We start from the raw sequence: 106463 nt of genomic DNA, 5'->3' as shown, positions 1-106463 counted from the left end.
GGGGAGCCTACAGAGGTCAAGGTGTAACCCAGCTTACTCTTTCTAACTGAACATTTCTAGCCTTTTTCATTGCAATGAGAGCTTTAAAAACATAACTCACTACTGCTAAGTTTGTCACACTGATTTTCCTTCGAGTTGGCCTTCTGGTCTCGTGACGCCTCTGGCCACAGATCCTTCAGTTCTGCGGCAGGCTCCTGAATAATTTGTGGGGGCAATGGCACCTGGTCTGCACTGATGGTGATAGGGGCGACTGGGAGATCCCTCAGATCTCAGTCTGACTCTGATGCTCTCCTGCTGTGGCCTTGCTGAAGTCACAATCTCTTGGGCTTGTTTCACCATCTGTAAAATTGGGCTATATCTGCTTTTCTTTCAGGGTGCTGGCCTGGGACAGTCTTTGCTGTCAGTTTCCCCAGCCCTTCCATCTAAACTGCTTTTCCTTTCAAATTTGTGTCTTCTGTACTCTTTCTAATTGCATTAGATCGCTGAGGGAAGCCACGCCTGAGATCAGAACCTGAAGCCTTGCTGAAGAAAATGATACAACTCTGTTAACTTCTGTTTAGTGCCAGCCAACTGCTTTCCACTCTCATCTGCTCCACTCATCACTTACCTCTGTTTGAGAACGTCCTGCCTGCACGCTGCCCCTTGATGCCTGCCACATACTTGTAAGAACCCCTTCAGTCTCATTACTCCTGGGTCAACAACAAAAAATAGGTCCACTGGCTCTTTACTGAAGCTGTTCTAGTAGTACAGATCAATGGGCATGGTAACATTTAACTCCCACCCTATTTATTCCCAAGAGGAACGTTATCGTTCCAGGCTGCCAAAGGCGGAGTTTTGTTGTTGCAGCAGCCTAGCCACAAAGCACCCCAGCATGCAGGCCGGCACAACGTCTCTCCCAACCTCAGTACAAAGACACTACACCTCATTGTGCCAAAGAGAGTGGTTCAGATTGCCATTGTGCCTCCCAAAGAGCTATAAGCTGTATACAAGTCACCACCCTGAGGGCTGAACTCTGGACAAAGCAGGGGGTTACAGCGACCCTGCAAAGTTATATCGACCTAACTGACATCGGCGAACCGCCACCGCGGTTAAATTACTTGGGTACGTGCACACTTGGCACCTGGTATCGGCAGTGTGTGGCCTTACGGGGAGCGCTTGTGTCAATTGTATTGGCCATGTGGGTCATTGTGGGATGGCTCCTGGAAGCCAGGTACAGTCAATGTAAGCCACCCTGTGTGTACGCTGATACTGCATTGACCTAATGACAGCGGCTGTGATTCTGCGCTGCTTGGGAAGGTGGTGTTGCTAAATGGGTGCAGAGAGGCACTTCGGTAGGTGGGAGCCAAACTTCAATGAAGACACTTGCACCGCTAGGTCGACACAAGGCAGCTAGCATCCACCTACCCCTGTAGTGTGTATCAGGCCTCAGTTCCTTTGTGGTTAGCTTGGAGAGAAGTGCAGACTGTGTGCTGGGGAGCTGTGTAATAAATTCCTTTGAAGCTATGCTGACTGCTGCAACAGCAGAATTTTGCCTTTGATTGCCAGTAAAGATAACACTCCCCCAGGGCCTGAATATGCTTGTTAAATGTTACCATTCCCATTGATCTGTACTACAGGAACAGCTGCAGTACAAAGGATCTGAAGCAGCTTTCATTTAGCAAGTACTCATGAAGAAAAATGTTAATTTTGGCTTTGCTGGTCAGTGCAAACATGGCACAATAATGGGCAAACTATGGAACTGTTGACAGTGAAGAGGTGGTTATTAGCACCCTTCATTATTGGCTAATGTGGGGACCTGTATTTCCAGCTTTAAACACTCCCTGCCCCCTTTCCATTTTGCAAGAGACAAACAAGACACTGTGCCAGATGGAATTATCAAGCCATATATTTCAATTTCCCCCTGAATTCATATAGCTGAGTTTCTACTTTCACCCCATTTTCAAACCAAATAACAGATGGTATAATTGTGTGAGAAATGTCTTTAATTTTCTGATATTTTCCTTTTGGGGAAAAATTGGAAAATCTGAATTAAAAAAAAAAACTCATAAAAATATTCTTTGTCATTTTTTTTTTTTTTACAAATACCTGCAGTGTAGTTAATACCAGGACTGAACAGGGTAAGTGAGAGAGTTCCTCAATTTATTTCAAATCTTATTGAACATTGGGTGGATTAGTAGAGGGGAGAGGAGCTCTGCCTTGACAAATCACGGGGGGGTTCAGTAGAGCACAGCTAAAAAGAGACTCTTAATGAAAACATTTTGACAAAATGTTTTTGAAAAGAGATATAGCTGACGTAGCTGAGACCTTGGTGAAATCACTCCCAAGCATTCAGAAAGCCCCACGCATTCAAAAGCCTTGAGTCAGGCCACAACATCACGAGATTGGCTTAACTCATGAGAGCTTTCAAAAAATGCGTTTTGCGGGTTTAATTTGTCGTCGAGCCTTTAGAGTGTATGCCAATCACATTTTCAAAGCTTGTCTGCACAACTATGAGTCAGCAGTTATGGAGGTTATAGTGGATCACAAATTGAATGAGTCAACAAGGTGTTGCAGGTGCAAAAGAGGCTAATTTTGGGGGGGTGTATTAACAGGAGCATCGTATGTAAGACAGAGGAGGTAATTGTCACTTGGCACTGATAAAGTCTCAGCTGGAGTACTGTGTCCAATTCTGGGTGGCACACTCTAGGAAAGATGTAGACAAATTGGAAGAAGGCTATAGGACAGCAACACAAATTATTAAAAGGTTAGAAAAACTGACCTATGAGGAAAGGTTTAAAAACCTGGGCATGTTTAGTCTTGAGTAAAGAAGACTGAGGGGGACCTGATTGCAATTTTCTAATATATTGTGGTCTGTAGCAAAGAGAGGGGTGATCAGTTGTTTTCTATGTCCATTGTAGGTAGGACAAGAAGCAATGGGCTTAAGCGGCAACAAGGAAGATTTAGGTTAGTATCCAGAGAAATTTTCTAACTCTAAGGATAGTTAAGCCCTAAAGTAGGTTACCAAAGGAGGGTGGAGAATCCCTGTCATTGGCAGTCTTTAAGAACAAGTTAAACACCTGTCAGGGATGGTCTAGGACTAGGTATACTTGGTCCTGCCTCAGCATGGGGGGGATGCTAGATGACCTCTCAAGGGGCCTTCCAGCCCTACATTTCTATGAGGGCTAGAAACTTACTTTTTTCAAATGAAAGCTGAGATGCTCATGGAATCACTTGACTCCTGGAGCTGGAGCTTCCAAAAAAACCCACTACCATGAGACGTGATAAAATTGTGAATTGGCAACACTGTGAAACTCAAGGGTTATGATGGCAACCTCTTGACATTTTAAACCTAAATTTTAAAAAAGTAGCCTGCTATGTTTGAGGTATGAGAAAGAAGTTTGGAGTTTGTGGGACTGTGTGCCTTAGCAAGAGGAACTTACAGAAATGTGAGGGAAGAAGGGCCAAACGTCAACAAGGAGTATTGTACTATTTCCTTTGCAAAAGTTAGTAAATATAATACTAACAAGATGCACATTTCAGTTATCTTCTGAAGAGATATTGTGCCAAATATGGAGACTAAACTCAGTCCTTAAAGCGTAAAACAGTGATTCACGTTCTTAACTGCAAAATCTCAGTGCAGCCTTACTACTGCTTCTGCCATACTTCTTCAGATTCCTATTAAAGTGAAATCCTGGCTGCTTTGGTTTGATGATTTGTACTAAATCTCCCTTTAAGGTATGTGGGGAACTGAAACTTTTGAAGTATATTTGCAATGGTATTTTATCATTTGTCATGTCAGTGAAAGTTAAAAATGCCATTTGACATTGACAATGAGACCTTTAACCCTGGGGTAACCACAACTCATGGTGACCATCTAAGAACTCAGTGCTTCCAGGTGGTACTTACATTTAAGTAGAATTTATCCTTGCAACACCCACATGACAAAAATTATTAGTCCCATTTTACAGATGTGGAACTGTAACTTGGATTTTGACTTGCCAAAGGCAAAGAACAGGAGGAATACATCCCAGTGTCCTGACTCAGAATGAAGTTTACACACAGAGCCATCCTTCCTCTTTTAAAATGAAAAAAGGTTTCAGTGTAGCTACTTGGATGCACAGGTTGGAAGAAGGCAGCAGAATTATTTATTTTCCCCACTTTCAAAGTTGGAAAACAAACAGTTACCGATAGGGTATGTCCTGCTGTGCTTGCCAAACTTCATATTGTCCCTGGGCTCTGTTGAACCTCTCAAGCTGGCAACGGCGCAGTCAGAAAGTTCCCCTCTCATTTTTCTTCCCAAGATGAGCCTTGGGTAATGCTGACAAAATGTAGACAGGGTGATGCAAGTTTCTAAATTGGTGTGTTAGTGACTAAATCGGCAATTAAGAAAAGAAACCCAAGCTAATAGGTGTGTGTGTGCGTGCGTGCATGCAAAACTCTTTTACCTGGATTGCTGGGAAAAGGGCCCTGTCAGGCTCTTACTGTGAATTGTTAAAATCCTTTTCTGTGCTGTTGGCCAAGGAATAATAACAATTTAGAAGCATGAAAGTAAAAACGGTTTCATTGCCAAATTTGTCCTCCTGCATTGTGTGTGTACAAAGCTTTCTCACTTGACAGGTGCTCCAGAGGATTGAGCTACGGACAGTACTTAGGCAGCACAGTCCAGTGGATAAAGACCCCAGAGAGTGAGTTGGGAGACCTGGTTTCTCTTCTTTGCTCTGTCTCTGATTTGCTGTGTGACCCGTGGGCAAGTCACTTCATTTCTCTGTGCCTCAGTTTCCCCATCTATATGCACCTTTGTAAAGAGCTTGAAGATCTATGGATGAAAACACTTCGGGTGCGTTTACCCTCTTCAGTGCTGCAGCCTTTGTTCTGAAAGAACTTCTTCCCCCCACCAGACAAGCAGGGTTTTTGCAGAGGTGTAATTGTTAACCCCAATATCTTGACTGAATCCCAGCAATCAGCTTCTGTGCTACGCTCCCTTGGTAGCTTTGGCTGTAGACTTTACTCTTCACCTCCCCTGTGAAAACTGTGGTATAGTGCTGTTGACCCAGAACTGCTGCCACATTCCTCCCCATTTCCATGGCTGTATGTACAAAGTCTGGCTAGATCCATGGACGTGGATTTGAATCCTCATGTTTCTCTCAAAGGGCATAAAAGTCACCATCTGCATAGGTCTGCAGATTTAGTAAGGGGGAGCATCTGTACTGACTCAAGTAGTATAAAGCCCTGCACTATGTACTGTATGGCATGGGAGCTAGGAGACTAACTCCAATCAGTGGGAAATGCTGTTGGTGTGTTAACTCTTAGGATACTAGGGGCCAAATTCATCCTTGGTATAACTCTGATACTAATTCAGATACATTTGGCCTGGTGGCAACTGTCCATCTCAAAAGACAATGGTGTAAGCACCAGAGCAACTCAGTTACTGTGTGTCCTGTGGCAGCATCACGGGTGGCTAAAAAGTCCAGTTCTCAAGTGGGAAGTCTGTGCCACAAGATAGCAGGCCTAAGGTGCATGGCCAGAGGATGAAGCTGGTGCACTACTAGTGCTTAAAGCCTGTTGCATTTCCCTCTCTCTCAGCCACGTCTCTTCAGTCTCTGACTCCCCGGCAAAGTGCAGGCCCGAGCAGTGTAGCCAGTTGCTAGCTGCATCTCCCCAGCTTGTGGAATTGATGTTGAAAGTTTTCTAATCCCTCTCACAAATGTTCTTGAACTTGAGCTATAGTCAGCCAAGTGGCCCGGGGCATCGCAAGTTCTCCACGTAGGAGATCCTTTGGAATGCATCCATAGTCCGGCCAATGCAAATGACTAAGCTAAGGCAGACAACTGTGTTTGAGTGTAGTTATTAGAGTAGTTATTGAATGTAGTTGTCAGTTTTGCTTTCTCAGTTGTCAGAAACTCTTTTATCACAAGTGGAAGGTGTTTAGCTTTCCCTCATGCCTGCTGTAAGTGTCCCAGGTTTTGCCACCACACAGAAGCATGTTCAACAGGCATAGCAGGTAGACCTGTACCTTGGTGTTCAATGTCAGTTTCCTGTGATCCCATCTGTGTTTTGTCAGTTGACCAAATGTGGTAGCTGCTTTTCTGATGTGAGAATTGTTAGTCATCTCGAGATAAGTTATCAAATACGGTTGATCCTAGATCACAGAACTTGTGCACAACTTCTAGCATGGTGTTAGGTATTCAAACCTCTGGTGCAGTGAACACACCTTGTGCCATAAACATGGTCTTCTTTAGACTGATTATTAGTCCAAATTCATAACAAGTTGACACAAAACTACTGCAAAGTTGTTGAAGCTCCTCTTCACTGTACGTGAGAAGCCCTGTGTAGTTGGCGAAAAGAAGATCTCTTATGAGCAGGTGTTTGACTTTGCTTTTTACGCTAAAATGTGCAATGTTGGAAAGAGTATCACCTGATCTTGTATGGAGATTTACACCCTCAGTGCTAGAAGAGAAGCTTGCCAAAGCAGCAGAGAGAAGAAAATACCAACGAGCGTTGGTGCCAAAATGTATCCGTTTGACACCACTGTGGATTTCAGAGCTGTCAGACTAATCTCCACCATGCTGGACTATAACCTTCATGCCATCATAGCAGGATCAAATCACAGTGAGGAGGATTGTGGGGGCAACCAAGTCTCTCTAGCAATTGAAAAAGACCATTTCTTCTGCCCAGGTCAAAAGCCTCTGTAAGATCTATGAAAGCCACATGGAAATGTTTTTTCCTTATTTTTGACACTTTTTTTTTTGCAGTTGCCTTAGTGCAAAGGCCATGTCAATGATAGAATTACTGGTATGGGAGCTGCACTGACTCTCTGGATATACAGATTCAGCAAGAACTTGCAGTCTTTTGAGAAGGACCCATGCAAATGCCTTGCCAGCAGCACTAATAAGAGAACGTCCTCTGTAGTTGTTCCAATCACTCCAAACTCCTTTTTTTAAATACAATGTTTTGATGTTCACATCCCTCATGGCTTGTGGTACCCCTCTTTCCCTCCATCAGGCAAGCAAGATATTGTACAGATGTTTAAGGGCAACCTGTCTTCATTTGGCCTAAGGTGTCTAGTACCTTAGGGATTAGCCAACTCCAAGGTTTTCAGCCTGGCTGCTGGGAGATGAGGGAAAGAGGCATTTTCTAACCTTTGGGAAGCATGATGGGATTGCTGAAAACTCCAGACTCTCTGCCCTCTCCCTCCAGAAGAGGACTAATCTCCCCGATAGTCTTCATCACTCTCATTAGGAACCCACTGGAGGAAAGGAAAGGAAAGGAAAAGAGTTGGTGTGGAGCTGTAGGCGTGGTGAGCAAAGGGCAGGTGACCCTATGACGGTGAAGCAATGGAGGGGAGTGGCAGAGGGACAAAGATGAGCTTTATTCCTCTTCTGTCCCCCAGTAAAAAGCAAAGAGGATAAGTATCCTGGTCTTTAGTGCTCCCAAGGTTGTTTTTCTAATAAATATAAACAACTTGTTTTCTTTTTCTTCTAATGGAATGTATATTAGCCAAGGGAATGACCTAAAATTCGAATGGGATTCTTCCTACAGCAATTGGGGATGTGGGGTAGGGGTGTGTGGATTTTTTTTGTATAGCATTCAGAGGAAGAGCAAGGAACCGGTGACCATTACTTCAACTGTCTTGTGATTTAGACTTAAAAACCCCCCAACAAAGGAGAAATCTTCAGTACCTGTAGCAATTTTCACTTAGATTGGAGTGTATGGATTAAATGCTGCCACCTTGTGGGCAGTTAAAATAAATTGCTGTCCACAATAATAATTTCTCTTAAGGTTGCTGTTTTGAAGATTGTCAAGTGACCCAAATAGGATAGCTCTTTTAAGGACAGACCATTTGCCTTTTAAGGACAACCATTTGTTGTGCTACCTGCTTTGTGCGCTGAACAGCCACACAATATTAGTGAATTTTTAACTACGTAAATGACTTCCACAGATGGAGCCTGCAACTAAGAACTGAGAGGATGTGATTAACACTGCTTGCCAGGAATATTGGAGGACTGAAGAGCTAGGGCCTTAGGCTGTGACCAATTGTTAGTGGAATTACAGTCATACATTTGTGTGGGTAGACAGCTGGATTTTCATGGATGAAAGTAGATGGAAAAGTTAGACTAAATCAGGAACAATTCCATTCGGTAGTGGTCTGGAAACGTCCAACGGAAAGAGTCGGACCCTATTCTTCCTCACTGGAGACACTAAAACCTAGACTGGAAAAGAGTGTGATATGAGCTACCCTTGGGAACAAAACTGCTGTGACAGGAGCATAGACTAGATAACCTAACAGTTCGCTTTGAGCTTGGACTTTTACGACTCTTGAGAACCATTGATCATTTCATGCTGGTTGCATCCTTTTGTTGTGCAAAGTAGTGTCTCCCAAATATGTACTAGAGACAAACAGAATGCCCATCATTTCATCTCACCACCCTTTTAATATCTAAACCACAGCGGCAGGAGATGCTAATCCAAGGTTAGAATAAAAAGTTCTTAACCAAGCGTTTTTACATTAAACTCCATGAGGCAGCATGTCAAGCAATTTCCAAAGACAGTGAAGCCCCAGCCTATTTCATCTCCTTTTTATTTTCACATTTACAAAAAAAAGTGACAGTTAAATCAACCAGACCAAGCCACAGTGTGCACTCTTACCAAAAAAAAAAAAATCATATAAGGATTTAAAATATTGTTTTACTGTTTGAAATAGCAATGTCCATTTGCTTTCTGTGTTAAATCTCTCCAACTCCAAGCTGCTGAGCTTGAAATTCCTGAAAGTCCTCTGGGATGGTGTCTGAAAACAAGAATATATGCAAGGGTTAGTCTTGTTCCTATGTAGTTGAGTGTTAAGAACTAAAGCAAGATGAATAAAAAGGAATGAGTAACTTATTGGCTAAATGATGCCTTCTTCTCTAATCATAATTGCCTGTAAGCAGAATGTGGACGTTCCAAGCTGTATTTTTAATTTGCTGAGTCATTTCTATGAATAACTTTGGGCTGCAGATCATTCAAGAACTGGGCATATTTGCTCTTTGCACTGTGTGGAATATGCAAGAGTGATTGGTTGTGTAACTAACCACTGCAGGGCATATTGTGAATTTTATAACTGAACAAGCAACTCACAATTTGCTGTCTGTGTGATTCAAATGGCAGGTATTTGTGGGCTAATAAAGGCTGAGCATTCAAATGCTTGCTGCAAGTAAACATGAAAGACCTGGTTGTGGGAATGGGATGGAAACAAAATACACTAAAATTAAACTGAACATTCACAATCCAGTTTTTCTCTGCTCTTTGCCCAGCTGTCTTTAGAACATCATGAAGAATACGTCTCTCTCCTGGTTTTGAATACCAAATAAGCAGGATGTATCCCTCTGGGGCCAGTGAAAGTGAGGGGGTGGGTTAAAAGCCCTTGACCGTGTCAATTTCAAATTCGATTGACTGTCAATTTCAAAATCACATTTGTCTGAAAACTGCCTACTTTCCATTCTTACAAACTGCACCTAAATGATTCTAGCAGAAAGAGACAAGAAGGAAAATATTTTTTGTTTACTCTCTGCCTTTGTCGAACTTTTTACAGTCAGCTTCCTGTGTACAGACAGTTAGCCAACCAATGGCCCCTGTTTCTGTGGGCTTTTCACATGGCTGCAGGCAAGAGAATCATTAAAACAACAATAAAATCTGGCAAAAATATTTCAAAATTGGCAAAGGGAACTGGAGGCTGGACAATGTTGCCAAAATGACTGTAGTTCATCTAGTTAAAAATAGATTAGTGTCAAATGAACAGTGGCCCCCTGAAAGCCATGTGCCAAATCTCATGGCCTCTCGTTTGAAGAATCCGGGGAGCTGGTGCAAAAGCCTTGGAAGCACATAGCTGAATGAGGAGTTTGAGTCACAAAGCTGTACATGGCTTCAGGAGAATGCCTTGACCTAAGCCAGACACACGTTCCGCTCCGATTCAATAATAATGCCAGCCTTAAGCATTCAAAAATCATGAGTCAGGCCTCAGCAATCACAAATGTGGTTTAAGAATCAGTGAGATTAAAAAAGGAAGGCTTTTTATTTGCCATTATTTTTAAGTGTTTAGGATTCACTTGCATCATGGTTTCAAGCTTGTCTCAGCAACCATGAGCTAGAAACTTTTAAAAACAAAAGCCAAGATCATTTGACTTTAGCAATTGGGGCTTGAAGAATACATGGTGACAAGACTGTTACAATTGTGAGAATTGGCAACATGCAGAGTCAGTGATGTAATGCAGGAAGCAGGGCTGTTGTCAAGCAGAGCCTGTCAGCTTTGAAACTTTTTTCTTTTTTAAAAAAAAAAACATGCTAAAACTGTGGGGAGTAATGTTTCATGGAAAATCAAACTTCTACTCTTAAGAACTCTTGCCACTTCATGAAACTGCCAATTACATTTGAAACCTTTGCCTCTTTGCTTGAATTAAGACATTTCTGAGCACAGCAATTTGCTTTCAGTCACTGAAACAAGAGGCAGCAAAGGCCAGCAGCTCTGAGAGCCATGCTTCATGTGTTCAAAGCTGGCAACTCTCATTAACCATGCAACATTTCATCTTGGCACTAGTTCTGTCCTGGAGAATTGGATTTAAATGTTTAATTCCCCATAACGTAAGTTAGCAGCTGAGTCAATATTTGCTAACTGCAATATTTGCTAATTGGCTTTTCTTCAATAGATGGGTGGACTACAATGGCCTGCAGTTGCCTTTGGTTAGGCAGATATTGATCCTGAGAAGAGAAAGAAGGGACTGTGTACTGCTTTTAAATGGCTGATCTGTTGCCATGACAGAAATTGCTTCGTGCACAGTTCCTCCAGAAGAATTTCATGCAAGAAGGAAAAAGCATACTCGTTATCTAAAGGGGAAGCACAGGTGTATACACAAGGCACGTGAGTGCGCCAGGGCAGTGTAATGGTAAAGGTGAGGTGGTGGACGCAGCCCAGGACTCTGTTTTTTGTAAAGTGTGCCCAAGTTTTATGATGTATCACTGTTTTAAAATTAATTCAGAGATTTTCTTGTTGACTCCCTATGTTAGAGATCTGAGCTCGGCTTGAAGGAGCCCTGGCCAAAACTGGAAAAGTGTGAAATGTTTAAATTCAGTCTTCAGATGAGGCTGGGGGTTCCAGGCATCAACTGGAGGAAGTTCATAGCAACAACTATAATTGTAAGTAATGATATAAAAAACTGCCTTTCACTGTCTGATTCCAACAGCAGCAACAGTTGGGCTGGAGTGTTGGTTGGCTAACATCACATGCAGTGGATGTACGGGTGTATGCAATGTGTGCTGTGGCATAAAATTAATTTACTGAGGCCAACGTTTCATTTGCTGTATGGGTGAGGTGTTGGTCATTTGGTCTTTTAGTAACATTTCTAAATCTCTAACTACGCTTACTTGGTTTAGTTAGCACGCTGTATATAAGGGCATGACTGCACTGGCAGATTACATGTATATTGCAGATCAAGGGCAACAGAGCATCTAAGCTGCTAATTTTACTCTGGCAAGACCCAACTCATACTAAAAGAGGCCATGTCAGGCAAGATGTTTCATAGACAGATTCATTTGCTGGTGAAATGGAGGGATGCAAAGCAGTTAATAAAAAAGCCCTAACTACTTGTCCTCTAGTACAGAAGGTCATGTGATAATCATGAGCTGAGTTGCTCTAAGAGGAACGATACCATTGCAGCGATATTTCAGGTTGGACCAAATAATGTTTTCCTGAGAGAAGCAGAAAACACCAAGTCTTCCTCCACGCATGGTTGTATCTACAGTTACTCCAGAATCTGCCACCAGTTTAGAACCTTCATAAAATCTTGCCCTTCAGAATAAAACAAATACAATCACTGTTAGCTCTCAGATTGCCACTGTCACGTTCCAAAAGTGCTTTAAATATCTATCTTTATTCTACTGTGTGACAAGCTTATTAGATTGGTCTGAGGACACTTGAAGAGAAACCATGGTCATAAACCTCAGCTGTTACCAGGCTCTGCCAGTATGGAAGAGAAGGGGCAGAGTTGATCCAAATTAGGCTAGCTTCCACTAGGAGCCCTTACAGGGGCTGGGGTCCACATAGTACATTCTGACCACACCCACTCTCATCCCAGCATGCTCTTCACACTGGGGGAGTCAGTTGGCTATGCTAGCTGTATATCAGCTACACTAAACATTTACCTGTGTACTTACCTATAAATACCAGTAATTATTATTTACACTGGGCAAACCAGGATCTGATCAGGGCTCCATTGTGCTAAGAGCTGTACAAACACACAGGGAAATACAGACCCCCTTCCCCAAGAGTTTCCTTGTTATAAAAATTATAAAACGAAATCATTTACTCCTTGATTTTTTGTTTGTTTGTTTATTCAGGTGTTTCAAAAATAGCACAGTTGGTGAATGTAGTTTATCAATTCTCATATGATATTTTGTCTCTTGTGCCTATTCCTAGGCCCTGCTGAAGTCTCAGAGAAATGTGTGATGCTACGTAATCCATAGGGCTGAAATATTTAGTGAAAACATACTGTAGTGAGTTATGGCCCAAGTGCTGGCTTAGGCTTTCACTTTTGGTTCTGAAGGCCCTTGCTGAAGGATGAAATGAGACGCACTTTTATCAGCACCTTTGTTTTCAGAGGATTTTATATGGAGTTACTAAAAAGAGAGACTGTGGCTGTATACTCGGCCTACTCTGAAAGGCGAGCAGCTGCAAAAGTTGTGATTAATGTTGAAATGTATTTGAAATCCTGAAATGTTGAAATCCTTTGCCCTATTCGGCTTACTTTAAAAAAAGACTAAACACGTAACGGGTCTGATGGTGCCAAGGAGCAGTGCAGTGTGCACTGAACAATTTTTTTCATATAATACTTTTAGATCCTACTCCCATTGACTTGAATGTTCCATGCTCAAACCCCTAATCCTGAATGATGACTTCTTGTTCAAATGATTTCCCATGTTTGTCTTTTTGCCCTTCTTAGATATTAACAAAATAGAAGGACCTGTTTCTTTAGGAGACCTACATCTCTCCATGGATGTCAGTCAAAGACCAACTTTGTTCAAATTACATCTGTAAATCCAGATCTACTGAAAAACAGATTAAAAATCAAGAATAATTTGTAAAGGCTTCAGAATCTTAATCTTAGAGTTGGGGCAACATTTCTTTTGCCGTATAATACTTTAACTTTTGCCATTGGCAATTTGTAAAAGTCATAGGGACAAGAAGAACTTCTTTGCTAACCTACACTCAGAGAACATATTGAGGTCATAGATCATAGAGACAAGGTCATCTGAAGAAGAGCTCTGTGTAAGTTCAAAAGCTTGACTCTCTCACCAGCAGAAATTGGTCAAATAAAAGATATTACCTCATCTATCTTGTCTCTCTGATATCCTGGGACCAACATGTCATATATCATGTTGTGCTAATTACTGATAATGTCCTGTTTTACCATCTTTATGCTTTCTGTGTGGCCAGATGTGGTTGATTAGTTCTGTTACTTGTTGCACATGGTGTTATAGATAAATTATCACAGTTTATACATACATATTCCAAGAGATCAACATTAAGGAATATTCACACAGAAGTCAAATATCTGTGTTTGAATATGTTTTTAGAAGTGTTGTCACTGGTATTTTCAAAAACAATAACTTTTAAAGCAAAACCAGGCAAGCTAGCTGTGTCTTACTTTAGCAGTTACAAAGCCCAGAGGCATTTGAAAATATTTGTAATTACAGGGGCATTGGGTTTTCTTAAAAAGACCCCAAACAAACAAAAAACTCAACCCCACACCAACTAGAATTTCACACACCTTAGAATAAAATTTTTAAAAACCCACAGCTGTTTAGCTCTACAAAGGTTTAAAGAAACCAACAAACTGTGAGTTTTTACACATTCAGGCTCTACCATCTAAAACAGTAGTCCCCAAACTTTTTAGTTCACGGCCCCCCCCCCCTTAGCATTGTCCGCAACCCCGCATCATCCCCCAGCTGGGGCTGGGAGCAGGATCATGGTCGGGGCTAGGGGAGATGTGGCTAGGAGTGAGGCTGTGGCGGCTGGGAGCCAAGGCCAGGGGCTGAGGCCGCAGCCCCAGCTGGGACTGGGAGTGGGGCCGCTGCAGCTGGTGGCTGAGGCTGGGAGCAGGACTGGTAGGAAAGCTGGGAACTGCGGCCTGCAGCCACGGCCAGGAGCCAAGGCGGGAGTCATGGTTGGGGGTGGGACCGGAACAGAGCTCGGAGTAGAGCGGGGCAGCACTCCCTCTCCGTCCCCCTATGAGGGCTGGCCCAGGTCTTGATGTACTGTCCGAACATTCCTCCGCACCCCCCCCCAGGGGTTCTGCCCCACAGTTTGAGGACCTCTGATCTAAAATGTCACAAAATAGGCTAGGTAAGTTGTATACAGAGATTCGTCATTTGTGGTCCCACAGCCCTACCTGATATAGCCGATCTGGGGTCTATGCTGTAAGAACCAGCGATAGGAGACTTTATCTTTCCAGCCTACATTTCTGGGGTCTTTCCATAGCAGTCTGACTTGGTCATTGGTGTCCCCAGTATGCCAGAGTGAATTCCTGAGGTGTTCTCCAGGGCCAGTCTTAGATTTCACAGCCTAAACACACAAGGCATTTTTAGAAAGTGAACAAAGAGCAATTTCTCTTTAGCCTTTAGACCAGGAGCTCTAACTTTTCTTAGTGAGAATCACATCTTACTAGAGGGAGTGCCTTATGGACACCTCCCCTCTCATTCATGAGCTCATGACATCCCTGTGCCAATTATAGCAACTGCTTACAAAGAAAAATAAAAGTAGTATTAGCTGTCTTTTTATTTAGCAGCTAGGAACAAGGCGGCACCAACCAACAGGTCTCAATGGGCTACTAGTCAGTGTGCCAGGGACTACATTTAGGAAAGTGCCACTTTAGACAAACACACGGTCTCTTTGAAATGGTCACTTGAGGACATCACCAGTAAATTGAATGAGATCTCGGTCCAGGTAATGCTTATTTTAATTAAAAGGTACCTTTCCATGCCAGGTCAACCAATGAAAGCTGCCTCATTCAATAAGCATTGATTGGCACTCAGATTCTGGTAGACTCAGGTTATCCTCTGAATTTCCATACATTTATTAGAGTGCTGCACATACTAAGGCATTAAATCAACCTTCCCTTTAGGAAAGAGCTGTAGCTGGTGGTCCCCCAGCAATGGTGGAAGAATAGCATAGGTGTTATATGGCCAACTCATTGTATGCTTGGGTAGCCATTACACAGAGAATGCAGAGCCACTATATTTGATGATGTTAGTTAGCCCAGTACCTTAAGCTGAATGCCAGGCTCTGCAACAGCTCTGAATGGAGTCGCTTGCCAGTAAGTCTGTTCTGTTTGCTTCCACATTACCACGTAAAAACTGGAACTGTCTTGATAACCAAAAATAAAGCCAGCATAGTCATCATCTGTCACCGTGTTCACATGGAAGGTGCCTTCAAAGTCCACCCCATTGAAAGCTGTGTAACCTAGGATCAACGTATATGCACTACATTAAAACCAGTAGTTGGCAGAAAACTTGACCTCGTGCCGAAAGCTTTTCTATTGCAAAACATGACTACAAAAAAGGTGTCCATACCCACTGCAAGGCCAGGATCACTGTTCATGGTCTGCACAATCTCCATGCCCTGAGAAGTGAAATTAATTACATTATTGAGGCTCGATAAACAATAGGGTGATACTGCTACAATGAGACATCCCAAAGGGGTGCATAGGCCTCATGCTGGCCACTGTGCAGCAGTGAATTTCTCCCAGAAGGAGATTTCTTAGTCGCTGTAATTATTTTAGCCCATGAGTTAGTATGTGGAACTTCGAACTTATTTGCACACTTTTCCAAAAATAGCCTTTCCTTTTGGCATTTGGCACGTATCAATTGATTTTCATTTTTTTGCTACAGCATTACAGATTCTGATAAGTTCAAAACAGGCTGTTGTTGTTTTTTAATGATTTGTTTATAGCAGCTACCAAGTATTGAATGTATTTTTACCTGGTTCAGAACCACCCAGTTAGGATCAATCTGAGCATCACCTTCGGGATCCAGGACCACAGTTTGATAAGCCCGGAAATCTGTCAGGGTGATCTCAGCATTCTCAGGGCAAATATCAATTCGATCAATTACTGTGTCCTGGTCAAAATCCAATTCACAGATATCACCAACTCCATCGCCTGAATGCATCAATGAAACAAAAGGGGCCTTATTTACAATGCAGCAACAACCACATTAGCCTTAACCATTGGAACAAACTACCAAGCGTAGTGGTTGATTCTCCATCTCTTGATGGCTTCAAATCAAGACTGGTTGCCTTTCTGAGAGATATGTTAGCCAAACAGAAGTTATTGAGCACGTACAGGGTAACTGGGTGAAATTCTAAGGCCTGTGTTATACAGGAGGTCAGACTAGATGATCTAATAGTCCCTTCTGGGCTTAAAATTTATGGTGGCAAAAAGAACCGACAGAAAGTGCTTGAAATTCACTGCAAATTTGACAGGTGCAACAGGTGTTTCACTAGGATTTTACAAACACATCATTGTCTATATTCTGATCTGACATGGCCAACAGCTCAAGCAAAATTCAGAATACAAGTATATAGCGCATGTATTGGATTAAAATTAATATCACAGAATGACACAAAAAATAGTATTTCCCCACTTCAAAGATTTAACAGCAGAGTTCCACATTGAGTTCTCAAATGACCAGCAATGACCATTGTTTTTAGAAAATATTGTATATTTTCTAGTTAACTATAAAAATACAAATATCCAAATAAATAAATAAAGTATATTCCACGGGGCATTCTCCTTGCTTTGTAAATTGTTTCTGTATTTGCTAGTTTGCAAGATTCAGCAATGAGGACCCTCAAACACTAATGTGAATTAGAAAGATTTTACTTTATTGGCTTATTTTTAAGATTGTTGTGTATCATTGTTCTGGTAACAAATGCAAAATCTTCCAGGAATATTTTACAAGTAAGTTAGTTTAAAAAAAAACAGAGATGGATGATTTTACTGTCTTGTGTTGAATTACAGGAATCCTAATGTAAGTTTATTTTTCACATCTGAATAAATCTGGTAAATGTCACATTGTTCATGAAAGTGAGAGCGAAGGGCCAAATTCTAGCCCCTGCTATTACCTGTTTATAGTATAAAGGGCACTGAGTGTCCCCTGAGGGAATTCCTCAAAGGTAGAGGCATGCAGGAGCAAGAAAGGTATGGATTAGAGCCATTGGCTGCAACTCGGAGTATGTATCAGTCCCGACATGTAAGTAACACGGCATCCTTCTTTACAAAGGAGAAATCTACCTTTAGGCTTTGGGCAACCGGGGCCCATGTGAACTTCATTCCCCTTGAGAAGCACATGATGCCTTAAAGTAGGTGAATTGCATGGTCACTAAGTGCATAGGTGGGTAGAACAGACTTACTGTTGTCATCTTCCTGCCCTGGGTTGGGAACCAGTCTGCAGTTATCAGGGCCTGGGGGAATGAGATCTGGAATCCCATCATTATCATCATCATCATCACACTCATCACCCAGCCCATCCTTATCTGTGTCCAGCTGGGAGCTGTTAATGACTGTAGGACAGTTGTCTGTGCTGTCCTGATGTCCATCTCCATCACTATGAATTAAAAACGACACCAACAACACCACACACACAAACAAAAAACACTCCCAAAAGTCAGTTCTTGTCCCCAAACTAGAAAACAGCATCTACGCGCTCATGAAATACAAAGTACTGTTGATGCTATCAGAGGGATTCTGGTGCCAGGACGTGTAATGAAAGAAAAACGCACACCGGGACCTTGAAACAGGATAGCTTGGGCAGTGGAACTTGCTCATAGTTAAGCTGGTTATAGTGAAATTTCAGTGTTTGATCGGGAGGACACTGACTACAGGAAGTGGTTATTTGTCTTGCTTCTCCTTGCCACGGTTTAGCAATGCTGCTTTTTGGCAAACATTTTGAGGTGTCTAAATGTAGCACACCTAACAGTCACTGTTGTACCAGTGCATAGTGGAGTTCCTGATGCACCTATTTCATGGGACTCAGCCCTGACAGCAAGGATTTTTTGCAGCAGCAGACTTGCATGGAGGCCCAGCTAACCTGAAACAGCTGCATCACTAGTGGTTAGACTTTGCAGAATTTGATTTTTTTTTTTTTAAATCAGTGTTTATTTTAAAGCTTTTTCTCATTTGTAATCAACTTAAATGTTCACTGTTGTGTCAAATTATGGGGAGGAGGCTGCGCTTTCTCCAAGCAGAGCAGAGACCCCTTCCCCGCACCTGACCCTGGCAGTGTCCTTGCCTCGGAGCCTCCCTCTTCTTCAAATTAACACATGGTAAAGCACGGGAGAGGCAGAGGAACTGCCCTCCTGCCCTGTCTCACTGGCACCCCTGCTCCAGCTCAGCTAATGCTAGTATTACAACATGTTTTATACAAATTAACGTGTGACCCTAAAAGTTCTCAAGCAGCATTTATCTTACTTTCCATAGCTGTAAATGTATATGATTATTATTGATGGATATATTTTGTTCAGAGTTTGTGTGTGTACGGGGAAATCGACATTTACCAATCTTTACCAATAAAAAGCTAATCCTTCCAAATCTACTGGTGGCTTCCTGACCATGGTGTAGTGAAATCACCATATAATGGTTCAGTCGGACTCCTTCTGAAGGCCTGACACCCCCCCCTTCCCGGTACTGCAACCAATTTGTATATCTATGCTGTTGAAGCACCTGTTGTGTGGAGATGGGAGATGTTACAAACTCAAGGCATTCCAGCAATGGTTTTTTTCCAATACCTTTTTGCCTAGAGTAGACAGAGTCACAGTGAAGTGCAGTGAGAAAAAGGAAGAGCTGCAACGTTTATCTATCAACAGTCATGACTTGTCTTCACTGCTAAAAGAGGTGTGTTTATCCCTCTGGATAATTAATGTGCATGAGGTGTCCTGAGGTTAAAAACACAGTGGAGACAAGGCACTTTAGTTTTATCTCAAGGTAAACTAGGTGAGGTCAACCCCAGTTGGTGATACAGTGCTGTCACATAGGCCTGGTCTACACTTCAAAATTTGACTGACCTAGCTACATCGCTCAGGGCTGTGAACATTTTTGTGCCCTGAGTGCTGTAGTTAGGCGAGCTAACCCCTGGTGTAGATGTGGCTAGGTCGATGGACGATTTCTTCCATTGACCTAGTTACTGCCTCTCAGAGAGGTGAATTAATGGAAAAGCCCCTTCCATCACAGTAGGAAGCATTTACACTATGGCGCTAGAGTAGCACATCTGTGGCGCTGGAGCTGTGCCACTGTAACATAGCCATACCCTTTCTTTACCTCATGGAAAAACTACAGTGCCTTGTCTCCACTGTGTTTTTACCCCAGGATAGCTCATGTGAAAGCTTCCCCAAGACAGGAAACATCTTTTAGCAGGGAAGACAAGGTCTCACTCTCTTTACAGTGAAGCTTCAATCCATGATAAAGTTAATCCCCATGCATGGTGCTAGAGCAGGGTGGGGTAATTTGAGGAAGTTCTTAGTGCAGACCAGGCCTCAGTGTGTTCCACTGTGCTAATCATCTTGGACTGCAGCAATTATCATCTTCCCATGAGTGGGAAATGGTGCATTCCTAAGAGATTTAATCTCTTCCCCTTTCCTCTGCTGCTTTCAGCAGGGGCAAGTAGTTGCTATGACCTTATGGAAAGAGGAGTAAAATATAATGCCTTAAACTTGGTTTTGCTAGAACTGCTCTCAGCATGGAGTGAAAACGAATGCAGCTTGTCTTGTGACAGTCGCTCCCCTTGGGAATAAAGATACGGCATTTCATGGATTCCCATAGCACACCCTCAGCTGCCATTGCCCCTAGTATCTGCAGGGGATGAAGAGAGACCTTACAACCTCTCCTACGCTAACGTGAAAGGGACATTTTTTCAGATGGGTCCTGGCTTCTTACAGTGAAACTCTGTTTATGTTATAGTGAAGTCTTGTGTGTTAGTGGGGAAAACAACTCACCCTAAAATTGTTCCTATAGTTTTGATTTGTGTTGGTTTGATAATATAAGCTGTGTGGAGCTTGCCGGTTTTGTTTCTATGGAATCAGTTGTGAATCATGTCATTTATCTGTTTTGTACACCATTTTTGGACCTGGACTCATGAAATGTGCATGGGGAAAAGTGGAAGGGATAGTTTACCTATTGTTATAGCAACAGCAATTGATGACTATGGCTATAGTTATTTCACAAGAGAATTTTATGTAATGAAAACATAAAGTGTGCTCTTACTGCGCAGGAAGTACTGAAAACAACCTAAGGCTGAATTGAGCCCTGGTGGGAGTGTGGGTGCAACTCTACTGAAGAGGGTGGAATTAGACTAGCTCACAACAAGGCTAAATTTGACCACATATTGTTCTCCAGTTGATATTACATAGGGGGTACTGTACCTGTCTTGATTGGTGTCACAAGAATCTCCAATCAGGTCATTGTCAATATCCGACTGTAAACAGAAACAGGAAGTTTGTAGTATTAACTGCTGAGAGAATATTAATATGACAGTCCTATGTTGGCAGGATCAATTCTTTTTATAAATATATTTTCTGGTTATGTGTGTCGATTTTGTTTACTCAACAATGAAAACTCTCATTGGTTTTGAGCCTGTGGTCATAGGGGGTTTTGACTGAATAAAAAAATCAGGATTTGGCCCTAATGAAAGAATAAATGTAACTAATTAGTACTCCCAGTGGAATCTTCCCATTGACTTCTATAGAACTGGGGTTTGGCCCATCACAGATGGTATATGTTGCAGAATATTGATTAGTGGGAGTTGCACAATGAGACATGCATAATATGAAAAAGCAACTATCTGTTCCTATTTCCACTGTCCTTTTCCAAACTCAAGCTTTCAAAGTTTCACAAGATTTTCTACATAGCCTTTAACAAAATGGGAGCAGCTGATCGCTTGTAGTTCCAATTGTCTCCTCCTTCTACAGTTATTTAGTTTTCACAGTCACTTTTCACTAACTTGGTGAGGCTGAGGCTTGGGGTATCCTACAGATTTTTCTTCCCCACACTAACCTGGTTGGGGTTGCTGATATTAGGGCAGCTGTCACATGCATCACCAACACCATCGTTATCCCTATCCTTTTGGTCCCGGTTGGGAACCCTCTGACAATTGTCCAAAAGGTTCTTAATACCTGGAAAAATAATTGATATTATTCAAAATTATTTCCTAGGTTTCTAAATTGTGTATTCTCCAAATGCATCAGTTTATGTATTTTCACAGAGTACAGCATTACTGTTCAGCCATCACCAATGCCTGCAGTCATTCACTTGGGATGCAGTGTGTAATTGCATCATAAACGTTAACAGCACATCTCTTTTGTTTCTGTGCTCATATCATTCAATCAAGGTTAAAAGCATCTCAGTAAGTACGTTGCCTTTATTCCATTTTCCTGCACACCTCACTTTATTGTTTATACCATGTAACATTTCACCCCTATTATTATATTTTAAGGGGATTTGATTTTCTTCTGAGCCCCATGCAGCAATGAGAATAAAATGTTACATGACCGGAATCTCTTGGGCACTCGGGCAGGAGGCAGTCTGATGTGCTGGGATGTGGTTGGTCCTGTGGGTTATTCTGAAGAGGTTTTTTGCTGATAGTACTGATCGTTCATTAAAAAGTTCAATAGCCTTTTAATTTTTGTATGAATTATTGTGCAGTTTAACTATTGCACAGTGCCCAAAGCTTGGGTTGGAGCAAAAAAAAAAAAAAAAAATCTGTATTTATATAAAATAAATAAAAATGACTGCAACTAGGAGTTGCATGCAGAGATGGAATGTGATATCTCTGACAATCTCACATGAGAAGATGTGTTTGACTGAGTGACATGTCATCCACAAATTTGCTGTATTTTAGTCTGAGTTGCTGCTGCTGTTGGGATTCATAGTTATCACACTCTGAAGTCTTACAGATTAGTTAGAACTGTTCCTGCCACAACTTTTGTGTCCTCTACTGCACTGCAGTCATGCCAATTGCAAGGAGGGAAACAGTCAAAATTGCTGGGTTTTACATAGCAACTCTGGATCACCCCATCACTGTTTGAAATTAGAACTAAAGTATTCGGATTTAGAGATGCCTAAAAGCTGGTGACAAACATCCTCTCTAACACACAGCACATGCTGGGTGAGTTACAAGAATAGCACAAAGGTGTTAAGTGAAGATTTATCGACCATCTCCATCCATGTCATCATCACAGGCATCTCCTTTCCCGTCACCATCTGTGTCCCTCTGGTCATTATTCAAGGTTGTGCGACAGTTGTCACAAGCATCTCCAAAGATATCTTGATCACTATTCCTCTGGTTAACGTTAGGAGCTAATACACAGTTATCCTAAAGGAGAGACAAACACAAATTCCTTTCTGTTAAATTCTTACTGGAATCAAATAATTCTAACTCTTATTTGTACACTGTAAACTTTTTTGCAGATGGAAATATATTATTGAAAATAGATTGGCATTTTATGTGGTCAATAAATCAGGACCAGTCCTGTACCAACTTTCAGTTTTTATATACAGTATGTGTGGATGAGAGGTACTACTGTCCAATGTGCATAGGGACAGTGAATTTTGTTCATAGCAGTGAATTTTGGTTCTCATTTCACATGGGTCCATTTAAACAGTCTGCCTTGAAATGCCAGCTCTCTTATTTAAGTCATTCTATTTCAGGGTTTGCATTTCAAGGTGTATACTGCTTCAGTCCATTAGGACTGGTTTTTAAGCTGTGGTCCACACACTTAGATCTTAGTCTAAGATTTTCAAAGGGGTCCGCTCCTCCATTTGAAATTTTTTAGGTGTCCACAAACGAAAAAGGCGCCCCCTACTGGTATATCCTCAAACCAAGACTCAGTGAAATGCTTGGCAATTTGACTTTTTGATCCAAAAAGCCTGAATTCCAGATTTAATACATTTTCTAATTTGAAATTAATTCTGCAAAGCCCATAGGTAGGGGCTGGGGAGCAATATCAAGGAGGCAGCACTTCTCTCTTCTGCGCATCCCTTTTGAGCACCATCTTCTCTCCACCCAGAGATGGACAGGACAATAAGGCCCTATGTTAGTTTACAATAGCAGCAGTGTATTATTGTTAATGCAGGTACAATATTGTGAAGGTGCCAAAGCAATTCCACAGTTAAAACTGCATTCAGATTTGCACCTAAAGCAGGAATTAAATCTTTTGTTCTGCACCAATAACACAGTGAATCCTCCCAAACTGACAGCATTTAGGACCTGTCCAAATCCAAAACCCTTTCAAGTCATTGGAAACTCCCATTAACTGCTGTGGGCTTTGGATCAGGCCCTGAGTACAGACTGAATTTTTAAGCCAATTTGTTAATTATTTGAGTTATAATAATTTTTAAATAGGCTTCTAAGTTCTTTTTTAGGGATGAGATTTATTTTATTGCTGCTCCCCCTAGCAAATAAATTCCGGGGTTTTTTGAGATTTTAACATTGTTTTGCTGTAACAAAACATAGGCTACTTTTAAAATTCATTAATGTTAATTTTTAATTTATTTAACATTGTTAGTCCTTATTTCTCTCTACATTGCACTAACTGTCAATAAATATTTGTACGCATTCTTGCTGTAGCCATGTCAGTCCCAGGATATTAGAGAAAGGTGGGTGGGGTAATATATTTTATTGGATCAACTTTTCTGTTGGTGAGAGAGAGAAGCTTTCAAGCTTATAAAAGACCTGAAGAAGAGCTCTGTATGAGCTCAAAAGCTTGTCTCTCTCAGGTTGGTCCAATAAAAGATATTACCTCACCCACCTTGTCTTGCTAATGAACAGTAGTATCAACAAATATTATTAATGAATACATCTGCCTCTGATGGAGTGTCTACCCCACTCAGGACTGAAAGGGGCTAAGGTGGCCAGGGAGGCCTATTAACTCCACAGGCTGCACCTGGAGGAAGAACCAGGGAGCAGAGAGTTGATTGTGAGCAGGTTCAGCTGTGCAGGAACAGGCGGGGCCTATAAAGCCAGGGGCTGCTGCTGCTGCTGGAATAGTACAGTTACTCTCTGGGAAGAGGGAGGAGTGTTTGGAAGCTGCAGCCACTGCCTGGGAGGAGGGGAACCAGGCAGTCCAGGGAAGGAACAGTGAGTGCTGGGAGAGGAAAGCCCAGAACTGCTGGGTTAAGGGTACCTGGACTGGAACCCAGAATAGAGAGCAAGCCTGGGTTCCCCTACTTGCCATTGGGGAAGTGGCACTGGTGGAGCAGTGAACTGGAAGACTGTGGCAGTCACTGTGGGAGTGACAGAGACTTTGAAGGACTATACCCCAGAAGACAGGAACATTGAGTGACCTAGCCAAACAGCTGAGTCATGAAGCAGATGCTGTGGTTCAGAGAGAGAGAGAGAGGCATACAACTAGGGGAAGGGGCATCGACCTGGTGAACTAATCCCCAAAGTGGCCAGGAGGAGGCGCCAGACAAAGGGTGAGTGGTGCACCCTGTGACTTTGCCATTTGATGGATGCTACAGAATCTCAGCTTTAATTTAAATTTAAAAAAGAGTGCCTAGCTCTCATGGTTGTTCAAGAAACCCTTGAAAAAATGAACACGTATATAAATGCAGAGTTGTCTTCCTCAATCTGTGGACAGGCTGTAACAACAGTTCCGGGAGGTGAAACCTGCCCGATTCATAATAATGGATTTGTTATCTCTGAAACATAAAGGTGCAAATTTCAATGTCAACATTAACTATTTCACAGCTGAGATAAGGTGGGTGAGAATATCTTTTATTGGACTAAATTCTGTTGAGAAAGGCATGCTTTCAAGCTACACAAAGCTCTTCAGGTTGGGGAAAGGTTCTCAGGCTATGTCTACACTTGCACTTTTGGTGGTAAACTTATGTCACTTGGGTGTAAAAACGCACCCGACTGCCATAAATGTTACCACCAGAAGCACTGGTGTGGACAGCTCTCTCTTGGTGGGAAAGCATCTCCCACCGACACAGCTACTGCTGCTTGTTGGAGGTAGTTTAATTATGACGACGGGAGAGCTCTCTCCCATCGGCATACAGCGGCTAGATGAGACCTTACAGCAGTTTAGCTGCCGCAGTACAGCTGCACTGCTGTAAGGTCTAGTGTGTAGACATAGCCTCAGAGTGCCCTAACTAAGTATAAGATGGAACAAATTGTTAGAATAAATAGTTAACATTCTAAGATGCCCTTCAAGGTGAAGTGGGGTCAGTGGGTTACAGATGGTTGTAATAAGCCGTAAATCCAATGTCTTTATTAAGACCATGATTTTTAGCATCTAGCAAAGTTATGAATTTAAACTCCCAGGCTCCTCTTTTGACAGTGTTGTGCAGGTTCCTTTGTATCTCTTGAGAAGCATGTAGATCAGTGGTTCCCAACCTCTTTGGCTCGAGGGCCACAAATATAATTTTTGACATAACACCCCTGAAGGGCCACCAGTCTATCAACTCATGAATGTATTGACATATGCACCATTAAGGACTACAAATCACTACATATTTAAAGTAAACATTTTGATGCTACTGTGCTCATTTTTACATTCACTCTTTTGCACCTACTGATTTTTTTTAGAGTCCTGTCCCCTCCTCAAGCATGATGGGTCCTAGCTGTTCTGCCAGCAGCTCCCCCTCCCCCCAACTGCAGCCAGACAGAAGAAATTCAGAGCGGAGGCTGCGTCCTTGCTGATCTCTGGTCCCCCTGGCTGCAGTAGGGAAACTGCACATGTCCTTTAGCCCAGTCCACTACATCTGGGTCCCTAGACAGTGGCTCCTTTCTACAGCCAGGGGGATGGGAGATCAGTGCCCCCCTCCCTCAGGCTCCAGCAGGGACCCCAGTGCCTATGGGCCCAAGCAATGTGCTTTGCTCTCTGCTGGAGCTGGGGGAGGGGAGCACTGATCTAGCAGGGACCCCAGTGCCTATGGACACAGACAGAGCACTCTGCCGTGCTCCCTGCTACAGCAAGGGGGAGTGGAGTGCTGATCTCCTGTCCCCTTGGCTGCAGCAAGCAGCTTGCACTGGTCTTGTAATCTCTGAGCAACATGCTGTGCCTTGGTCCTTAGGCAGCATCTTCCTTCTGCAGCCAGTGAGAGAAAAGCAGTGGGCCACTTTGAAAGACCCCATGGGCCACTTTTGGCCCCCGAGACACAGGTCGGGAACTACTGATGTAGATGGTCCCTGGGATGGGTTCATGGGGCATGAGTTTGTAGCATTTCTCTTGGAGTTGTTTGGGAAAGGATTTGATGATATCCTTAAGTTCCTGGGTAAACTGTGGTGTGGGGTCGTCTTTGAGTTCTTTATAGTATGTGGTGTCAGGCAGTTGTTGGTTTGCCTGATCTTGTGTTTAGCTGTGAGACTCTCTTAATTTCTTTCCCAGACCTGAAGAACTCTGGAAGTTTGAAAGCTACACCAGTGCTGCAAACAACAATGGAAGATATTTAATTACATGGTCACATGGCATTTTTTCCATAGGAAATTCCTCATTAAATAATCATTGTAATTTAAAGTAATGAAAATTACAAGTAATGTAGCATTGGTATGCTCAGGTTAAGGTTGTATGTCAGTGCAATTTTCTGGTCTTTGATGTGAGCATTGTATAAATGAAAATGAGTGCATTACAGAAGGTGCTGCTGAGTGGGTGTGGTAAATGTAGTGAAGGCAGTGGAATATGTTTAGGAAAATGCACCTGTACTAGGTTTTGAAATGTCCCACCCTGCACCAACTTTATTTCATCCTATTTGCATGGGAACCTGCAACTTGAACCATGTTCTGTATCTGTGTACAGTACCTGTTCATTAGGAATTCCATCTCCATCCGCATCCTCATCACAAGCATCTCCAATCCCATCACCATCTGCATCTTCTTGTCCAGAATTTGGAACAAATCTGCAGTTGTCCTAAGCAAAAAATAAACCCAAGAAATAGGACCAGCATTCCACAAGGCTACTTGAATTCTCTCTCCTGCCCCTCTCTACTATTAACCTGAAAAGTTTCTTAATTAAATATAATAAGATAACCTGAAAAAAAAAAATAGAACATTGCTTACAGTTTGTATTTTCCCCACTACCTCTCTCTGCCCCCCACTATCATCCCCCTGGGTGCTTTTAAAAAAAAAAAAAAGTCTCCTACCTTTCTGCAACTATCAGCAGAGCATGAGAGTTTTTCATCAGGATAGCCATCAATATCTATGTCCTTTCCACAGATGTAACCATCACCAGCCCAACCAATACCACACTACAAATGAAAACACTGTTATAGAACCACAGAAAGATTGAAGATTCCAAGTTGTGTAAACATAAACAAATGCTCAAGAGGGGATCCCAGGTCAATTTTAGGAAGGAACAATACACGGTACAGCGGCCACCAACATATATAGCCAGAAAACCCTTCCCATAACTCTCTGTGCAACAGAACATGCCCAGAGACCCACACAATGCTGTTGCTTGCTCTGTGCATATTGACATTTGGCATTCTTTTAGCGATGTATGCTTGAATACATCATTCATCTGTCAAGGTGAGCATAAAGATTTAGATACACATTTAAATTGGATCTGCTAATTTTGGATGGTCAGCTTCAGGCATGAAGAGTCTGATTTTTCAGAGGTGCTGAGTACCCACAACTCCAAATGGCTCTATTGGATGCTCAGGTCCTCAGTGTCTCAAGGTGGCCATCCAAAATTAGTGGGTGCTTCTGAAAATGTAGGTGTTAGTGATCCAAGGTGAAGCAGAGTTTGACAGTCTCCCTGAAAGATAACAAAATGAGGCACTCACTGGAAAAAGAGTCAAAATATGTAACACATCTTCTGAGGGCCGGACTTTCAGAAAGACGTCTGAAATCTTTCTGGAATATTTTACATACACAATTATTTGCTCTAGCAAATTGGGCATTTCTGCATATGTGTATTTTGTTAAGCATCTAAATTATTATGAGTTTACAAAAGTACCTAATTTGTGGATGCAACTGCTGAAACTGCACTCACAAATGTCTGAGTAAAATTGCATGTGGACTTCAGACCTCTCCTGAAAACCTGGTCCTGGCTGTCTTCAGCACCAATATCTAGACATCTCTCTGGTACAGACATGGATTTGAAGTATCCCCATTATTTCTTTGAAATAAATATACTTAAAAATGAGATGCACCTAAAGGTCCAGAGAGGGAGGCGGCAGCAGCAGCAGTATCAGGGAAAATGTCTGATTTTTAGCTTCAGACCCAAGAAGAAAATTGCAAAGCATACATGATATTCAAACTCGGGATGCAGGACCAGTCTCTTGCTTCCAAGGTGATGAGCTGGATGAGCTGCAAAGACTGAGGTAGATATGGAGCACTTTTGTTCACACACTAGTAGGGATAGCTTCTTCCTGCTGCCCCGCCAGTGCATTTCAATCTTGGTTTAAAGTTGCCACCTCCCAGGGTAAAAAGGACAGTAAAGTCTATGTGTGTACTGTCTCCTTGGCCTCTCTGCTGAGAACGCCATCGAGCAAGCCAGGTAAATATCAGTTGTCATGGTATTTTGGGGGTGTTGAAACTTGTCCATAGAGAATTAGTCTAAGACCAACAGGTTATTTCACAAAGACGTGAAAGGTGCCGTATCCCATTGGATGGCCAACATTTACCATGACAGGGAATAGTCTCTTGGTAGGTCAGATTACCTTAACCAACACCAAATTTAAATGAATCTTCACTGTCTGATGCTTGCATACCAAAATAGAAATACTCCTAGGTAAACAGATCTGACCAACCCTTTCATTACAATAACAGGAAAAAAACGCAGTCCCTTTTAATATACCAAAGAGAATAACAATGCAAATTTTTATTCAATGCAGTATGTGTTGGTTGTGATGTTTTCATGCTTTTAGATGGGGGAACTGCTGTCCCTGGTATATGAATTCCTTGATATTAGTCATCCTGGTGGCGAAAGAAATGAACTTCACTGTATTTAAGGTTCCACCTACACTAAAACTTCTGATTGCGTTTGTACCCATTTAGTGGTATGATTTGTGCCCACACGTAGCACGATTAATAACTACATCAATCAACCAACCATGTGTCAGTCTTGCCAGAGACTTAACCTGACACATTTAATCTTCAGGTAATTTGTCTCTCATTATGTAGACAGGAGCCCATAACCCCACCTACATAGCCAAAAAAACCCTTCCTCACAACTCACTGTGCAGCAGAACACACCCAAGACCCATGCGATGCTGGTGCTTGCTCTATGCGCATTGACATTTAATGGTCTCTTCTGCTGAGACAGTACAGGAGAGCAGCTCAGATAGAAGTGGCAGAGTTTTCCAACTGCAATCATGCATATGTTGCTAGGTAGCATGGTAAATGCAGCTATCTAGCTGTGGCTGCCCTGTAGATGCACTGTGGGTGAAAAGAAAGTCTGCTATCTAGACACAACTGAACTGTTTGTTACTTGGTCACATGAGTGTGTCTTCTGGTTGCAAAAACGGTTTTGTACTGATCAAAGTGTAAACGGGCCCTAAAACATACCGCTCACTGCCTCCGTAGGACTGATTTCCTAGTTTCTTGAGTGGCCTAAAATATATCCTATCATCAACTTACAGCACATGAAATCTCTCCTTGCCTCTCTTCAATACACTGTGCATAGACACTGCATGGGTTCAAGGCTCGATTTCTGCAGCTTTTCTCAGCCTTGCATCCTTTGACCTGGTCTCCAGTGTAACCAGGTTTGCATGGGCCGCAGCGGTAAGAACCCTGTAATGACAATCCATCTTTAGCATGAGCTTCACTGTTCCAAATTAAAACTAAGCAATCCTCTTCCAACAACTGGGTGCCTGTGATATGCAGGCTAACTTTCATGTTCATTGCGGCTTCTTGCCAGCTCTTCTGTGAACAGACATTTTTCATGTGCACTTAGTGCTGTCAAACATGGGAGACTGGCAGTTCTGGAAGGACCAAAGTCCCCTATTGATCCAGAGAACAAGTAGAGTACCAGCAGCAGCAGTGCAAACTTCTCTACATTGCCTTGCAAATGGCCCTAAAATCTGCTGAGGATGAGCCATCTTTCAGGTGGGAGAGGATATTACAATCTCCACACCTGTTCATTCTTTGCTGAGCCCTTGTCTACACACAGGTTACACCGGGTTAACTAAATCAACTTAACCAGTGCAAAAAGCTGAGTGGACACTCTTATTTTGGTATTAATTAGCCTTGTTTTGGTTTAGCTTAACTTCATTGGGAACAAGTTTAGGCTAAACTGAAACCAGCTGCTCTTAAATTGAAACTTGTGTCCACCCAGCTGTTTGCTCTGTTTTTTCTTAAATCAGTTTAAACTGATTTTAGCTAAACTGGTACAATTTCTCTGTGTTGACAAGGCCTAGGATTTGACATAAGTTAGACCAAAATAAGCCTTGTTTAAACTGACATAAGAGCGTCCATGCAGCCTTTTTTGTGCTGACTTAACTAAATCAGATTAAAATAACACTGTAAATTAGACCAGTGCAACTTTCTTACATAAACAAGCCCAGAGATTCCAAGCAAGGATGTTGCAGTTAGGGCCTTTGCTGGTGATGGCTGATATTGTGATGTGGATAGTTTATTAACAGGTTATAACAAGCCCATACAGGCACTTCATTTGGGCTCTCTATTGCCCAGGCTTTATTTTTTAATTTTTTTACTTTCTAGTAGGGGAAAAAAAAAGAAAAACATGAGTTTAAAAACCCACAATAACCAATAATAACTTTCAACATATTCAAAGACAAAGAAAGGGAACAAATATGTATTTACATAACTAGATGTGTAATCCTATGTGTGAATAGTAAGTCTTGATTTCATTAGGAGTTTGAAATTACTTTCTAACTCTTAAGCAGCAAAGCCTCATGGGTGACCTGTTAGAGTTGACCTAGTCCAGGTGAACTGGAAAAGCATACCCATAATCCCCATATGAAGCATTTTGTCTATACAAGGCAATACATGGTTTTGTCTGGATTTGTTCAGGATTTTCACTGTCTGTGCTCTGTGATTTCATGGCAGTAGACCATACAATTTGAAAGTAGAGAGACATGGACAACTGCATAAATAAAATAATTGAGTGGTAGTTTAGAAAATCAGCAGCTAGCTGAGATCTGCATGTGGTTAGGGCTGCATGAAATCCATTAGTTTGTGCAATTATTTTCCCCTTTAATCAAAGCTGACGAGTTCAGTTCACCCAGGCTCACAACTCCTGAAATCTGCTAGTTACTTTGGATCTGCACAATGTATTTGAGGTTGTATCATGGCTCTGAATGAGTTAAACAACCCTTAAAGCAGCATTTCCTGACCCGGTTGCTACTGAATGAAGGCAGGGCAGACAGTCTGTTCCACTGATGAGCATCTCAAGAACTGGCTGGCCCAGAGACCCACTTGCCTCCCTAAAGACTGAATGAAAAGGGGTTGAAGGTCTCCAGAAGATGCTTGCTCTAGAAAACAGGACAGATCGAAATGCTGTAGATGTTTATATTAAAAAAAGAAAGAGAGAGAGAAATGCTTTCAGCAGGGAAATAAAGTACTTTATTTATACAAATATACCTCACTCAGAGCTTGCAGTTTATCACCAAAAGCGCTCAGTGAACTTAAATATCTAAATGTGTGGATTCTCTTATTCTTTTTGTGTGAGTATATCTAGCTATACACAGCAGACCATCTTAGAGAGAATGGCATTTACCAGTAGGGTGAAGTGGCGTGAAAGACCTAAATTGTTTCAGTGCATTAAAATGGGCTTCTACTCTCTTTATAGGACTTTCACTCTTCTCATTCCACTTTTAGTTCCACTATGCTCACCCTTCTGTAATACAGCAGTTGCAGCTATCAAATAGCATTGGTGTTAAATGTATCATTCCTCCTCTGCTCCGACTTCTCCTAAATACTAGCGTAATTGAAAGCCAGAGAGAGATGGTGAAATTGCAGAAACCAACAGGGCACAAGCAGGAATTACTGGCTCCCAGTCTTGTTGCAGTTACTCTCAGTGGGGAGTGAAGATGTATTTTTTTCAGAGGATGCCCCACTGCAAACACCTATGCCATTGCCAGAACTCCCTGCAGCTGCAGGGATGAAGGGCAGATTGCTGTCATTGCTGGGTGAAGAGGAGGGGATGTTGTTCATGTCTAATTGTTCATGAAACACTGGTTGTTTTTAACTTTTAGGGGGGAGATAACCTCTATAGGAGATCTTTTGACTCTATCTCAAGCCAGAACCACAGATCTAAAGCGTAGCCTGATGTAGACGATTCATTTTGAAAACCTTAAATGAAAGGGTACTTACCATGGTGTTTATACACTGGGAATTTGGAACACACCCTCCATTTCGATCATTGTTACATTCATCAATATCCAAGCATACCTAACACAACAAAACGAAAAGCCTATAATAAAAAGCTAGTGAACCTTAGATCCAAGTGTGAAGCAAAATCACACACAGACAACCTTTGGAAGGCAAAGGCTTTGGAAAAAGTCATATAATGAACAAGTGTTTTCAATATGTCATTCAATCTAAATCAGAAATGGAGGAAGGATGTTCCAAGGGTTAGGATGCTGGCTTGTGACCAAGGAGACCTGGATTCACATTTCTGCTCCACCATAGATTTCCTGTGTGACTGTGGGCAGGTCACTTAGCTTCTCCTTGCCTCTGTTCCCAGACTGTAAACTTCCCTATCTCACAGGAGTAGTGTGAGACTAAACCAATTTTCATTTAGTTTAATACATCTGATATTTTTACAGTCAGTTTAACAACAAAGAAATTCTACATAGTTAATATGCCTCCTGTATGCATAATGCCTTCTGGCACTGCTTCTGAGGTAGTGCAGTTCTAATTGGACCCTAGGCATAGGATGGAATTAACTTTTTGTTTTAAAATTACTTATTTTTATGTGATTTATCTGTGATGGAAGAACAGACAGTTTTTTAACAATTGCAAACAAAATGGCCATTGATAATACCACAGATTGTTCTAAACTAATGCCCTGTAATAACTTCCTATACATTGGTGAGGTAACAACACATTAATATGTACAGTGTGAAAGAACAAATTACTACGTTCTTACCTATGTGCTCTGTTGTTTTTTAGTTTGTGATCCTTCTGAAAAACTGGTCTAGAATTTAATGGGGCCTTAACCAGTAGGGTTCCACAGAAATTACACTAAAAGCCTATAGGGCTATATCCTTATAGGAATGCAAAGCAGCCATGAACCTGGCAGATGCAGTCAACTGAAGACTCCTCTGACTTAAGAGAGCCTGTGTGTGGCATAGCTGCCACTATAGTGAAACTAAGGACACAGCCAACAATCTGGGCTATAGAGTTTTATGGGAAGATGCAAATATTACTGTAGGTTCTATGAACCATCCTATAGAAATATACAGAAGTAACATAATTCTCTATTACAATATATCAGATGGACCTAGAAAATGCCAAACTTTCTGTATCAAATCCTGCAGGATGTTTCCCATTTAGCTAAGGCCTTCTCTCCCCCACTATTAACCTGTTATTGCTGGTAAAGTCAGGCACAAATGATTTAGCCGTCTAGTCAATAACACGACAATCTCTGCTTGGTTGCCCAAGGTACTTGTAATTTTATTGAATGAAAAATAATTAGAACACTTAATTTTGTTTTAAACTGTATCTGGAAAGTAAAAGTGATATTAAACCATCCTCTTACACCAGAGATGACGGTGCACATGGCTGCCACTCACCTGCTTATTGTTCTTGGCAGAGTTGATTCCTACCCCCTGAACTGCCTGGCCTGTATATCCTGGGGGGCAAGCCTCACATCTGAAGCCCGGAGCAATGTTCACGCATCGCACCCCAAGAAAGCATGGGTTATAGCGGCACTGAAAAGACAGATGAGTCATTGAAATCTGCATCAGTGATTCAGTAACGCTGCACACAGATTCCAAAACAGGATGTTTTTAAACAGCATTTAAATACTCTTTGAATTGTGCAGTTGCACTAGAAGTGTCAAAGCAGGAGCCCAACTCTTCCCTCAGTTATATGGGTTCAACTCTCTCTGAATCTGAGAAAGTACCATTTGAATTGACATGACCAAAATAAGTAGAAAGCCCTGTAATTGCAGCAGTCATGAAATCACCGGGGAATGGCTCTCCAACTGTATTCAATGCACATATAAATAACAGCATTTTGCTATTGTTTGTATTTGATAAAATATCGGAGGGGAAAAAAAGTAACCTGAAGATGAATTAGTTAAAATGGCATATGCCCTTTGGCAGTCAGGTGTGTGTTTAGTATTTGTCAAATACCAACATCATCTGTTAATAGGCAGACAAATCCTGAAAATATTCATTTTTCATCTCCTTAGACATGGTTCAAACAGAATATTAAACAAGTAATAGGAAATAAAAAATATTTTTAAAGATATCTTCTCTGTCCATCATTATCTAGTGGGGCCTACAGGGATCTGTCTTGGGTCTGGTACTATTCAATATTGTCACTGATGACTTGGATAATGGAGTGGAGAGTATGCTTAAATGTGTGGTTGACACCAGTCTCGGTGGGGTTCAAACCACATTGGAGGACAGGATTAGAATTCAAAATAGCCTTGATAAATTGGGGAACTGGGCTGAAATCAACAATATGAAATTCAGTAAAGACAAGTGCAAAGTACTTCACTTAGGAAGGAAAAATCACATGAACAAATACAAAATGGGGAATATGTAGTGAGGCAGTAGTACCCCTGAATATGAGCAGGGGTTACAGTGGATTACAAATTGAAAAAAGGCTAATTCTAGGTACATTAACAGGAGTGGGGGGTAATTGTTTTGCTCTACTTGGTACTGGAGAGGCCTCAGCTGTAGTACTGTGTTCAGTTCTGGGCACCACCCTTTGGAAAAGATGTGGACAAACTGGAGAGAGCCCAGAGCAGAGCCACAAAAATAACAAAAGGTTAAACCTGACCTATGAGGAAAGGTTAAAGAAACCAGGCATGTGTAGTCTTGAGAAAAGGAGGCTCATGGGGACTTGATAACCCTCTTCAAATATGTTTAAGGTTGTTATAATGAGGACAGTGATCAATTGTTCTCCATGTCCACTTAAGGTAGAACAAGAAGTAAGGGGCTTAATCTGCAGCAAGGGAGATTTAAGTTAGATATTAAGACAAACTTTATAACTACAAGGATAGTTAAGCACTGGGATAGGTTATTAAGAGGGAGTTGTGGGATCCTCATCACTGGAGGTTTTTAAGAACAGGCTGGACAAAACACCTGTCAAGGATAGTCTAGGTTTACCTGGTCCTGCCTTAGCATGGGGGAGATGTACTAAATGACTTCTCAAGGTCCCTTCTAGCCCTAGGTTTCTACAATTCTATGATTAATGCAGCTTGTGCATTAGCAAAATTGCCCATAAAATGACAACTCAAACCAGGATAATATATAGTGAACGGTATGTATTTTGTGTGTGTCACTCAACATATAAACATATCAAACTTTTAGTATCATGGTAACAGACTACTAAACACAAAATTATCTTAAGGAAGGAGAAGTAAATCATGCTTTGGTGTCTACACTTTTAATATATCTTTTATTTTATTAATCTGCAAAGTGAATTTAAAGGTAGCACAGACTTGTTCATTAGCCCAATGTAGCTCTTGATTTGAAAAAGTAGATATTTTCGCCACTAGGGGGAGCTCAAACAATGTTATAAATAAAAGAGAAGTGCAGTTCAAAATACATATTAAGATCATATTTTAAGGTTGTGAGGCACATCCCCAAACAAATAAACAATGCTTCCTTCTGGGTTGGTGTCAAAAGAGGCCTTACTAGAGAGATATTAATAGTCTCCAGGCTCAGACAGGGATGAGGATGGCTCCCAGTTGGAATTTTAGATTGCTTTTTAACAGTTATTGCATATAAACTCCTATTTAAATGCCCCAGTTCCCTGAAGTGCAGAAACATTTAACGATTCATTGCGTCTTCCTCTGTAAAGGTATGAGATCACTTAAACAGTGTCAGAAAGCTCTGTTGCTTTCCTTCCTGGACAATTGGACAGTTTGAGGATGGGTAATTCCATAAAGAGCCTTCCATTGGTTCAAATGCAGTACATATTTAACCTAAAGAGAGTTGTTATCATTTGATGGCTGTTTGGTGGCCTATGTGAGAAGAGCTGTAGGCATTAATCCAGATTTTAACAGACACGTGCTCCTGTAAAGAAAGTCCTGCATTAATTGGTCATTTATTGGTGCTATCAGCATAAAGGCAAAGGTCTGAATGGATATGGCCTGTGTCTGTTCTGTATCTCTTTGTCAAAAATTCCCCAATGTTTCTGACGCTAACTCAGCTCCACCATGAGAGAAGCACTATTGGTCCTGGGGTACGGGTGCCTGTGTTTTTAACACTATGAGCTGAACATGTTCAAAGCAAGTCTGAACCATTCAGTGTTGAATACACTCGCGACCAGTCTGCATTAGTCCTCCCACAACTTCTACCATTGGTGGAGCTGTTCCAGTGGTTGTAATGGGAACTTTTTTGCTTAAAATCACCAGGGCAGGGAAGGCTCTGGAGACTTAAGTGCCTTTGCCCATCTACCATAGATAAGGTCCATCCAGGTCTGGGCTGAGTCAGAGTAGCAAATGAGGAAGCTTGCACAACTGTTGTCTGAACTATACCTATTGGACCAGATTTTCAAACCAGGCCTCTAGTTTTGCACTTGACATAACAGTAGGCACAATTCATGTCCCCTCCCATCAAACGTGATGTTAGAGCATCTGACTCCACTACAAATGAGGTAACTGCAACATTCACTTTCTTCAGCTCAGTGTTCCCTTTATAAGGTTTTTCATAAACAGACACAACTAGACTCATGCACCCTCTCTCTGACATGCACACAACATCAACAAGCAAACAAAATAACTATAAAATACTCAAGCTGTTTCTCCTACTGGCTCAAAAGGGAGAAAGACAGATTGTTGTCTCTATTTTTAGTCACGTGGGAGGTGCTTAGATGTTCTGATCTACATCTGTGGCTTAAACACCTTCGTGTATGTCTACACTGTAGTTGGGAGGTGAGATTCCCAGTGTGGGCAGACAAACTTGTGCTAAAAATAGCTGTAGGGGTGGTGGCTCAGACTAGCCACCCACATCCAATCCCACACGACTCCTGGGGTCCGGGCTCAGGCAGCTAGCCCAAGCTGTCACCAGTGCCACAATATCCACACTGCTATATTTAATATGCTAGCTGAAGCAGAGCTAGCAGAGTCTGTCCACCTGTGCTGGGCAGGCCCGCTGACAGGGGAGGGCAAAGGGCACAACTGTCTAGGGGCCCAGCAATTTAAAAGGTCCCGGACAGATGGGATAGATACCATGGGTGGCGGGTGAAGCTTCCCCTCAGGGAGACTAGCTCCCCATCCCGCCTCTTCCACTGGAGGTCCCAACCTGATCCACCTAAGGCCGCATCCCTCCCCTGCTTGCCACTGTGTCCCTTCCCCTCACCCCCTTGGCCTTGCTGCTTGCCCCGTCCCTCCCCCCCCCACTCAGTCCCCTTCCTCTCTTCCACACTACCCCTCCCTGCCACTAGGTTCCTCCTCCCCACTCAGTTCTACTGTCGCTGCTCACCGCATCCTCCTCCCTAGTCCCTGTCCAGACTCCCCTGCCATCCCTCACCTCCTCAGGGAAAGGGGATGTGGAAGAGAGGAGGGGGACCGAGCAGGGAGGGGGGAAAGAAGGGATACAGTGGAAGGGAGGCCAAGCAGGGAAGGGAGATGTGGAAGAGGAGAAGGGGACGGGGGAAGGAGGGATGCAGTGAGTGGCAGGGCCAAGTGGGAGAGGGGGCAGGTCCTGGGGTGGGGTGGAGTGTGGGTGGGGGTGGGCTGGGGGCAGAAGATGTGGGATGGGGAGCTAGCCTCCCCGAGGGGAAGCTTCACCCGCTGCACATGGTCCTAAACCTCCGCCATCCCTTTCTAGGGGAGCCATTGACTGTTCTGCTCTGTGGCCCAGAATTGCTGTTGCCAGGTCTGGTGCTGGGAATCACAGTTGCAGCTCCCTAAGGGTATGTCTGCACTGCATATGAAGACCAGACTCTGACTCAGTTTGAGGCCAAGCCCCGTTCTGCCCACACACAAATTAGTCTGACTTGGTCAGCAACTACTCAGATCCATTGACTTTGCTGGGGGAGGGGTGAATGGGTGAGTGCCCAAGTCCCACTGTGACTTGGGTCCAACCCTGCCATTTTGCAGTGTGGACACAGCTCAAATCACAGACCTGAGTCAGCAGGTCTGTGTAGTGCAGTATGGATGGGTCAGCAATGGCTGTGGGACCTGGGTCCAGCAATTGTAAACCCAAGTTTACAATGCAGCTTAGATGGCTCAAGCTTGGTCTTGGAAACACTGAGTCCACAAGCCCGGGTCCCACAGAGGGTCTACAGTGCAGTGTAGAAATACCCTAAGTGACTAGACAGTGTCTGCAAATAACTGCAGACATAAATCTGCAGGTATAAAAACAGAAGCCTGTTAAATATTGCCTGAAAAAGAAATGTTTGTGCCTTTTTATGCTTCTTTGTGATGTACAAAGAAGGTGTGAAATTTTGTTCCCCTTTAGAAATATCAGGACTATCAAGTGCTTTTTTTTTTTTTTTTTTTTTATTGAATAGCTTTTTGAAAATGTGGGCTGGGAGCTTTTTCAGCCCTCAGTTGAAAGGATGGAAGTATTGAATCCTTAACATAGGTAGCTCCCCTCCCATCAAACAGTTTGAGTTAAGTAAGTGTTGCAGCCAATCAAAATACAAAAATTCTGATTCTCGATGCCATTAAACCATGATCTTTTTCCACAACAATCAGTATAATGCAGTGGAAAATCAGGACCAAGGAAGTGTGGGTGTGTTGATATTTTCTGACACAGTTCTGAATAATTGTTACTTCCTCTTTTAATTAATCTGACTTCACTTCTTTGTTTTTTCCAGTGTCATTAATCTGCTAATTCTCAAGTCTCCAAGGGTGAAAAAACCTGAATTTCTAACATAGAATCCAAGAAAAAATGTTTAAAAATAAAATCTAAAAGGTTTTCTTTATAAACCATAAAGAAGCAAGAGAGGGTATCATCCCAATATTTATTCCTTTGCAATTGACCTTTAAGGATGAATTGAAAATCTGGCCAATTTTGTGAATAAACTGACGTCATTCTTCAAGGCCGTTAAACTGAAACTTTTTATGAGCACTAAAAGTCAAAGAAATAAAATCCAAATCAACAGGAAATTCTGCAGTTCTGCCCAATAATTGATGATATTTAATCTTTTAATCCCAATAACTGTGTCAATAGCTCTGCCCTTTCGATGTAACATTCAGAGAGGAGTAAAATGAAAATACATACTGTAGATACTTGAAAAATAAATATAGTGGTCTTCATTCACCACAGTGTAACTCCACATTTTCACCCTTGTGTCTCCTCTGAGAGTCATGGCAACATATCTCTGATGTAACGGAGTGGAGAACTGGGCCCAGGATGCATTAATATTCACTGTGCAGCCAGTTAATGAATGCTGCAGAAAGCAAGAGTCAGCGGTCCATTTATGTGAGAAATGAGTTGGGATTTTTTCTTTTTACAAGTCAATATTTTACCTCATCAATATCTGAGCATGTAACTCCATTTCCCATGAACCCTTCGGGACAGGGCCCACACTGAAATCCATCTGCTGTCTCTGTGCACCTGACCCCTCTGAAACAGGAGTTGACTTCGCATTTGAGTTTAAGGGGCCTTGGGGGTGAAGTTGGAAAGTTTACAGTTCCCAAACCTTTAAGTAGAAAGAACAGCAGTTTTAGTGATTCAAGGAAATATCCGTCATGCATTTCAATTGGCAGGAGTTCTAGGGAGATGCCTAATCCACTGCTGAGCAGAGGGATTATGTTTCTGCATCATAAATATCCTTTTCATTGGCTGTGCTGGTGCTGCTGCAGTAACAAGTTATTGAATTGTGACCGAGAAATCTTTTGTGCAGGACCTGATTAAGAACCTGCAGAACAGTGGAGGTTAAGGCTATATTGCATGTGTCACCTGGATATGTATGTCTTTCTGCTGAGTTAGTTCCAGAGCAGATTTATAACTTTTGCTGGCCAGATGAAAACAATAGTGCAGGTTAGAGTGGCCTAACAAGGACAAATGGGGAAAAGGTCCCAGAGGGATTGTAGATTGATGGTACTATTGGAAAGACAAGGTGAGACTTTACTCGGGCTAAAACAGCAATGATGCCCTCAGCGTAAAAAACAGAGCTATTATTTCACCTCAGAGAGATCAGAATTTACGAGGAGTGAAACAAGGGGAGGGAGGAGGCAGCAAGTGTCAGCACATTGGATATGCGATAGGGCATCCAGTACATTGTTTCAACTACTGAGACTGACTGGAGAGGGAAAGGAAAAACCCGGGAGAACGACAGGTGCCAGGAAGGTACCAATGCATGTAATTTATCCCATTCAGCTGTTTAACATAGTACAAATTTTAAAGAAACTTCCTTTGGCCCTTGTTTCTGTCTCACATGTGTGAAACCTGAGCTGGTTGAAGCTCAATCAAGGTGAGATTCAGTAGGGGCTGATAGTTTGAGAAAAGCAATTGAAGCAATATCTGGCAATGATTATGCCTACCCATTTTAGTAAGGCAGTGTGTCTTCTGCTTGGTAAAAGAGTTCACAGGATGGGGGCTCTGTTAGATTCCTAGCTGGGTTAGAGGATTGTTCATAAAGGCTTTTATAATACCCTCTGTTTGGCCAGGAGATTGACCATTTCTTTTGAGTACAGACCTTGCTATGGTTATCTACACCTTTGTCACCTCAGGCTTAGATTACTTCAATGCAAGATATGGATTCTCTAAATCAGCCTGGCAACTCTAGCTGGCACTGAATGCGGCTGCCTGCTTATTTTTCTATTCTATTAAGGTTCTTAATAATATACATATTAAGCGATGTGTTTCCCTGGGACTACATGGCACCACTGCTCCATGAGCTCCATTCAGGTGGAACCTGAGGTGTTGGTTTTGATCTAAAATACCCATAGTAGGTTTTAGAGAGACGAGGTAAGTGAGGTAATATTTTTTTCACTCTCTAATATTCTAGGACCAACACGGCTACAACAATACTGCATACATATTAGGTTTTGACCTTCCTACTTGAGATTCCCTCCATCTCATCCCCCTCATGCAATACTGCACCATCAGTTTAAAAGAGAGGGAACTGCTAGCAAGATAATCTCTGTGATGGGCTCTCAACTAGAACTTAATTGACTCTTGGTCTGAAATACCCTGAATCCAATTACCTCCATGGCAGCCTATAAGGCCAAGCTCCTGGGGTAGGGGCATGATGAGGGCTGGTTGTCTTGGATGAGGCAGATTATTGTTCGGTTTTGATTTTTGTTTTCAGTTGGTTATTTTCTGGTTTTCGGGGAAGTGGACACTTTACCCCAATGGGAATCTATTTTTAATTTAAGTCAAAGTTACCTAGAACCCAGAAAGATAGGCTCTTTTTTCAATAATTTCTATAAATCAAATAATGGCAATCAAATGAGAACTGGTTTTTAACTATTGCAAATCTTACTTGGTCCTCTCTTAATTTTATAGGAAATAAGAAATACTCACCGCACGCCTGGCATTCTGCTATAGTATTTCTCAAAAAAGTTGTTTCCTTGATCTTTGGGATATAGAAAATATGCATTACTTGAGTGACTCTAATTTGTACCCAGCTGCCCATAGCATCATTATATCTTGTCTAGATGTTAATAAAATCATTGAACATTCACAAAGCACCTTGTAATGATAGGATCTGATTCTGCAAATGTTTACTCCCAAGTACCATGCTTACTAGCATGAGTAGTCCTATCATTTTCTATGGAGAACTAAAGACTTCTACATTGACTTCCATAGCGCTACTAATGGTAATAAGATTGATGGCCATGATTTGGTCCATCCTATTCATCAAAGCACTTAGTAGGTGCTTACATTTAGGCATGTGTTTAGATCCCATTGTCTTCAATGGGACTTAAGCATGTGCCTAAAATTCAGCATGTGCTTGAGCACTTTGCTGAATAGAGATCTACTTAAGCATACGCCTAAATGCTTTGCTGAACTAGGGACTAAGTGCCATAGAAAGTGTTTGCGGAATAAGGCCCACAGTTAGTCAAAGTTCTTCAATAAATCAGTAAAACACTAACGACTTCACACTGTGACTAAATATAACTTTTGTGTTCCTTCATTGAGGTCAATAGTGCAATTAATTTGGTTTTCTTTATGTGTGCAAGACTACCTTTATCTAGCCAATGGGCTAGAATAGTATCTGCAGCTTCTCTCCATCTTATATGCAAGGGTTTCTGGCCACTGGATCTATATAAGTAAGCCATCTCCTGCCATACCTCCAGAGGCCCCCTCCACACCATGCACAGTGTATGGGGGCCCCTACCGGGTCATTTCACGCCCACTGTGCAGGCAGAGCTTTGCACAAGAGCACCACACTTGGATAAATTCTGCCCTAACACTGCACAAAGCAGTGCCCCAAACTGGATTTGAGGGATTCATGCTGAAAGTCTCATACAGTACCTGCTGTCTGAGAAGGTCTTTCACATCTCCTAGTATTTGGTTCATTTGCATCATTTGACCCATTAATTGCCTATTAAAATCATCTGTAGGGACAACAAAAATGAACACGGCATGCACAGAGTTAGTAGCTTTTTGTTCATTTACCCAGATCAGCACTGAAAGCTGAACTGAAAGGAGCTGGAGCAGAGATCTCTTCGTATCTTAGCATCAGTTGGGAGGGAACACATAAGGGAAATACAATATCTAGCTTTAATTTTAAGGAAAGCATCTGTGTGAACGCAATACTCTTCAAAGATACTGGATTCAAAGCACTGAAGATTGAATTCCTTTTTATCCATACAACAGGGAAAGCAAAGATAGAGAAAATGCAAACATCTCCATATTGGTGCAACACGGTGGGAGAACCATTTTCACGAGTTAGAGGACAGGTCTAGCTCAAGGCCCGTTCAATGTCTGGACTCTTTGCTGATAGTGACTATCAACAAGTATGCCAGTTAGAATCAGCTGTGTTGCTGGCTCCACAAGGTATCAGACTGAGACTGCTAATCTCAGGCAAGGTGACCGTATTTTCAAAATAAAAAGGGGACACTTCCATGGTAGTGGTTTTAGGGTCACAAAATAGCCATACAAAGAAAAAAGTACACTATAGAAATGTCACTACTGCCCATTTCTGATTCAACAGCAACACATGCATGTTTCTCAGGGTGAAGGACTTTTTCCAGTTGCTTTAACGTTCTGAATTAGTTTATCATGATGCACTGGACATGTCAATAACATTTACTATGAGCCGAAAAACAGCTTTGATAGTATCACTCATTTGACCTTTCTTTCCACTCCAAACACTGTTCATCACATTGGGACTGTTTGTTCCTGGTAAACATAGATCAAATTCTGCTCAGTAGAGCAATACACCTTGAACAGATATTTTGTTATAACATATATACAAGTTTTGATTGTCTAAATGAAAATTGAAAACATTTCAGGTGTCCTGAAGAAAGTTTGTGGCATGCCAAGATACCATATGAAAAATCAGGCCTCTCCTGGCAAAACAAGAACATACAGTTAGCTTTAGGGTGCCCTGAAGTTAAATATCAAATGGTATCAACAACTAATCACTACCCATCTGGCCTGAATTTGATTTACTGACCCATCACTCTGTGTGTCTGTCTATAACTCTCACTCAAGTGCCAATTCATTTGCTCCTCTGTTAATTGAAATCTAGACATCTGTGCAAGATTCACAAGAAACGCATTGATTTTTTTTTTTTTTTTTTCATTCTAGGCAAGTAGAGTATTTTGAAGCTGTGAGCTTTTTGCATTCTAGGCAGGTAGAGTTATTTTGAAGTTATAAATGAGTTTATACATATTTGCTGTAGTATTGAATGCTTATATGGAAAATGGTCTTATTAATGTTTATTAAATTGTTTTGTACTTCAAAGCATTTTGTACTTCAAAGCATTTCTGGTCTGATCCCAGCATGCTAACCAGGACTTGACCAATTCTACAGATACTGGCTTTTCTTCCTTTCAGATTTTTCTCCTCTAAATATTAAAGAAGCTGAGAACCTGGAAATGCCGCATCTGTACAGTCCCAACTTTTATTTTTTGGGGAAACTTAGTATCTTGGCCTTTTAAAAAATACTTAAGTCAGGAACTTGGCTTGCAAGCTGTCAGGCCAGATGTAGTAACTTTTCTTTACAAAGAATTAGTTTAGCCATCAATTGAGATCTGCAAAAAAATGTAAAACTCTTAAGGTTTCAAATGCTGTTTTGTTGGCCAGCCTCTAAATTAAAAACAGATCAGTTTTGAACACTTAAGTTTTGTAGATTTTTAAATCTTAAGGTGGACAAATGGCTTTCAGTGCTGTGAATTATACAGGACTGTTTTGAAATGCCTGGATACCTAAATTTGCATGCACCAAAAATGCTTCCCATAATATATATTTTTTTTACATCTAAAGCCAAATCCTGCCCCCACTCTGCAGTGGCAGTAGGTCTGAAATGTAGGAAAATTATCAAAGCTCCACTACAAAAACCAGGCTTCAGAGCTGCTGTTAATAGGGCAGTTTTGCCACAAGTAGTGTCCCATGGCAGCTTGTTCCAGGAGGAAGTTGGGGCAAGCCAGAGGTGTGGCCAACAGGTATGAAATTACATGGATCTACTGTCCCATCCCCGCCTTGCAGGGAGGAAGACTGCTGCCCAGATATGATTCAGACGGTATCCAGCTACATATTTTGAGTCAGTAACCACTTGGGAAAGTACATCGTCTGCCACGGCAGCTACGAAATGCTCAGCTACACCTCTGCATTATCATTCAAATGTGAACGGTCAGTTTCCTCTTGACGACGCCAAGGCCATAGTAGAGAGATAATTTGCCACACCAAAAACAACCTCCTCCCCTCCTTCCCAGGACTCTCATTCTAAGCAGATACCCTCTAAATGAGGTGGGTTACTGGGGTTTGGAGCAGGAGACAACCTGCATTTAATGGCAGATGCAACCAATATCTCCACACCATCTTCCTACTCACCCTGTGAATAATGCCAAACTGAATACCCAGCTGGAGACATCGGGGAAAATAAAGGTCCTGCAATACCTTTCAGAAAGGTTTTGGTTTTGCGTGCAAAATCAGAGACCCATTTGTGACTAAATTATGGATGAGGGTAGCCCCCCCCCCCCCCTTTTTTTTTTTTTTTTTTGCTACTGGCTTTGTGTTAAACAGCATGAACATGAGGGACGGTTCCCTAAAGTAAACTAAACCCATGGGGCTGTTGTTAAATTCCTCACTTTGGTTTGTCTACTATAAAAATATGGATTTTGCTTTATGTTCTTCTGTCCACAAAGACAGGACTCAAACTTAACACACCCAGCCCATGCATCAGCATTGCTCAAGTCTCTTGGCCACCTAAGGTGGGCCTCGAAGGGATCCTGCTGCCATAGTTGGTGTCTGAGCAATGATTCCAGGGGAAGGCTGTCAAAGCCACAGACAGTTCTTTATCCCCCAGACTCTCCACCACTCTCATGTACAGCCCAATGAAAACAAGCCTCTTCTCTCTAAAATATATGGGTCCTATACCCCTAGATGGCTAAGCATTTCCATCCCTGTTTATTCTGGCTACATGTAGAGTATACTCACTTGATATATCATTGTTGTAAAAGATACACCATGAAAGATACAGAATGTGCAATCCAACTGAGTTAATATTACTCTTGGAACATTTCTTCTTTACAGGATTTTAACTATGAAGACATTCTATTAACATGGGGTTTAATATGATATTTCCTCCATTTGAAAGTGAGTATGTGATTGAAATTGGAGGCCAGCCCAGAAATCTCAGCCAGGTCTCATGAAAAGGTAATATCTAACTACTAAATAGGAAAGATTTTCACCACTAAGTGACTGATTAGTGAACAAAAATTAAATCGATATTTCCAAAAGGGAATAATGCAAGGTCTCAGTTTGGCAATCTTGCATACTGAGTTTTGTATCTTTACAAGTAATAGTGCTGAATTAATTTAGGGGGGAAAAGAAGGAACCTTTAGTACTAAACCCCTTAACACTGGTACATCTGAACAAAAATATACAGTATGGAAACCTGCAACAGGGGATTCTGAAGCTAAATGCAAAGCATATTCCATCATCATTATGAAACTCTAACAAATAGCTGGTTGGGAATTTTTAATTTTTAATGAAATGTCCTCCCACTCCCCCATCAGAAAATGTTGACTTGTAAAAACTGAAATTTTTAGAGGAAATGTATTTTGATTAAATTTTCTTCAGGGAGGTTTCTCACAGGTCCATCATGGAATTTCTGCTCAAAATGAGAGCACTCCCATCCCAGAATAACCAACTGCCTGGTGGGTAGGCACTCATTCAAGCCTCTTCTTTTTTGCCTGATTTGGAGCAGAGACGTCCCAGGGCAGCGCCCCAACCACCAGGCTATTGGCTATTCAAGGATCTCTCTGTTCTGATGCAGGACAAAAACAACTTTTAATGAAACTGAATTCTTGTTTTCCAGCCAGGGAACTCTTGTGTAAAAATGATTTACCTTGGCTCCCAATTATATTAGATCAATCATAATTAAAATGATTAAGGCTGTGATTTTGCCATGCGGTGGAGTGAGAGAGAGGGTTTTCACAGATTCTGTATTTTTATTTACAAGGACATTTTTAGTCTTAAACTGGCCCTATTGGTTTCACTGTTGTTGTGTAATGTTAACATCTTGTATGGCACAACATTAACCTATTCTACTCCTCCCCACTCCCCAACACCTATAAAAACAGTCACAGTTTGCTCTTCCCTGTCCACTCCTTCATCTCTTACTGTCTAGTAGAGCAATCACAGCAGCCCTTACCCATTTTGCTTCTCCCTACCCTTGATGACTCAATAACCAGGAACCATGTCACATGTAAAAATAAATTTGTTTAAAAAAATCATAACAACTAGATCCTCTACTTCAAGCAGAACCATCTCACCAGCTGGGTGAGAGCCTGAGCTAAAGGGCACTTGGACTGACCTGCTATCTTGGAACAACCCATCAAACAAGAAAAACCCTTTCTCGGCATCATCGACTCTCTCATAACTACGCCAGTGACTTATTGCTTTATCACAGGCATCTCTGGCAGTTTTCCTCTCCATCCTGTGATATTTCTTAAAAAATTGTATGACTTCATCGTGGCCATGATTCTGTCTGGTTGCCCTCATTAATTTGAATGGTTTCTTCATGTTTTTTAACATATACAGGAATTATTTCCTCAGGATATCTTACAAAGGCAGGGTATTTTAAACTTACTTACCTGTGTTCTGAGCAGCAGGCTCAATCTGTTGAAGAAAGCAATCTTGTAGACTTGCTACTTGGGAAAGTGAGCCTTTCACAACCAGCTTCAGCTCATCCAGTGTGTCCTGGAGCAATCAGAGAAATTCACAGCATCCATCTCCAGCACAATGAAGAAACAAACATGCAAGCTTGAAATGGGACAAGTGTCTTAACTAGGCATTTTCTTGCTTGGAAACAAAATCATGTTCACTCAAAAAATATGGGTACCTTAACATTTTTGTGTCATAGAAATAGGTGCTTTTTCAAGTTTGCAATGAAATAAGGAGAAAACATTTTGTTTTTTATTAGTTTTCCATTTTGTTATGAATATTCTGCATAAAACTAGTTGCAATGATGGAAGATATTTGTGCTGTGTTCCTGAAAGATACTGCTTTCCTAGGACTGTTGATGTGGAAATCACAGCAAAATATGTCAGTCCTCTGGTTGGGCTAGCCCTGGCAGAGGTAGATAGCAATATTATAATCACACAGCAGGGATCTTGACTCCAGACCATTGCCAGTGTGGTTTCCCTCCTATTCCTTCCATTTCTGAATCACAGTCGTTACAGAGAGTGAAGAGTCAAACTGCATATTTCTTGTATGCATGCACGCAGCCTATGTATTGTTCCTACTGAAAATATTTAAGAAGTTAATTAGAGTTTTCATTTTTGAAGTAAGTAACAATTTACAAATATTCTGACCTCCTAGTAATACCTAGACTAAAACATTCTGATGAGGTATGTTGTGAACTGGGTGAAATCCTGGCCCGTTTGCAATCAATGCCAAAAGTCTCTCTGACTTCAGTGCATCCTAATATTTCTATATCTAGAGAACCCATCCAATTTTCCATTCATTTTACAGATTACTGTAAAACGTTCTCACTACTGATGCACCATTTTTCTAATTGCTCCACCTGCTCTTCAGTTTTCATGATTACCTGTGCCTTTTTCTGTAGGGTGCGAATTTCCACAGACTCTGAACTCTGGTATAGACCTGAAAATGCTCTAGGTAGACCTTGAATAGCATCCACTTGCATGCAGTCCAAGTACAACTCTGCTGTGCTGGATCCACGCTGCAGACCACTCAGCCTCAAAAGGACAGCATGGCGTTTTCCATCAGCCAACTGGATATTGCTGAACATCACAGAGTTTAACTTCCCATCATTCTTCAAATAACGGAGGGTGACTAATAGAAAATACACAGCATGACTATAGGATGGTAACACAAAAGGTGAGGTATATGCTGTCCTACGTCCTGGTAATCTGAGTGCCTGGTGATTGAAAGATCACTGTGGATACTTCTCACTGCTCCAGTTTGTTTAATCATTTTTGCTTTGACAACGGTATCCCATATGCAAATATATACAGGGAAAATAAATTTGACATAGAATTGCAGGAAATGCAGACGGAAAAGAACGCTTGTTCATCTCCCCATCAGTGCAGTATTGTTGCCTACAGATCATTCTCCAGTGCTTTGTTCAGGCCAGTTTTAAATGACTCAAATGATGGAGCAAATGTCACCATAAGAGGGCATACTATAATAAAATACACAGAAACAGTGATACAGCATTTAACTGGAAATCTGCAATTAATAGAATCGCAGAATTGTACATGACATCCTAAAAGTTACTGTGCAGTGTAAGTTTCAGTAATGAATATAACATTTTTGCAAAGGGTGCTAACAATTGTGTATTCAAATACACTGTTCAAGAAATGGAGTCAAGTAGTAATTATCCATCTTTCACCATGATCAATAGCAAATGAATACAAAAAGTAACACAGAAGAGAACCCAAACAGAGTACTAAAATCTCTCTTCTCTTAACGCTTCCGTATAAAGAAGAATTATAAAATTCCCAGCTTATTTGATGTACTTACCTGGCGCCCATGATAAATTGCACTTCACACAAAGACTCTCTTGTTATTAACTATATTGAAAAAAAAACTTTAAAAAATGAGTAAAATTGGAAAAGAAAAATCTATCTCCTATAGAAGCTGAATCTGCAAGCTAGAATGAAACACCTCCTCAATGCCACCCAGCACGTATCCCCATTATTACCTGTTAAACCTTCCCCTGTATATAATCTCTTATGGGGGGCAACCTAACTGAGCATATGTATGTGGAGATCCATAAAATAGCAGCAGAGAGAGCAGATCTATAGCACATACAGTTACTTTCCAAGAAGCCATTGACTTAGCATAAGTGAGGTTATTGGAATCTGGTCCTTTTTTGTGATACTTGTGATATCACTCACTCTGGCTAAGAAATCCAGATATCTGCAAACCTGGATTCCTAAGCATCTAAAAGGGATGGTAACCATCTCAAATTCTGTTTAAAATTACATATATAAACAATAGTCATGTACTTCCTTCCTCTTTTGGAATCTTTATAAAAGTGTTTGGAGGTTGTTGTTTTTTAAATTGCAGCTCCTTTTTAATAGGATAAATGAGTTACTGGAATATCCTTCCTAGCTAATGTTCAGACTCTGCAACATTTTACTGCTCTCAGGAATGAGAAGTCTGTAAGTTACCCAATAAGTCTGTGTGTGAAGCAGAAGGTCTGTAGGTAGGATGCAGGGAGAGCTACAGAAATGCTCCCTGAATGTAAAGCCTGAATGTAATGTTGGTACATATTACATATTATATATTTATGATTACAACTCTCAAGAATCGAAGAAACAGGAGACTGGTGTTTAAAACTCTTTGGATCCTTGTAGGCAGTTATCATGACCCCTCTAGTTGTCATTTATTCTATGATTTGGGTTTTCCACTATTCTTTTTATATTATTAATGACTCTTTGAGCTTCTGATATGTTCTGAACTTCCTAAGCATTTCTTAATCCAAGAATTTTATTTTGATAGTACATTTATGCACTGATATAATTTCTTTTGGTCACTTATTTCCATTTCTTTAACATAAAAGACCAGCTTTTGCTCAGTTTTACCAGTATAAATCCATAATAATTCCAGTGAGTCTGAGTAAGTCAGTTCTGATTTATACTAGTGTAACTGAGGTCATATTGTGGCGTCTTCTATCTATCTTTAGTTTATATATCCTCTTTGGAAATCTCAGCAGCTGTAATCAATGACTTGATTATTTTCACTATTGTCTATGTCAAAAAACAGCCAGACATGAGATTTCCTCAGAAGCACATGAGGTCATCAGTAACTTGACAAAAGGTGAGTCTACTTGCTGGCAAACACTGAGTTTGACTTGCCAATTCTATGTTGCAGGCATTTACTTATGTGAATATCACGTGCACTGGGATATATTAAAGCAGGATGCTTGGAACTGGGCCCTGCAGTCAGAATGACCAAACACAGCAATGAGTCAGAGAGAGAAACCAGAAGACCATGCTAAAGAACACAACTGATTGCTGGCCACCTGGCAGGATAGCCTTAGGACAGCTGAGCTGTCTGGCTTGAGAGGAAGATCCAAAGACTCATTACTGGGCCAAAGCCAAAGGTCCATCTAGGAGGCTGGAACAGTCTGTTGAACAAGACGGGTGCAAAGTTTTGATGGACTACAGCCCCAGTTAGACTTAATCCACCTGTGGTCTTAAAAGTACCCTCCCATCAGTGGAACATTTTATATGGATGAGCTGTGGATAGTGAAGTGTTTAGTTACTTGCACTATTTAAAAAACAGATTCACTGTCATTCTGACCCCAGAAAACCAATAAAATGGTTTGAGCTTAGAAAATGTTCAGTGAAACTACAGATCCAGCATAGTAATAGACTCTTGCTCACAAAGTTGTTAAACTCTATCAGTTGTATTTATTTACTTATATTTTAAGAGAAAAATTGATGTAAAAGAGGTAATTCTGTTATGTGAGAAGTTTTTCTCCAAGTGCCATTATTAGACAATGAGCATGAGAAGTCTGCAGGACTATTTTAGGTTTTGTCTATGAAAAATGCACCAGTTTAACTAGAACGATCTGAAACAAAATTGATCTAGTTAAACAGGTACAAATTCCTATTGTAGAGACACTTATAAGCAAGAGTTGAACTGTTTTATCAAATGATCTTGCATCAGTAAGACTGACTTACACTCATTTGATATAAGCAAGATTCAAACCAGTTAATGTACATTGACATTAGAAGTCTGCAGCAGTTTAACTAGATTGAATTAGTTAAACCAGTGCACCTTTCTGGTATAGACAAGACCTTAGTGTAAACTTAGAAAATCCGGAGGGTGGGGGAGAGGAAAGACATCCACTTTATTCTGCAGTAAACCTTCACATAGACATGAATGTATTTACAATAGAATCCACAAAAACAAAACCAGAATGTGTGCAAAACATCTTGCCCCCAGTTTTCAAACATGGCACAGTTCCAGATAACTCCTGCTTCAGGTTTCTTAGATCAACACTTGGGTGCATCAGTGGAAATATTATGAACTTAGATTTAGAGGTCCGCAAATCCATAGATATCTGCATCCATGGAAGCGGTTGTATTGTTTACCATCTTTGTGGATCACAGATCAGAAGTGGATCCAAATGTTTGTATCTGTACAGGACTCTATCTATATTGTGATTCAGGAGTCCAAATGCTTAGATTTCACATCTTGTTTAGGTATCCATTTGCCATCTGGGCCCACAATGTGCATCACAATAAAGTCTTTGAAATAATACTATGCCTACCCTGTATGGGATGCCAAATCATTCTGATTCCGGGTGATCATCTATCTGAAGTGCGCTGTGGTAAAAGGCCCCCACTCCAATGAGTATTTTAACCTATTGTCCACAGCTAGTGTGCTGCACACTTGATATTTTCAAAGCACTTAACAAATATTAACTGATTATCCATGTGCATGTCCTAGGCAAACAACACTAAAATAATGGGAGAAATATATTTCAATGGAGAGCCTTAATGAGAAAGCTCTGTCTCTTTAATTAATCTTAAATCTGAATTTAATATACAATGGTGCTGGCCTGACAGTTTTGTAGACTGAAGTTTTCTACCTATTCAAGAGACAAAAAGGAAATGGGTAGTGGCAGTGCAAGCTTATCCACACTGCCCATCCATATGCCTCAGCCCTGACACAGAGGGACTATCTGTAAAGGTGAGACGGTAGCTCATTCTCCATGTTCCCTGTATGCAATAGAAACATATTAAGAACTGCCTGGGAACAATTTAAACATTGTCTATAAAGCTCAAAAAGACTGTTTCTTAATTCATACTAAGAAAGATCTGCAGGCATGCAAAAATTCTTGCAGCTCAGACACGAGTCTGACTTCCCTCCCTCCCCCCCAACTAAAGGGGGGTGGGTGTGTGTGTGTGTGCGCGCCTGATCCTATAGTTCTTACTCACTGACTTTCAGAGAAGTTTGCCAGAGCTACAGGACTAGACCTTTGGTTTTAAGGCTTTTCTCTGTATGCGCCTCTGTTTTTTCTAATTGAAAAATAAAAGACTTTTTTAAGTGAGTAGAAGAATTTTCCTACATCTAACTAGAAATTTCTGAACAAATATGTTTCTAACTTTGCTCAAGTCTGTATGATGCCTTTGAATTAACTGATTCCCATAAACAGAGAACAAATATTCTCCATCCCCTGAAATATAAGTGCTAGGAACGTTTGTCTTGCCCAGTCAAATCTAAACTTCAGATCCATGGAGCATGTACCCTTCTTCCATATGCATGAGGCAGCATGTGCGTGTCTGTCACATTCCTTAGTAATAAGAAGCAGTTATTGTCCCAAGGGGAAAAAAAAAAGAAAACAACTTTACGTGTTTCTTTAGGAGCCATTCAACGCAGCTTGAGGCAAGCTGGCTGGCAGAAAGTAGAGACTCCAGTTGACTGTCTCAGCATGCTTCTCCCAGCTAGCATCAGAATAGTGTCAGTGCTGTGCAAGGAAGCATAAAAGGGGAGGCGAGATTGTTGCCCTCACTTCTATCTTCCTGAGCAGTGGAATGAACAGGTGATGAGCAGTGAAATGAACAACAGAAGAAGCTGAAAATAACACTGTTTGTTTGTAAAGACCACTCCACACATATCAATAATTGTAGATCCATACAATAAGCGGGTTGGGGTCAAACAACTTACCTTTATTCAATCGCCCCATCACTGTAAATTCAAAATACTTGCTGTTATCATCTGAAGCGTATAAGCCAAATATGATAGCTGTACTCTTTGGCTGCAATTTGAAAGTTGAGAGCAGATATATTTCATTCAGTGTAGGATCAGCAAGTGCTTGTTGTAGAAAGTTTACCAGTCTCTGGCTGGGAGATGAAAGAAGATCAAAAACTGTAAAATAGAAGGATTTGGTAAGTAGACTGTATATCAAATTATAGTACAATAATGATCTAGGAGAACTTCATCTAAGATCCCTCGATGTCTTTTGTTTGGGAGATAGGAACTATTCTTTGTTGTCATGGGGATGTTTAGCATTTAATCCTAATTTATCCTCTCTGAACTGCAGACAGAACATATGAAGCAATTTTTCACTCATGACATAGAATCATAGAAGATTAGGGTTGGAAGGGACCTCAGGAGGTCATCTAGTCCAATCCCCGACATCAGAGTCTTTAAGGCCTTTGTTGTCACTTATTTCATTTTATCAACAGTTGTTAGCAAGCATTATCTATTATTGCTTAAATACTAGCATCCCTCACTCTATTTTTCAATTCAAATTACTCAAATCTTTTAATGCAGATTTCTAAAATTCTTCTCTTTAACAGAAATCTCTTAACCCACTGTTGTTTTTATAAATTCTGACATTGTCATTCATGCTTCAATCAAGTCCAAGACCTAAAGTTGAAATTTGCATGTAAAAGATTTTCAGTGCACTGTACTTTACAGTACAAATATTATGGTGTCAGTTAATATGTTCTGCATAGGCAGATAAATAATATGATATAAATGACTGCTTTGCTTACTTTCCAGAAAGCTAAAAGAAGACATTTCATGTAAATAAGACCCACATTCTCTTTGTAGTACTGATACCAAATCAAGGCATACCTGAAGGCATGGACTAAGAAACTGAAAGGGGTGGCATAATGAAATCTACTTGAATTCTCTTTAACTTTAAAGAATGAAGATGTAAATAGGGTCTGAAAGAACTCTACCCTGCTGAGCTGGCTGGAGGGAAGGTAACAGGCTTTATTGGATGCAGAGGAGAAAGGCGCTTGGGGAAATGAAGGCAATGGGGGAAGCAATTGAGGGGATCAGAGAGGAGACAAGACGAAAAGGACTCCCGTCTGAGGCAACAGACCATCAAAATGTGTCAGACAATGTCTGACTTGTGAGCACTAGCTGTATTATCATCATGATTTGAAGAAAAAGGTGCTGTCACTTACAGGGAGCAAATTAACACAAAAGATCTGAACATTTGTGAAGACCTAATATGCTGTGAATATGAAGGGAATGTAAGAATAGCCACACCAGATCAAACCAGTCATACCCATCTAATCCAATATCTTGACTCTGAGTGGTAAGTTCCATATGCTTCAGAGGAAGTTGCAAAAAACTATCCATAGGGAAGTTTCTTTCTAACCATCAGAAGTCACACGATGGCTTATAGCCTGAAGTCTGAAGGTTTATCTAGCCTTCCATTTATTTTGTATCTCATGTAACTGTGGATGTGCTTATTATCCATGTAAGAGTTTATTCTTTTTCAGAATCCTTCTCGACTCTTGGTCTCAATGATACCTTATGGCAATGAGTTCCACTTGTTTGTTTGTGTGTTGTGCAATACAATAATTTTGTCAGTTTTATACATGTTACTTTTCAGTTTAATTGTGCTCTTATTTTTGTCTTATGAGAAAGTAAATCAGGAACTTCTATTTTCTCTTTATGACATCCATTAATTTGTACCCCTCAAGTTTATCTCTTATTGTCGCCTGTTTAAACTAAACAGCACCTGTTTTTTCAATCCCTTTTCATACGTAAGTCTCTCCGGGCCTCTAATAATTTTTTGACACACATCCTTAAACCCTTTCTATTTCTTCTATTTTTGTGAGATGCAGTAATCAGAATCAAATATGTTATCCCAGATAAAGGCATACCAATGTTTTACATAATGGTATAATATTTTCAATACTATTTTATAATTCATATTTCATCCATTCTAACATTTTTGACTACCATTTCACATTGAAAATGAGTTTTCATTGGGGTGTCCAGTGACTCTCAGGTCTTTTCCCTGTGTGGTTACAGTTAATTTAGAATCTAGCAATGTATACAAGTAGTTCAGGTTATTCCTTCCAATATGCATTATCCTGCACTTGTCAATACTAGATTTAATCTGCCATTGTGCTTTGTTAGATCCTTCCGACGTTTTTCTCTAGTCAGGACTAACCTAAATAATTCTTTCAGCTGCAAATGTTGCTACATCACTATTCAACCCCCTTTTCCAGATAATTACAAAAATATATTAAACAACATTGTCCCTAGGATGAAACGCTAGGCCATTGAAGTCAATGGCAAAACTCCCATTGACTTCAGTGAAGCCAGACTTTCACCTTTAATATGGAACCTTGGGGCATTCCATTGTTAACTTTTTGCCATGTTGACAATTAACCATTTATTCCTACTCTTTATTTTCTGTCTCTATTGTCAGCTTCAAACCCATGACCATATTTTGCCTCTCACTTCATGACAATTTAGTTTTCTTAATAGCTCCTCACTAAAGAGGATAAAAACATGGATAAAAGGGAACCGGTAGGTATAATTTGAAAGTTCATATAACTTATACCATGGATTTCTCCAAGGACTGCAAAAGGTGGAGGGTCTGAGATTTATGGAACTGTAGGTCAACCAGGGTCTGCAGCTTTTGGGTTTGCTGCTTGAGATCACCCATTATGTCCTAATATATTTCCCTCTCTTTGTCTTGCTGGGACTCCTAGGCCTTTCTCCAGTATCCGTTCCTTCTCCATGCTGTCAGTCATATTGGCCCTCCAAGCCACTGGCTTGCAGATCTCACTGAACATGTCCTCTCTAGTCCTTTTCTTTCTCCTCATCAAGGTTAGGTGGCAGGTGTGTAGGAGCATTGTATTCCCATAAATACTTTTAATAAGAATGATTGACACGTCAGCTTTAGAGGGCCTCAGCACAGCACTGTTCTCCAGCCCCAGCCATGACTATTCTGTTGCATGAAGTTATAAAATTTCAGTACCCATTCCATGGATCCAAGTATAGGTCAATGATAATGAATATTAGAATGGGTTTAACTGAGGTCTCATTCCTGAGGATCACAAAGGTACAGAGAACACAGCTGCTACAGACATCTTGAAGCTGACCAGGCTCATATGCTGCTACTCTGTTTACTGCAATGGTGCCAGTTGAACTCATTGCAGAGTAGTGTGGGAAAGTGTCCTACCACAGAGGAAGACATAAGGCAGCCACCCCTAAACACCTTCTAGAAGGGATTGCAGACTATCTTCCTGAAAGTTTTGTCAAGATCTCTCGGGAGGCCAAAAGGGACATCTCTGTGTACATAACAAACTGCTCCACATGGTGCCCCACCTAATTCTACAGAGCAATGATCTGCAGATGCCAACTCTACCTTGGTTTCTTGTACCTCTACCTTGTCTCGTACAAGTAAAACAATGAAAAATCAATACCTTTGTCTTGTTAACTTGTACACATGCCAGGTGCCATCTTTAAATTTAAACATTGTAGGAAAAATGCATGCACACACTTACCCGAGTTTCCTTCCCCTTCATCAGGCTCAGCCAAGCTCACTTGGCAGGACTGACTAGATTGTGGTGGAGTCTCAAACAGATCCTGGCTTGCGGCCTGGCTGGACACCCTCTCCACTTCTCCCCCCCACCCTTCCTCTATACTGTTCACAGCACGGATCTCTGTCTTGTGCTCCTCACACAGTGGTCTGCAGGGTGCTGGGGGGATCTCCACCAAGTTTGGTATGCTGTTTATTGTAAAAGCAACAGATCTGTGAAGAAGCATCAGATCTATTGGTGGCTTCCCTGACCTTGCGTTATCCCTGGCAAAGTTTCACACAAAGTTATCCCTGGCAAAGTCTCCCTTTCACACAACACTGCTGCTAATCCCTGTTGTACCCCTTTGCCTGCATCCCCCATGCAATCTGCTCATAGATATCCAAGTCTCTATGGCTGGTCGGTAGCTGTGCTTGCACAGCCTCTTCTCCGTGCAGGTCCAGGAGATCCAATACCAGGTAGGAATGCGTCTAGTGCATGGAGCTGGCAGTTGCACACAACAAGGGTGAACTGCTGTGTGCTCACCAAGGTGGGCAATCAGGAAAAAGCATTTTCAAAACACAAGGAATTCTAAAGGGGAGGGGGTGGCTTCCAGTCTGTGTGACCTCTGGGCAGTAGAGTTTAAAATTGTGGCCACAGCAGTCACTGTCACAAAGAATCGGGGACTGTGGGATAGCCGCTGGAGGACTGTTAGGATCAACACTGGTCATGCGATGTTTGCACTTGCATTGTGTCAACCTCAGTAGCAGCTGTTCAGGGAGGTGGGTTTACTGCATTGGTGGAATGGGGGAGCTTACACTGGCTGGAGACAAATTTAGGTGTGGACACATGAACAAATAGGTGGTGGATACAAGGTGACTTATATAGATCTAATTTTGTAGTGCTGATCAGACCTAAGACACAAAGAAGTTAAGTGACTTCCCCAAGTTCCCAAGGAGATGGGAATGAAATTCAACCATGAGTTTTAACTCCTTGACTCTTGCTGCAGTCACCAAACCTCACTCTACTTCTCACCAACATTTTATAATATAGAAAGGCAGCATCTCTAATAGTGCAGTACACACAATATCCACATCTGCTATATATACAGGGTTCTTCTGGCTCTGAGGTAAGAGCACTACCAACTGAACCACACTAAACTAGTAAGGAAACATAGTATACATAAAATGAAATCATCATAAAACAGTCATATAGTTCAGCCTAAGGAGGAGACACCTCCTGCCCAGATTCTAAGATTAGCTGTAGAAGAGAATCTGTAAGAAACAGGACAAGAGGCAATGTATACTTACTTTAAAATGTATACTTGGATATTGAAAACCTATTTAATACAAAATGCTACTTGAGCCTGTGGAACCTGACAAATATACTCTTGGTCTACAGAACAGCCTTTTTATTTTTAAAGTAATGTTGTGTAAAAAGAAGTCAATAAAAGTTAAAGGTTCAGTTTTTGAAAGCAGTCCAAGGGGAAGATGTCTGTGTTCAGAAAATCTCAACCATAATTTTCAGAGAATGCCATCTTTTTGCCTCAAAAGCAAAAGTACTATAATTGTGAACAGCAATAAAGTTTAAAAACAGCCTCTTCCCAACTTTATGGCAGAAATTCCCCTACAGCAATCATATCTGAGTTACAAGATTACTGTGTTCAAATCAAAATGTGCAAACAGGTGGATAAATACAGGCAGAGGTTACTGGGAAACTAAAGAGCACAGTATCCAGATATTACCAGTACATTATTAATACCTCAAATGCACAGTTTCTGAAATTCTCTTAGGAAGAATTTAACTTTCACTAATTTTAAGATTTTTCCAGTTCTTTCTCCCAGTGGGCAACTCAAATTGGCACCAACTCTTAACAGATTAAAAGCACTTTTGCCTACTTGAGCATTCAATATATTAAGATGTTTTTTGTGCCTGACAAATTCCTCCCTTTTAGGGTACTTTAAAACAATACACCATAAAACTAAGCACAAGTAGAAAGAACGGGGCTATGTCTAATCCTTAGTTACATGGTTCTCCCACAGGTCTCTTACATCCTGATGCACAGTATCTGTGTACTAGAGCAGAGAGCAGAGGGACAGGAAAAGAGACTAGAAAAATAGGAGATGAGACAAATAAGCCTACAGAATGTCACTAAGAGGTGAGACATGTCACAGCTACCTGTGAAACCTAACCGCATGGTTTCCGCACATCTATCTAGATACACAACATGATCCCAAAACAACACTGAACTTAGACGAGACATCTCATTTCCCATTTAAAGAAAAAGGAAAGTTTCTTTAAAAGTTTGAGACCCTGGTGCTTCCGTATTCAGCTAATCAAACATTAATTCCGATGTCTCTGAACGAAACGTTGTTCTGCTGAGCTACCTTCCCCCCTTTCACGGGTTAAGTGATGACCCCAGCGACATGTATTTACATTCGATCTAAGTGATCGTGGGGTTTCTATCACTGCCGTGTGTTTCCAGTCAAGTCACCGGCTGTCTGGCATGACAGCAGAATAAACCCTCCCCGAGCAGAGTGGAGTCACCCGTGCCTGTCGCATCCCCGCTTAGCAAATCCGCCTGCAGAAGGGAAACCCCAGCCCTGCCAGAGCCGCTGTGGTGAGCGAGGAGCTGCCGCTTACCTTGCAGGGCGGGCTGGGCGCCCAAGCCGGGGCACGACTGCAGGAGAATTTGCAGGAGCAGGGCGGCGACTTTGCGCTGGCTCATCATGCCCAGGGCAGGGGTGGGAGAGAGCAGCCCAGACCCCGTCCCGAGACCAGCCCCGCTGCGCGGCTCCTCTAGCGCCCGGGGGGACGAGGAGACGAGGGATGCCGGGCGCTGTCCCCAGGTAGAGGCGGGCACGGAGCGAGACTCAGGGCGGGCGGCGGCTGCTGCTGGGAGGCTCTGCCAGGGCGAGCACAACCGCTCACTCCAGCTCGGCAGCCGAGCCCAGACGGGGGCTGTTTAACCCGGGGGGACCTGCTCCTAGTCCGCGGAAGGAGGGCGGAACTTAGGGAGGCTGCAGTCCATTGGCCGTGGGATCCTTTCCCCCTACAGCAGACCAGGGCAGGAGGAGGAGAGCTGAGGCAGGGGGGAAGAAGCTGGTGGCTTGTGCGGGACGAGGAGCGTTAGAGACAGACAGACAGACAGACACAAAGCGCTGCACCGAGAAACCCAGAGATCGGCTCAGGGAGTTTGGGGTCTCCTCAGCCCTCAATGGGAAAAGCAGGTGGGGCTGGGGGGGATCCTGTCCCCCTAATCTCTGTAGTTCGAAAAAGAAAAGCTGCAGCTTTGATTACGCTGTTTTTAAAGTAAGGAATTAGACTCTTTACACTAGCAAACGCTGGGACAGAGCAATGAACCCCTGAGCAAGCCCAGCCAGGGAATGTTATTGTTGCTTGCCTTGGAAATCCAGGGGTGTCGTCCAAGCAGTTAACTCCACTCTACACCAGAAGTACACCTCTAGCGAGAGGGGGCCTCATAGGGAAAATTAATTCAACTACTATTCACTTCTATTAGTATCTGTTCCAGTAAACTTTAATGAACAGATCCAAATACAAACAATAGCCATATTAATGGGGGGAGGCCCATGTTCTGCCTTCTTTGCTCACATAGAGTAAGCAATGCTTCACCATTAAAATCAACGGGACTACATGCAAAGCAAGATCCTCTCCAATGCAAGTAAGACTGCAGAATATGGCCCTTAGATTAATTATGCCATTCAACAGAAGATGGATCATTAAAAGCATCCTTAAAGGTGACCTGCAAAAGTTTTTTTTTACTGGGCATATAGCATGGCTGGGATTCCTTACTAATGCGTGTAAGTCATGCCTTTTAAAGATTTCTTTACTGCTTGTTTTTTACCTGAAGGCTGGTCTACCCCCAGAAATGGGACCGATTTAACTAAATTGGAAATGGGTGCATACAGGCTACTTTAAGAGGGGTTGGTATCAGTTTAGCTTAGCCTTCTCTCTTAAACAGTTTCCAAAGTATCCACAAAAAGGAGTTTTACTGATTTAATTAATTCTATTTAGAAAGTGGAGTGTATTTTGTTCCCTAGAGTGGCCGTAATAAGAAAACTTAGGAATGTCAAGCCTGGTCTGCCTTGGCTTTGCTTAGAAGGCCAGGGACCATTGGGAAAGCCAAAAGCATGTTTAATGTGAGCTCTAACACCTAAATAGACGTGGTGAGATGTCTCACAAATACTTCCTTTTATTCAATATGGTTATAGATCAGAGAAGTAGAATAAATGTTAAGGAAACACACACAAAAAAAAAAAAACGAGTTTTAAACAAACTAACTAAATCCCCCTTCTTTCAATTAATTGTCAGTCTCTTAAACTCTTGTTGTGTCACTATTTCACTAATTCTCCAGTCTTCCAGTCAGGACAAAACACACATTTCTTTTGTAAAACACCCAGGTCCTTTTAGAGACATGCTGTCTTGAGGTCTCTCTCAACAATAGCCACGCAGAATTCCCATTCAGGTAGGGCTGTCTCATAAGTAACCTTCAGGCAAGTTATGTGCTTGAAATCAAATGGGATTCCCAAGGGAGCATGCCACGGAATAACAGTTGCCTGGCTCCTCTCACACTCCATCATCAGTTGCACATAGCCCAGAGAGGTGCCACTGCCTTCTCCCCACTGCTCCCTAACCATACAGAAGTCAGGAGAGCAGAGAAGACAACACAGGTACTGCTCTGCCTTTGCTGGAGGTTCAAGTCAACTGTTGTTACCCTATACTGCAGGTAGAATGTGGGCCACTGTTTGTTTGAATACCAACAAGATGGAGGAGCTTCCTAAAGCTGTCCACATCATACAGTGCGCACAAGAAGGAAGGAACTTGTATTAGTGAGCAAAGGGGTGTTGATTAGTATGCAATGGCAACCATGCATGGAGTGCATAGTTAATGAGCAGTGCAGAGTTTAAAACCCTGGGGGGAAGGGGATGTCACTGTGTGCCTGAACACAGTAAGCCTTCAGGGATGAGACTAGAGCACCCACTGTTCAGCAAGTGGAAGCCCCACCACTATATATGGAGTGCAGGTGCTGCAGAGGCTAGAACTAGAGACATGGAGCAGCCCTGCTGCTGCTCCATGGTCAGGGGAGGATAATTCCTTCCTCCCCAGACCCTGTTCTTTAAAAATATAAACTTAAGTGCCTGGAACAAACACACCACCAAAGCAAGGAATCTGACAGCTACATATTAAGGCATCCTGTAACTACTGTAGAAACTACAGAGAATAAAAGGACCATGTTAAGTTTTGCTAACGGACTCAAATATTTGCTATAGTAGTTGTTTTACTTCATTAAGCAATGTATTCATTAGAGTTTGTCAAAATATAGGGAACGTTTTCATGAGACTTCCCTTTTTTGTCTAAAGCATTTAAAACATTTTTTTTTCCTGGCCAGCTCGAGTTCTAATTCAGTCACAGAGGTGGTTCTTGATGGTGTGTACTGGCAGTAATGTACCTAATGCTAGGAAGATCTCTGTTCCAGTGCCACATATTTCACGGTAGTTGCTTTCTAAGGGCCAAATTCTGTTCTCAAATGTGTGCACCGGGAGTTGCCTGTGCATATCGGAGAGCAGAATTTGGTTCTAACAAATATGCTGTGCTACCTAATAAAATATCAGAGAACAGAGGAAGTTCACATCTTATATAAAAACAGAAGTAAAAATCCATGTTTACATGTACTTAGCCAGTGCACATAAAAGTTCTTTGCAGTTTTCCAGGTCTTTATTTCTACATTCCGTTTTATTACTGAAGTATATTACAGACTGAACAGGATTTTGTACCTATGCATAACCTTCTTTAAAAGGATTTTCACAAAATACTATGTTTATCTGCTGTCTGGATGTGGGTATTTGACCTTTTAACTGTCTCTTTGGATAACAAAACTACTATTATATTAACTATTGCCTTTTTACTGTTTTATATTTTCTGAAATTTCAGCTCCAGGTTAGTTGACAGGAAGTCAGTGTCTTGTTCAAATTGCAAGTAATGAGGGGAAAAGCCCAATTGATTAACACAACTTTCACAATTTGTTCTTAACATGCAACAAAAGACCCTCTGTTTTTCATGAAAGTTCGCCTGGATCACTATTTTGAAAACTCAGCATACTTGCATAGCTAAGACATAGGAATGAAATACAGCTCTAAATCACAGCATTTTACTTTTATTTTGATAATACAGGCCTTATCCTTCAACATGCACACAGGAAGCATTCAGTTGGGTTTCAAAGAGAGTTTTGCCCATATAGAAATGCAGGGTTAACACTTTCAAACCAAGACATATATTCCTTCCCAATGTGCATGTTTAGCTTTCATTAACACTAACAGGAGTTTCACGCAAGCATCCTGGTGAAAAAAGATCCTGACTAGTCCCTGGATTTGGGAGGAAGGGTACAAGCTGCCTCCTCTTGATCCTTGCACTAGACTCTGAAATAGCTAGGGATGAATTTGGTCCAGGGACAGTGCAGGAAGGGTTGACCCTACTACACCTGTTTAACAGATGTAGCCCTCCAATGCACTGCAGCTAGTTTAGCCTGCACCCAGGGAAGAGCCAGGGACTCAGGGCTGGTCTACACTTACCTGGAGGTTCGGCGGCAGTTGACAGGAATTACGCAAACTATGCAGAGTAGCTTGCGTAACTCACGTCGACTGCTCTGCTTCCCTCTGCGTGCTGTCTACACTGCACTGTGCCGACGGGAACACGCAATGCTACGCTACTTGAGAGGGTGGTTTACCAGCGTCAACTTCCTGATCGATTGAGCGGGTCTACACTGACCGCTCAATCGACCCAGAAAGATCAATCTGGCAGCAGTGAATTTGCCGCCGTCAGTATAGACTCAGCCTCACTCTCCCTCCACAGAGTGGCCTTTTGGGCCACTAAAGTTGCAGGCAGCAATTGTCACCTATCCTTGCACACTCCACCACAGGAATGCTATGGTGATGGGAGCCATAAAAGTGCCTAGGGACAGACAAGGAAATAGAGTACAGCTGTTCCCTGGATGGGTGGAAAGATTGCTTGAACCCTTTCCCCTCTAGAGCATCTGTTCAGGGAGAAACATAATTTGGCCCTTAGTGTGGAATTGTGCATAATTTTCATTAGCATTAATGTAGCTAATCATATGGAGCTGTGAAAGACACACAGGGATAACTATTGCCTTTGACTTTCCCATACTTCTGATAGTTTTGGGCAAAAATTCTGCTCTCAGCTCTGCATGGTAGATTTCAACTATGCCATTCTGCTCTCACTTCATTTATGGAACTCCAATTAATATTCTACAGATATGAGGCTGCGGAGATCTGAGAATAGGATTTTACTCTTATTTCCTTATTTTTATATTTCTTTACGAACTGAGGATGTTAATAAATTGTTATTTCGATGCAGTTTTCTTTTTGTGTGAGGATAATGTGATATTTTGCCTTTCTATGTTGAAGGATGAAAATATTTTACTTGCATACTTAAAATAAAAATTGTAATAATGGAGTACTATGAAATGACTCCAGGAATGCTAACGTGTGTTGCCAGCCCACTCGATGCCTTTATAGGCCCACAATAAAACATTGTAGTGAATGGGTTATCAGTATAACTTGACCAGTACTGGTATAATAAGATCACATTTACATTTTCAAAACTAAATAGCTAACCAGTTGCTTTTTAAAGCTGGTCAAAATTCAAAATATCCACTCCATGGGAAAGTCTAACATTTCACAATTTCCTTTGTGTCCTGGATTAGAAAGAAAAGTAAAAATGAATATTTCAAAAAAATTGTTTTAGAAATATCAAAACAATCTTATCAAAATGCACTTTATTTTTGACTTTCATAATATGATATAAAATGATATAGAATAGTCAAAATGACAAACTCACAATGAAGTGCCTTAACCTGATTAACATGAAGCTCTTAGATAATTTTTTATTGAAAACTTTGACAAAATCAATACATTCCCATGGAACATATCCATTTTGTAGAATCAGCATTTTCAGAAGGGAAAACTGTTATACTGAAAAATATTTTACCAGATTTTTTCCTTTTTTTTATTTAACCAAACTAAGCTGAATCTTTGGGAAGTTTAAGTATCTCTTGCTGAGTCATCTCCCAAAACTTCTTATAAGGGCTACAGACATGTTACAAGGTTTAATATTCTTCGTTTAAAGTAGTAATTTTACCTAGAAGATGCCCTCTACTCCTAACAAATATACGACCCTTAAGACAAATAATCTCTGTGACAGCTCTTTGTGACTGTTGATACATGCAGCCTACAACTATCATCATAGTTATCTAATAAATCCAGGTCATTGTATTTGATTTTAACCATAATGCCATATTCACATTTCTCTTGTCTGTGCTGTGAATTCCCTCCAGTTGCTGCCGTTTTATGCCTATTTTAAGAGTAGGACCAGGCACACAGTGGCCAGACAATTTACATTCCACTTTTTCAAGGCAATCTGAGTCTCTGGGCTTGTACACACTAGCACTTACTTCAGTATAGCTTAAGTTGCTCAAGAGTGTGGAAAAGCCACCCTTCTGAGCGACATAAGTTACACCGACTTAAGCGCCAGTATGGACAGCGCTACATCAGCGGGAGAAGCTTTCCTGCCAACATAGCTACTGCTGCTTGAGGAGATGGAGTAATTATGCCAATGTGAGAGCTCTCTCCTATCAGCATAGAATGTCTGCACTAGCAGCACTACAGTGGCACAGCTACCTCGGTACAGCTGCACTGCTGTAGTGATTCTAGTGTAGACTAGCCCTAACTCTTTTGGCAGACATGAACTCCCTTTCCAGACATGAAATACAATGCAATCTCCCCATCACTCTTTCTTCTTTCTTCCCTCTAACCGACACTGAGTGTTGTTCCCTACCTGCACTCCTCCTCTAACCCCTCCACCTGCCCCAGTGATTCCATTCCCTCCTGCCTCTTGACCTACATTGCCCCAACTCTTGCCTCTGTCCCTGATGTTTCTCCTCAAGTCCCTTTCCCTCAAATATGCTATGATCTTCCCAAGACTCAAAACTTCCTCAACCCCACCTGCCTCTCCCACTATTGCTGAATTTTCCTTCCTCTCTTCCCCTCCAAATTCATTAAAGGTGCTGTCTACAACCACTAATTTCAGTTCCTCTCCTCCAATTCCATTTTAGTTTTTCAATTTGGCTTCTGCTTTCTCTGTTCCACTGAAACTGCTCTCACCAAAGTATCTAATGACCTTTTCTTGGCAAAATTTCAGGACCTCTATTTTATGCATACTCTTCTTCACCATTGATGATACCTTTCTCCTTGAAATCTTGTCCTCTCTTGGCTTTCACAACTCTATTTGCTCTTCATCTACTTCCTACTTCACTGACTGAGCCTTTAGTGTATTGTTCAGTGGATCTTCCTCTCCCCCTCCATAGTTCCAAGGTGGTTCCACAGGGATCAATATTTACCCCCTTTTCTACTCTTTCCACCCCTTTTCTAACATGGTCTAATCCACTCACGTATCCTTAACTGATCACTCACAACTCCTGACCTGTAGCCACTCTATCCAACACCACAATTTGTCCTGTCTCTGACATCTCGTCACACATATCTTGTCATCAACTTAAATTTTACATGACCCAAACTGATGTTCTTATCTTCCTTCTCAAGTTCATGCCACTGTATCTTCCTTTCTCTGGCTACTATCTTCTCAGTCATTCAGGACCAGAGCCTGAATTTTAATTTTTTTGCCTTCTCACTATCCCCACACATCCAGGCCCTAAGCTAAACTTGCCACTTATTCCTCCATAACATTTCCCAGGTCCTGCCTTTTCTCTTTCTAGCTCTTGCATTTATCAACTGCCACCTTGACTACTGCAACCTCCTCCTCTCTGGCCTTCCTATCTATCACCCAGTTATCCCCACCTATACAGGTCAATTCATAAGACTGATTTTAAGATCACCTTATTTGGGTCATCATTCTGACCATATCACCCCCAACTGGAACCCCTCCTTAGACTCACCATCTCCCTCGTATCAAATACAGAGGGCCTTCACAACTCTTCCCCTCTTTACATAGCCCAACTTCTATCCTATGTCATCACCCCCATGAGCCACCAACAAAGCCAACCTTGATTTTCTATTTGTCTACTTCATCAACCTTTCTACTTTCTTCCATGCTTTTTCTCATGCATGGGAAGCCATCTCTGAACCAGTCATTACCCTGTCCTCCTTCAAATCCTCCCTCAAGACCCACTTGTATCACAGTAACTGTGGTAAATCATCAACTGATAAGGGTTGTGGGTCATAGGGCTTATTAATATAATTAATATTTCTCATTTATATATATTTAATTTTAAATTAGCTTAATCTTTTAACTGATCACCTGCCTACTCTGGGTAACCTCATGTTCCTATCATTATTCCCCTTATCCTCCGTTATGCTCACTTTTGTTGCACGTTTTCTTACATGAGCTTTTCAGGGAACAGCCTGTCCCTTATTATGTGTTTCTACAGCACCTCGCACAATAAGGGCCAATTCTGATTGGTACCTTTAGGCATTATTGTAATACAAGTTATCAATAGGAATAATCTCTAGAGATAAAGAGAACTCAGTTACCATGCCTGCTTTTCCTTTTCTCTTTCCTATAATAAATTATAACATATATTTCCTGAATTGTTCTCAGTGCCTCTTTATTTCTCTGAAATCTTTCTAAGACCACGCTTTTCTTATTTAACTTATCCCATCAATCTCTCATTTTGTCAAAGTTTGCAGTTTGTTAAAGCTCTGAGCAGCAACATGGGCATTCAAAGTTCTGCAGCCACTGCTCGTCATTCCAGACCTGCATAATGATGCGATTTCAATACTCAGTGCTTGTTTCACGTGCCCAAAAGAGGCGGTGTGCAAATGCTCCGTGAATGCAAACAGTAATCCGGCATTGTTTGTTTGCATGGCACACAGCAGGTCAGGTGCCTCGGATTCCTGTTCCGACTGGGAGCTCATGATATACTGCCTGACCAGCCGTGATGCGTTCAGAAAACTGACAACAGTGGAGAGCAGTGCAGGATCCATCCTTTCAGAGATGGCAGGTGTATAAGAAAATGGGGCCATTGAAAAATGCCACAAAACGCAGTCAGAAACCCATGGAATGATGGGATGGAAATCACTGCATCATGGGATGTTGAACCTGCACTCATCATGCACTGTGATCCTCTCTGCCTTCCCACAACTCCTAGTGGCACAAGGTGGAGGGTTGCACACTGGGATAGCTACCCAGAGTGCCCTGCTCTCACTGTCAGTGCTAGAGCACCGACTGTGGACACGTCTGGCAAGGCACGTGCCGTGTGGACAGGCACAAGCGTTATAGCGATTTTTTATCATCCCTGTAACTTGTGTCGACAACACTCGCTAGTGTAGACAAGGCCTAATATATATATATATATATGAGAAAAGATAAATTTATGTATAGCCAGCCTAAGAAAGGGAAGCTGAAGCTGTGGACCGTGTGGTTGGAGGTGACTGCAGTGCTGACATGCTTTTCACTGAAGTTACTGATCACTGCTTACGTGCACGTGTCTTCTGCAAGAGTTGTTAGCGCTATCTGCTGCATGGTGAAAAATCTCCCTGACAGTGTTTCAACACCATCACCCAGGCCACTGTATTCTTGTTCCTCTCTACAAAGACCAGAGGCCTCGCCGAGGTTAAAAGGCCTGGTCAGTAGCCTGGTCAAGCAAGCAAGCCCCAGGTTTGCTAACGCGGGTCAGCTACTCAAGCACTACCACTAACCCCGGGCAGTGCATGTGTGTGTGTGTGATCTGCTAAGGCTGGCGAATGGGCAGCCTGGTAGCCAGGCAGAGCGTGGTCTTATGAGGCGCTGCCAGCCCTCAACTAGAACTGGAGGGAAGGGGAGAGGAGAGGGGGCAATTCGGGGCTCCACTCCCAGCCAGTAGCACCTGGAGCCCGACTCTCACTGCTCCCCGGCACCAAACCTGCCCGGGGAGCTGCGGCCGCATGCACCAGCGCCCACTCCGCACGCAGGTTTATAGGCGGCGGGGGCCCTGAGCGCGGCTCCCTTCACTTGCTGTTCCCTCCCCGTGCCCGCCAGCGGGGTGGTGCGGGTTAAGAGCTGGTCTGCGCTAAACCGCGGTGGCCAGGCTGGGCGCACCGGGGTCACCATGGCCTCGGGGCGGGCGGCTACTCCAGGCTGCCTGCAAGGTGGGGGCAGGGCCGCTGTAGGCGGGGTCTCGCCGCCCGAATGCCCAGGCACGCGCTAGCGCCGCCCCCCTCGCGGAGGAGAGAGGGACCCCTCTCGCCGGGCGCCAGCAGCGCAATGTGGGCCCAAGTCGCCCAGCCCCCACGTGCACTTCGTGGGAGTAGCGCTGCTGCCGCCACTTAGCACCCGCCGGAAGGCCCGAGGCGGCACGCGGCAGCTAGCGTAGCGCTTCCCTTCCGGTTCCGGGGGCAAAGGGGCCCGCGGCAAGATGGCGTCTCCCATGGAGCTGAGCTGCTGGGGAGGAGACTGGGGGCTGCCGTCCGTGCACACGGAGTCTTTGATTGTCATGGTAACGGCCGGAGCCTCGACCCAATCAGATCGCGGGGGGCGGGGGGCTACCTCGCGTCCCATCGGCTGACCTGCGGGCCAGGGTGGCCCCGGCCGGTCAGGGAGGCTTTGCGGAGCGGCGCCGATGCAGCTGCAGCTGCTCGTGAGCTGGTGCCGGGCTTGGGGCCTTTGTTCCCGCGGCGGCGGAGCCGTCCCGTCCCGTCCGCTGCGACTGCAGCGCGGCCCCCGACTAGAGCCCCGGCAGCCGCTGATGGGCTGCCCCGCCCCGGGCTGTGGCAGGTGAAGTAACTCCGGGAAGCGGTTTCCTTCCATCACTGGCCCGCGTTCTGACGTTCGTTGCGGTGAATGCCTCCTGCCGGTTCCCGAGTACCGAAGGACACGTTGTTTACACCTAGCAGGAGACTGTGTAGGCTACAGGAAGGCGATGCTGCCTTTCCTGGACTTGCTACAGACAGAGATGGTCTACGTGAGCAAAAAGCCCATTGATTGAAGGGTAGCAGCAATATTATTGTCTACTGCTTGTCTTCGGTGATTGTTCAGTAGGGGAAACTATTTCTGAGCAGTGTAAACCTCCATGACAGCCTGAGGAGTTTGCAACCTAAGATCCTGATCCTGCAAGCTGATCTGTTTTGGTGGACTTTTACACCATTGCAGAGCCCCATTGAGTCATTGAGCCTGATCAGGTGAGATTGCCTGATCAGGAGGTAGATAATTGCTGCCATGTCTTCTTCCATTTAGTCTCTAGAGCCCATAGTAATGCTTGGTCACATAATTCCAAGGTTTGTCTAAAACGTAGAGTTAATCTGGATACCAGTATTATCTTTTTGCAGTGTGGCACTGATGTTTTCAGGACATTACTCTTAACTCATAGTTTTCTATAAACTTTCTGACATTTAAAAATTGTTTTAGCTAACCATCTCTATCTGCAACTGCCTATACCAGACATTTTGCAATTAATATAAATACAAGTTGCAGCGAAATTCCAACTCTTAGCAAGAAAGGATTAACGGTGTTAGTCACCTGTCTGTTCATTAATACACTAAATGTGCATAATGAAATTGAGAGCATGTATATTAATCTAACACAACTAGCCAGAAATGCTCTGGCTTGCTTAGTGATATCATTTCTTAAAAATGTCTCTCATTTTTCTTGGAAATGCTGTCTAAAATTTTTTATGCAACTTTATTGCAGGCTTATGCCAGATTTTCTGGTGCTCCACTGAAAGTGAATACTATTGATAACTCATGGAGAGCTCCGAAAGGTACTTCCTTTTGTAATTTTTTCTCCTTGCACACTCGCCATTTTACAAATTAAGGCCTGATTTTGCAAATACTTATGCACATGCCAGACTTTTACACATGTGAGTAATCTGTTTGACTTCAGTGGGACTACTCAGAATAATGAAGTTAAGCATGCATGTAAAAGTGTTTACAAGATCAAGCTGGACAACTCTATGACAGTAATGTGCTATCCAGAGGGAATAAATAGTATGTCCTAAAGAGATCAGTATGTAAATTTGATACAACTGACAATCAACAAAATACTGAAACTGACTATACCTATAGTTTTGTCAATTTGTTTACTTTGTGTGTTTGAATCAGAAAAAAATTATACTGTGCTGCATGATTAGAACATTTTATCTAGTGTTATTTGTAAAAAAATAGTAGCCACAGAACTTTCGAATAGAAATGAGATCAAGTTACCAGTGTTCCTTTAAATTAGGTGTGATTTGGTTGGAAGATGAGTGTAAGTGTCAAGAAGTATAATTTGCACAAATCTGAATGTAAAAACCAGGCTCAATTTACATGAAGGTGGATCAAAAGGAGGGTGTATCAGGAAATACAACTAAGAGGTGGGTTTAAGATAAGATGATGGGGAGGCCTTTATTTTGGACCTTGCTGTTAGTTTATTTCCTTCCTCATCGACATGTAAATTGCACTCCTTTTGCACAGCCTCTGGAAACCAAATTAGTGCAAGTTAAACTTATTTGCCACTTCTACCTGTCACTTGATTAGCTTGTGTATCACTTATATCCACACAGTAGTTGGCCCCTTATGATTTGTAGGGCCAAATTCATCCCTGGTGTGTCTCTTTGACTTCAGTGAACTAATTTAACATATTTTCTCATAAATTCTGTGAGGTTTTTTTTTACATGTAAATATAAGGAAAGAACATTTTAAATTTCAGCTAATTCTCCAAAACTCTGGTTCAATAATAATAGCATATTATTTACATGTATTATGATAGTACCGGCAGACCTAACCATATCTAGGCCCATTGGGGTAAGTACTGTACAAATATATGGTATAAAATAGTCCTGTGGGCTGTCCCAAAGAGTCTACAATCTTCTACTGATCCTGCAGTCTGATGTGGTCAGGTGGACCCTTACGCCTTTGTGAGGAGTCCCATTGAAGTCACTGAGTCTCCATAAGAGTGCATAGGTCTGCCTGCACAGATTGGATTGTGGCCCTAGTTTCAGGCAAGACCGGTGGGTGAAACAAATGAGGGAGAAAGATAAGGAGAACGAGCTAACAGACTAGTTGTGTGTACTAGTTGTAGGTTTACACGCTGAAATTTCAAAATAGGTATCTACAGTTAGGTACCTAAATAAGTAGCCTGCTTGTGAAAAGTGCTAAGCACCTAGCATGTCCCATTGACTTCAGTCTTACCATGATGTGGTCCTGTCTTTGTTTGTTTGGATTCTTTTTTGTGCTAACTATGGCCTTGATTTTGCAAACACACCCACAACCTTAATGTCCTTCTCTGGTGTGTGCAGCCAAGCACATGCATCAGTGTTGTAGGATTGGGGCTCATTTCAAATTATATTGAAAATGTCTGGTGTAAATTCTGTTGACAATATAATTCTCACTTCTTAGGACATGTGCCAGTGTTGATATCAGAAGACACTGTTATTGCTCAGCCAGCAAAAATACTAAACTTCTTAAGAAAACAGGTAGGTCTCTAACTTGCTAAAGAAAGGTGTTGGGCTTAGTTCAGTTTAATTTGCAGTTTGTTTTTGTTCTCTACCTTGTAACATTTCTACCCATGTCCCAATATTTATATGTAAATATCCATATAAATGGTATCTAAAACATGAAGCATGATTCTGCAACTCTTACTTGGGTGGAGTGACTGACACTTGGTCACTTCAGCGTGACTACTCATAAGTAATTGCCTCTCAAGCATGAGTGAGAGTTGTAGAGTATGGACCATGGTTAGTTGTGTAAGTACTTAACCCTTCTAAGGTTTAAATATGAAACAAACAAAAAAGCTTAATTGAGCAGGCTGACTAAGCCTTAGTTGTGTATTAAATGTTCAAATAGTTAATCATTTTGCAACATTGCTGGTTTTTATAGATCACATCTTTATATCCTGTTTTTTTTAAATAACTGGATTATTCTAACAGAAACTTTAAAACATCTATTGTTTTTAATCCACTGTGTGTGTGTGTGTGGGGGGGTGTTGTATAGCATAACAAAGAAAATCTGTAACCATTTTTAGTGATGCACACTTTGACAATGTACAGTTTCACTCTTGATGAGCTATATCTAGAATGTTAAGTAATTTGCAAGGGGTGGGAGTTGGTTTATGCAGTTTTTCCTTCTTTATGAAGTAGGAGGAGGGCCTAAAATGGCATTATCTCTTTCTTTTCCCCCCTGCTTTGTTTTTACATTAGAAATTCAGTTCCCGTCTAGCCTGGAAGAGTCTCTGATGACTGGAAAGTTAGTGATATTATGACGACAGAAGAATTAAGAGAGCGAAAGCTGAGAATTGGAGATGAGAGAGGATTTTTAATCACACTGTTAAATAGGTGCTAAACCCAAGAATTTTAAACTTCAATGACTAAGGAACCTCTTGGGGAACAGACATCCGTTAGAGATTCAATACCTCTCTCTTTCCAGTCGAGGTGTGAAAACTAACAATATGCATCCTCCAAGATATCCAAGTGGTCTGCCACCAAAACCAGGAAGAACAGTGTTAACACTCCCGATATGTGTAAACTTGTCTCTTTTTGACAAAACACACAAACTTCCAAACCCTTTTTATATACTGTAAAGACCCACTTTAAAAAAAATGTGTTGCAGGTCACCTTTTAAAAGGAACAAATATGTGTCTGCATAAATTTGCATATATCTCTCAACCTTACATTCTTTGAGAAGTTTCTAATTTCTGCTCTAGAAACCAGGAATGTTATACAATAGTTTATACACATATCTATTTCTCTTTTCTTTCCTTGCGCAGTAAACTGCAAGGCTAAACACTAGGGGTCAGATTCTGATTTCCACTCACTTAAATGGAATTGATTTGTTCAATTCAGATTTATGCTGATGTAACTGAGTCGAGAATTCGGTTTCTTGTACTGTTAGCACTCACACAGATTTTACATTTCTTAAATGGTAACTCTGAAAAATAAACAAAAAAAGATTTTTTTGGTTTACTCTCTCTGTACATCACCATATGGGCATGAGGCATTACAGAAAATTGAAAGCTATCTGCCAAGGGAGTTCAGTACAGTATTGGGATCAGAGTAATACTTTTTTGCATCTGTTTCACTCTGCTGCTGCTTGGAAAGCAGTTAAAGGCAGGCTCTTTTTCTGGGCCTTCCTCTCCCATGGAGGCTGAGGATACTAGGAGTAGCAGAGAGGTTGGACAGGAAGAGGTTTAGCATATGGGTGATTAAAGGATGGAAATTCCAGTAGGTATACATTTTCCATTCTTAGATTGCAAACTTAAAATTATTTTTGTTACTTGACTTGCTTAATAACTGTTTAGCTCTACAGAAGTCACCAGTTGTGGGACTTCTTTTCTGTGTGAGGTTTCATGTGACACTGTGTGTGTGTGGCATGTATTTTTTTTTTTTTTAATTTGACAGAAGTACAATGCTGATTATGAACTATCTGCAAAACAAGGAGCTGACACACTGGCATACATTGCACTACTCGAAGAAAAACTGCTTCCTGCTGTGGTGAGTATCTACAAACATAGAATGGAGAGCAAAATTTTCAAAAGCACTTAATATTTAAGTGGTGCCCGATGTCAAAAGTTTTAACGGGGCCTAGTTTTCAGAGAGAGGGTGATGAACACTTTCGGACACTGAATGGAGCAGGCTATTTGCAAATTAGTAAATTTTTGTATCTGTGAAGGTGTTAGGCAGCATGCATTGCTGCAAATGGATTCTTATGGGAGGTGGTCATTGGTGTTGATTGTGGGGACATAGCAGTCACACCACAGTTATGGCTGCAATTTCCTTTTTAAGCCCAATTTTGATAATATTTCTAATTGCTTCCAAAAATTTGGGGGACAAGTTTCTGAGACGCTCTTTTTAAAATGATCTATAACTATTTTTCCTTTCTTTTCTTTCTAAATGCAACTTTTTCTCACAAAAGAAAAAAAAACGTGTCACAAAAACAATTTATACTAGTGTGACTTTTGGGCAACACCCAGACCAGTAAGGGGTTCTGTCACTGTCTGCCCTGTAACCTTGCCTTAATGCTGTGCTGCTATGTCTCAGATCCCTGACACCTGTAGCCTGCCCATAAGCACAAGGTCTCACCCTGGCTTCCACCAGCCTAGTTATTCACTATAGGCTGACACCAACAGTCTTTCCAATCCCAAGTGCCCCCAAATCCGTTCTCTTCAAGTTCTTAAGTACCAGACACTCAACTGTTCCCCTCTGGTTCATCACCTCTGAAGACGTGAACCAAGGCATGCAGTGACAGAACCTCTTATTGGTGTAGGTTGTTCCCCAAAATGTGTCAACTAGAAATTTCAGATGTTTTTTTTATTCAGTACTCCTGAATGAGATCTGGCATACGTGACTATTTTTGGTAATGTGAAGTGCATAACTGTGGAGTTCTTTATAATGGATTTTTGGAATTTCTCAAGGTATGCTGGTATAAAGATGTGCTGGCAGAGTCTGTAAATGCTCTTAGCTGAACTGCTCATGTTTAAGAGAAGTTACACACATGCCACTAGAGTATTTGATTTAAATACTGTTTTGTCATATGTTCTATTAAATAACATGTGTTGCCTGTATACCACTTTTAGTAGAAGTATACAGTGAATTTTATTGTAATAAAATACCTTTCTATCAGAAATCAAAATAACCATCCTTAGCGAGCTTTCACAGGATTTAGATTTTTTTTTTCTAAAGACATCTAGGGAAATTCTCAGATGAAAACTACTTTATGATGCAATTTAGGCTCTACATAGGTATCAGTTATATTTAAACATGAGAGTATTATACTTATTTTAAAATGTAAAACCCTACACATTCCAAGTTAAGGTTCTCTAACAACCTTAACTCTGACTCTGAATTGATACCGTATTCTAACTATCCACCAGTAGTCTCCATTTCTCAATGACATCTAACATAGGCCACAAGCCCTTTCCAACAAATTGTAAATACAGTAAAGATGTAGAAATCTGTAGCTGTTAGGATGATCTCTATATTGAAGTTGTATGATTTTGGATCCAGTTTGTATAGGAAAAACCATTACCTACCATATTACAGGCCTACCAAATCTCATAGACTGCTGCTGATTCTAAGCTAGTCTCTTCACCTTTATGTACCCCTTGAGAGCAATAAACACCAATAGTTCCCTCATCCCACTTAATTCTGTAACTGTCTCAAAACCCATCTCCTCATTTGTTCCTCATTGAAGGATATCGTGTATAATCTTTTCCTATGACCCTGACGCTGCACCATCAGATGAGTGAATGATCCATAGTTCAGTCTTGGATTTATTTAGAAACTTCACTTTGAATGATGTGCATTAACTGCAGTGTCCTAATGTCTTAATTTAATATAGCATAGTTAGAGCCTTAACTGTATCTTAATGTCTCATGTGGATATAGGAGCCTGCTTTTTTTAATACTGTGAAAATTCCTTTTGTTTGTGTGATAGAGAACCTTACACAGTCTTTATAAAGAGAAGCATGACGTTTTCATTAGAATTCCTATTAACTCTTGTTCATGTTCTTCACTATGTTGATACAGCTGCACACTTTCTGGGTCGAGGCTGAAAATTACTGCAGTGTGACAAAGCCGTGGTTTGCTTCAAGAATTCCATTCCCATTGAGTTTGTATCTACCTGGGAAAATGTCCAGGGAAGCACTTAACAGGATCCTGCTGACAAGAGGGGAGCCTCCACTATACAGTCTGAGTGAAGTAGAAGCACAGGTATGCTTTGTTTTATGAGTATCTTAGGTCACAGATTGGTACACACAAGGGGAGGAAATGAAATGGAGACGTACATGTTGTGTAATGATAAACGTTGTTCTGCATACTTGTCTTCCCACTTCTTATTGCTCTTAGTTAATTTTTCTCTTGTTAGATATATAGAGATGCCAAGGAGTGCCTAAATCTTCTATCAAACAGATTGGGAACATCTCAGTTTTTCTTTGGAAATATGTGAGTGTAAACCTTTTTATGATGGATAGTCATCTCACATAGTGCATGCTCCAAGATTATTCATTAATTGCAAGAACGTCTCGTGCTGCTCCACAAGTTCATATTTAACATTTATCTTTGGAGATAAGATCTGAAGAGAAATTTATATATTATAAACAAACATAGTACTGTCAAATCTGTTCAGACAGGGGCCTGGGTGAACCAAAGATGATGATGATTTTTCACTATAACCATCAGTGCTTTCCCCACTTATCTTTTGCTGGGAATGGCCATTGCTTGAACAAGATAATTAAAACGGAGGCCCTCTCCATTTTAACTGTAGCAAACTCCCAATTTTGGCCACATCATGCTGCCTCAATCCCCAGGTGTGAAAGGCCCTGAATGCAATAGACCCAAACGAGGTCTATTGTGAGGTGGACTCCAAATCCCATGTGTGCTAGCTCAGCATCTCTCTCCAAAGTAGTTCTGGGGGATTTGGAAGCGGGCCAGGGAAAGGGAGGGGCAGAGGTGTGGTGGTTATCTAAATCAATGCAGTGCCTCCCTCACTCCCACACACGTAGTCAGCTGCTGCCTACTTCTATTTATGGGCTGTAGTACAGGAGGTACTATTGTTTTGTGGCCTGTGAGATTCTGTTTCCCTGCATAAAGTTTGTTTACTTGGTCACTGCACAGGAGATCAGCCTGTTCCAGAGGTGGTGCAAGGATTGGTTTGTAATGTGACTTGAACACCCACTATACATGGAAGGAGGGCTGAATTTCAATTCTGAAATGCTCGAGCTTGTAGGGCCCTCTAAAATTCAGAAGCACTGAAGTCAGTAGAAATGCTCCCAGGTGATGCTGTGATGGAGTCCCAGAGAATTTGGTTAAATGGTGCTTTAAATTTTTTTAGTGTGTGCTCAGAAGTGGTTCATGGAGTATTGCATTGTTAATGTTTTGTCTGTTTTTACTTTCTCTATAGGCCTACAACCTTGGATGCCTTTGTTTTTGGTTTTCTTGCACCTCTTTATAAAGTGCACTTCCCTAGAGTCCAATTACAAGAGCATTTGAAACAACTTTCCAACTTGTGTCGCTTCTGTGATGACATCCTGAGTGCCTACTTTAGACTTAATGTTACAGGTAAGCCATGTTTGTTTTTCCTCTCTAATGTAAATAGTATAACCTACAGAAGGATGCCCCTTTCCATTGGATGCAAAATTGAAACTATATTCATCAGTTGCAAAACTACAACTTTGGCCTGTGGCTTTTCACGTTGAGATTGGAAAGAACGAATTAAGTCCTGAACAATTCTCAGTTATATAGTAGGATAAAGAATACTTTTGAACAGTAGAGTGACAACGGCACTTGCTTAACCTTTTTAAGTAGCTTCTCCTGTCCCTTTCTCTTATCATATATAATTTGGAAATGGGAACAAATCTTCATTTGTTGTTGTTATATATGAAACTGAGAAACTTCATTGTTCCTCTTCATCATCTTTGTTCCCTCAGCCTATACAGACATCTCTTTTGGGTTAAAAAGATAACTTAAGTCTATAGGGCCAAATTTGGTGTTCCTTAAATTGAGCAGGTCTTCCACTGAAATCAGTGGGAGTTCTGCTCAGTAAGGATGAGAGCACTTGGCCCTTATTTACCAAAATTTTCTCCTGTATTTGGAATCTGTTCCTTCACAGTTAGGTTTATGTTTCTTTTGTAGAAAACAGCATACCACTATAAGCCACATCAAGACCCGTAGTGTGGATCTTAATCCCTCCTCTAGTGACTAGATCATGTAAGAGATTTGAGTCTACTACTGCTTCCCAGCCAGTGGGTCTGGTCCTTTAACTCAAGCAGTAGAGGTTCATGCTTTTAGATCCAGAGATTGCAGGTTCAGTCCTGCAGATGACCTAACCTGAGGCATCAGAATACCAGCATTTCATGTTAGGATGTAGATATAAGCACAATACTGAAAAAAACTCAACAAGCCAGACTAATGTTACCTCTTTTGATTTGCCAGCTGATAGTGTTAGGTGTATGTGTGTGTGTGTGTGTGTGAGGTTTCCCTTTCTTTGGAAGGTTGTGGGAAGGAATAGAAGGCATGGAATATATCTGGGAAGGAAACGGGCACTCTGACATTGGTAACCCTTTATCTACCATAATGCTAGTTGTACAAGAATAATCCTGTCTAGTCAGTCTACACAGATTATCCAATGATTTGCCAAAATAAAATGGTTGTGGGGTGGGAAAAGGAGAATAAGTGAGTGCATAACTTCTCAATCACTTTGGACAAGTTAAGATTAGCATTACATTTTGAAGACTAAATATTTGACTATTAGAAATCTTGCTTATGGCTTTAACTTGGCTGTCAAACTTCTGTGCAAGTGGCTTTTCTGTCTGTGTCTAGCCATAAAGAAGTGGAGAGAAGAATCACGCTTTTTTTGAGAGGGGGCCATCCTGAAACTTTGTGTTGTTGTAATCTGGGGACATGGTTTGTAAAGGGTTGATAATCACTTAATTCTTGCCTTTAGAGCATGTCAAGAATTAGCAGGGTGTATCTGTATTTACACAGGAGTTCAGGATTTCAATTTGGAAACAAAAGGCTACAGCATTATTTGCCATATAAAATGTTTCTCTATTAAGGATCTGTTTATAGGGATGAAAAACTACATGATCTTTCTGTCCAAAAAAGCTTTGCAAGAGACTTGTAAAGCTCTTCTAAATTTCTTTTCATTTTTCTGCTTTTGTGCTTTAGGCGTTTCTCCATCTGGACAGGATACGGTAGATGCAAATCTACAGAAACTCACACAGCTTGTAAATAAAGAATCCAACTTGATTGAAAAGGTTTTTTTTTTTTTTTCCAAGTCTTTACTTTCAAGTAATTCTTGTGACTTTGTTGTTCCCAGCTATTCTTGCATGTTGGGGCCTCGTCTACACTACAGAGTTAAGTTGATGGAAGGCAGTTTATGTCAACTTAACTCTGTAAGTGTCTACACTAAAATGTAGCTCCCACCAATGTAACTCGCCCACTACACCAACTTAATAACTCCACCTCCACGAGAGGCATAACGCGTAAGTTGATGTAGTTAGGTCAATGCAGTGTAAATTTAGACACTGTATTGCTTACATCAGCTGTTACTGCCTTTCAGAAACCATTACAATGTCCCATATTGGCAGTTAAATTGGAGCAAACGCTCCGGGTGAGGATGCACACCACTCACACAAGGAGTGTAGTGTGGACGTGTAAAATCAATTCAATTACTCTAGTAGCTGTACTTTGACGTAACTTAGGTCAACTTAATTTTGTAGTGTAGACTTGCCCTAAGTAATCATATCTCTACAGTGCAAGTTCTTACCTTTCTTATTTCTTTGCTAAGGAGTTAATTTACATAAAGATACATGAACATGTCATAATTCAAAAGAAACCAGTAATAAATTCTTGTTCTTTGTGTAGTAACTGTTTCATTATATTCAGAGCGGTACTATTGACAAAGGAAATATTGTGAATTCAAATGTTGAAGGATAACACAACATATTAGTAGGAGTATGTATTATTTGTACTGCAGTAGCACCTGCAAGCCTCATGCCTTGCTCAAGGCCCCATTGTGCCAAGCACTGTACACACATGTAAAATACACAATCCCTGCCTCAAATCTTGTCATCTTCCAAAGGCTTATGTCAGCAGTTTTCTTTTGAATAAATGCTCGCAACTAGCAGAATTTGGTTAACCTTGTCCCTGTGAATAAGTAAAACAACATTCTCCTTGAATAAGGAATTGGTAATGAGAGAGGCAGTTTTTCCACTGTTAGGCCCACAGTTGAAATCATTCATATCTGTACCAGAGACCAAAAATCCTTCCCATGTAACTGTTCAAGACCTTGTGTGAATAGTCTTATCAATATAGAGATGTCCACATCATAATATCTGCTGCAGTCTGACACCTCTTTTATGGTCTCTGTTATCATCACTTACATTGGTAGATGACAGTTTTTCTTGGTATCCTGAGATGTGAAACTTGCTTCCTATGGACATCCACTTAAGCCCATTCCTCTTTACATGAAGACCCAAAGAGTCTTCAGTGTAACTACTTGTCATCCCTTGTCTGGGAACATTTCTTCATTCCCTTACGTGTGCTCTCTCTCTCTCTCTCTCTCTCTCTCTTTTTTTTTTTAAATCCCACATTTGTCCCTTCTAATGTTTGTTGTTGATTTTTTTAGTTAATGGGTCAGTCAGAAGTTCTCCAGTGTGTACTGTACTGATTTATTGGTAAAGAGCGCTTGTCTCCATGGCTGTCAGTCAGAACCTTTCATAAGCACTAAATTACTAGGAAAAATATTTGAGGACACTACGCATATTAATTCACTAACAAAAATGCTACCCAGATGTGACTAATAGTAACTTTCAGAGAAAAATATCAATGTATGAAATGGTATGTTCATAAATAATGTAGAGAATTTCCAGTATTAGCTGTTGATTGTAGCATATTTGCTGAATTTTATGCACTGTGCTATATGGAGTGTTTCAAATTTCATTTGTTTCCTCTGGGAAGTTAAAATCCTTTTATTCAGAGATTGTTTTTAATGCATCTTTGAAAAGATCTTAACATGCTCTTTTAGCAATAAATTTTATAAATCCTTAGCTAATCGAAATTCCCCCCACTCCTCTGAATCACTTTTGAATTTGTAGGATTCACTCCTGCAAGGTACTGAATGCTGCTTGAGGCACTGAGCATGCTAGCAAACCCGTTGAATTTGGCAACTTTATGACTTTTGATTCAGAATTTGGCTATATCACAAAATTAATACTTAGACTTCCTTGGAGAAGATGAGCCACACCATTCTCTCAACACTCCCAGTCAGATGATTCAAGGAAGAGCCGTTATAGGTCCTGTCTCTTACCTGCCATGGTATAAATAGCGACCTCAGCACAAGCATGTTTTTAGGGATGAGAGAGGAAGCAAACTATCCTTTCTGACCAGGGCTGAGAGCAGAAATAGCAGGATGAGACCATGATATGAACATTTGGACTGGAACAAAATATGCAGGCTCTTAGCATGCATCTGTGTTCTTCTGTATGCCAGATTCAGCTTCCATTTTTTTTTCCTGCAGATGGACGATAACCTCCGTAAAAGTCCTCAACATCCCCCTCGTAAACTGACCACACTCAAACTTACTGCAACTGGAGAAGAAAGCAGTTCATTGAATCGCCTGTCACCCTGACAGCCTGTGTTGCAGTGTATGTTTGCCTTCAAGTAATCTGAACTTCACAGTAATTCTTTACATAAATGTGGTCTGGCAAGAGGATGAATCACTTAATACAGTGTTAAACCAATAAAATGTCCCATGCTGTCTGTATTCCTATAGGAAAATGTATAGTCCAGTTTGACCACATACTAAGTTGAGGATAAAGTGAACTCATAAACAATGTACTGTATGGAATCGCCTTAACTTCTGCAGATTTCTGCCTTTTAGGTTCACACATTTGTTGATTGAGATTTCGTTTTACTGTAACCATGTTATACATTGAGCAGGTTGCTATACATTGAGTGTAGCTACTCAATCATCACTTCTAGCATTTTTCTAGATTTTAGTAGATTACCAAATTCAGTTCTAAAATGGGAAAACAATGAAAGATTGCCTTTGGCGGACAAGGACTGGAAAGCAGAGAGGGCTGTTGGCCATTTTTAATGTGCTTTCACAAATAATGTATTGTGTATGTCTTATATTTTAAGAATATGTATATATTCAAAGTCATGTTGCACTATGAGGTGGCACAGTGACCAAATGTACTAGAACATCACCTCTGAATTTTTATTGAGATCTGGCCTTAGTCAAACAAGTTTCATCAGCCTACTGGATAGCTATGCTACAAAATCACAGCACAAAGTATAGTAGAAAGATTGACAGTGTTGATTCAATGAAGGCAAATGGCCAGACTAGCTGGTCTGGACTGGAGTGCATTGGTTAGGATTGTGTGAAGAAGCTTGCACAGGCCTTTTTACTTTATACTTCTGGCCAGTCTCTAAACAGTCATTAGTGTCTCACTTTTATAAGCACTATAATTCACCCAAAAACTAAAACAAATGTAATCTAATCTTATTCCTTGATTATCAATTCCTTGAGAGTGTCACACTGCAAATTACAATAGATTTTTTAGAATATATTCTTCATTGAATTGTTAAAGGAAATACATGTGTAATTATGTTTCTTCTTAGCAGCAGCACTGTCAGTTCTAGAAATCTAGAAATTTCTGAAAAATTCTGAAAAAATTTCTGAAATTTTGATACATCAACAGATGCTTTATTAATTATGTCATCAGATTACTAAAGATGTTCAGCCAAAATGACAGCTGCTTTTCATCAAGTGTTAATTCAAGATTTAATCTTAGAGAGATATGATTCAGATGTATATATGTGCAAGATTAGAACTAACTTTATTTTGCCAAGTCAAACTAAGAAGTCTCTTGACATTTTTCCTCTCAACTATTTGAAATGTTCAGTATATGTAGATAAACTATTTATATAGACAAGACTGTAGATTGTTTAAATACTATATTTTTAGAATGTTACTTTATCAGCAAGGAATGTAATCTTAACTTTAACATATATTGTTATTTATAAATAAAATGTTGGGTCTCCAGGGGACATGTGGAATGAAAAAATTACATGCTACTTCTAGAATGTTTGTTTTAGCAGTTTGAGACATACTGAAACCACACACAATAATTGAATAAAATAACTTTCATGTACATCCCTAGGATTGTCAAATGTTTTGAAAATTTTTACTGCCTGCATCTTGACAGGGGATTCAGAATGAGATCATGTTGCATAATTTCTCCAAAGTTGTTTCATAATTTAACAAACATGTAATTGTGAAGAAAAGTATGTCTTGGTTAGTCTGTTTTGGAGAATATGTTTGCCCTTTCAAATCTCATTTTGTAAAATAGTTGTACTCTTGCTTTGAGATTAAAGAGTTTTTTGAAGCATTTCTTATCCAGGATTAAAAGTTTGTATTTGAGGCAAGTTTCCTATGGAAGGGTTTGCATGTGATCTATAAAACATCTCTATAGAGTGATGAAAGGCAAGCTTAATTTCCAGTTGGTAAAATAAGAGGGATCACGATAAGTGGATTCATCATAGATTTTGTTTAAATTTAAATGCTGATAAGCTTTTTCCAACAACTTAATTATTTTATATTAAATATATATATTATAAAGACACTTCAATCTAATTAAACCTGAGCACTGTTGTTGGAACCCCTTTGGCCAGACTGCAATCAAGCCCCATTTAGTCTTAATTTATCAATTAGTTAATATTAATATTAAGGGTTTTTATATAGTGATCGTTCAGTCAATAGCTATTGTTAAATCTCTTGTGTCAACCAATATTTAAGCAATGTAACTCAAATTTAAAAATAGACTTCCTTATGTGGAAATATCTGGTATGAAGACAGACATCAGATTATGTGTGCGCTACACGTAGGTGGTGGGCAGAGTTTGATTAATCGGTTGCGTCATTCAGTGACTGCCTCCGGCTCTGTCTGAGAATGAAAATGGGTGGGTTTGTAAAGCCATCATGCTGTTCTGTATGAACTAAGATATACAGTTTGGTGTGGATGTTAAGTGTTTAAATATGGCTTGTATGCATAGGTCCTTTTTAAAAAAACAAACTTTCCTGTAACTTTCTCTGTTCTAGTTTCAGGAACATCTGTAATATCCTAAAGAAATAAGATGAGAAGTGTAAAGAATGAGTTGCTGTAAATATGCTCTATTTATGGCTTCAAAGGCTAACTTTTAAAATGATCTTTATTTATTTTTGCTGAAAATCTTAGTGGGATATAATATGTTCATATAAAGAATTGCATTTTTATAAAGTTACAGCACATATGTCAAAATGGCTTAGAATTGCATTAAGAAAACCACTCATTATTTATTTGATTTCTGGTTAATAGTTTTCCAGACTCATAAAATATGTACCTCTCTTACTCAACATTGCTATTATTTTTGGCATTCCAGGGGAAACCATTTATAGTGCTATTTTTCATATAAAATGTCAATTGATTTTCTGCTGTTATATATTTAAAACCTTGTAGATCAAATACTCTCTTCTGATCTAAGCTATTGAAAGAGCTGTTAAACACATTGTCCTTGTTTTAGACATATTACTTAATGACATGTTAGATTTAGAATGTACTAATTTAGACCCCAGTTTACCAGAGCACTTTAGTATGTATTTAAAAGCCAAGCCTGTGGCTAAGTGTTGCTGAATGGGGGCCCTAGGACATGATCCTGCAAGGCGCTAAGCAACTCCTGTGTGGTGCTGAGTTCTCTCAACACTCACTGATACATCTCAAAGGTGTGCTCAGCATGCTGCAGTGTTGAGCCCTTGATCACAAAGGCTGGAAACGATACAGAGCAGGCTTAGGCCTAGACACACAGGCTGAGCCTGATTGCAACAAGTGCTAAAAGGCTTTTTAATGTTAAATTACTTAATCACATGCATCACTTGACAATGAAAAATCCATATAAAGAAACAAGGGCCTAAGGCTAGTACTTATTTTCCTCTTTTTCCCATGTTATGTACTGTTATGTCAGGACTGTGTGGATGCAAGGGCTGTCCTCTGTTGTTTTATAAAAAGTGCGTTTAAGGATAAACACAGATGTCATTCATGTGTGTTAGAACATTCTGCAATTGTCACCATTTTAAGATTGAACTATCTTTGCTGTTGGGCATAATTTAAAAACTAACCAAAAAGAGTTTACCGAAGAATCTTGTATACCTTGTAACTGTAGATAGTGCAATTTTATTTCCACACCATTTCTTTCAAAAACATCTTCCAATAAACAACTTTGGAAAAAGATTTCCTGTAGTACCATTTAGCCTTCTTTCCCATATCCTCTTGCTGTAACCCTGTTTGTTTAAATCCTAAATGTCAACATATTCAGTGTTTTTACAATATTGAAATTGCATATGTGGCTCTGCAGGTGCTTTTACTTTACTGTCAGTATATGCAGTATTCCTTGTCTCATAGTTAAGCCAACATTGACTGAGAGGGTAGAAAAATCAAATGCCTTGTGTATCAAGAATGTTCATTTAAGTAGAAACAGCCTTTTAAGAATTCTATATTCAGTTTGAATTGATCAAATTATTTTGACATGAGTAGCGAAGTAGTTTGCAGGTATCTTTGCTGCCAGATTTTCCACTGTAATATTTAATGCTTGATATTTCCAGGGCACTACTAATGTCGTCGGATCATTACAACCCCTTTAGTGTGTGTTAGCCCCATTTTTATAAATGAGGGAGACTTGAGGCACAGCAGAGTTGTGACTTACCCAAAGCAAATCTAAAATAAAGTAAAGGTGGAGGCGGTCCAGCTTTATCTTACACCCTTTCTGCGTTGCTTTTCCTAATTCTTTTTGTTAAACAAGCAGACAGGGTATTACCACTCACCCGTTAGAACAACTTAGCTGCTTGGCAGGTGACTGTTGTGGTATTACTATTTAGCTTCAATCAAGTTAGGGGCTGACCTTTTCTACTTAAAGAATAGAAACATTTTCTTTCTTACACTGTAAATATTCCTCCCTCCCTAATGAACAATGTCAGTTTATACGGATCCTACCATTTAACTAATCTCTATTTTTTTTTTAAATATGGTGCTTGTGTTTCCTTGGCGTTTTCTTACTCTGAAACATTTCTTGTTTGGATGATTATTTCTGAATAAAGATGTTTGGTTTCTGTCTCTCCTCCCCTCCCCACTTCTTTTATCTTGAGTAGGTCTCCTTCTATAAACTCTTTCCATTACTGCAAATCTCTTCTTCACTCCTAGCTTATAAATAACTTGAGTTGGAGAGCTATGGCATGCAAGACTGGGCTGCTAACAAGAAGCTCCAGATTTTTATAGGGTAATGTCCACTGAGAAACACAAATATTTTTTTTGGGGGGGGGACACACCTTACTTGCTTCCTTTACAGCAGTAAGTTATTTCATCAGATTAGGTTGCATATGAGAGGAACTTTTCTCTTCAACTTGGCTTCTCTTAATACATTTTGCATTTAATTCTGAATATGGTGAGGTGAGGCAAATTGTTATAAATTCTTTTAGTTGTGGGGTCCAGCCTTGAGGGGGGATGGTTGGAGACTATGGGCGTCTATTTGTCTCGTGAGACTTCCCCTGTTTGTCTACAACTTTGTTGTTCTAGCAGAGCATGGCTGATGTTGCAGAGAGAAGGCTGAGACCTTGAATTGGATTCTGTATTCAGTGGGGAGCCAGTGTAGAGAACTTAGCACCAGGTTGGTATGCTCACAAGGATCTGTGTTGTTTAAAAGGCAGGATGTTGCATATACCAGATAGAGATTTTTACAAGGGGGTGCGGCTACTGCCTAGGTATGAGTTCCAGTAATAGGGGAGGTGTTGAACAGCGTCACAAAAGGGTGGTTTCGGCTGTCATGATTGGGGATCCAACAGCACTGAAGATCTAAAAGGCCCCCAAGGCAGTGGATTGATTTAAGTCTAAGGGCAAAGTCCCTTGGTCGTGAGGGATGTTAGAGGTGGCAAGTTTTTTGAAGTTCTTCCATTTTCCTGCCAGCATCATCACCTCAGTCTTCCCTCAGTTCATCTTTAGCGATCTGCTCTTCAGCCAAGAGCTGATATCAGTTAGGGGCTCTGAAGGCTGTGAGATAGTGCTGTTTATGTTTTACATAGAAGTCACCCACATCTACATGTCCTTTATGTGCAGCTGGCACTTCAGCCTGTGCTGTCACTCCAGCTCTCCCAACAACTTCATAGGGATGTTGAATACTATGTCAAAGGCTGAGCAGGATGAATATGAATGTCTTTTTCTTGTGTACGTATAAGAGACAGTCATCCACCACAGCAACAAGTGCTGTCTCTGAACCAGACCCTAGTTTGAACCCTGACTGAGAGGAGTCCAGGATATTGGTGATTGACAGGTGCTATGGGAGACACTTTGCTCATTTCTCAGTTTGTTTAGCAACAGGCAGTGAGCACTGATAGTTTCTGAGAAGTCTAAGATTGAGGGAAGCTTTCTTTTGTACTGCAAGGTACTTTGTTTTAGGATAGATGATAAAGTTCTTAAAGGAGGCTTGACAATCTGATATTAGGTTTCCCAGATGTTTTTATTTTTACTGAGGTCAAGAGTCAGTCCTACATACAGTCTTGATTGCTGCTATGATTGCTGCTTGTGTGAAGGAGACACATTCTAGGAAGGATGCTATTGTGTTCTGGGTGATGCATGAAGCTGTCGTGTAGGTGGGTGATCTCATGAAATGAGGGTCTGGTTTCCAGGGTTTAGTTGAGGCAGACTGAGTTTATGAAATGATTTACAGCCTGGAAAACCTCTGCAGGGCATGACACTGCTATATCTCTGGCAGAGGAGACGTAAGATCTCTTTGCCTTCTTTTTGCACTAGTGGCATAGGTTTGTAGAAATTCCATGCCTGTTTCTGTACCAACTGTTTTCCACAACTGACACTCTAGCTTACCTGTTTTGACATCCAAAATTCCTGCAGTTCTAGTGGTTGCTTATGCCTAGCAAAACATGACATAAGTGGAACATCAATTTAGAGATGCTCTGTTTACTAGAAATACTATTTATGAGTAAGAAATTGTCTAGTAGTAGAAGGAAAAGTCTTATTTCTTTGAAGTATAGCTGAACTCCATATTGCAATGACATTTTGTGAAAGGAAAAAAAAATGCCAAAATTATGTCCATTCTCTGATTTATCAACTCATAAAGAGCGTTTGACAGCCCTGCACAATGCACCATTTCATTGCATGTGATCCTCTGTCAAAACATTGTTAAAATAATATATAGGCATAGAGGGAAGGATATGTTGGGAATGGGGAACGGTAAATTCGCTGTTTATCTTTCAGAAACCTACCACCCTTCTTCCAAAGAGCATGTGAATGAAATAAAATAGATTATGCTCAATGAAGTGTATGTGGAGCAGCTAAAATGTTAGCCCCGGGCTACAGACCATGTGATTTCCATTAAGTAACTAGCTGGTGGTTCTTATGGATAATTGCACTTTTTTCCATTCTGTTTTAGTCTGTGTCTGAGAGTGTCCCATGGGGCTGTTGTCTGAGATTTTAATAATATTTTTTGAAGTATTTTCAGCTTTAGTAACATATCCCGCACTCCTAGGCTTACCAGACTCTCCAGGGTCTGGTTTGAGATACTTCTACAAACTTTTAAGTAATTGAATATACACCACAGACACATTCTGGAAAAAATGGATATAGGTGGATTGCTTTTAAAGACTCGCCCACCTATTTCTTCTAACCACAACTGCTGATATATATTTTAAAAAGCATGAATTCTAATAAACTAACCTTTTTTCCATATGCATTTTTCCATGTACTTTTCCTGAAGTATTCAGTTTTGTTTCAATGTTTTTGCTCACTAAAAGTAATTACTTTGTGGTGGACTGAATGGCTTGATCCACTTGTAAGAGATTATAGAGCCTTTCACCCCTTAGTCAGGCTCTTCCCAGTTCACTAATGGCCGAAACATGTTCCTTCCTGACACCAGTCAAGTTCTGTGTGAAATGAGTTCAGTAGTTTCAACCTGGACTTAGTGAATATTTGTCCACACTACAGTCACAGCAAACATTAGCATCTGTTTAGGTATTTCTAAGGTGCTCAAGTACTTATGGTGTCACAACTCAGAGTTTAAAGACTCAATTAAATACCCGTTCACAACTAGAAATGCCTGAAATGGGGTTTGATCCAAGCAGCAGCATAGTGCTAGGAAACCTACAGCATAGACAGCAGCGGTGTGGCTGTTCTGTGGATAGAGGATGTTAGACTGTAGTGATGTCAAGCTAATACCTTTCCTTTCAAAACCACAACTGAGAATTAAAGAATTGCAACTGATACTGGTGCATAAAGGGATGGGTGTTGTCCCATTTACCCTTCTATAAGGGGTGGGCTTTTCCATTTCTGAAGAGTATAGCACTGTTTTTTTTGTACCAAAAAGCCACCTTTTGAAAATGTGTAGATAGCAAGTTTAAATGTTTCTGTTAAAAAATTAAAGACGCACAACTCCTTGTATTTAACCCTATCCACCCCTAGCAGCAAAATACTTTATGAAACAATCACTGCTCAGACAGAAAACTTGAAAAAAGTGGTTACAGGTTAAATGTATCCAATGGATATTACTGTTTGCACCTTAGGCTATTTATTATTCCTATAACATAGCTGCCATGTAAGGACTATGGTATACTACAGTTTGTGGTTGTTTCACCAACTGCTAACTAACACAAACACTTGTGACTTGTCATGTTTAATCCTAAACACAATTAGGAACTTTAGTTTAAATAAACCTGTGCAGGGTTAGATTTATTCAGAGGCTCAGTTCTGTGCGTACCAGGCTTATGCACACCACTGCACGAGGCAGGCTTTTGAAGGCAATCCCTTTTATTTCATAGGGTCTTAAAGTGCTCTATAATCTACGTAAACCAATATTGTTTCCTTGTACTCTCCCATGTGTCTGTATCCAGCTGTGATCTCGTTTTTATACTTAAATTGAACACTCCTAGAGGTAGGGACTATCTTTTTGTTCTGTTTTTGTACATTGCATTGGCTTGCTTTGCAAGTGGGGTCAGTGCAGTGATATGCTCCTAGGTTTCCTTATCAAAAGTCAAACCCTAAGCTTTACTGTTGATGAACAATATCTTTCCTATAATGTCTTTGTCAGCAGATGGAAACTGAGATTTATGAGGCCTAATACATTGATCACATGCAAGAACACTGTATGAAGAAACAAAGTATGTGCAGTGCAGAGAAAAATCTCATTATTCCTCCCATTTTGCCAATAGACTAATGTTAAAAACATACATATATATGAATGCCAAGCAAGCTTGCCTAATTTTCTTCAGAATGGTATAGTCAACTCCAGGAGCTACCTCAGAGACCTTTTCCATCTGCAGAGGGAACTGAAACCAAAGCCTTTCACTGGTTTTCAAGTGGTTACTAATATTGATAAGTATCCTTGGAATAAAGATCAAAGTGTTCTGGATGTAAGACTCTATAATCCCTATGTCAGCTTTTTAGCAATGATCTTAAGGGCTGTGTTGAACAGTGAAATGTGCTTATAAAACCATCTTTCCTTAGGCTCATTCCCTGGCTTTACTACTAACATCATTAGGGTAGTTCTTAATGACGCTGGAGGGAGTTGATTATGCTTAACGTCTATAATATTTTCAGCAAGTATCCCTGTTTGACTTGTCTGTAAAATTCAGATCTGTTCCTAGTGTTTTCCCAGGGTACAAACTGAATCCAGAGAAAATGGAATGTTTTGCAAACTGTGCAACCAGAAGCCGCAATGGCAATCAGACTTCCGTTTTCTTTAATGGTTACAACATCTTTACATTTGAATTAGTTAAAACACGTCAGTAATACACATGCACGACACATTAAAGCAGAAAACAGAAGTGGCTCCTTAAAGCTGCTGCTTTCATTCACTAGTGACAATTTTAGACCACTTACTTTGCCCTGGTTACTGCGTTCTTCTGATAGAAAGACAGCCAGTGTGTGTTCCCTTTATGTTGGTCCACTATAGAGCAGGGATGGTCAAAATACTGCCCACGGGCCAGATCTGGCCTGTTTAACATTTCTGTCCAGTCTGCCATGTGGTGGTGAAAGCAGGCCCACCCAATCCATTGCTTCTGCTGCCGATGCTCTGCTTAAGCTACCCTGGAGTGCCAGGTAGCTTTCAGCTGGTCGCTATCTGAACTTCTGGCTTCCGGTCACATGGCCGGAAGCAGGAAGTTCAGGAAGTGACCACGGAGAATCACTAAGCTGGCTGACACTCCAGTTGCCAAGATCATGTGACCGGAAGCCAGAAGTGGCCCAGGCCCACGACGACTTACCAAAATTTGTGGAGTGGCCCCTCTGTGAAAATTATTGTCCACCCCTGCTATAGAGAATGTATAGTTAACATGATGGATAAATGCAGTACTGGGGCATTCAGGGTTCAATTCATAGGACAGTCACAGCAGCTCTTTGAGAAGGTGGCTGAAGATGAAGTGCAATGCACAACTGAGGCTCAGCATAAAGGCTACCATAGTTGCTGGTTCAGCATCTTTATCTGGTCACACTTTTCAGACAAGTAGGATGCTGTTTGGGAGGGTTGACAGTCATGGTCAAGGATTGTTGCTGGGAGACTGCAGAAAAGGAGGGTCAAGGCATTTGCCTAAACAACCACCACCTAATCCTGATGTGGACAGAGGGGCTGTCATAGGGCATCAAAGCCCATCACTGAGGGAAGGATACTGACTTGTGAGGAGTTGGAAGCCTGGGAGGGGAAGGAGGGTGACAGGGAGTGAGAAAAGAGCTGGGGAACTGTCATGGGAGTTGCAAAAAAGGAGGGGGACTGAATCCGAGAAGGGTTTGGGATTGCACAAGCAGTGGGTAAACATCCCAGTGAGGGCTTTTTAGTCTCCTCTGTAGGGTGTTTTAACACAGATGGTGTAGCAGCCCCAGCTGGTATGTGTATTTACATGACAGGCCCCCGCACTCTCTCAGTTATTTCACAGCTGTGTTTGTGAATGAGTGCAGAGGGGACTGGGCTGATTAAAAGTATGGCAGCACGTGGGCTTTCCAGTTACATACATAGAAGGCTTTCTACAGCGACAGATTCAACAACTTCCAGGATCCAGCCAAACAGGAATGGCAGAAGTGGACTAGACAGTGCTCAGAGAACTCTTTCTTGGCCCTTTTCCATCTTGATGGGGTGAGCAGATAGCCTAATAGTGGGTAAGACTGTCCTCTCCCAGATCCCCATGTAGAAAAGTTTCTCCATGCCCAGATCTCCCCCGCCACCCCGAACACTGTTGAAGGTTCTCCAAGTCCAGGGCCTGCACTGGGGGATGGGTTGAGCTGGTGGGCTGCTGAGTAGGTGGGCCCATGGGAGCTGCACATTATCTGTGTCTAGCTGTCAGGCTCCTAACAAGAGCAGTCAGGACCAAGAGTCAGAGCAGGGTCAAACCTGAGACTAGGAGAAAGGGAGGCATTTGTAGTCAGGTTCCGGGTCAGGATTGATACCACGTATCAGAATCTGAGTCAGGTTTCAGGGTCCAGGTCAGGTGGTGAAGACCAAATCAAGCTGAGGTCAAAGCCAGGAGCAGGAAGGATCATAGCAGCTAAAGAGATCCACACTGTTGTCTAGACACTTCCTGGAATGCCCCTTGGGTTTATACAGGATGGGGAGCCAATCAGGAGCCATGAGGCTGCTGCCTATCAGAACCCTTGAGGTGGGACTTCCTATGGTCTGTAACCACAGCAGGTGAAGGGCAATGGAGCACAAGCTGGTTACTGCTGGGTCACAATGTGCTTTGTAAGCTACTAAGCAGTTCTTGCAGGTCTGGGTTCTAGAGCAGCAGGGCCTTACACTAGCCCTATAGAGATTCCCTGGAAAAGATACTTCCACCTCAGACTTGTATAAACTTTTCTGCAGAGCTCTATGGGGACAGGGGTCGGGAGGGAGTTCCAGGTGGAAGCTGCAACAAGGGGCGGGCCTCTGGTAGTGCCACTTAAACCACACTGGCAGGGGCCAGGCAGGGGTGTGGACACCAGGAGCCAGAGAATGTAAAGGCACAAGAATGCCTTTTCCAAGGTGACCCTCACCTCCATGGATGCCCTACAGCCTATTGCGCAGGGGAGTCAAACCCTGTCCCCATATGAAATGATGTGGAGAGAAGGTTTAAGAGGGTCATGGTGGAGAGTGAACCCCTCCTGTGAGTATTCCTGTGAGATGCTGCAATTTATTACACTTAGTTTACACTCTTCACTCATTTTCTTGCAAGCTTTCTGGCATCAGCAATGTCCTTTACAACCTCTGTTCAGCTTAATGGTTAAAAAAAAAAAACCCTCAAAGAAACATTCCCAGTGTCACTCATCAGACAGGAGTGTGCAGGAGCAATTTGGCAAAGGAATCAAGGATCTGAATTTTCAGGAGAGCCTTGTGTATACACTCCCCCAGTTTTCAACGTTTGATGAAAATCAGTGAAATATGGTGCACAGATGATAGAGCAAGCTGGGCATTTTCTTCTAAATGACAGCACTGGATTCTGAAATTATACATAGCAGGGATGAAGATCCCCTCTGGATTTCTAAAGATGCCCTAAGTAAAAGCAACACACTATCAGAACATACGCAATACATTTGGAAGCAACTTTAAGGGTCTTTTCAGAAATGTATATATGATGCGTTATTCCACCTAACAGCTTATATGAGGTGTAGAATAAGTTCAGCAAGACACTGCCAGGTCTCAAGAATCTAGATCACAAAGTACACATAGCTAAGCTGATGTCATCGAGTGTTGGAAAAAGACAATGTGTTTTGAGCTGAGGGTCGCAAATGTGTGCCAACAACTGGAATGTAGGAGAAGGAAACAGTTGAGTTGGGAAAATGAGGGAGCTGGGGTGGAATCCATCCTCTTCAGGAGTAGCAGGAAAACTAAGCATTGGGGATGTGCCAATTGTTGGAGGAGCCAGTTGTTGGAGGAGCAGAAAAGCAGAAAAATCACAGCAGCTGTGACTGAGAACACTAGCCGTCAGTAGATTGATGCTATTTACATATTCCAGTAGTAGATTATTTTCAGTGAAAGAAGGCCATCTCACTTCTTTTGATATCTAGGCTATCATGGCTGATCAGCATAGGAAATATCACAAACCTAGTTTCACTTTTGAAAAATAAAAGCGATCAGTAGCAATAACAAGTATTGCCCTGGATTTCCAGAAGGAGCATATGGTTTACAATATATGACAACTGGCACAAATCAGACATTTTCTAGTTTTTCACCTGTTTTAATAGGATAGCACCCTTCAACATGGATCTGTTCAGTATTTCAGTTCATATCCCCCTCTTTGTCTGTAGCAATGATAATAACTTTAGTTTATTTAGTTCATTGGATCCAAATGTACTCTACGAAGTATTGTTTCATCCATCATTGGGGTGAAATGCAGGAACTGTTCAACAGTGCAGGGTAACAATCTACATAGTTTAGGGCAGAAAATGAAGAACAATTTCATAGTCAGTTAAAACTGTATGGAGCATTTACATAGGTAGGTTGTAACTGCCCAAGTTGGGATCTAGCCATCCAATCAAAGTTAACTCTCTCACAAAAAGGTATATGACATTTGTGATAGGTGCTTAAATATAACAGTGATATCAGCCATCATGGGCGGTGGGTGAAACTTCCCCACGGGAAGGCTAGCTGCCCGTCCCGCCTCTTCTGCCCCAGGCTCTGCCCACATTCCACCCCAGCTCTACCCCATGCCCCGCCCCCTCCCCTGCTCACTGCTGTGTGTGTCCCTGGCTGAGGAGGAGGGACATGGCAGGAGCAGCAGTAGGGAGAAGGGAGTGAGCAGGAGGAAAGGAGGGATGCAGGCAGCAGGAGAGAAGAGGAGTAGAGGGGAGTAGAGGAGGGATTGGTGAAGGGGGGGTGAGAGGAAGTAGAGAGGGACACGTCAAGAGGGGGAGACAGGCAAAGAGGAACTGAACAGGCAAGCAGAGGCGCAGCAGGGGAAGAGTGGGGGAGTAGAGGAGGAACCAGCAAGCAACAACGGTGACAATGACTTCCGGAGTCAGTGATTAGGGCCGGGGGTGGTGGAGGCCTGGTATGCTGGAGAGGAGCAGAGCAGCCATCCAGGCAGCAACAGGCGGAGACCAGAGGAGAACGCTGCCTGCCTGCCTGCACTGAGCTTTTATATGCACCATGCAGGTTCCCGAGTGGCTGAGGAGGTGGCATCTGTGACCCGTCCCGTGCCCAGGGTAGCCTACTGATAATGTCAAGGTCAGGGCAGGCCGCAAACGGAGAGCAGATTCTCCCAGCACTGGTGGGTGACACTGAAGCCAGACTTCCCAACAAGCCACAAAACTGCACTTCTGAATCCCCACAGAAGCCAATACATAAATACACACAGCCCCCTTCACTGCATTTCAGCTCCTGGCTCCCAAATCAACACTGGGTCCAGTAACGGGACCAGTTATTTAAACTCTATGCTCTTTACTAAAAAGGGTCCCTCTGACCCCAAAGGGTCAGCCACAGCACCAGATCAATATGAGTTTGGTTCTTACCTAAAATACCACACTGCCAGCCAATCCTTTAGTAACTAAAACTAAAGGTTTATTGTCAAAGGAAAGAAACAAACTATGAGAGAGATGTTAAAGGGTCAAAGCAAAGCAAATCAAATACATACAGATGATTGAAAGTCCATATACATCAGGTTTCTAGAAGAAATGTGGAGTTGCAGGCTTGTACAGTTCCTCTGGTACACATCCAGTACCTGGATGGGTCTAAGTCCTTCGGTTCAGTTGCAAAGTGAATAGATCCAGAGGTAGGTGTGTGTCTGCAGTTGGACAGGAACAAAGATCAAATGGTTTCTGTGGTTTGATCTTACATACCATCTGTCTCTGGCCATGCGGCCTGTGGAAACTTACAGGAGCTAAAATGGAGTCCAGAGTCACATGGGCCAAGCCTGGTAACTCTTCAGGTATGCCTTTAGTTTCTTCCTTTGCTTCTGTAAAGGTTTTTATGGGCCATTAAGCGGGCTATTGTCCTACCGCCTCTCTGCCTGGGGTGTGTCTTATACAGCAAAGTTTGAAACACAGGTACATCAAATATGTCCATAACTTCCATTAGAGATATAACACATGAACATAAGCATATTATAACCTTTCTAACAGTACCTGACATGACATATCTCACATGAATTATTATGATTTTGACATACTGATGTCAAACAATATAACAAATGCTCTCCCCCCATCTACCCAGCATGACAGTATCTACTACTCAGCTTCCTGGGTTCATCAGTAATCAACCTGGGGAATCCAAGGGACCTGCATTGCGCATAAACCCTTCCATCTTCCCAGCAGGGAGGAAGAGGCAGGGCTACTATGGCCCAGAGCGTCCGGCAGCATAGTGGCAGCAGTTGCAACAGGGAAGGCTTAGCCTGTCCTGGTCTTTGATACCCACTGCAGATGCAAGCCATATAAATATTTAGAGAGAGAATTCAGGACCTCAGATTTATGTCTCATTAGAGCAACTGCAAGCAGTCAGGACCTGAGTTTTATGTCTTATTTGAAAGATGGCACCTCCAGCAGCACGTTCTCCTCCTAGCACCAGGCTGTCATGCTTGTTCTGAGCCCACTCAGTTCCACCTACTCAATCAACAACATGTGAGTATTCCTTAGCAGCCTCTCGTCTAAGTACTGTCCTGGCCTTATCCTGCTTAATTTGTGAGAGCAAACAGGATCACAATACAAAGTAATGAAAATGATTTTGACATGAGTAGAGCTTTATTATCTCAGATACACGTGATACACATTTTCATATTTAAATACCTGTGGTTTGAAAGTCTAATGTCTCATTACAAAAAGAAATTCAGACAGAACTAGGGAGCAGCACATCCTTAGGAAGCCTGTATGTGGCCAACGCTGCTAGAAAGCAGTATGAGGCAAGTGGACAACTGAGTGGAAGACACTTACAGTGATCCTCAGGCAGCCTTACTCTACTAGTTAATAAACACTCTAAAGGAAGGACTCTTTGCAATCCCTTTCACTGGAGCAGCATTGGATTTTTACAGTGTCATTATTTGAAAGGTGTTTCAAATTGTTCAAATATTATTTAATGGCTTAGGGACATGGTTCAGTACTTAAAAATATACCCATCTTAGCTAGTTTCTCTGGGATAATTATGACCTTGCTGCTTCCTATAAATCATGAAGTAGGAGTCAGAGGGTGCAGTTGTATAAAGTTGGCCACTCAATTCAAGTCCAGTCCTGTAGTGTTTACACATACAACATTCTAACACCACCAGTGTGACTTACCTCTATGTACTGGCAGCAGGCTCAGCCCTCGAATATACAACCTGTTAACATAGAACAGTATTAAACACAGTTAAAATAATTTCTGATATGTGCTGAGATTCTGCTGCTTCCTTCTCCAAATGCAGTCTCCCATCAGCAGCATCCATTCACCCCCCTACCTGGCATCTAGGCTCCCTCCCCCAACAGCATTTGAAATGGTAACTAATATACATTATTTCAAAGCTAGCATAGCAAACTTTCTAGCAGGCAGTGAATTTCTTATGTGTTTTTATTCAACTCCACAGTATTCCGCTAAGAAAATACAAACAGCAGGTTTTACTTTTGCCTCTGATCTATTGTTCCCAATTTGCCTTTCTGCATCTAATAACTATTACGCTAGACACAATGGAAGAGAAAGGTCATTTTCTATATAGCACAAGGATAAACTCTCAGCAAGCCTCAAAATGTACCTCAGTCAATTCCCTCCCCTATGAATCCTGATGATGCAAACTGGGCACTAAAGAGAACTTTATAATGTTTTCTCATTAGGGACAACTTTTCCTCTTTCTTGTTCCATATCCTGATTCTCAATCCTAGGTTTCCTGAGACCTCCCAGTTAGGCCTCAATTCAGCAAAGCACTTAAGCACCTGCTTAAAATAAGCAGGTGTGTAAGTACTTTGCCATACTGGGATCATAATGGGTGGCATTCATTGCAGGGCTTTGAGGAGCCCTGCATAGGATCAAATATCTGGAGTACCAGACAAATTTTTGTAACATGCACCTTTTGGAATTCAGCTGGATGAGTTTCATGGTTGGCCAAATTGGAAACTTAGGAACAGTTTTTGCACCCTGATCCTTACTGATGAATGAACTGCCTCCTGCAATGATTCCTGCTTTGTAGACTGAGGAGAGATTTCCATCTACTCAAGCTCAAAGCTCTTCCCAGAGCGTGAGCAGAGTCTTGTTCATGTTTTCCCCACAGACCCAGTAACGTGATCAGGAGTAGGTAAGCAGCTGGACAGTTGGGGACTTTTGCCAGTCAGTAGGATTAATGGCCCTTATTGCTGGGAGCTGGGCTCTTCTGAGGTAGTAGAATGAGTAAAGTAGCTGGTCCTCTTCTCTGCCCATGCTACAAATCTGTTCTCAGGTCAAATGGACATAGTTGGACCTGGGCATATGCTCTCAGGGTGCATGGCTCTGCACAAATGCATCTTGAACACATGCTTGGGGCAGTCCTAACATGGTGGGAGGCACTAAACAAAACCTGCAGTGTAATAGAAAAGATATTCTAGAAAATAAGATAATTCCAAAGAAGATCAAATCACTGACTCTTATTTTAGAGTCTCATAAAATAAAACAGAGGATCAGTTTACAATCAAACAGAAAGCCAGTCTTTTGAGCGTCTGTTATAGGTTTGGGGACACAGAAACTCTGCCTCCCCACTGGAATGCACAGGAAATCAGAGATTTTTCTAAGCTATAGTAAGACCTATCATTTAAATTGCAACAGAGGTTTAGCTACTGTTACATTAATCCAGTTTTAAAAAAAAAGAAAAGTACTTACAACAAATTTGAAAATCTCTCAAATTCACGTTACAATTTCACATCTCAGGTGGCCCCTAGACAGAGAGCTTTGAACTTCCTGTGGTCTGACTGTTCAATAGTGCAATTTCTTCATGCTAGTCCTTTAACTGAAAGCCTAAAGGGAGAAAGTCAACGGGCTTATATGCTTCATGAGGGATCATTCCTCATTGTTCCCATGCTTACTGAAACTCAGTTTTATACCTGAGCTAGTTTCATGTGACTGAGTGAGATCCATTATGTCACTAAGACCATTCCCTGCAGTTCTGAGCACTGAGCAGCCTTCTGGCTCTAGAGTTCTGAACATTTCTGGGGACAAAATGCTGCTGTTATTACAGCACTTCTTCCAGAGTCTCAGAAAAAACAGACCTGTTATCTGATCAGGGTTTATTTTTGTATAAATATTCAGAATTTTCAGATTAAAAACACCCTCTCCTCCTCCTAATTAGAAACGTTCTGCTGTGTCACATGTGTCACAGCCTTGGGCTGGAGTATGTAGAAGTCAGTGTCTTTATAAATGTTAAAAAGTTAACACAAAGTGAAAAAGCAACCACAGCTCTTGCATGAGATTATATTACTTATATGCCTTTACATTAAACCCGCTTATCTCTCTCCCATATACAGGGCACGGTTTATTAGGGCCAACCTTTCTTTTGTACCTGAACCCCTTTGAGGAAGACGCTGGAGGCTTGATAACAACAAAGGTAAGGTTTATTCCCCTCATTCTTTCATAGAGCTCACATTCTTCCTTTCCTTCTCTTTCCCCTCTTCTGCCCCTCTTCTAGTGGGAATTGTAGTTCCTGGACTCAAAACTACAGGAACCACCTCAGAACAATTGTACAAACACAAACTAGGGTAGCTATCTGCACCTAGCTAGATACAATTTTTCTCCCAGTCTAAATAACCCAACTGGGCACTGAGGATCTCCACTGGGATAAAGAGAGGGAAGTATTCAGCTCCTAGGCCAACAGTTGGAAACAGAGCCACTTTGTGGAATCTACAGACTGCAGTAGCCTCTGTAGACCAAGCATGAGCTTCCATATGAAAGATGGACCATGTAGCAGTAGATCCTATGGGGCCACTCCTCACCAACCTGTGCGTGGTCTTCAGAGGTAGAGCTCACAGAGCAGATCTGCATGTTGCCCAGGGACTGTGTATGTTCCTGCATCACCTCCCCAAATGTTCTCACCCTTTTTCGCAGCAGAACCACCATTTTTCCACTGCCAGAGACCCCACCGTGCCCATGTATGAAGGAGAAAGTAGAATTTGCCCCATTGTATATAGTTTTGCAGAGCATATGGGGACTTTTGGATCTGAGTTATGACATTCCTACCTCTCCCTATGGATCTTCGGTATAGGACAATGGGCATATTGACTGTGTAATATGCTCTTGAAAAGCTCTTGTGAAAAGCTGTTGAAAATTAAGCAATGTACACTAGCCTCCTTGCTGGGTTTGGCTGTGAACTTCATATATGAGTATACGGAGAGATCCTCTATTTCTTGATTCAGTCCTTTGCAAAAAATGTTGTTACTTCTAACTTACTTTATGCATTGTTAAAAATATCTGGACTGGGATGTGGGTGGTCTGACCTAGTTGTTAGAGCCAGAGCCGGGCCTAGCGGTAAGAGCTGGGGACAGGAAGTGGGAGACAGAGCCACAAGCCAATGCTGGAGGCAGGAATTAGGCCAAAGGTCAGAGCTGGAGTCAGGGATCAGAGCCAGAGTCAGGAGCCAGGCAAGGGAGCAGGGCTGGGGCAGACTGGAGCAGGACCAGAACAAGGCTGGAGCAGGGCTGGGAACAAGACAGGCACAGCAGCAATCCAGCTGCAGGTATAAGCATTAAGAAGCCAGCAACCTGCTGCTGCTGTGGAACTTGAATGCAGACCTTTTGGATCCTTTCGATCAATGAGGCAGGCCAGCCAGGCTCCTTAACCTGCATGAAGGCTGAACCAGCCAGCCTCACACTCAGCTGAGGGAACTTAACCCCGTGGTTTCTGACAAAAAGTACCTCATTCCTAGAGAGTTGAATTAGAAGAAAATATTAGAAGCATAAGGTTCATAAGAGTTCATCGAACCTCCTCATTCAACATAGTTACATTTCCAGTCACTCCAGCTCAGCACTCCTATCTAGCTCAGTGTTTGAAAGGCATCTTTCCCTGTGATCTTTAGGTTCCTGGCTCAAAATATTCTATCTGTGGCACTAATGCTAAACCTGAACTTTGGCATGGTGTGAGCCACATTTTAATAGAGAGTGGACCCCACCCCACCTCATTTGTGATCAGATAGGTCATAGGCCCGTCCCATCATGATCCTGTGTCAATGACAGCAACTCTTTTGTGGTAAAGAAGAATGAGGCAAATATTTATGCATTTTAAATTGTCTTTAATGCAAAAAGTGTCTTGCTTTTTCTGACACTGTCTACTTCTGTTCTTCATTTCTACTCTCCTTTCCTATGTTGTGATCTTCTTGCTCTCTAGCACCCTTAATGTGCTTCTCTGCCACTTGGCTCCCTTCTCCCCAGGCCAAGCGATCTAATACTTTGGTCTACTCCTCCAACTGTGCTTCTGAACATATTTTCTGTTGACTGCCTCCCTTCCTTCTCCTTGATCCTGTTTACATTTTTCTCCCACTGGGGGCTCGGAGTCCTGGGATTTCTTTTCCTGCTCCTCTTACATAGCTATGACCACTACTAGATACAGCGCTAAGCTTATTTCTCCCCCTTGTTTCTAGCTGCTTTTATAGCCATCTAGATACTTCCTTATAATGCAGAGACTGGACACTTGTAGCTGTAGTTAGAAACAAGTAGGAGACCCAGCACCATGTAACTCACCAGTTTCCTGTGGACTACCAGTAACTGCTCCATGAACCATAGGCTGGGAGCTGCTGTAATAAAAAAAGACAAATACAAATATATTGATCAGTTACCTGCGCTGGGCTACACTCTACTCTCATTTACACTTGGATTTCACAGTTGCTTTTAATATAAAAATACTCTAGCAACAGGAAAATAATGTAATCGACATCAAATAAACCAAAATAAATACAAAGCAAGGGCTCCATTCATAAAGGGGACACACTGAGATCCATGTGGCCATGCTGGCAAACAGTCAGGGTGACAAGCAAGTTGGGCGTATAAATGGGTGCCCTGTGCTGCTGCACATTGGTGCCACCCATCACTCGCAATTCATAGCTGCAAAGACATTGGTGGACTTGGGCACCTACACAGGAGCAGAGACCCTGGCAGTGACTGGGTGCTGAGAACTACTGCCCTCACATCTCTTAGGTCACAGAGAAGTGCCACTTTTGAATAATGTATAAAAGCCTTGGCATGGCCATTTAGTCTGCGTTCTAGCACCCTGGCTGATACCGGGTCTGGGAGTGAGGGATCAGTTGGAGGTTGCCCATGGCGACATACTTGCTGCAAAGCCAATTTTACAGAGCAAGAGACCTTTATAGAAAACAAGCTGATGGAAAACAGCTTAAAAGATTTCTTAACAGTGTATTCTGCCCTGATACTAAGCACTCCGTGGTCACTATACTCCAAACCCTGAGCCACATTTAACTGTCAAGTGTACAGTGAAAGGATCATGTTAATACCATGGATTCTCTGGGCCCATTTATTCCCTCAACATTAACACCACAATCCCAACCTCGCAGAGGACTTCAGGCCAGTGGTTCTCAACCTTTTTTGTACTGTGACCCCATGTTTCAACAGAAAAATGTTTTGGTAACCCTCCCCCATTCATCTGGCCATAAAGAAAGGAAGGTTGGTGAAAACCCCCAGTTGCAGTAGTGCTTAGGCACTATATAAATGATAAATATTACTACTAATAGCTGAGTGCAGTCTTCCTTCCTCCAGGTACAACCAGCACTTGTTCTTCAAGGGCAGTAGTCAAATCCAAAGGTTGGACTGTTAATCCTGGTGATTATGGGAAGGCAGCAGTTAACCCACACAGCTCAGAGATCAGGCTCATTTGCTCTAGCCTTGGTTTTTCTGTCAAGCACAGCCTTTAGCTCCAGCACTCCCTAAAAACCCACAGGTCTCCCCTTTCAGGAAATGACTGACTCTTGTATAGTAAAGCCAAGCTCTTTTTGTTTTCTCAAAAGGCTTCCTGGCTTGCTGATATCTAGGGATAGTCCCTCATTCCATACCTGACAAGACATGTCCGGACAGAACCAATGATATGACAACACCATTAACCCATTCTTTGGACTATGAATAACCTGAGTTGCCAAATAAGGGACCCTATTTTGTTTTCAGGAAAACTACTGTCAAAATGCAAAATACATAGGTAACTTCTGACATTATTAATCTGGCAAGATCTGTAGAAAGCCTCATCCCAGTGCTGTGCACCCTTGCAAGCACTTCACTCAGTAAGAAGGTGGAGCTCAGTATTCTCTTTCCTTTTGTCAGGTAGATCCAGGTTACAAAGTGCTGGGCATTTTAATGAGAACCTTCCTCACCCCTCCTGGACTCCCCACTCATTCAACAGCCCAGTAGCTGTGGAAGAAATTTGTTTGTTTTTCTTAAAATTAATCCAGCTGTGAGCTGGATTCACTGACGTGGAGACCTCTGATCACCACCAGATGTCTGTACAGCATCCAACTGGCAAATATTTGTCTGCTTTTAAATCTGATTTGCATTCATGGGGGAGAGTGCGGGGAGGCACAATTTGCTCAACTTTGGATTTCTGTTTGCATGATGGGTAAAAAACCTTTTTTTTGGTTACTGTTTTTCCCACATATGTCCAGATCTCTGGTCCTTAAGTCCCTAGCTTCTTAGCATTTTTTCTGGTAGAAAAATGTGATATACAGGGCCAGATTCTTTGCTGATTTAAACTCAGTGCCATCTCATTAAGTCAGTGCAGAAGTTAGCCCTTAAAGTTTGGTTAGTACATGTACATCCTTAGATGTCTGGTCACTTCTATCTTGTCCTCTGGCTGGTTATTTTGCCTTGCACCAACCACTGACTCTTCTGATCAAGGATTCTTGTTCACCTAACTGAAATAAAGACCATGCAGGGCATCATTGCTCTGGAGGTATATTAGGAAGGAAATACAAGAATTTACAGTATTAGTGTATGATTTAGCATCCGCTGACATCAAAGGCAAAATTCCCACCGATTTCAGTGGGACAGGGTCAGGGCCTAAGCTCTGAGTCTGTTTTTGTACTGCACCTAGCACAATGGACCCCCCACCTAATTGGCATCTCTATTGCTGCAATAAATAATAATAATGTAGCCGCAGGTGTTTCCGACTAAGGGTATAGCTACAGTGTAATTAGGAGGTGTAATTGCGACATGTGTAGACATACCTGAGTGAGCTTTAAACACAGCCAGCTCATGTATTATCGATAGCAGTGAAATCTCAGCAGCATGGACCTCAGTGCAGGCTAGCGACCCAAATAATTAGCCAGCGTCCCCAGGGGGGGCTTGGACGGCCTATTCTGAAGTCTTCTGGGCTTCCACGGCTTCACTGCTATCCATGTTCAAGCTAGCTAGCTTGGGTCCGTCAACACGTGCTGTAATCACAACTCTGATTGCAGTGCAGACATACCCTTAATGAGACAAAGCACAGTGTCAAATCTCCACCAAAACCCAGAAGCAGCCAGAGTCCCTACATGACAGTACCTCTTTTTCCTAGAGCTGGCGACATTCAACCCCGTCCCTCAAAAGAACACTCTTACTTCCCATTTCCTCTGCCTCTCTCTAATCACACCCCCATACCCAGTCCTTTCCAGTAATAGCCATTAATAGTAATCTGAACGGGATGGGGAGCGGGATTTTCTATGCATTGGTCTCAGCAAATCTGTCTGCTTGTAACCTGTTCAGTGTATGTTTATATGATACCCTGGAAAAACTGTAGAAGTACAGCCTGTTCTGAAGCAGCAAAGGTTGTCCTCGTAATGATGCCAAAGACTTCAGGCGATATGAGGTTTTCATTGAAAAATGTGTTCCATTTGTTTGTTTTGGACGAGCTTGTCCTCATTCTCCACCCACATCTCTCATCCACACACTGTAGCTGGATCCTGATCTATCATTTAAAATCCAGGTAGCTTAACGCAGTTTTAATACTGGTCGAACATATGCTGACTGGGAATGGAGGAGACTCATTTTTCTCTAATTCATCTTTTTGCTTTTCTTATCCATGTGTCTATATGTCTAATTTGTTGATATTTGTATATCACACTCTTAAGCAGATATATCACTATTTCTGTTCAAAATACAAGAAAAATGGACTCAAAGAAATCAAACATCTCAACCAAATATGGTCTTTAATAATGCTCTTTGCTTTTCTTAGGCCCTAGCAGAATGGGGCCTTGATCCCCGAACACAGCCAGTACAAATAACACCAGTACAAACAACAGAGAATATCAAGAGTATCATGTGTGGTCCAATATTTAAACACAAAAGTGCCTAAAGAACAGTTCCCATCTTCCCATTGAGAAATTAATAGTTCCCTTTAATCTCATTGGAAACGTGCCTGTAGAGTTTACTATTAAGAATAGTCTGTGATACTTCCATTCAACCTGTTACAATTTTACCACACTACATAACTGAGGTTGTTAGTGACAACAATATAAATGTTCTGAATATTGCCTGCTGTGAAGCTTTCTAAAGTCAAATTTCTCAGCTATTTTAATTGCTTTTTTAGTAGCTCACAATAAAGAATAAAGGGTACATTTTCAAAACAGTGTATAGAATTTAGCTACACAGTCCCTGGTGATTTTAAAGCCCTGTGTGATATATTGCAAACATTCTTCTAAAAACCTTTAAAATGAGGCCATATTACCAAAAGATAGCCAATAAATGGTCTGAAAGGATATATAGTGTAATGCCAGGTTAGTCAATATAAGCTACTATTTGAGACAGAAATTAACTTCAAAGCTGAGAACTTAATGCCAAAATTTAACTTCCCTTCCGCAAAAGATAATTAAAGTGGCTAGATTATTAAAAAAAAAAAAAAAAAAAAACCCCTGTGAGAGTCCAAACAGCAAAGAAATGAAGAATTTTCATGTCAGCTATCTTTATTTCCTTCTTCCAGAATTCAAACTGATGAGTTGAGCCTTCATGCAAGTAGTGCCTTCATGGGTGTGAGAGGGCCATTAGCCCAGTCTTTGCATCATGATGTTCCACAATGGCCCATTTAGGTTCGATAATCCATCT

The 106463-nt window shown here is 41.5% G+C and overlaps 2 protein-coding genes and 1 long non-coding RNA gene across 6 annotated transcripts; 2 read left to right on the top strand and 1 right to left on the bottom strand.

The window, feature by feature from the left end:
- Positions 1-8621: 8621 nt before the first annotated feature.
- On the bottom strand, positions 8622-59712 carry THBS4 (thrombospondin 4). 3 transcript variants are annotated; one of them, XM_067568457.1, is made up of 23 exons: positions 53372-53405; positions 48246-48517; positions 47314-47404; positions 47090-47111; positions 45505-45522; positions 42522-42591; positions 41564-41619; positions 39566-39701; positions 33699-33836; positions 32275-32352; positions 29578-29730; positions 27138-27242; positions 26798-26905; positions 22209-22368; positions 21051-21169; positions 20420-20472; positions 17417-17610; positions 15985-16163; positions 15577-15625; positions 15270-15466; positions 14397-14569; positions 11658-11797; positions 8622-8764 (listed from the first exon to the last, which is right to left on the bottom strand). In XM_067568457.1, the coding sequence occupies exons 1-23, from the start codon at positions 53388-53390 to the stop codon at positions 8703-8705; spliced, it is 2592 nt and encodes an 863-aa protein (XP_067424558.1). In that variant the 5' UTR covers positions 53391-53405; the 3' UTR covers positions 8622-8702. The 3 variants fall into 3 exon arrangements, with proteins under 3 accessions (XP_067424558.1, XP_067424555.1, XP_067424556.1); XM_067568454.1 differs by lacking the exons at positions 45505-45522; positions 47090-47111 and adding an exon at positions 59625-59712 and having other exon boundaries at positions 39566-39738; positions 41568-41619; positions 42522-42604; ... (1 more) ...; positions 48270-48517; positions 53372-53572; XM_067568455.1 differs by lacking the exons at positions 45505-45522; positions 47090-47111 and adding an exon at positions 40139-40164 and having other exon boundaries at positions 39566-39728; positions 41527-41619; positions 42522-42604; positions 47314-47419; positions 48270-48517.
- Positions 24053-27083, top strand: LOC137166642 (uncharacterized). Its single transcript, XR_010923754.1, has 2 exons — positions 24053-24470; positions 26387-27083. It is a non-coding gene; the product is annotated as an uncharacterized lncRNA (long non-coding RNA).
- Positions 59713-68750: 9038 nt separating the features above from the next.
- MTX3 (metaxin 3) lies at positions 68751-85728 on the top strand. Of its 2 annotated transcripts, XM_067568783.1 has the most exons (9): positions 68755-69507; positions 70698-70767; positions 72383-72459; positions 74380-74472; positions 76506-76688; positions 76843-76919; positions 77878-78035; positions 79644-79732; positions 81997-85728. In XM_067568783.1, exons 1-9 carry the CDS (start codon positions 69427-69429, stop codon positions 82105-82107), a joined length of 939 nt encoding a protein of 312 aa, XP_067424884.1. In that variant the 5' UTR covers positions 68755-69426; the 3' UTR covers positions 82108-85728. The 2 variants fall into 2 exon arrangements, with proteins under 2 accessions (XP_067424886.1, XP_067424884.1); XM_067568785.1 differs by lacking the exon at positions 79644-79732 and having other exon boundaries at positions 68751-69507.
- The last annotated feature ends 20735 nt before the right edge of the window (positions 85729-106463 follow it).

This window comes from Emydura macquarii, unplaced genomic scaffold (genome assembly GCF_026122565.2).
Source record: "Emydura macquarii macquarii isolate MOO-44397 ecotype Brisbane River unplaced genomic scaffold, CSIRO-AGI_Emac_v2 contig_2897, whole genome shotgun sequence".
NCBI classification, from domain to species: Eukaryota; Metazoa; Chordata; order Testudines; family Chelidae; genus Emydura; species Emydura macquarii.
This window is presented reverse-complemented; position numbering and strand designations above follow the sequence as displayed.

Coding starts and splice junctions, on each gene's coding strand:
- THBS4 (XM_067568454.1), bottom strand. CDS start 59,712: ATGATGAGCCAGCGCAAAGTCGCCGCCCTGCTCCTGCAAATTCTCCTG. Junction 29,731..32,274: donor CCCAGTGTATAAACACCATG/GTAAGTACCCTT, acceptor TTGTCATTACAG/GGTTCTTACCGCTGCGGCCC. Junction 21,170..22,208: donor TGATGACATGGATGGAGATG/GTCGATAAATCT, acceptor TTATTTTTCCAG/GTATTAAGAACCTTTTGGAC.
- MTX3 (XM_067568783.1), top strand. CDS start 69,427: ATGGCGTCTCCCATGGAGCTGAGCTGCTGGGGAGGAGACTGGGGGCTG. Junction 74,473..76,505: donor AAAAACTGCTTCCTGCTGTG/GTGAGTATCTAC, acceptor ATGTTGATACAG/CTGCACACTTTCTGGGTCGA. Junction 79,733..81,996: donor AATCCAACTTGATTGAAAAG/GTTTTTTTTTTT, acceptor TTTTTCCTGCAG/ATGGACGATAACCTCCGTAA.